General features: G+C 39.8%; 2 protein-coding genes and 2 non-coding genes across 7 annotated transcripts; 1 reads left to right on the top strand and 3 right to left on the bottom strand.

The window, feature by feature from the left end:
* Nucleotides 1-50,028: 50,028 nt before the first annotated feature.
* On the top strand, nt 50,029-105,046 carry CLINT1 (clathrin interactor 1). 4 transcript variants are annotated; one of them, XM_006089071.3, is made up of 12 exons: nt 50,029-50,266; nt 75,522-75,626; nt 76,132-76,228; nt 77,728-77,836; nt 78,803-78,967; nt 81,987-82,164; nt 85,534-85,780; nt 88,128-88,197; nt 94,834-94,908; nt 99,553-99,842; nt 101,943-102,147; nt 103,229-105,046. In XM_006089071.3, the coding sequence occupies exons 1-12, from the start codon at nt 50,226-50,228 to the stop codon at nt 103,573-103,575; spliced, it is 1,929 nt and encodes a 642-aa protein (XP_006089133.1). In that variant the 5' UTR covers nt 50,029-50,225; the 3' UTR covers nt 103,576-105,046. The 4 variants fall into 4 exon arrangements, with proteins under 4 accessions (XP_006089133.1, XP_006089134.1, XP_006089135.1 ...); XM_006089072.3 differs by having other exon boundaries at nt 50,030-50,266; nt 101,997-102,147; nt 103,229-104,953; XM_006089073.3 differs by lacking the exon at nt 94,834-94,908 and having other exon boundaries at nt 50,060-50,266; nt 103,229-104,953.
* Nucleotides 82,538-82,641, bottom strand: LOC111826144. The gene has a single exon (XR_002829394.1). It is a non-coding gene; the product is annotated as a U6 spliceosomal RNA (small nuclear RNA).
* Nucleotides 86,367-86,430, bottom strand: LOC111826138. The gene has a single exon (XR_002829388.1). It is a non-coding gene; the product is annotated as a U7 small nuclear RNA (small nuclear RNA).
* Nucleotides 105,047-128,133: 23,087 nt separating the features above from the next.
* Nucleotides 128,134-138,399, bottom strand: LSM11 (LSM11, U7 small nuclear RNA associated). Its single transcript, XM_014456207.2, is given in 5 exon segments — nt 128,134-133,195; nt 133,813-133,896; nt 135,772-135,860; nt 135,863-135,910; nt 138,168-138,399. Coding segments are annotated over 5 exon segments (864 nt in total). The 3' UTR covers nt 128,134-132,784.
* Between the last annotated feature and the right edge of the window lie 2,686 nt (nt 138,400-141,085).

Consider the following 141,085-nt stretch of genomic DNA (forward strand, 5'->3'; position numbering starts at 1 on the left):
TTCCCTATGGTGTAAATTAGAAAGAGGAGGTCAGCAACAAAGGGAGACCCAGGAAGCTAGACTGGAGGGAGGGCGTCCCCACTGTCTAGTCAGGCTCCGGAGGGAGGATGACAGTCCAATCCACGTGGCAGGCTCACCCTGCCACAAGGAAGACTATGGGACCTATTCCCGGGGCTGAGGCTGGACTGGAGAGGATTTCTGGCCTAGCACTAGGTCTTTGTCTGAGAAGGCAAAACAGAAATCCAATCGGAGGGGTGATCCAATTGTCACTTATAGGAAAGGAAATGAGCCAGTGTTGAGTATAGGCTCAGCAATGGGAAAGAGAGGTCCCGATCCAGCGTCCTCCTTGCTGGTTCCGGAGGCCCTAAGGAAGGGAGGCCTAATCAAGGCCGCCCATCATATCACCTGAGTAGGATTCAGAGGTAAGCCCAGGTAGAGCTGCCACTGCCTACTGTTCTCCGAGCAGCAAACTCAGGGTGACCAAACCAGGGCGATGGCTCCCCTGCCCCGTGGAACCCTCCTGGGTTTCGGCACCAAATGTTAGGGTGGCCGAAGGAGAAACTCACAAGGCCAAAGGGGGTAAAGAATTATAAATGCATTGTTGCATCTGCTAGCAGAAGGGCTGAGGCCAAAACAGCATCAGCGGGGCAGAGTACAGGGAGCAGGATATTTATGTCTCTTGTAAGGGTCAGTCAGTAACGGGTGGAACCAGGTGCAGGTGGGGGCCAGGTGTAGGCGGTCCACTGGAAACTGGGTGAGGCGGGTTTACTGGAAGCCAAAGGCTGTTAATCTTGAGACCTATAATGAGAACAACAGGAAAATCGCCCGGAGGGGCCAGAGCCCTAAGCAAAGCACAATGGAGCTTCCAGGGAGGGGCCAGAGCCCCGAGCACAATGGAGCACAAGAATGTGCCTAACAGTCAGCCATGCAAAAAAACATCCCTGGTTGTCTCCTCTTTGATCCTAATTCCAAATTCCAGGGAAGGAACCGAGTGCCCTGCTTGAGTCAGGTGTCCACAGTTATCCAATTTGCTAAGTTCAGATGGTCAGGGCTATGAGATTTAGAGGAGGGGCAGTAATTTATTTTTAATTTTTTTAATTTTTCAAGTACAGTTGATATTCAATATTATATTCGTTTAAGATGTACAGAGGGCTATGTGGTTTAAACACAATTAGTGGGGACACTGAAAGGGGGCAAAAGAGAAGGGAGAATCTTGGTGAGCTAAACTGACAGCCCAAAAGGTGACTTCCACACAGGCATTAAAAAAAGAAACACAGGCATTTTGTTGAACGGAAGGGATGGAGGTTTTTAAAACAGAGGAAAGGAGGGAGGGACGAATCAAATACACTTGGAGGGCTTCCCCATGGTGACAGGGGTCAAACCAGAAGGGTATCTACCAGCGCCCACTCAGGCTTGTTGACAATGGCTCCCCCAATTGCACTCCTGTTATTAAATTCGTACAGCAACCGGAAACGGGTGCCCAGAGAAGTGAAGAACTTGCCCAAACTCACAGAGAGTTCATAGACGGTGGAGCCAGCCCTGGACCTGGTTCCTAACCACTGCATCCAGGTTCCTAGCCACCACTCCACACTACCTCGATCTTACCAGGTAGATGCTGGTACTACCTCTGTTTTAAGGACAAGGAACCTGAGGCTTAAGGACAATGTGTCCTGGCACAAGGTTCACACTTAAAGGGAAGAGATAGCCCTAGCCGGTTTGGCTCAGTGGATAGAGCGTCAGCCTGTGGACTGAAAGGTCCCGGGTTTGATTCCGGCCAAGGGCACTTGCTCAGGTTGCCAGCTTGATTCCAAGTAGGGGCCATGCAGGAGGCAGCCGGTCAATGATTCTCTCTCATCATTGATGTTTCTCTCTCTCTCCCTTCCTCTCTGAAATCAATAAAAATATATTTTTAAAAATAAATAAAGGGAAGAGCTGGGAGGAAAATGTTCTCTAATACCTGCGTTCTTAAACACAGGCCTTGCATGCAACCCCCACATTTGGAGAACATTCAGTTATAGCGGAGTATGGTCCAGTCACTTAATCTCAACTCCACCTTATCAGGTACAGTGGAGCCTTGACTTACGAGTTTAATTCGTTCCGAGACCGAGCTCGTTAAGGAGCTCATTAACTCAAATTACTCTATCAACTCAATGCAAAAAATCGGCCGAGAGACAGCTGGTATCTCAAAAAACTCGTTAGTCGGACACTGGTAAGTCAAGGCCCCACTGTATTTTAAGAACAAGGGTCAGAGAATCACACACCTGTGGTGTACACTCAGCAGCTCCTTAATCCCCTTGCCTCCCTGTAGTAGGGGAAATTCCTTTGAGTTCTTTAAATACCTCGTAAGCACCAAACACAGATTGCCCCTAACTCCCCATGTTGCTCAAGGGTCAACTGAGTAGTCCCCCCTTATTCATAGCGAATATGTTCAAAGACCACCCACACACACACTACCCCCCCTTTCCCCTGCCTCGCCGCCCACTCGGCCCAGTAGATGCTTGAAACCAAGAATAGTACCGGGCCATGTTTTTCCTAGACATACAGATTTGTGATACAGTTTAATTTACAAACTAGGCACAGTAAGAGATTAACAGCAATAACTAACAATAAAAGGGAACAATTATAACAATCGACTGCAATAAAAGTTATATGAATGTGGTCTCTCAAAATATCTTGTGCTGTACTCACCCTTCTGGTGATGATGTGAGACGATAAAATGCCGACGTGACGAAGTGGACTGGGGTGAATGACGTAGTATCGTGACGTTGCGTTGGGGGACTATGAGGGAGACTGGAACACAAGCAGCAGGTACAGCAGCCACCTGAGGACGAAGATGGCTACTGAGTGACTAAGGGGCGGGCGGCGCCTACAGCGTGAGGACGCGGGAGGAGGAGCAATTCGCCAAGATTGCACGAGACTTCATCACGCCACTCAGAACAGTGCGCAATTTAAAACTTATGAATTGTTTATTTCTGGAATTTTCCCTTTAGTATTTCTGGACCACAGTCAGTTGCCCTGACGTGGCCTTTTCTTAGAAGATGAGCCCCTGGAGCGGGAAGAGGTGCCTCGGGCAGCGCTAGAAAGAGGCGATTGTGGGGGCCAGGGGCAACCCGGCTTCTGCTGTCTCTGGCCCGGCTGGGAGCAGCTCGCAGGTGCTCTCACTCTGCAGCTCCCAGCCGCCCCGCCCGGCCGACCAGCCGCCCGGCCCTCACCCACGGAGCAGAAATGAGCTGTCTCCACCCAGCCCTGTTCAAAAGACAGACCTGTGAGCAAAATAAATGTTATTGACGGATAACTCGCAAGGTTCGGGGTGATGTAGTATGTAGCCATCTCGCTGAAACAGGGTGCAAAGCAATTGCCCAAATAAGCTATAGAGCCCTAACTGAGAACAGTCAGGCTGGGCCGCCAAAGATAGAAACGTGTATATACCAATATTGCATCATGTGGAGGTGTATTCACCGTGTCGTCCATCTAGCCATCCAACCACTGCTTACTAAGTGTCTGCTTTGCAGGCTGGGGATTCGGTGGCCAAGACAGAAATGGCCTCTGCCTTGATGGGGCTTCCGGGCCACTGTGGTGAGTGTCCCAAAAGGGAAAGCCCAGGGATGTCTGTCACCTGGTAAATCGCATATCTTTTCTGGAAATTTCTAAAGATACATCCCCCTTAATTGGTAAGAGTGTTTTAGATTCCGGCAACGTTCCAAATATACAGAGGGGAGGGGGAGATCTCAATTTACAAGTTCAGCCAATGCAGGCTTCCTGGGTTACATGGGTTTCTTGTGGCTGCTTTCAGCTGTGGCTGTCAGCTGTCCTTTCTGCGGAGTACACATACATGGACAAGGTGCTACTTGTATGCTTTCCCTGTGCCCACTTTGGAATTATTCATAATGATGAAACTAGGAGACCATCTTGTCCAAGAAACACTGCTCTGCAGAGTGCCAGAGTTTAGTTGCGAATCGAAATTACTCAAAAGATCTATATTAGAAGCTAACAGCTTTCTCATCAGGCTGCTGATAATGAAGTTTGCTAACCATTCTGTTGAATGAAGTCGAATTATGAAAACTGATTCAGTCTAATTAGCCAAGGGTCGGGGTTTTTCCACTATTCTCAAAATGTAGCCACTGAAGCGGCTTAAGAACTCGTTGTCCGGAATTTAAATTGCCTATTGCCAAGGCTCGGTGACTGCTCCAGGGATGAACGGAAGTGCCTAAAATCTCCAGACTGTTTGATTACAGGTGCTCCGTCTGACGTTTGCTCAGTCATGTACAACTGCGCAGTGAAAACAAATGGTGGCACATAAAAGGCTGACTGAGGCAGGTTTGGCCTGCGGGCAAAGTATCAGTCTGTTAGAAGGCAGAGTGGGGAAAAGAATCAACAGAAAGCACACAGGCCCCCAAGCAGCATACGCACTGGGACAGCGGTTCTCAACCTGTGGGTCATGACCCCTTTGGGGGTCGAACGACCCTTTCACAGGGGTCGCCTAAGACCATCCTGCATATCAGATATTTACATTACGATTCATAACAGTAGCAAAATTACAGTTATGAAGTAGAAACAAAAATAATTTTATGGTTGGGGGTCACAACATGAGGAACTGTATTTAAAGGGCCAGAAGGTTGAGAACCACTGCACTAGGAGCTTATGGTCTAGCGGGGGAGAAAGACAAGTAAGTGGTGGTCAGTAACGCAGTGTGGAAGAGCTGTGTTGTGGGGGAGCAGCTCGGAGTGGTATGGGGTCAGGGGAAGCTAACCTGAGACAGCAACTCCCAAGCTGATGGCTGTGTAGGAGTCAGCAAAGACAGGGGCACAAGGGTGAGTCAGGTATAAGCTAAGAAATAGTAGAGACTCAGAATGTTAGAACAAAACCAAAAAAATTCAGAATGGTTGGAAGATTGGGAGATCACATGGTGAGAGAAGAGGCCAGACAGGTAAGGAAAAGCTTCTGCCTGGTCATGGAGAGAGAGCCTGTAAGCCATGTTTTAAATATTTTATTATTTTTTCCATCACCATTTATCCTCTCTGTGATTATAAGCCACTTTAAAGAGGTTTGAGTTTCTATTCCTTAGATTTCATTTCTAACACAAAACAGACACATCCAGCTAGCCCCTCAAAATTGAAAAAAAAAAGAGATTCACTTGTATGAGGATCTCTATGTATCAGATAAATGAGAGAATCAGTTCTTCTCTGGTCTTAGTGCAGGAAGGAAGAGAATATGGAGTTCCCATTCTCATGCTCATGTTTTTGTCTTCCAAAGACCAATCAGAAGCTGCCTACCCTTTACCTGCTCAGCCCTGACCTCTCTGTGCCCAGCAGATTAGAGAGGGAGGCCACAGATTAAAGTCTGAAAGCTGGGAAAATATCAGCCTCCATTCTCAAGAGAAAATTTTCCAGCAAAAAGGATGAGAATTACTGTTCCTGACAAGCACAAGAGTAGGTAAACATGGAGAGTTTAGAAATGGCAAAGTTTTTCGTTTGAACGTAAGAAAGACTCCTTTCTGTGGAGACTTTTCTGGGTCTCAGAAAAACAAAACAAAACACACCGTTTCTTATATTTCAGTATACAGCACACATTAACACACTGCCATTACTTGATAGTGACCAGTTTCGGTGTAGGCAAAGTGGTTACACAGCTGTAAGTTTAGTAACTAATAGAATTACCACTTCTGAACGTGGCCCCATCTGCAGAAACGGCTGGACCAACGATTGGATGTCTCCGAGATTGAATACTAGATGTGTGGTAAACCCAGCATGGTGCTAGCGGGTGAGAAAACAGATGAATTAAATATAAGTTACAGTCCATTGAAAGTCCAGGCACAGGCCTGATGACCTGCGGCAGGCAGGGCTTCAGGAGTAAATACAATTCTGTGTTCTGGAAAAACTTCACACACCCCTGAACCACCCAGGCAAAACTCACAATAAAGAAACCCTTAACGAAAAGACAAGTATATTGTAGTTTCCTGTTGCTACTATAACAAATTACCACAAACATAGTGGCTTAAAACTATGCACATTTATTATCTTACTAGAGGCCTGTGCCCTCTCGCAATCCGGGACCCCTCGGGGGATGTCAGATAGCCGGTTTCGGCCTGATCCCTGCAGGCCCGATCCAGACAGGAGGGAGCCCAATCCCCGCAGGTCCAATCCAGACAGGAGGGAACCTGATCCTGTGCATTGAGTGTCTGTCCCCTGGTGGTCAGTGCATGTCATAGCGACTGGTCAACTGGTCGTTCGGTCACTTAGGCTTTTATATATGTAGATAGTTCTAGAGATCATAAGTCCAAAATGAGTCTTCCCAGCTAAAGTCAAGGTGTCAAGAAGACTGCATTCCTTCCAGGGGAGAATCCATTCATGGCCTTCTCTAGCTTGCAGGGGTGGGGAACGGCCGGCCCATGGGCCATATAAGGTCTGAGAAATTTGGTCTGGCCCTGCCAAGGCATTAGGGATGGGTTAATTAAATGTTTGACCAAATATAGCAGGCTAATTTTTAAGTGAATAATTTTGTATGGCCCTCAAATATGTTATAAATATCCAATGGCCCTTGGCAGTAAAAAGTTTCCCCACCCCTGTGAATCTAGAGCAGGGGTGGGCAAACTTTTTGACTCGAGGGCCACAATGGGTTCTTAAACTGGACCGGAGGGCCGGAACAAAAGCATGGATGGAGTGTTTGTGTGAACTAATATAAATTCAAAGTAAACATCATTACATAAAAGGGTACGGTCTTTTTTTTTTTTTAGTTTTATTCATTTCAAACGGGGCCGAATCCGGCCCGCGGGCCGTAGTTTGCCCACGGCTGATCTAGAGGCTATCCATATTCCTTGGCTCATACCCCACTTCCTATCACTCTGCTGTGTTATCTCATCTCCTCTTTTGACTCTCCTGCCTCCCTCTTGCCCTTGTAATTATATTGGGCCCACCCTGATAATCCAGGGTAATCTCCCCAGTTCAAAATTCTTAAACTTAGTCCCATCGCAAAGAACCATTCTGCCATGTGAAGCAACAGTCACAGGTTCCAGGGATTAGAACATGGACATCTTGCAGGGCGGGGGGGGGGAGGGGGGGGGGGCGCGGAGGCATTATTCTGCCCAACAAGAAGAGAACAGGTTGTAAGATCTGAGGGCAAGGCTCTGTCTGGTTTGTTCAACACCATCCCCAGCACAGTCCCTGGCTCATCTTCAGTACTCAGTCAACGCCTGTTGAATAACTGAGTAGATGAATAAGCAAATATAAAAGGTGGGCTACTTCCTGCGTTCAGTCCTCAGCAATTAGCAGTCTTCTGAAAATGAAGGATTGAATGGGTACCAAGTTTCAGTTTGGAAAGATGAAAAGTTCGGGAGATGGATGGTGGTGATGTTTGCACAAAAGTATGAATGTACTTAATGTCAATGAATTGTACATTTAAAAATGATAAATGTTATGTATATTTTTAACCACAATAAAAGAATAGGAAGAACTAATTGAAAGAGTCTGTAAGTCAAGAAAAATATATATAATGGCCCTTGACCAAAACAATAACATCTAACTTAAACAGATATCCTTCTTGTGATAATTCCCTGAAAAGAAAGGTTTGGTATATCCTCGGTCCTGGGGCTGAATGTTCTTCTCATTTTTTGTTTTCCTCCTAAAGCAAAAGAATTTATCACTGGTCGTGTTCATTAAGCCAAACTGTGTTCATTATGCTTTTTAAGTCACACTAATACCGGAGAGATCAAGCAAGCAAGCAGATTTCTTTTGGGGCCTTTGGTTGCCTTGTTTTTCTAAGTGCCTATTCTCATTTGTCTGCATCATGGTTTTAAACTCACACACACTCTCACTCTTTCTGACACACATACAAACAAATTTATACACACACACATCCACAAAGGCACACACCTGGACACGAAGTCACTATCCACGTGGTGTCAAAACACTCTATGAGTTCGTAGATGAAAACCAGCCAGATTGCTTGAACCGGCTTTCCACAGACTCAACAATCAGGTTGTAGAATGAACTTTTCACTTATTTATCAGTTCACTTGGGAAAACTGTACACGTAGCTTTAAAGAGACCATTCTCAGAATAGATGGTCCACTTGTATCCCAAAAGTAACAGCTAGGAACCAATTAGGGCCATTCTCTTCAATTGGGCTTATTACTGGTGCTAATCTGTGAAGAGTCCAATTGTGAGGAAGGTTAGCAACCCCGAATAACACACCCTGAAGGTTTATTAGGCTTCTGCCAACACCTTCAGCTGCTTTAATTGCTTCTTCAGGGCTCGTTTCACACAGAGAATGGAGTCCTTTCCAGTGCTCCAGTCTCGTTCTCAGCGTCAGGTGTGGAAGGCGTGGAAGAGCACAGAAAACTGGAGTCATTCTACTAAACCTGTCAGAGAGCTATTGTGAAGTAACTTACACGGCGTTACACAGCGAAAATCAACAGAATAGAACCTGGAGCCCAAATCCGTCTTACTCCCAGTCGACCACATTTCTGCCGCGTCACACACTGAGTCTTCAGCAAATACTGTGCCGATCTTCCTATACTCTGGCCCCTTTCCAAGCAGCCATCTCTCAGGCTCTTAGTGGAGTCTAGTCCCCACCACGCACACCTATGAAGGAAGAAAGCATTACATGGAACAAATGTTCATGCCAGCTATGCGGCTGGGATTTACAGGGTGCTTGCTCGGTGGCTGGGCCTGTGTAAATGTCTTACATGCATTATTGACATGGAAAATCTTTTCCTTAGATATGATCAGCAATGCTGTGGTCTGAGAAGCCATTAGCAAAACCAGAGCCTGAATTTATGACACCAGACTGGGTTCCTGGTCTTTCTATTCCACCACATTGCCTCTGGGGATGTCTCCATCTTCCCTACCTTGGTGAATGTCAGTAAGTGGAGTACAATATTGATTTTGTCCTATACACAGAGCAGGCCAGGGAGGGAGTGAAGACAGCAAAAGAACAAGGAGCCCTTAGCCAAGGGAAGCAAGGACTTTTCTACAAACAATGCTCTCTTACATGTTGCTTTCAAAGAATTTCTTTATAGCAGCCAAGACTCTATGAAATACATTTGTGTTGGAAAGCACAACAATGCGTCAACATTTCTTCTGTGTTTTTCTTTTTTAATCCTCACCCGAGGATATTTTTCTATTGATTTTTAGAGAGAATGGAAGAGAGAGGGAAAGACATCTCACATCGATTGCCTCCTGCACGCACCCTGACCAGGGACCGGGCCAGGAAGGAGCAACTGAGGTATGTGCCCTAGACAGTAATCAAATCCAGGACCCTTCAGTCCGCAGACTAACGCTCTATCCACTGAGCAAAACCGGCTAGGGCTCTTCTGTGTGTTATATGCCCTGGATTGAAGGAGCTTGGTAGAAACTGTTCCTTCCAGCATGAAGCTAACCCTAATCCTAAAAGATATATAAGAAAAGATGGATCCAGATTTGGCCATCATAGCGCCACTCTCACTCCTTTAACCACCATCCAAAAACATCTTAGAAAATTAGGCTAGATATTTCTCCAGAGATTTGCTCACAAGAGGTTCATTATGTTTTGAATGAGGCTGGAGTAAAAATCCTCCTGTGAAAACAGCCTTCAGGGCTTAATGTTATTTCCTGTCTCGAGATCTCCAGGGCAGAGTGCTGACTCAGGAGCACCCCTTTGCAGAATCAGAGAGGGGTGTGGGGTGCAGGGGGAGAAGACTTTTTATAGAGCTTCCAGTCAAGAAGCAAGAGACGATTCAACCCGGATCTTGATTTTTTTTCTTTTCTTTTTCTCAGTCAGTCAAACCACCCAAGAGATTGCTGAAATCCTTCTACAGCTGAAAAACACTAAAGGTTTGAAAGGAAAGATTCTACTAGTAAACTCTTCATTTTTAGCTTTGTAAAAAGAAATCTTTTTCCCTGAAGTTAAGCAGAGAAGCAAGCCAATGCCAGCAAACAGTGGTAAACAATGTTGAAAGAAACCAATGGGGCAATGAGTGTGGGAGAATCTTTGTTCTCCTTTGAAAGTGACAGAAAATCCCGCAGTTGTCAGACAGTTAGTCTCTAGCCTACCGCCCAGAACAATGGAGGAGACAGCTCATGGGTGAAATTAACACACAGAAAATCCCTGGGTGGACAGCGTGTACTTTCCAGGGAAGCTGATGCTGAGCTTGAGAAGAATCAGAATCTAATATAACTAAGCTGGTCAACAACATGAATTCCGTGCTGATGGCTTGAGCTTGTGAAATTTAAAGAGTTGAGTCCTGGCTTGTTTTGCCCAGTGGTTAGAGTTTCAACCCTTCAATCGAGGGTTTGATTCCCGACTCCAGGAGGCAACCAACTCATGTCGATGTGTCTCTCTCATGTCAATGTTTCTTTCCACTCCCCACCAACCCCCTCCCTTCCACTCTGTCTGAAAATCAATGGGAAAAATATCCTCAATGAGGATGTAAAAAAAGTGAAGAGTTGAAGAGAAGGGTTAAGGCTTCCTGAAGAGCTTGTTTCTGTTCTCTTGCTGGTTACAGCACTTGAACACCCTCTCTCCCCCTCCCTCAAATCAATAAAAAGTAAAATAAATACAGAGTGAGCACGAGTCCAACTCCACCACCTACTACCGGTTACCTTGAGAAATGTACTCAATCTCTCCAGATCTGTTTCTTCTTTGGTGCTCAGAGGCAGTACACAGGAAGTGCCTCGCACTGTGCCTGGCACGTAGCTCCCAGGCCTGTGGCTTGTGCACTGTGACAGCTAGTTGAGGATATTTCTGGCAAAAGAAACACTCAGGGAGACATAGCAAGAACCACAGACATGGCAAGGACCACGCCTAATTTGACTTAGTGTCACCACGCCTTGCACAGTGTCAGTCCCGTAAGAGGTGTTCAATAAGCATAAGCTGAGTAATGAGTCATGAATGAACGTTATCAATAAGAGGGTAGTTACCTGGCATCAATACGCCTCAGCATGAAGCCAGCCTCAACCTCCCTTGTAAGTTTTTCCTGTCCCTGTCCCTCTGGAAGCAGCTGAACACATCTCTCCTTTATTAGCTGAAATTATATGATGTATCTCAACTGGGAGACCAGAGTTCAAAGTCTGGTTCTCTAGCGAGCTGGTGTGTCTTTGGACCAAGACATTGGCAACAACGTTACCATTGTTCTGTTACTATCAGAATAGTCTCCAATGAGGGAGGGGCAGAGAGCATGTCATTATTCCCTTTGTTCAGATGAGGAAGCTGAGGCCCAGAGAAGTAAAATGACTTGTCCAAATTCCCTCCTCCAACCAGGGGCAGTCAGGTGAAGGACCTCGGCAGCCCTTCTGGCTCGAAGGGTCTCAGACTGCAATGCCTCCCTCTGACCGCTGCCAGATTGCCAATAGGTTCCCCTCAGTACTGTCTTTCCTTTGTATGCTACTACAGCCTGCAGAGTTCCCTTCCTCAAAGCCAGCGGGGCCAGGCTGCGCTAGGGATTTCTGACAGCAGAGGGGGCTGCTGAGCCAAACCAGGCTTTCTCCATATAAGGAAGAGAAGGGTGCCCGCCTGCTGAGATGCAGCTGGAGTTCCTCATTCCATCTGGAGTTCCGCGATTAGGTCGCAGCATACAAAGTGCTCTGAGGACAGTACAAAATAGAATCCGTGAGGAACATGTATTCTGGTCCTAGCTCTGCCAGTAATAACTTGTCACCCCAGGGAAGTCCCTGGGAAGTCGTCGAAATGTGCAAAAGTCTTACTAGTAGCTCAGGGCTCTCAAACCTGCAGACCATCAGAATCTCTCCGGTTGCTTGAAAATACACCCGGGGCCGGAGGGGGGGGGGGGGGGGGGGGGGTAGGTGTATCCCAAACCTATTGAATCAGTATCTCCAGGGGTGGGACCTGGAAATCTATAGTTTTACAATTTAAGGTCCCAGGGCTTCCGAAGGCACAGACATGTTTGGGAGCCATTGAACTACATGAAATGGAAGGTCCTTCTTTTTCATTGTAAAATTGAAAACCCACAATGTGTCGACCTCTACTGCTTTTATTTCTGGTTTGATCATTGACTGCCTAGAGAACTGTCCTAAGGACGATTTGAAGGCAGCGCTGTAGAGTGAAAATAGAACATGAGCCACAAATGTGAGGCCCATAGAGATTTTTACATTTTCTAGCAGCCACTTAAAAAAAAGCTAAAAGAGCCCTAACCGGTTTGGCTCAGTGGATAGAGCGTTGGCCTGCAGACTGAAAGGTCCCAGGTTTGATTCCGGTCAAGGGCATGTACCTTGGTTGCAGGCACATCCCCAGTAGGGGGTGTGCAGGAGGCAGCTGATAGATGTTTCTAACTCTCTATCCCTCTCCCTTCCTTTCTGTAAAAAATCAATAAAATATATATATTTTTTAAAAAGTTAAAAGAAGCAGGTAAAATTGAATTTTAATAGCATATTTAATTTAACCCAATATATGCAAAGTATAATCATTTCAACTTGTAATCAATACCAAAAAGAGAGAGAGAGAGAGAGCTTTTACATTGTTTTCTTTTGTGAGGTTCCTGCTAGCCACATTTCAGATGCTCGGTGGCCACATGTGACCAGCGGTTAGGCAGAGGTGTTAAGCCAGTGGGTGGGAGAAAGTGCCATCATCAGTTAGCAGGGTCCACAATGAGCAGGGCATTGGAGGGAGGCACGTGTGCTCTATAGTTGTCATCAGTGGGGAGTGGATGCCAAATGGACTAATTTCTAGTTCTCTGGAGATCAGACAAAAGGACAAAACACAGAGGTGGAGGAGACAGGAAATCCACACTGGTTAGTGGTTAGAAACCCTGCAACCAAGTGGAACAAACGTTAAAATAAGTAAGAAAAAGATTTAACCAGAAGTGGGTAGGACAGGCCAAACTTGAGGATATATTTTGTATTCATTCTATGAAAATAATCTTCTTGACTCAGGGCCAACATAATGGGCCTATTGAAGGACTATTGATTCGTTTATAAGCGTGTGACTGAATCTCCACTGTGAGCTACAGCCAGCTGATACACAGCAAAGAAGTGGGGAAAGGGAAGGATTAAGAAGTATAGATGGGTGGTTACACAACAGTCACAGAGATGGAAAGGGCAGAACAAGAAATACAGCCAATAATTTGTAATAACTGTGTATGGTGCAGGGTGGGTATTGGATGTATCAGGGGGTACACTTTGTAAAGTTTATGATTGTCTAACCCACTATGCTGTCCACCTGAAACTAACACAAAATAATATTGAATGTAAACTGTAATTGAAAACTTAAATTTAAAAAATTTTAAAGGAGTGGGGGAGGGGGTACCTAGGCCATGAAAATAATAATGTAAGCAGTAACAATAATAGACCATTTTTTAAATGTATGATTTTAAAAAGCACTTTACTATCCATTTTTATTTATTCCTTATGACATATGGGACAGGCAGGTGGAATGTGAATACCCGTTTTAGACTGGGGAACTGAGGTTCAGAGAGGTGTGTGTTTGCCTAAGTCACTTCTCCACAGGATCTCCACCATCGCTTCTCTCTGGTCCATGTGGGAATTCAACCTTGGCCTCATTATCCGAGAGCTCTCGCCAGCTACTTACCTGATGCAGCTATAAATATCGTTAATTCACTTTTCAAAGGCCTTTCCTCTTCTAATAGATTAAGTTTCAGTTAGCTGCCTATCCACCCCCTCCTCCCTGTCTGTGTCTGCACCTCCCCTGCCGTCTCTAATCATGTGTCTCCCTGGAAGGTGTAAATGCCTTTGCCTCTGGCAAGGATGCCTTTTCCACAGCACCACGTGGAGCCGCCAGCTTGTAACAGGAGCAGCCCTTTCCTCTGCTTTCTGAGTCCAGATAACAACTCGCAAAGTCAGTCAGGGAAGCACGGACCGGTTTCAAGCAGGATGAGCTGGGGCGGTATGTAAGGCAGGTGAACAGTTGAAGTGGGAAGAGGGAGAACTGAAAAGAAAAAGAGGGAAAAGGAAATAATAATAATATTGGCTTTTCTTGTCATTCAACTCGTAGCTTGTATTACTTGCTCAGGGAGGCCCTTTCTGACCAGCCCACCTAACGTAGCCATCCATTACTCTCTATCAGGTCATCATCCTTTAATTTCTGTACAGCATCCGTCACTCTCAGTTGTTTTTGTTTGGTATTACCTGTCCCTACCCAGGTTGACTATAAGGCCTGTGAAAGCACTCACCCTGTCTGTCTTATTGACTGTGCTGTGCACAGATATTACAACCACACCTGGCCTGTAATAAACAGTAGCTAAATATTAATTTAATGAATGGATGAGGGGCTGGGTTAAGGACTTACCCACTGTTTACAGGTTATATCATTGAATCCACATGAATCCAAGGAATTAATTTTTATCATCTATATTTTATAGGTTCCTATAATCTAAGTGTGAGGTGATAAGAGTTTGTAATCTGAATACTACGAAGTCACCAGTGATTTCCAAATCTCCAGACCAAAACCCTTTTCTCAACAAAACCTTTTCTCATTCATTCCAGCTGTGCTGCAACATTTGAGACTGTTGTCCCTGCGTTTCTCCTAGAAAATCTCTTTCAGATTCCACTCATTGCAGCATTATTTACACTTAGGGAAGCAACCTAAATGTCCACTGACAGAAAAATGGGTAACGGTACACATGTACAATGCAATATTCCTCGGCCACAAGAAGGAATGAAATCTTACCATTTGCAACAACACGGGTGGACCTGGTGGGTATTTTGCTAAGTGAAATAAGTAAAACAGAGAAAGAGAAATACCATCTGACTTAACTTATATGTGGAATCTAAAACAAACAAACAAACAAAGCAGAAACAAACTCACAGATACAGAGAACAAACTGATGGCTGCCAGAAGGGAAGGAAATTGTGAGGCTGGATGAAAAGAGTGAGGGGATAAAAAAGTACAAATTGCCAGTTATAAAAATAGTCACTCGAATGTGAAGTACAGCATAGGGAATATAGTCAATAATGTGGTAATAACCATGTACAGTGCCAGCTGGGTACTGGACTTTATGGGGGGGATCACTTCCTAAGTTACATAAATGTCTAATCACTAAGTGGCAAACTAATACAATATTAAATGTCAACTGTAATTGAAAACATTTTTTATTTTTTTCACTATATTTTACTAAAAGAGTAGAGATAATACACATTTTCCTTTGCCCTATTTGTATTTCCAGAATTGTGATATGTATTACTTTTGAAGTATTTTTTTTCTCAAATATAACTTTATATTTGCTCATTAGAACAAAGTAAAATAATAGAGACATTTGAAAGGCAAAAATTGCCTGGCCAGAGTGGCTCAGTAAAGGCACCAGTATTTTTTTAGATAAATTCTTAGAAGTGAAATTGCGAGGTCAAAGGATATGCACATTTCAAGTGTTTATAGAGGATACAAATTATCCTCCAATGGTTGTGCCAATTGACACCCTTTTCTGTCGGGTTTCCTTATTAACACTGAATATCTTTTACCAATATGATAAAGGAAAATTGTATCCTGCTTTATTTTGCCTATCTTTAAATGATTGGATCTTTCCCATCTTTTATACCTATAAGGGGGTTATAGTTCTTCTTTGAGTTGCCTGTTTACAGAATCTTTTTCCTTTTTCTGCAGAGCTGTTTGTCTTTTTCTTGTTGATTTTAGTAGCTCTTTGTCTTTTAAGTAAATATTTTCACTCAGCCTATAGTTTACCTTTTAATTAGGGTTGCAGTGTTTGGCTTTTGCTCTATTTTGTTTTGGTTAGGGTCATATCAACTTATTTTATAAGAAAATATTTCAGCCCTCTTCGGTTGCTCAGTGGTTAGAGCATTGGCCCATGGACTGAAGGGTCCCAGGTTTGATTCCAGTCAAGGGTACGTACCTCAGTTGCAGGCTCCATCCCCGACCCTGGTCGGGGCACATGCGGGAGGCAACCCATTGATGTGTCTCTCTCACATAGATGTTTCTCTCACTCTGTCTCTCCCCCTCCCTTCCACTCTCTCTAAAAATCAATGGAAAAATATCCTCGAGTGAGGATTAATACACACACAAAAATTTCAACGTCTGCTGGTGGTGTGACTATCAATGTAAGTGTTCCCCACTTCTAGAAAAACCATGGATGTGTCGATCCTATTGATGGCAGGTCAGAAGCAAAGCTGTCCTAAATGAAACAAAGAATTATAGCTATTCTGCTCTAAAAAACCCTACTATCATTGCACTGGAAAATACACGGAAACCTAATTCTGAATATGCAAATTCTCTTGGAATGTTTAGCCCAGTGATGGTGAACCTATGACACGTGTGTCAGAGGTGACACGCGAACTCATTTTTTTGGTTGATTTTTCTTTGTTAAATGGCATTTAAATATATAAAATAAATATCAAAAATATAAGTCTTTGTTTTACTATGGTTGCAAATATCAAAAAATTTCTATATGTGACACGGCACCAGAGTTAAGTTAGGGTTTTTCAAAATGCTGACATGCCAAGCTCAAAAGGTTCGCCGTCACTGGTTTAGCCAATATTCACATTGTCTCAGAACTCTGAATTTCTTAGCACCTATTCAACCAAGGGGTACAAAAAACGGGGCACATACGCTATTACCACCACCACTGTCCCCTTTTCACCCATGGCAGACATTACTAATTGATCACTCTTTCCTCCAGAGCCCCGATGTGCTCTAAAAAGCTTTCTCTATGCCACATTCCAGTGAACTGCTACCAATCCATCAGAATCTGTGTATAAGATAAAACCTGCTGTTTTGCCAGCGTGCTTCTAGTCTGCCGGGAGCTGGTCCATCCTTGCTGTTTGACACAGTCGCTGCAGAGAAGAAACATCTGCACAGCATATGTTTCAAGGGACCTGGCATATATAGCATATTGTTCTTAATATGTTTGCTCTCTTTAGCGCCATGTGTTTTAACCAAGGTCACCTCTCCGAGAAAGGTTGTTTCCCCAGGTGGGGATCTTTCCCTGAGGTTAGGGAGGGGATACAACCCCTTAATTAAGTGCCAGGCGGGTAGTTAAGCTACATAATCTTTACTCCCTGGAATGGAGATAAGAAACGCCCTAACCTTTGTAATAGAAATTGACAGGATTAAAATCGGCTGGTATAAATACGGATGTAACAAGACAATAAACATCAGATCATCAGCTCCTCATCAGCTCCTCATCAGCTCCTAACCAGAACCTAGCCAGAGAACATGGCAAAAGATCCTGGACAGAACCTGCCTACAGAACTTCACTGGAGAACCTAGACAGAACATGGCGAGAGAACCTACATAGAACCTGGCTGGAGAATCTGGCTGGAACATGGCAGGAGAACCTGGAAAGAACTTGGATAGAACCTGGCTAAAGAACCTGGTGACTGAACCTGGCTGGAGAACATGGAGAACCTGGCTGGAGAACCTAGCGAGAGAACATGGCACCAGAACTTGGTTGGAGATCCTGACCAGAACTTCGCTGGAGATCCTAGCCAGAACTTCGCTGGAGATTCTGGAGGGAGAACCTCGCTATGCTGATGAACTGAACCCTGTCTCCATGTCATTCCTTCATCGCCGACTCCGTCCACACCTTTGGGGATCCCTGGACCCGTTGGGGTTGGACCCCAACACTAGTCCAAACTTCCATTTTTAAAGAAAGGAATGAGGGCTCAGGACGGGAGTGTGACTTACACAAGAACATGCAGCAAGTTAGTTGTAAAATCAGAGCTCAGAACTAGCCTCCTGCGTCCCAATCCAATGCTCCTTCCATGGCACCACTGTGTCCCTGCCTCCCCCGCCCCCCATCCCCCCACCCCCCACCAAGGAAAGCCGCTCCTGGAGCATTTGGTGAAGATCCTTCCATAGAGTGAAATATAAGTGTAAGGTGTGAACCCAGCATCTGTGTCTATAATATCTTTAAGGCTTAGAGCTGGGTTCAGAAGCTGACTAGCTGGGCAACCAACATCTATGTATCAGGCGCACTGAAACACTATGACAGAAGTAGGAAAGTGGAGAACTTACCTCAGCAAGAGCTTCTGTGGAATGGGATGAAATATCAAATGCATTGTGTGTGGCGGGAGTGGGGAACAAGAGTGCCCGCAAGGAGCAGGCTCCGTACCAACAGAGGGGCTCTACGCTGGTGGTCTGATTAAGCTTTGTTTGTTTTGCAGGGTTGAGCAACAACCAATCCTTGGGGACAATAAAGGAAAGACTAAAGGCTAACAAAAGCTAGCCTCCTTCTCTGTCCTGCCCCCACGCATGCTCCTCCAAACTAACAGTACACAAATGGTTGCACGCTGACCTATGAACCAGGAGGTCATGGTTGATTCCCGGTCAGGGCACATACCCAGGTTGCTGGCTCCATGCCCAGTAGGGGGGCATGCAGGAGGCAGCCGATTAATGATTCTCTCTCATCATTGATGTTTCTAACTCTTCCTCTCCCTTCCTCTCTGAAGTCAGTAAAAACATATTTTAGAAAAGGATCATCAATGTAAAGGATCATCAGATTACTGTCTGCTTGGAGCACCAAATCTCTGATCCTCGGGATGCAATCATGTCTCCAAGTAGCTTTGTTTATCCCCACCCGGAGCTCTACCCATCCTCCAATGTACCTACTCTACAAAGGTTTCTGTGACTCCTACCTGCCCACAGTTACCTGTTTCTCCTCTTGCTCATTATATCCTGCATCTTGATTGGGCCTGGCAATACGCCAGCTGTTATCAGCAAGTATCTCTCTATGGAAGGACAACCTGCTTGTTCTCCATCAAGCACAAATTGTGCCTTTTCCTTATTTGTGTGCCATGCAGCGCCTGGCTGACACTGTCATTAGTCAAAAAAAAAAAATCCGTTGATTAAATAGCAAAAAGAAAAACTCACCGTAACTTCTGGGATTGACTTTCAGAGGGTCTGTGGAGATGTGGGAAGAACGGAGTTTCTTTTCTTTAAAGACTATCTGATGGGTACTGTGCCATCCGTGGGAGGATTCTGCTTGGAGAGGCGTGATTGTGAATTGCCTACGCTGTTTTTGTTTTTTTGACTGACTCTCATTTTGTCATAGTAGCAATTTGTTTCCATTAGCTCTCATGGCTAAGACTGGCAACAACCTGTGGTGATGCCCACATGTTGTTTATTTCATCCTCTAACATGAACCTGGATTTAGGGGAAGGGAAGAAAAGTGGGGCAGGAGTAAGAGAAGGTGGTTGAAGTGGTCGATAATGTGAATTCACTGATAAAAGCAAATCTCTGTCTAAAAGAATGGCTGTTAACTAGAGGGGGATCCCGTCCCCCAACTAGGTTGCCACATTAAATATAGTACACCCAGTTAAATTTACACATTCTAAAATTTATTCATCGTTTCTCTGAAATGCTAACTTAAATAGGCATCTAGTATTTTTATCTGCTACATGTGGCAGTCCTATCCCAGGGGACATGTGGCAATGTGTGGAGGGATTTAAAAAAAAAAAGTCTCAATTGATTTTTAGAGAGGAGAGGGAGAGAGAGAGAAACATCAATGTGAGAGAGAAACATCGATCAGCTGCTTTCCGTACACACCCCAACAGGAATTGAGCCTATAACCCAGGTATGTGCCCTGACTGGGAATCAAACTTGCAACCTTTCGGTGCATAGGACGACACTCAACAAACTGAGCCACACCAGCCAGGGCTGGAGGTATCTTTGATTGTCACAACTTGGGGGTTATGTAAAGGTAAACTGAGGCATGTTAAAAAATTTTAAGAGGTTATTTGAGCAAAAACCAATTCAAACTGGGCAGCGCCAAATAGGCAGTGTTTAGGGGCGCTCCTCCCACCAGAGCTAGGGCCAAGACCTTAATAGAAAAGATGCAGAAGCAATGCAAGGAAATCATTTGATTGTCTAGAGCACAAGCGGTCGCTTTATTTGGAAAAGCCTGATTGGTTGTTTGTACTTGGTTGTCCTTTGGTTTTGACTTCTTAACCTTGAGGCATCTACAGGCTTAGGTTTTGGTTTACTTATGTCGGTTGCTAAGGCATTGGAACCACCTTAGTCTACTGGCCTCCGTCTTGAATTCATTTAACAGGGTGCTGCTGGCATCCAGTAGGTAGAGGCCAGGGATGCTGCTAATTCTACGGGGCTCAGGACTGTCCTCCCACAGCAAAGAATGACCTGGCCCGAATGTTAACCACTCCACTGCTGAGAAGCCCTGCTGTAGAAGATTAACTTTTATCTCTAAAAAGTACCTAGTATGGCTAAAATCGCACAGAACCAAAACAGTGCACATGTCTATGTGTAAGCCTGAAGATTGCCCCCCAGAAAACTGGTTTGCAACATTTCTTTCCTTTAAATCTACGTTTTTTAATGGTAATTTCTCTCTGGGGAGATATGACAAAATCCAAATCACATTTGGAGGAAAAATACTCAGAAGTTTTAAGTGATTTTTCTGCAATCTCACAGAGCCCCCAAGGAAAATAGAATTAAAACTCAAACTGCCAAACACATTGCTCATTCCAATAAAGCCAGCCTGTCTGCATCACTCCAGCTCGGCGCTCACCAGGCTCAGAGAAGGTGAGTGCAGCCGGTTTTAGTTTTCAAGAGGAGATCAAAAGTTTTTGCAACTGATTAGCACCCAGAAAGCAACAACCTCCTTTAACCTTGAGATGCAAATAGCCAGAGACTGTCAAGAGATCTGAAGGGCTGGAGGATTTGATGGAAAATCAAATTCCCCACACTTCCAGGGCAATTAGCTTCCCACGCAAAGTCACTGGAAGGTCCTGCCCGCTCTCCACAGCAGTAAAGCTGTAATAAGACTCCGAGCTTCATAAACTTGGGCTAATTGGCCTGCACCCACCCGGCAGAGTTCATTACTGTTCTCCCCATTTCATAGAACACAGAAGGTGGGTAGAAACCTTTTCACTCCACCAACCGGAGGCACGGGCTTCTTTAATATTTCCCACGTTGGATCACTATACATAAAGTTCAGTACGAAGGTTGGAATTGCTCTGCTAATTATTCATCCTAGCAGGAAGGAAAGATCTGGAACTAAGTCAAATCTCTATGCAGGTGCCTCTTAAAATTCCCCTTGGAGGTGAGTCCTGGCCTCAAAAAGGTTTTAAAACAGTTCAACACTTTTATCTGATAGTTAAGGAAACCAGGGAGGAAGTTGCTGTCAATTACAGCAAGGACTTTGGAGCATGAGCTGAATTGATTTTGAAAGATCTGATTGCGGAACCGCTTCCCTCGCCTGCACGGCCAGGGCTGGAGCCAAGGCTGCCCCCTCTGGACGTGCTGTAGAGGTCACTATCCAACCGGGTGGCCGCCTCCACTTGGTGATTCTAATGCACCCTGTTGTCATAACGGATTTTCTGCTCACAGATGTACAGTTAGTCTGCCTGTCTTCTGTCGCTGCCTGGACTCTGAGGGCAGCACACAGACTTCCTTCAGGGCCGTGTAATGGTTGGGGAGTCTTCCTCTGGGAGCCCCTGCCTGGCTGACGAGGTATCCAACAACCCCAGCCCCTTCTGGGCTTTCCCCTTGACGTTTCTCTTCCTCTGGCACTGAATGCGGGTTTTGTGTTACGCAAGCTGGCAGCCTGCTTCCTCAAATCAGCCAAAGGACGCTGGTCCCAGAGACTTGCTCAGGGAGCATGTGGCCAGCCAAAGATGCTGGTGGAGGAATCCTTGCTGGCAGGACAGACTCCCAGCTGAACAGCTCAGCTCTGGCTTCCTCACCCTGTGGCTTTCCACTGACGGTTCATGGAAAGGGCAGGGCTCATCACAGGAGGCCCGGGCCCTGCAAAGGTTTCTGCCCCTTCCCCCTTTACCTCTCTGGGGTGCTGGTAACAATAAGTGTGGTGGTGAAGAACAGGGCTCAAGTCTGTGCCACTTTACTAGGTTTGTAACCTTACACAAGTTATTTTTTAACTGCAGTTTCCTCATCTGTAAACATGAGATAAGGATACTGAGACCACAAACCGTTGGCACAAGGTAAGGGCTCCATTAGTATGACCTTGTATGATGGTGGTGGGGATAGTATGGGCTTCCCCTGTCAATCAAGGTCATGGGCGGAGTCAAACCTTCAGGCCCACTCTGTACCACCCATAAAAGTGCAGACAGGAAAAAAAGAAACATCATGAAAAAAATACAAACTCCGGGTTGCCTCTTTCTCTTGTTTGCCCTCTGTTGCATTCTAAAACCTCCCTCATCCTACCCTCTATTTGCCAGAATCCTGCACTACCCCACTGGCCTTTACTCAGCACTCCCACATGTACCCTGGCACACATTAAAATCCTGCTGCCCGTTACATCAAAACGCCCGCTATCTCTGCCGTTCCAGTCTCCTCGGCCCTCACAGTGTACACCATGGACCAGCCCTGGGCATTGGCAGGTCACACAGCTGCCTTCAAAGGTGGTCGTAGGAGTGCCAGGAAGCCAGGCTTGTCCAAGGACCTCCCGCAGAGCCTTCCTCTTATCCTCATGGCCTCAGACGTCCAGAGTGACATTTCCAGTTAGGCAACATCGTCCCCACTTGGGCGGCTACAGACAGGTTCCTTTATTACACGAGAGGTGAAGGAACGCCATTTCCTTACTAGGTGCCCAGTGAGTCTTCAGTTCACACAGTTGATTAGATTGGTGCATTGGAAAGGATTCCCATCACAGTCCAATGTGGAACATAGTCACTCAGGCATCAATGTCCTTCCAGTGGATTCTCTCTTTGGTCAAGATGGGAGAAGGAGGGAGCACAAAAAAGGCTTTCCTGGGCTTAATCAGCTCAGCCCAGAAACGACTCATATCATGTCAAGTCACATTCCATTGTTGAGAATTAGTCACGTGGCCCAGACAATGCCAGGAGCCAGAGAAACATAGTCCAGTGGGTGCAGAAGAGAAAATGGATTGGCGAGCATCTAGTTCAGCCGTGGGCAAACTACGGCCCGCGGGCCGGATCCAGCCCATTTGAAATGAATAAAACTAAAAAAAAAAAAAGACCGTACCCTTTTATGTAATGATGTTTACTTTGAATTTATATTAGTTCACACAAACACTCCATCCATGCTTTTGTTCCGGCCCTCCGGTCCAGTTTAAGAACCCATTGTGGCCCTCGAGTCAAAAAGTTTGCCCACCCCTGATCTAGTTCCTACCATAGCAAGTGACATTAATTTTAGCATGTAGTCAGTTACACATTTGTTTTTCCCTGCATTCAAATGGAAAATAATACAATAATAAATAATATTACAGGAGTAAACCTGTGTTCCATGTACTCTCAACTGTAAGCCTACTTTTGCCCACCCTGTATATAACGCAGGTATGGCTGTGGGTTGAGCTCCAATTCACACGAATCAGACACATCTTCTTTCCCTGGATAGCACTTCCTTGGCAGGTTTGCTGTCACTTGTTATTTCCTGACCATAGCAGACATAGCTAATTAATCATGACATTCTTCTTAATAACTCCAATCACAGCCTCACAATCCTTCCCAGTACAGAACTACAGGCAATTAGGACCAATGGATCAGAGTCAACATACAAAACCAAACCTACTTTCATCCCTGATTTTCCCCCCTCCTTACATCTTAGAGACAAGGAAACTGAAAGTTAGGGAAGTAGAATAACTTCATGCATTCATTGACAACGTTATATTTTTACCCCTACTGTATTCTAGACATTATGTTAAGCTCAGACAAGTCTACTTCCAACAAGATTCTGCCTTCAGGAACTTAATGGAGAGTGGGAAGTGAGATGAGAAGGCGGGCGGTTATGATACAGTGTGACAAGTGCTAAGAAAGAGGTAGGGGCAGGATGCTATGGAAGAACATGGCATAGACAGCTAACCTAGTCTTGATAAGGGTTAGGCAAATCTTGTTGGAGGAAGAACCATCTGTGCTAGTCATGAAAATGAATAGACTTTAGCAAAGCTGGGAGGGAAGCTGGAAGATAAGAACATTTCAGGCAGAGGAACCAGCCTGTGCAAAGACCAAAAGGTAAAAATGAGGATGATGACATACAGAAAACAGAAATTTAGTCTGTCTGGAGCCCACAGTGCAGAAAGACAGAATTAAGGGTGTATCAATTAGCTATTGCTGTGTAACAAAACACTCCAAAACTCAGTGGCTTAAAACAATAACAGCATCATCATTGCTCATGAGTCTATGGGTCAGCCGAGCAGTTCTAGTCTCTGCTAGGCTCACTCACGTTTCGACAGTTAGCTGAGAGCTGGGCAGGTAGCTCTCGCTCGCATGTCTGGGATTCGCTAGCTGTAGACTGGTTCAGGATGCCCTGGCTGTGACAGCTGGGCTTTCCTCCAAATCGCCTCTCATCCTCCAGCAGGCGGGCCTGGCCTTGTCCACATGGCAGTGGCAGCGTTCCAACAGAGAGAGCAGGAGCACTCTAGGCCTCAGAACTGACACAGTGCCACTTCCAGCGCATCCCGTCGGCCAGAGCAAGTCACAAGGACAGCCCAGAGTCAAGAAGTGAGGAAACAGACTCCTCCTCTTGATGGGAGAAGCTACACAATCCTCTGCGAAGCATGTGGATACAGGAAAGAAGAATTTAGACTTTTTTCTTTTAATTAACCTGCCACCAAAGGAGAGCAGTGGCAAGAAGTAAACCTGCAAAGATGGAAAGGTCCAGGTTGGAAAACATAAAGCCTAGTTTTCCAAACCAGTGTTTGGAGAGGCAATGGAGAGCCAAGGAAGAGTGACACAGTCAGACATGAACTCTAGAAAGATGTTGCTTTAACCCAAAAGATTTGATAAAGGCTCGGGTCAGGGCAGGAGAGAGAGACTGAGCAAGAGGTAACTGCAGGTACTACCTATTGCGGTGAAAAAGAGGGAAGCGTCTAAGGTTGCATCGCTGCTGGTTAGCAGAGCTAAGACTGAGGCCGGGTCTTCGACACCCCAATCTGATGTTATCACCATTCCTCCCCCCAGGGTACAGTATTTTAAGGTCAGGACTTCTCACCCCTCCCCTACTAAGTTCCAGTGTTTCCTCAGCTACTTTCTGAGTCCATCACCAGGAAACAGGAACACCAAGGCCATTCCAAGAAAAAAATCTCATTGTGATATGAAGCCCTGCTTATCACAGCTAACCTTCAGCGATAGAAAGCCTTTAGAGACAGAGAAATAACTATAGACCCTAATAACTAGCATGTCTGCCTGGTGTGGCTTGGAGAATCATTAACCGTTGTTAGATAAAGAAATCACAGCTATTGCTTATCCAGGAGCATGCTTTTCAGAATTACTTATGTGAGAAGCAGCTCAGTTGCAAATCAACACCTGCCATTAGCAGCATCCACCCGTTTGACTTTCAAGGTAGGACTCATATTTGAAACCAGGTGTTTTTTTTCTGCCCACAGCACCTTGATCCTTTGGCAGGTCTCTCCCAGCCAGCAGTCTGCAGGCCTCCGCCCTAGCGAATGACTTCTCCAGAGCTCCTCACAAGCGAATCCCATGTATGCCAATAAATATTGCCTATATTTTGTCTAATCAATGCAAACACTCCCTCCAAATCTGATAACATCTACCTCATTTATTTTGCAGTTCATGGTGATGAACAGAAACGACTTCTGTTTATTTATAGTGGATGCTTGCCCCTAAATTTTGTACACTGACCCTTTCTACCAAGGGGCTCAACACATTTTGTGAATGTTGCTTTATTTAATATTACACCTTTGGAGCTAGGTACGAGTCATCTGTCATTACTCCTTTTTTTTGGTGGGGGGGTGTCCAGGGAGGTAGTCGATCTACAAATATGTCCTCCCTAATTCCACCCATTCCTAGCATTGCACAGCCTTTTGCAGCAACTCCCAAAAAGAGGTATAATCTGTTTCCTCACCTCGAGTCTAGTTTGGCCTCATCAAATTCTGCTTGAACGAACAGAATTTGGCATAAGTGACCCTAGGCAACTCCGAAGGCCTTGCAGCTTCTGGGGTGGCTCTCCTGGACCTGCTGCCATGTTAATGACTGACAGCCTGCCCCACTAGCCTGCTGGCCGATTAAACAAGAGTATGTGTACTGAGTCCCCAGCACACAGTAGGTGTTACAGTGGATGTTAGTTTTCTGCCTCGCTTTCTATGGTAATCAGTTTCTAACGAGGTAAGACTTGAATTAAATGAGTGATTTTTGCCCATTTCTTGTTAAGAATAGCAGAACAGTTTTCCCCTCTTCCTCGATCAGAAATGTGCTGAGAGCCTGGTGTGATGGTGGACAGTTGAAGTGTCTCAAATATGATTATCATCTGGAGGACAGCCGCAGGGCTCTTCAAAAACCCGGTGCCCCTTACTGAGAGAAAGGGTTCGCTTTGTAATCTGTTCTCAGGCAATGAGCACGCAGAGTACTTTGAGTTCCGAATACTAAGTATAGTTCAAAAATCCAACTCATTGGAGAGCGGAAAGGAAAATCACAGGTTTTACAACAAAGCCACTCTTCAGGTTCTCGGAATCACTTGAAAAGACCGATTTTACTGTCTGCCTGCCAACGCAGAGGTTTTTGTCCTACGGCTGCTAACCACGTAGGTCTTTGCGGGTCACCAGGCCTCAGAAGCAGAGAGATTGGGCTGCTGGGGCAGGAAAAACCAGTTCAACTGGTGGAGGGCAGCGCAGCAGGTGGCAACTTGCTCCTTCCTTGGAGTCCTTTTGAGGTTTACAAGGAGAGAGAGGTGTGGCGGTTGACTGGGGGCATAGAGAGGGCGGTGTGACCTTCTCTTGCCAAGACTCTGTGTGTGACTACAGCAGCAGCAGCAGCAGAGGGGACAACAGTCCAAAATTTGGATGGCCATTAATAGAAAAAGATAGGGTGCCTGCTAAAACATCCTGACCACCATCAGGAAAGACAATAAATCAGGGTCACCTTCTTTCTAAGGCACCCTCCCAAGACTAACACGTGCTCCTCTATTCCCCGAGACAGTGCCAGGATATAGGGTTCTGTGGGTACTGGGGACTGAGTAGAGAAGGAAGGGAGAAGTCAACATCCCCGCAATTAGGTGTTTTAGCTGGGGCGGTAGGGTGGGGAAGGTTATTCTTATGCCATATGAGTCGACGCTTGCCAATACTTGCAATGAATTGAAGTCTGTTTGAAAGTTATTTTAATGAGTAGAAACTGTGACTCAATACTCCAGATTTGAGCAGTGTCACCTGTTTTTAGGTTTCTAAACCACATAAAACCCAGCTTCCAGGCCCAAGCAATGAGGTCAGTGAGATTAGCATGCATCATTTGAGTAGTGTCCTCTCTCTGCCTTGGTTTGAAGAAGGTTGTCATCACAGCAGTGGAATAGGGGAAAGAACCCAAAACTCAAGCTTGCCTGCCCTTCTTTGGATTTGAATGGAAAATTACCTACTCACTCTTTAGCTCTGAGTCTACCACAATGAATACAGCAAAGCATGAGCTGAAAAACTATTAACAACAATCTGCCTGGTTCTGAACCATGGTCATTTCTCTGTCCTCCCACTTTTGGTAAATAACCTTTATTGATAGGCATAACAATGCAAAGTGGCTTACACAACTTGTTCATGCTTTCTTTGTCCAAGATAAGCTGGTCTCTAAGACAGTGAATTCCCACGGAGTCATCACCAAATGCTTACTTTTCAATATAATTACAATATGATGCACACGAGGCAGTTATTTATGGTGATCTCTTCTAACAATAATTATCATCGTCATTATCCTATATTACCATTAATTGGGAGCTTGTTTTGTAATAAGCACTATATTAAGAGCTGTACATGCATTACCTCATTTTATCCTCAGAACAATGCATAGAAGTAGGCATTATTGTCCCCATTTTCTAGCTGTAAAAATTAAAGCTCAGAAACATTAAATTGCACCCATCACCAGCTAATAGGTATAAGAACTGAAGTCAAGAACACTTTATCTGACTTGAAAGCCCAAGCTTTGAACCTCTTTCTACCGCATCCCAAGTATGTCCAAGAATGGCTTACTAAGCCCCCATGATCTAGCCCCTACCTACCTCACCGGACCTATGTAGTGCTATACATTACATTCCAGGTCCATCAAATAACTTAAACACCCTGATCTTTTATAGATGAGAGAGAATCATTGATTGGCTGCCTCCTACATGCCTCAACTGGGGATCGAGCCTGCAACCCGGGCATGTGCCCTGACCAGGAATCAAACCGTGATCTCCTGGTTCATAGGTTGACACACAATCACTGAGACACGCCAGCCAGGCCAGAGAAGTTATTTTAGTAAGTTCTCATTTAAAATATATATGCTTACATATACATTGTGTGTGTGTGTGTGTAGTGCTTATATATATTTAAAACAGAATGCTACCTACTGGGAAAAGAGGGAACTGGGTAGAGGGGATAGGTGAGAAACCAGACATCTGAATATAATTTGATTTGTAGATTTGACTTTCAACCATACAAATGTTTAAATGATTAACTAACAAAAATAAAAACACTCCCTATGAAAAAAAAATAACACTATATTGAAAGGAATTCTTTCACATGACATGTATATGCCCAGTGGAGAAAAAGAACAGCAAAAACTATCCTAAATTATTTTTATTTCTTAAAATTTCTATTTATTGATTAGAGAGAGAGAGAGAGAAACATTTATTTGTTGTTCCACTCATTTATGCATTCATGGGTTGCTTCTTGTATGTGCCCTGACCAGGGATTGAACCCACAACCTTGGTGTATCAGGACAGCACTCTAACAAACTGAGCTGCTGGGCCAAGGCCATCCTAAGCTATTTTTAGTAATCATATTGTTAGTAATATTGCTATATTCTGAAACTATTACACTCAAAGCAAATAAGTATTAATGTTGTTAAGAACCAAGATTTTCAGAATAAGAGAAAAGAAATAAAAATATTAAAATCAAAGAATTTAATATGCTATAATAATAAATTTTGAATTATTATAAACTCATAATGTCTTTTCATTTATAAAATTTTTTTTAAAAAGGCTCTCCAAGCTCTGTCCACTGAAAAGTCCTAGAAACAATAATAAACCCAATAGTAATAAACACTGCTAATCTTCAGATCGTGGCCTCCAAATACCATTTCCTCGGAGAAATGGCTGACTCTAGGTTGAGGCTGAAAATGTAAAGGATAGCCTGGACCTCTTGTCATAATAAAAAGCAAGGAAGCAATTAAAGAATTCAGGAGTTGTGTCAAAAGGAGCCATAATGAGAAACCTCTCCCTGACCAAAGCTGGGATAATTTGAACATTAATAAGAATGACAACTATAATTGAGTCAAACAAGTCAAATGTATTAAACTCCATGAGTTCATTACAAAAAATACAACCAGGCTGTTGTGGCTCAGTTGGTTGGAGCATCATCCCGAACACCAAAAGGTTGCAGGTTGGATTCCTGGTTAGGGCACATACTCAGTTGAATGAAGAAATTATAATAAAACTAGAGGCCCAGTGCACGAAATTTGTGCACTCGGAGGTGGGGTCCCTCAGCCCAGACTATACCCCCTCTCGCAGTCTGGGAGCCCTCAGGGGATGTCTGACTGATGGCCTAAGCCAGTGGTCGGCAAACTGCGGCTCGCGAGCCACATGCAGCTCTTTGGCCCCTTGAGTGTGGCTCTTCCACAAAATTGCACGTGTGGGCGCGCACGTACAGTGCAATTGAAAACTTCGTGGCCCCATGCGCATAAGTCGGTATTTGTGGAAGAAGCCACACTCAAGGGGCCAAAGAGCCGCATGTGGCTCGTGAGCCGCAGTTTGCCGACAACTGGCCTAAGCCATCAGTCGGACATCCTTAGCGCTGCCGCAGAGGCGGGAAAGGCTCCCACAACTGCTGCTGCGCTAGCCAGCCATGAGCCCGGCTTCTGGCTGAGTGGCACTCCCCCTGTGGGAGCACACTGACCACCAGGGGACAGCTCCTGCACTGAGCATCTGCCCCCTGGTGGTCAGTGTGTGTCATAGCAACTGGTCGTTCTGCTGTTCGGTCAATTTGCATATTAGCCTTTTATTATATAGGTTTAGAACAAGGCCCTTTTTGCAAACCCCAAATGAAAGACTAAATCTAGGCAGTGATCATCAATGGCAGCTAATATTACCATAGAGACCACCCCACACTACATGCCTCCTGCTGAGAATCTCCAATACCACCTGTGTTAGTTTCCTGGGGATGCCAAAACAAAGCACACAGGCTGATGGCTGAAACAGCAGAAATTCATTTTCTCAGAGTTCTGGAGACCTATTTATGAGATGTTGAGAAATCTAAACATGGACTAATTCTGCATTTTTTTTTACAGTATTAAAGAATGTTGTGGTTATACTTTTAAAGCAGTCCTGTCCTTTAGAGATGCATATTGAAATATTTACAGATGGGTGGTATGACATCAGGGACTTATTTTAAAATAATCCTGTGGGGATGTAGGCAGAGAGAGTATAGATGAAACAAGGTGGCAATGAGTTAATGATCGTATCTGGCTGATGAGTACATTGGGCTTTATTATACCACCCTCTCTACTTTTGGGGTATGTTTGAAGTTTGCTGTAATAAAAAAAAAACTTATACATATGTAAATGAATGAATGAATGTGCAGGGGGGGATCATGCCATGCATCCCACTGGGCAACAGCAAAACTACTGTGATGAAAATAGGGAAGGCTAATGTACCAAGGGGTATAATAGGAAATAAAATTTGGCTGACAAATAATTGTACCTGCCTCCTGCAGGGCGCCAGCTAGATTCCAGGACAGGCACCAGGCAACGTTATCCATCTGTATATATAGTCACAAATCTCTACTGCTTTTCATCTTCTTAACATTCCTGGAGTCTTGGGGAAATTGAGTCATTGTACAAAAAGGGAATCCAAGACTCAGAGCTGCCTGACACCACAAGCTGCTAAGGACCTGAGACAAACCAGCACCTGGGACTTGGGTCTACACTTGAGTGCCCTTTCCAGGAGCTCACCCTGACTCTGGAGTCAAAAGAGAAAGAAATTAAGGCCGAAACTTGAGTCAAGGAAGAGTGACCTCAATGTGGAAATAAGCCGTCAGTTTTCTTTCTTTGTTCTTAAAGGAACTTGTTTTAGGAGTTTACTTTGCTTTGTCCTCTATAATGTTCTTTAATGTTCTTTATTTAAAACACACACACACACCCCACTTGAAATGGCCCTTATCCAACAGAAGTGCTTGCAGTCGCATTTCTTCTGCAGGTTCACTTTTACAGTAAAGGATACCGAACCTTCCCTTTATCCCCATGATGTCACAGGTTGAGGTCTGACACTGACATGAAAATATGAAAGGAATAGAGATGGTGCGAGAAATGTGCGTGCATTCTTTACCCTCTGCTTGAACTTCTAGGTAATCTTCCGCAGTGAAATGAAACTCCTCGGTGTGATTCCCATGAACAAAGTATCCCTAATTAAAGGGCATCCGTCTCTTTCATTTGGAGAGGATGTTTGGGCTCTGTGTTTGTTTTGTTTTTATTTTCACTATGCTCTTTTAACAATGTGGGGAAACAGACTCCATTTTAGAGAGATTTCCATCAAAACAGGTAAAAGTGAAAGTTTCAGCCCACAAAGCCGGAGCTGGCTGGCCTGCGATGCTATAGGCATTGCTCAAGCTACTGGAATGTCCGCTTCTCTGTCTGACCAGATTTTCGCCTCCCTCGTGACTATGAGGGAAAGAGCTGAGGTGGAGGTGGACACTAATGACTTGTCCCTCCAGAATCAACCTCTGACATTGCTCCTTCAAGCTGCTGTTCTCTGGCCACGTCCCTCTCTGCCAGGGTGGAGGGAGGGGGCTGGAGAGAGGTGACTTTATGAATCCGCCTCAGGCTCAAAGAATTCTGGGGAGAGGGGTGCAAAAGGGCCTTTGGTCTGGCCTCTCATTCCTGAAAGGACTAAAGTTTGTCTTTAAAGTGATTTGCAAATGAGTTTATGTAGAAAGATAGAAAGACGGCTGACAGGACTGGAAGATACTGATGTCTGCCTTGCAGCTCAGGCTTGTCTCCTGTCCCTGAGCTAGTGTCTGTAGTATGCGAGTTGTGTGCTGTGTATTTACACTGTGCAGAGCACACATTTATTGCTTGTGTTTCTGTGTGTGTTGTAAAGCATCAAATTGTTACATATAAATGTTTAAATCATACCACAATCCTTTGCAATCATATTTTGTAATTTCATTTTTTTAATATACTGGTAGCCTCAAACAATGGACGTGGCCCTGGCCTCTTGGCTGTCTGAGAGGCACTGAGAAGAGGAAGAGGAGAAGGTGTGGTAATAAGAGTCACAGCAACAGTTAACATATACTGAGCACTTTTTTATGCTAGACACTGCCAATGTCCTAATTTAATTCACATTAATTAGCATATTAATTAACTTATGCTAATTCATTTAATATTCACCAATGAGATAGGTATTTTACAGGTAAGGAAATTGAGGCACAGCTGATAAGTAGCTGTGTATCAAACTTTACTGAAGGGTTGGAAGAAGCAAAAGAGAATTAGAGAATTAGAGTGTGAGGGAAATAATATAAACTATTTCACCTCTTTCATTTCTGAGATATCAAGTTATACTACAAAGCCACTGTAATCAGATCACTCTGGTACTGGCACAAGACAGGCATATGGATTCATGAAACAGAACAGAGAACTCAGAATTCGACCCAGGGCAAGAGCATACAATGGAGTAAAGACAGTCTCTTTAATAAATGGTGCTGGGATAACTGGATAGGTTCATGCAAAAAACTGAAACTTGACCACCAACTTACACCATACCCAAGAATAACTCAAAGTGGATAAAAGACTTAAATGTAAGTCGTGAAACCATAAAAATCCTAGAAGAAAACGTAGGCAGCAAAATATCAGACAGCTCACAGAATAGAATTTTCACTGATACACTATGTAGGGCAACAGAAACAAAGGAAAAAATAAACAAATGGGACTACATCAAAATAAAAAGCTTCTGCACAGCAAAAGAAACCACCATCAAAATGAAAAGGGAACCCACTGTATGAGAGAAGATATCTGCCAATGATACATCTGATAAGGGGTTAATTTCCAAAATATATAAAGTACTCATACAACTCAACAAAAAAAAGACAAACAATCCAATAAAAAAAAATGGGCAGAAGACCTGAATAGACACTTCTCCAAAGAGGACATACAAATGGTCAAGAAACATGAAAAAATACTCAAGTCACTAATCATCAGAGAGATGCAAATTAAAATGACAATGAGGTACCACCTGACACCTGCCAGAATGGCTACCATCAATAAATCAACGACAAGTGCTGGTGAGGATGTGGAGAAAAGGGAACCCTCCTGCACTGCTGGTGGGAATGCAGATTGGTGCAGCCATTATGGAAAACAGTATGGAGTTTCTTCAGAAAATTAAAAATGGAACTGCCATTTGACTCATTGACCCCAATTCTAGGAATATATCCTAAGAAGCCTGAAACACCAATCGGAAAGAATATATGTACCCCTATGTTTATAGCAGCATTTTTACAATAGCTAGGATTCGGAAACAGCCCAAGTGCCCATCAGTAAATGAGTGGATAAAAAATTGTGGTACATTTACACAATGGAATACTGTGCAGCTGTAAAAATGTATCACCCTTGCCGGATTGGCTTAGTGGTTAGAGTGTTGGCCTGTGGGCTAAAGGGTCTCAGGTTCAATTCCTGGTCAATGGCAGGTACCTCGGTTGTAGGTTTGATCCCTAGCCCAGTCCCGGCAATTACGAGAGGCAACCAATTGATGTGTCTCATTCACATGGATGTCTCTCTGTCTCTCTCTCTCCTCCGCCCCCCCCCCCCTCCCCATCCCCTGCCTCCTTCCTTTTCACTCTCTCTAAGGATCGATGGAGGGAATATCCTTGGGTGAGGATTAAAAACACTCACACCAAAAAAAAAATCTATTTGAAAACTTTGTGATGAAAGGTAAAAGCACCTAAAGGTTAAATCCCTCATAACCTTGATTGAGGAGCCCTGATGATGATGCCTTACAGATCCTAGCCTTGTCTCTGGATCCTCATATTCTCATATGAGAGTACTGCCTTCCTCTCTACTGCTCTCTGGAAAATTCCAGCCTTCCGAGGGCTGTTCTTGCTCCAGGCGTACCTCTTCCCCAACCAGGTCATGCGTTCACTAAAGGTGAAAAATCTCAGAGTCTGAGTTAGTGTAGAAAAACACTCGGAACTTTGGGGAGATGCTGGGTAGTAGAGGAGGAGATTGTTGGTGATCCAGGTGTCTGGTCCTCTTTGGTGTCTCTCTGACATGGTAGGTGAAAGTTAAAGATCTTTGTTTCTATCTCAGCCTGTCATTAACTGTTGGATCTACTTGTATCTTCCAAAGATTAACGTTAACTGTCAGAGGAAGTTAAGTCTAAACCAACTCACAGGGTTGTCGAGAATCATCCCTAAATAGTTCATAATTTGCAAATGTATCTTTCTCAACAATGGAGTTAGTACTTTGAATTACTATGGTTTGTTTACTTGGTCCACTGTCTCCCTGCTCTAAAATTGGATTCCTTTGGGCCAACCACCATCCTCCCCATAACTGCCTGGGGAGAATGGGAGGTGGGCGGGTGAGGGTCTGAAGGCTTAGGTCTTCTAGCTTCCAACAGTGTAAATAAGGTCGTCAGAGACAATTTTTGAAAACACCTTCCTCTACTTTCTAAGTGATCAGTAAAGGACTGTGGTTGATATTCTTTGATCACATCTTATCCCCGCACCAAAAGTATTTATTGAGAGTTTCCCGAGGGCCCCGTTGTTATTAAACACTGTTTAACTATTTTCTTTGAGTCAAGTACCAGGGATTGGCCCTTACCCAGCTAAGTGATGGGAAATCTTATGTTAATGTTTTATTATGGTAAACATTGCTTGGGGCCAGCCTCAAGCAGAGGGACAGACTGGTACTATAAACAATTCAAAGGCAGTTTTTAGAATGTAAGTTCCATGAATTGCTTGTAATGCCCAGAATAACAAGTTAAGTTTTCCAAAGCACTTTTACACTTACCACATTGTTTCAATATCACAATAACACAGAAAGGTCAATAGACTTGGCATTATTACCTACACTCAACAGACAAGGAAATTGAGAGTTTAAGTGATTGGTCAAGGTCACACAGTTAGCTAATAAATCACAGAGTAAAGCTTGCTTTTTGACATCTTAGTCCAACTCTTGCCAAGGATTTGAAGTTTGACTTCCTTATATCTGTAAAGCAGTTCAGTTATTCCCCCTAATGTGTAACTCTATAGTTTAATCCCGGTGACGGTTAATTTTATGAGTCCACAAGACTGGGCTAAGTGACTGTTTCTGGGTGTGTCTATGAGGGTGTTTCCAGAGATTATCATTTGAATTGATGAACTGGATAAAGCAGATGGCCCTCCCCAATATGGGTGGGCACCATCCAATCAGTTGAGGGCCTAAATAGAACAAAATGAGCTGAGACAGCCATCTTCTGTCCTCAGACATCAGTACCTGGGATCTCCAGCCTTTGGACTTGGACTGGGACTCCCACCATCCCTCTGCCACTTCCCTTGGTGGGCTCAATGTTGTGTTAAGAAAACAAATTTGAGGTCCTGGAATGATCTCTGAAACAAAAGTGCTTAAATGGCAGGAGACAAAGGCTCTTCCTGTAAACTGGGTGCCAGCAATAATTCTAATCATTATTAATGACATTAGGAATAACTTCTGAGAGTTATCATCAATGGAATTCAACAAGGTACCAAAGCAATTAATTCACTGGGGAAAGAATAATCTTTTCAACAAATGGGCTGGGACAACTGAATAACCACATGCAAAGAATAAAGTTGGGTCGCTACCTCACACCATATACAAAAATTAACTCAAAGAGGATCAAAGACCTGAATGTAAGAGCTGAAACTATAAAACTATTAGAAGAAAATACAGTATAGAGGTAAATCTTCGTGACCTTGGATTAGGCCATGGGTGGGGAACCTTTTTTTCTGCCAAGGACCATTTGGATATTTATAGCATCATTCATAGGCCTGCTATGTTTATCAACTTAAAAATTAGCCTGCTATGTTTGGTCAAACATTTAATTAACTCACCCCTAAAGCCTTGGCAGGGCCAGACCAACCCCTGGATTAGGCAATAGTTTCTTAGATAAAACACCAATAGTACAAGTAACAACAACAAAAAATAAATAAACTTCATTTAAATTTTTTAAAATTGTTCTTCAAAGAATACCATTAAGAAAGTTAAAAGAAAAAAAAAAAGAAAGTTAAAAGACAACCCACAGAATGGTAGAAAATACGTGCAAATCATATATCTGATAAAGGACTTTTATCCAGAATATATCAAGAATTTTTACAACTCAACTTAAAAGACTTGAAAAGACAATTCTAAAAAAAAAAAAAAAAAAACCACACACACATACACATGGCAAATAACTGTAAGCATATAAAAAGATGTTCAACATCATTATCAGAGAAATCAAAACCACAATGAGGTACCACTTCATACCTACACAGATGGCTATGATCAAGTGCAAATAAAAATGTGGAGAAATTGGAAACTTTGCATGAATGTGGAGATGTGAAATGTTGGAAAACACTTTGGTAAACACTTTGGTAGTTCCTCTAAAAGTTAACCATAGAATTACCATGTGACACATTAATCCCATTTGTAGGTATATACTCAAGAGAACTGAAAACAATTGTCTACACAAAAGTTTGTACACAAATGTTTATAGCAGCATTATTCAAAGTCACCAAAACATAGAAGGAATGTACATCATTCAAATGTATATCAACTGATGCATGGAAAAGTAAAATATTGTAAATCCATACAATGGAATAATACTCAGTCATAAAAGAGAAATGAATTACTGATATGTGCTACAAGTAGATAAACCTTGAAACATCATGCTTACTGTAATAAGCCAGACACAAAAGGCCACATATTTTATGATTCCATTTATATGAAATGTCCACAATAGGCAGATCCATAGAGACAGAAAGTACATTAGTGGTTGCCAGGGGATGGGAGGAGACGGGAAAAGAAAGTAACTGCTAATGAATTCAGGTTTTGTGGGAGATAATGATAACATCCTGGAATTGGTGGGATGGTTGCATACCTTGTGAACATACTAGCAATCATTACATTCACACTATAAAAGAGTGAATATTATGGTGTGTATTATCTCTCTCTCTTTTTTAAAAGAATAACCCCCAGCTTCTCACAGGTGCTGCATTAAGGGGAACAAATAAATCATCTACCCCAGTGCCCCTAAGCACATAATCAGGGAGCCAAGTGAGAAAAGAACAATGCTTAGAAAATCATCAGAGAGCTCAGATTGGTTTCTATGACCCTAAAGTATTCTAGTAGCACATGGAAGTCTCCACAGAATCTGCATTCACGCTTTATACCATGAAGAGACCCAAAGTGAAAGCGGCCTTAGGACCAAGCTGGTCTCATTCTCATTAACCTCCATCTTGCCATCTTTCAGGTGCTTCCTCTGTGGTATCAGAAAGAAAGTCAAGCATATAATTGGTTCTCGTGGAATTAAACTCAATTCAATTCAACACATTGTACTGAGCACCTAGGATATGCCAGGCACTTGCTAGACCCAGGGACGCAGCTGGGATCAGGGTGGACACTCCCCTCCCTAGATGAAATTTATAATCTAGCATGACAAATGGATAATAAAAAATATGCTGGTTCTTCCTCAATGGCCAACCCACCCCCAATCCATTCTATGGACTTTTCTACCTGCTTTGCATTCTGGAGAGGTAGGGTTGGCCTCTGTGAACTGCATCAACTAGCCTCCCTTGTCATGGCAGGAAATTAAGCAGCAGGAAGAGAGCGATCAGGGTATTTATTCTGCTGACCTCTCCCTGCCTCAGCCCCACAGTTCTGGCAGTGAATTTCAAATACTACATCTTCTGTAGGCCAGACATTCCTCCATAGCGCCAGATCTCATTGGAAATTCTTTTCTCCCACTGTCTTTTCATACTGAGGCATGTGTGACAGATTATCTGCCAAGATGGCTACAAATGATTCATGTCAACTCTATATTGAAGCTGGACTTGCCGTGAGCCTTGCTCTGACCAGCGGGCTATAGCAATTGTGATGCTCTGTCAGTGCTGTGACAAGTCCTTAAAAGGTCCAGCAGCTTTCACTTTGGCTTTCTTGGGGACTATCCACCTGTGAAGTGCTCAGACTAAATAATGAGAGACCACATGGAGAGAAAGAGAGAGAATCCTACCCCGCCCCTCGCCATCCTGGCCACCCAAGCAGAGGCACCAGATGTGAGAGTGAACCCATTTTGGATCTTCATCCAGCTCCTGCTGAGTTGCCACAGTCAACTCCATTAAGTACAGAGTGGAGATAACCTATTTCCACCAAGCCCTGACCAAAGTGAAGAATTTTGAACAAATAAACGGGGGTGCTTTTCTAAGTCACTAAGTTTTGGGGTAGCTTGTTCCACAGCAATAAATAACTGAAACTGAATGGCTCCTCATCACTCCTAGTGCAGTTGCCCTATTAATATCTTTAACCCTGACCTTGCCACCATAAGTGGCCAGTTCACTTCATTCTCTTCATTTAAACCCTTTTGAGTGCTGTTTTCTGTTTTGAGTTCTACTTAATACAACAAGTAAATAAGACAAGCGCAGATTCTTGTTGGTACCACGATGAAAATGAACAGGCTGCTATGAGAGGGAATGACAGAATAGGGAATTCTTCCTATAGGGCTAAATATTTGAAGTCAAAGAAAAACAAACAATGGGAATAGCTCTCTCCCTGCCATGCCTGCCTTACATCTCCCAACATACTTGAAAGTGCAATTTTGAGGGGCATGAGCCATACTGATCAAGAAGAAACAGGACCGAAAGATGGGAGAGATGTTAGAAGAGCCTGTGATAGGAAGCATGAAAGCATAGGTTTACCTCAGAAGTACTTGGAAATTAAGGAAACATAGTTCTATCAATTCAATTGGCAAAAACTCGAAAGAGCAATAGCTTCCAGCACTGATGAGGATGTGACAAAATGGCTTTTCAATGTGTGGCTTGATGAGAGTAAAAAATGCTATAATCTATTTGGGATATACTCTGCCTATATCCAATTAAAAAAAAACACGCACATATCCTTCCCTGTTCCCATTTATTTTTCAATATATTTTTATTGACTTCAGAGAGGAAAGGAAAGGGAGAGAGAGATAGAAACATCAATGATCGGCTGCCTCCTGCACACCCCACACTGGGGATCAAGCCTGCAACCCAGGCATGTGCCCCCAACCAGAATCAAACCTGGGACCCTTCAGTCCACAGGCCAATGCTCTATCCACTGAACCAAACCAGCTAGGGCTCTGTTCCCACTTTTGGGAATCTAAACACCATATGTAAAGATAGGTGTATAAATATTGGTCTTATTGTAATACTGTTTGCAGTAGCAAACATGAAAAGTAGAAACAGCCTGGCTGCCCATCAATAGAAAAATGATTCAATAAATTATGGTGCATTTACAGTAAGGAATTACACCAATACCAAAAAGAATGAGTCAGATCTATAGTTATTGAACTAGAGGGCTATTCATAATATATATTAAGCAGATATTTTAAAAAGCATCATGTACAGCATAATCCTAAAGCAAAAACTACAAAAGTGCACATGTGTTTGTTTATATTTGTACTAGAGTCCCTGTGCACTAACTTGTGCACGAATTTGTGCACGGGCGGGGTCCGGTTGGCCTGCCCTGATGGGGGCTGATCGGGGCTGGGCCAGTGAAGGGGAGGGGACGAAGGAGGTTGGCTGGCCAGCCCTGTCCCTGATCAGGGTGGGGAGGGTGATCAGGGGCAGGACCAGCCTGGGGGAAGGGATCGGGCCAGTTGGCTGGCTGCAATGCGCATCATAGTGACCGGTTGTTCCGGTCGTTCCAGTCATTCTGGCCGCTTGGCTTTTTATATATAGACTAGAGGCCTGATGCACAAAGATTTGTGCAAAAATAGGCCTTCCTTCCCCTGGCTGCGGCTTCCCTCCGGCACCTGGGACCCGGGCCTTGGCTCTGGCTGCCACCTTCTGCCTTTGCTCCAGCCCTGCTGCCCTCCTGTAGCTCCCTCCACCCCCGACCCCCACCTCATAGCAAGTGTCCCGCCCTGCCCTAGCCACTCCGTGCCTGTGCACGCACGCTGCCCAGAGGCCCAGAGCAGCCAGGGAGGGGCGGAACACATGGCGATGACACAAGTGTTCCGGCCCAGCCACCGCCATCTTTGTCATGTCAATTTGCATATTCCCTTCTTATTGGCTGTGGGCGCCGCCATCTTGGTCGCTGAGTGACAATTAATTTGCATATTCCGTCTTTATTAGATAGGACTAGAGGCCTGCTGCACAAAAATTCATGCACTTGTGGGGGGGGGCTCCCTCAGCCCAGCCTGCGCCCTCTCGCAGTTTGGGAGCCCTCTGCAGAAGGCAACCGGTGGGTCGATCAGGGGACTGTGTAGGCCGGCAAGCAGACAGCCCCGCCCCGGCAATCGCTCCTCCGCCACTGCTGGTCGACGCCCCCCTCCCATCGCCGTCCCTTCCCTCTGCCTGCTGCCACATGCCTTGGCTGGCCTGGTGCTGCCTGCTCACCGGCCCCGCCCCCCACGGATGGTCATTCTATGGTTCGGTTGATTTGCATATTACACTTTTATTATATAGGATGAGCATGGAAAGAGTGTGAAAAATTACATACTGAGCTTAACAGGATTACCATAGTGAGGTGAAAATAAATAAAAAAGGATTAACTTTTCTTTATGCATTTTTGGATTGTTTACTTGTTGAAATGAATGTATTTCTCCTGTTCCCACCCCCCCTCCCACCTCAGGCAACAACGGTTCTAATTTATTTCACCTTAAGTTAATTTTGCCTGTTCTAGAATTTTATATAAATGGAGATAGAACTTCTGTGTCTGGCTTCTTTTGTTCACTATTATGTTTAGGGGATACATCCAGGTTGTTGCATATATTACTACTTCATTTCTCTTTATTGCTGAAACATATTTCATTCAAACAAGGTACCACAATTTGTTTGACCACATCCTGTTGATGGGCATTTTGGTTGTTTCTAGATTTTTGGCTATGGTGAATAAAGGTGCTATGAACATTCTTGCCTAAGAATTTTGACACAGATTTCCAACTGAATTTATGGGTCAAAGGGTAGATATGTGAAATATTTGTAGACATATTTTACTTGTGTAATAAAAAGTAACAAAAACATCCCTAACCGGTTTGGCTCAGTGGGTAGAGCATCAGCCTGCGGACTCAAGGGTCCCAGGTTCGATTCCGGTCAAGGGCATGTACCTTGGTTGCGGGCACATTCCCAGTAGGGGGTGTGCAGGAGGCAGCTGATCGATGTTTCTCTCTCATCGATGTTTCTAACTCTCTATCCCTCTCCCTTCCTTTCTGTAAAAAATAATAAAATAAAAAAAGTAACAAAAACATTTCAAAGAAAAAATTTTGAAGAAAGAGAATGAATCTGTATTTAAGAAGATAATAATACTTTCTTTCTCTCCAGTCCCTCCTCTCAGTAGGTATTTGGGTCTGTCAGATCTTAGGCTTCCTAGGCCAAGCTAGCGACTCACCACTTTTCAATGCGAATTATCAAAGATGGGGAAATTCTAAAGTTATGCCTCCAAAGAGGAACTAGATTTAGATCTCACCCTCCAGAAGCTGTAGATTCAGGTACTAGTTCAAGAGAACGGCTAACACACAGGAAAAGTAGCTTCTACAGACAGAAACCACTTGCAAACAAAACTTATGACACTAGTTTTCGATGATAATAACAAGCGGTCACCAGAGTAGATACTTAGCATTAAAAAGAAGGAAAGAGTAGGTTCTGAAAATAGTCAAATCAACACGTAAAGAAAGAGAGTAGCAGAAGTAACCTCACCGCAAGGGAAAGTTTATAAATAAACTGTGAAGCAAACCTTGGTAAATTCCAAATCTAAACTGAAAGTCCATGTTTTTACTGATTTTGGATAGAGGGAGAGGGAGAAAGAGAGAAACATTGATCAGTTGCCTCCTGAATGCAACCCGACCAGGGACTGAACCCGCAACCTAGGTATGTGCCCTGACAGGTAGTCAAACCCAGGACCCTTTGATGCACGGGATGATGCTCCAACCAATTGAGTCACACTGGCCAGGGTGGAAATATACATACATTTTTAACCTTTAAGAAAAAAAGAAATGATTAGTATGTAGAGAATAAAAAAGAAAACAAACAAAAAGTATTGCCATTCTGTCAATGAGAAATTTTAGGGGTGCCTACCATGGCCCCCTCCACCCTTTTTCTTAGAATTGGCCTTGAGTCCCTAACCCACCAGGAGGGCAACAGTATCAGTCTTCCTTCTAGGATACAGCTGTTTGAACCAGGAATAGACTCCTGATAGGTCAAGTCTGGGTTCTAAGTGCCATGGGAAGTCACTGAAGTATTTTTTTAAAATATATTTTTATTGACTTTAGAGAGAAAGGGAGAGGGAGAAATAGAAACATTAATGATGAGAAAATTATCAATCAGCTGCCTCATTCATGCCCCTCACCGGGGATTGAGCCCACAACCCAGGCATGTGCCCTTGACTGGAATCGAACCCAGGACCCTTCAGTCCACATGCTGATGCTCTATCCACTGAGCAAAACCAGCCAGGGCCCACTGAAGTATTTTGTGCAAGTAGTAACATGGTCTCATTTCTGATTCAGAAAGCTCTTGGAAGAAGAAATTAGGAAGCATTTGCAGTATCTCAGATGAGAGATTGACAGTGAAGGAGAGAAGTAAGTCCCAGCTACACCTACAATCCAGGGAGAGGAACACAGGTTTCTGACGGAGCCTAAAATGCTAGAAGAACTGGAAGACTGGGGAGTCAGGAAAGCTAAGAGAACAGGGAGTTATGAGAAGGAAGAAGTTCTCAACTGTGGCTTGAGAAGCAATGAAGAGGAGCCTGTGTGTGAAGAAGACCGCCTTCTGTAAGGGGAGCAGAGAAATGGGGCTCCCGGTGGAAGATAAAGTGACAAGGAAGTGACTACCGCATGTTTGGAGCTTCTTGTTGCACTTCAGATAAAACTCTAAAAGGCCATATCCTTAACTTGACATACAGGCCCTCCGTGTTGCAGGACTCCTCACATCAGTCAGGGTCCCAGCAGCAAACACTGGCACACTCAGAGTTTAGCTGACGGGAGGGAGCAAGACAAAGGGGCAAGTTTTAGCAGTGCAGGCGGGATGAGGAAGCTAACCACATTTGGGGAACCACCCAGGTGTTAGCATCGGGGTGAAGAGAGCTCAGCTATGGAAGGAGGACCTCCTGACACCAGCAGTGGCCACAGAGGGACTCGGCTACTGCCAAAACCATGTTCCTGAAGCAGGGAGACAGGGGAAAGAAATATCACGACTTGTCTCTCCTCTGCCTCTGATCCCACCGCCCAACACTGACTGAGCCCACAGGAAGCGAGAGGCCATGAGAATGCAGGTAATGGAGTCCAGGGAGGTCAGGAGGAAACAGAGCAAGGTTCATCTCTGATTATTTCCCCCTCTCCCTCCAGGCTCACTGGGCCTCCTCTGAGATCCTGGAACATGCTGAGCTACATCCTACCTCAGGCCTCAGCACAGGCTGGTCTCTCTATCTGGAATGCTCTTTCCCTCTCTACCTCATTAACTCAAAATTATCTTTCCATCTTCACCTTAAATGTCACTTTCCCACAGGTCCTGCCTGGCCCTTGCTCCTACCTAACCTGAACGAAACACCACTGTTATATTCTCTCACAGCATCCCGTTCTTTTCTTCCCCTGCATTCATCATATTTGTGGAGATAGAATTATCAAGGTGTTATTAGTTTAAAATCCATCTCCTCCCTCAGACTGACAACTTCATGAGAAACATATGTAAAACTTTCCACAATAAAGAATAAAAAAAAAAAACACTACATGAGAACAGGAATTGTGTCTGCTTTTCACAGTATACTTCTTGACAATGGGGTAAGTGATCAAATACGTATTTATTGCAAGATCTGACGCACCTGTTCTAACAGCCTCTCCCACATTGCCCAGGCTCTCTGGTTATGAACAGTTTAGCAATGGAAATAGAACTGACTTAACCAGTCCTTGTTACATGTCAAGCACTGTCCTAGACATTTAATGTATGTCGTCTCATTCACACCTCACAACAGCCCTTTGAGTCAAGGACTCTTATCAGCCTCATTTTCTCAAAAAAGGTGCAAAGGCCTGAGAGGTGAAGTAACTTAGTCAAGGCCCCACAGCTATACGGTGTTAACCAAGGTCCTGATGATAACACAGCCAATGCTCTGACCTCTACCCAAGGCTACACTGGCTCCTTAAATATCTCCCTGCGGTTTTTGTCTGTCTATGTCTATCTTCCTTAGTAGACTATAAGCTTCTTGGCTAACAATAGATTTTAGTCATCTATTTCACTCCACTTCACATTGAATGTTGACTCCTTCCCACCAGGAAAGCATGCCTTGTGCTGATTGACACAGCGCCACCACCACCCACCCCCCCAGCCAACTCTTTAGCCACATTCATTGTATTTATTAAAGAGCAGAGGTCTGTCCATCAGACTTCTGATGCCCACTGAAGCGAGCTTTGCCTCTAGAGCATAATTCTTTTAATGAACTGATAGACTTCAAAGACCAGCAGAACCTCCATGTGAATTCTGGACACCTGGGGGCTATCCCATGACACTTGACCTTATCCAGAAGACCCTGCTCCAGGAACCAGCCAGCCCATGTTCTCTGACATCCACCCCATCCACTCCTGAATCTGCCTTGACAATGCAGGGTCAGTTCCCACGGTCACACCCTGCCTAGTTGCTTCACTGGTGGCACCTTGGCTTCCTGTGAATAGAGTTTCAGAGAACTTGACAGTAGGAACAGCAAGTCCACTCTGAGCTCGCCTGTGGCCAGGAAACAGAAGGAGAGAGCATCCCAGGAGGCAGGGAAATGATTCCAAGAGCGCTTCTGCCTCCATCTCACCTCCTGCCAGCACCTGCACATTCTTGCAGAAGGACTGCAAATGTGTTAGCCCTTTAGAGCGCCCACCAGGCTTTCTGAATAGGCCCACCTGAGCCCTGCTGACAGCCCTGAAAGGAGCCTGAAGTTCAGCCAAGAAGAGCCCGACTGTCAGCAGAACAGAGTTAGTGAGGGCAAGCCCTTCCACCAGCTTCCCTGCTGCAACACCACTCACCTCTTTCCTTCTTCGTTGCTTCCTTTTATTTTCTGTTATCCTTCTATTTTCTGTTATGTTTTCTCTTTTGCTCTCTCCAACCCTATTTTTGTGGAATTTGGACCTTAAAAATAAAAAGTATAGTGTTACAGCAAAAAAGAGTTTGGATCATCCTATCCAGAGCATGCCCAGCCCTGGCAAAATCACTGGAGAGGTTTAAAAACAAAGCAAAACAGATTCCTAGCCCCCACCTTAGACCTGCAGAAGTAAACAGTTGTTGCTTTTGTCTGCCAGGGTCTGGCTTTCTTTGTAGTTTTTTCAGAGAACCCATCTTTCCCCACTCCAGGTACAGCTGCCAAATCTGTAACACACGCCTCCCTACAGGTGATTGGCCCGTAGGTAGGCACATAATCAAAACTGGGCCAATCAGAGTCTTTCTCTATGATAGTTGACTCAGTGGATGAAAGCAAAGTATCTTTTCTCACATGGTTGCCTAACTGGAAAAATGGTACCTATTCCCCACAAGGTGGTGTCCCTATTACCTGCCAAGTAGGAGAATCCTATCTGCAACAAGGAAAAATGAGAAATAGAGAGTTCCGACATTTGCTAACTTCCTGAGGCAAATTCTATCTCTGAACTCTCCCCATTCCCCTTTGTCAATAAACTCCCTGCTCTGCTTAAAGCTGGTTTTTATTTCTGTCACTTGTGACCAAAAGTATAAGGGACAATGCACCTATTGAATCAGGAACTGAAGGGTTAGGACAAAACCATCCGAAATTTTTAAGGGTGTCCAGGAATTTCTGATGTATGGCAGGGTTTAGGATACTCTGAAAGACTAAACCTCTCAGTTTATAAGGACAAAAGCTAAGATCCACATAAGAGAAGAGATTTGATATTAATAATGAGGTAGAATTTAGTGAGCATTTACTATATGCAAGACCCAATGTAAAGTGAGTTATATATATTACTTCATTTGATCCTCAGCATATCGCTTTGAGTTTACTATGTTTACTATATCTATTTCATCTATATTGTAAATTTCATCTATAAATTGTATATCCACCACCTAGGAGAGAACCTGGAACATAGTAAGAGCTTACTAAATACTTGTTGAATATTGAATAAATGTAACAGATTGATACAATTATGATGATGATGATGATGATTAGGAGGTGTAACAGTAATAGGAGCAGTATCGCTAGCATTTACTGAGTGTTTATTTTGTGTTAAGTACCATTCTAAGTTCTAAGTTCTTTTTATACATTACCTTATTGAATTGTTGAAAAACGCCTTTCAGATAGGTTTCTAGTATCCCCCATTATGATGAGAAACCTGAACCCAGAGAAGTCAAATAATTTTCCTAATGTCACACAACTAGTAAGTAGCAAAATTAAAATTCAAGCCCAGAATCTGCTGCAGAGTTCTAGTTCACAACCACTGTGCTTTGTTGGTTTAATTAACGTATCCAGGGTGACCAAGCTACTGATGCAGAATTTGGGCCTAGGTTGGTCTCAGTCCAGGATCTATACTCCTTAACCACTACCTACTACTTCCCAGAGAGGATAGTTCATAGTAGTCCACATAAATGGTTCTCCTAGGGTTATGCAATATAGTATCTGCATGTATTTCATGGCAATCCTCTTATTATGAGTAAAAACTGAGTGCCCTGACTTTTAGAGAATATAAACAATAATATAAATGGAGCTACTTTAAAATGGAGCCAGAGCTGCCATGCCAGAGGAACTGCCTTGCACATTTAATACCTCAAACCTTGGAATGTTAAAAACAGGGCAAAAATCACCTTTAGACTGGGCCTAAGCAACCTTGTTTCCCAAAGTACTATTTGCAAAGCTAACAAGAAAGCGGTTATTGTGACTACTGGACTGAAAATTAAAAAACATTGTTTAGAGTTAACATCACTATGTTATCTTATGTGCACCAATAGAAATTCCTTCCTTCGATTGATGTAATTGTTCCCTTTTCCCTTCTTATACATGTCCATTGCCTTTGTCTACTAATCAGAACATTATTTGGACTTCTGCCTGAATGAATGATTCCCAGCTAGTTATTCTTTGATCTCAAATAAACACTTGCTGGCCTTTCCTTTTGAACGTCCTTTTTTTTTTTAGGTTAGCAAGAGGAGCAGTCAGGTGTGACCAACAACAAGACTCTTTGAGCCAAATACTGAAGCCAAGTTACAAGTGCTTGCCTGCTGTGTCAGTCTGGGTACTGCAGGGAGCAGAAGCTAAGGTGGAAGTAAGTATAAGAGATTTATTGAGGGAAACACCTATGAAGGATTAAGGGAAAGGGAACAAGAGGGGGTGGGGAGAGCCTCAGACCACAAGGAAGTTCCGACACCTTCAAGGGAGAAAGGGAAGGCAGGAAGCCCGGGTAGGACGAAGCTCTGAGGAAATGTGGGCCAGGCTGATGGGGAGTCCAGGACAATGCTTGCTTAATAGAGGGGTCCGGCCTCGGGCAGAAACGGTCCAGCTCCAGCACACCTTGCTTAGTCATTGCCTGGTTGTGGCCCAGTGAGAGCATGGACTTGGTATAAATGCTGTGGCTGATTCCCAAGAAGTGGCTGCCAGGAGCTGTTGGCCATCCACACCTCACACTGATTCTCTTGAAAAGCGATCTGGGCGGTGCTTTCCCAGGACTGCCACACCTGTGTGCTGTGAATTAAACTCCCCTGAAGGAAACACCCACCGAGGAGCCAACCACGTGAGATCAGCAGTCAGTGTCTATAACTGCCCCTCATGTGTAAATAACACAGCCCAGTACATTTGCTTTCAAACCTTGCATTGGTTTGGCCTTACTAAAAGTGTCAGCTCACTGAGTGAAAAATATGTTTTCCCGAAGAGGGATGGGTGAGGCATTTTCCCATTTATTTTTCTACCATGGCCACATTTAAATTGCTACAAAGAAGTTACTATGGAAACTGCTCCCAAACTTGCAAGATAAAAGGTAAAAATGGAATACTTTGTTGACATACAAATGGTTAATTTTGTGACCACTTTTTAACAAACTCTCTTTGTCTGGTTATTCTGAGTCCGTTAGGGGCTCTTTTGAATCTAAGGTGGACAGGCAACCTTTTTGGTGTTACATGCTAGGTAGCCCTGGACAACCGTGAGAACACCACCAATGACAATCCTGGAATAAGTCTAGGCACTTCCAAACTTGGTGTTGGAACAAGCAAAGTAGACGATGACATTGTAGTCTCTGGTTAAATCTGGTGAAGCTGATTGCAAACTGGCCCAGGCTGGGAAGGTGGTTGTTTTTATGCCCTGCCCATTCTGCTGGCGTACCCTCACCCGATTGTTTGAAGGTAAACTTGCTGAGATCTTATTTATGCAAGTAGTTTCCCTTATCTCCTCTTGCCACATTCTATCCTTTGAATCTTGGGCTGGATAGTCCTTTCAACAGGAAACACTTCTCATTTGAAAGTCCAGTTTCTCTACCTATCTCTGCTCATCTTTACCTGCCCCTTCCAGCCACCTCTCCAACTCACTTCATGTCTGCCCAAGTACTCCTCCTATCTCGACAAAGCTCTGAGATAGCTTTGTCCTGATTTCTGCTTTTTGTGCTTTTCTGTCTGGCAATGCTTTCAACTGGCTTCTCTCGGGCCTTAATCCCAAAGCCTCATTGAAACACTCTTCAAAGCTGCTTCCAGTAATTAAGTGGACACAACAAGAAGAGGTGAGTTGACCTGAGGAACGAGGGGTCAGAAGTTTTGAGTTCTTGATTTGGGATCCTTGTTACCTAGCTTTCTGACTAGCAGCATTTCACTTCTCCTTTGTGAATCAGTCTTTGTCTGTTACCTTCACCAGGAATTGTTTTATTGCAGATCTTTCTTTTATGGTCAGCTCCTTTATATCATTCAAGTTTCAGCTTAAATATAATGTCCTCAAATAGGCCTTAAGTATTTCCTAGTGTCATTTTCCTCTAACGTCATTCTCTGTAGCATTATCATCTGTCTTCTTCAAGCACTTTCTATCTGCAAGTGTCTTTTTTAAAAAATATTTTTAATTGATTTTTAGAGAGAGAAGAAGTGAGGGAGAGAGAGAGAGAGAGAGAGAGAGACAAGGGAAACATGATCAGTTGTCTCCTGTATGCCCCCTACTGGGGATGGAGCCTGCAACCCAGGCATGTGCCCTGACCAGGAATCGAACCAGCAACCTTTCAGTACACAGGACAACACCCAACCACACTGGCCAGGGCTATCTGCAATTGTCTTAATGTTTCCTTGATTATTTTTTTTCCTCCAAAGATCTTTAAGACCCAAGGGAGCTGGGGCTTGTCTGTCTTGTCCCCATCTATATTCCCCACTCCTGGCACATAGAAGATCCTCAATAAATATGTATAGAATAAAAAGAGCTATAAAATTTAAGCAGTTGGATTAAACAAACTTTAAGGTTATTTACAGCTTTAAGATGAACATTGTCAAAAATATGTAAGTGAAAAATGAAGTGACAACAACCATTGCAATAAAATACTGAATACAGTGTGTGTGTCTACTTGTGCTGCCAAGTTCTCGGGTGTGTCATGGTACTGGTCTTCTACCGTTTGCCATGGAGTGTGAAGTGAGTTTCTGAGCTTTATAAAAAGTATCTAACAAGTGTATCAGGTAGCTGTCTAAATAGTAAACCAGCGTATCATAGAATTAGAGTGGAATCGTTTTAGACTACAACTTCTTCAATTTACAGGGATGGAAACTAAGGCCCAGAGAAGGAAGCATGTTTGGACACTTGGAACCAAATACAGCGCTGCTTGTCAGTGAGGAACACACACACCACTCCCACTTCCGTATAATCATTAATAGCAGAGCAATACTTCACGGTTGAACCAGTGGTTCTGCAACTTGAGCGTGGAGGATGTGTTAACGCACAGATTGCTGGGCCCCACCCCCGGAGCTTCTGGTTCCGTACGGTCGGAGGGGCGCGGGAACCTGGAAAGTTTACGATCAGTTGTAGCAACCTTAACACGCCTCCTCTCAATTTAAAGGCTCCGCGTGGCGCGCAGAGAACTACTGATCCCGGCGTGCCCCGCGCACAGTGGGCGGAACGTCGGGCACTTCCGCCCCACGCAGCGCCGCTGCCCCGCGTCTCGACGTGTCACCGGCAGCGCCGCGGCTGGGGCTGGAGCTGGAGCCGACTGGGGAGTTCTAGGCGGCGGCCAGCGGTGCGACCGGCCTGGATCTGCCCCGGCGCGGAAGTGTCCCGGGGTCCGTGGGAGCAGGAGAGGGCGGCGCCGGCCCGGCCCGCGCGCGGCACGATGTTGAACATGTGGAAGGTGCGGGAGCTGGTGGACAAAGCGTGAGTATCGGGGGCAGTTGTGGCCAGGCCCACGCGGGGGAGGGGAAGGGTACGGGGAGCTGGCCCTGTGCACGGCGGCCCCGCGTCACGCCCCCCCGCCTGGCCCGACCATCATGGCGGCGGCCCGATCGCCCCGGGGCCCCAGTCCTCGTCCCGATCGGCGAGGCCGGGAAGGGACTCTTCCTCCTGGCCCCTCCGCTCCTGTCCAGGCCTTCTTCCCGGTCCCTACCCCCCGCCCCCAGGCACCGACCTTTGGTCAGGGAAGGGGGCGGGGCTGGCGGAGCGGGGTCACTGCCCGGCGGAGGACTGCCTCGGCCGCCGGCTGTGCGCTGCCTCCTGGGCAGCAGGGGAGGCTGGAGGGTGGGGGACGCAGGCAGGGCCCTGTGTCCCGCGGGTGTGGTGCAGTCCTGGCGCCTGGCCGGGGTAGAGCCTTTACCCTGCAGGGTTTCCTTTGCTTCCTCGGGAACCTGCACTTGGAGTGGGTGGTAGGTGTAACAAGTGGCCATCGTGGTCAGGCTGCAGGTAAAACCAAGAGGAGACTCATCCCTTTCTAACACTAGTGAAAGCAGGTCACCGCATGACTTCTTGTGATTCTTTTCCTGTTTCCACACTACAGTTTTGGAGGGCCCCTTGTTTCATTAGGTTTAATTAACGAGTCATTAAGGGATTTCCCCTAAAAAAAGAAAACAACCCAGTTTCTATCTTGTTGATCTGCTTTAACTTCCCTGACAGGTAAAATGACTAATCCTTTGTTGATTTCCAGTAAGACTTAAATGATAACTTTAGTATCTTCCTACACTAAGACAACTTGAACACTTAGATCGATTATATCCGTTATAACAGGGCTTAAGTCAGGCCTTCTAGGCAGGAAGTAAAGTTAAAGAATTGAACCAGTCTCTCCCTTTTGGGTATGCAATAAGTGTGGTGACAGAAACAGTTCATTTGTGTCACCCATCCCAACTAAAATTAGGACGTGTAGGTGGCAAACTGTTAGGTTTTCCTGACTCCAGAAAAAATAATTTACATTGGCTGTGATAATACATCACATAGAACTTAGAGTTTGACCATATTTTCAAATTTTCTATGCTAAGGAGCGTAGTTTTTAAGAGTTGGTTCAAACGCTGTAACCCTGACAAGTTAATTCACCTCAAGTGCCCCAGTGTTGTCAGGTACGGTATGAAAATAAGGATAGATTCTTCTTACCTTAGAATGCTGGAATTAAGGTCTAAGAGCTTAGATAACACAATATGTTTAGATCAGTATACTTTTGATAACTATAGCAACTTTTCTGCATTGAGAGTGAGATAAACTTCATTAAGAGATAAATAAACCCTATGTTTGAAAAGTGATTTGCTTTAATAGTTTTCATTTATCAACTATTCATTTGACCATTAAATGGGCTTATTTTGCTGTGTATGTACTCTGATTTTGCTTTCCAAAGATAAAATACTATTTCTTTTCCAGATCCAGGTTCATTGGTTGTTTTTTCATATGTGGTGTAAAGACTTGGGTACTAGTTTAGACAGTTTTTAAAAGTCCAGAAGTTTCTAAGCAGGAGGATAGGGGGAAAGCCCCACTAAAAAACATCTTGTTATCTTAGAGGATTAAATTTATGGTGCTCAAAAAATTTGAAGAGGCTGTACATTTTTCAGGAGCTAGAAATCAAGACAATATTCCTGCTGCTGGTGTTCATTTCATTGTATGTCTTCATCACCTGCCTTACTAATAGTCCAGTGCTTTAGGTTAAATTTGCCACATAAGCAGTTACCAAGTGATCTAATAGAAGAGCTATTGTTGAAAAATAACTTCTACCTTTGTAAGACCCAATTTAGAATGGACACTTGAACCAAGTTATTCAATAACTTGTAAGAATGTTGCCACCAGGGGCTTTTGAAGGCTTTTGTGGGTGTCTGACACATGATATTAAGATTAGAGCATGAGGTTATTTTATTGATGAATACTGGGGATTTAATTTTCATCTTTCCCTGGCAGGAGAGAAGAAATTCTTCCCCAGAAATGTAAGCATCTTACAGAACCAATACCCGTGGCACTGTGTCCAGTTAGAGTACTGTTCACCTTAAAATGCTATTAATGGAGGTGAAGTGGATCCATAGAATGGCTGCTCTGATTAGCAAGGAGATAAGGTGATCAGGAAACTTGCAAATGAGGAAACAATGAAGTGATTAAGGACTGCTCTGAGAACTCAGATTGACAGAATGAGGGTTTATAATAGAAAGGACATTGGTTTGGGGTTTGGGGCTTGGGGCACTCGGTTCAGATTCTGTCACTGGCTTTTAGATTAGTCTTATACATATATGATTTGAGGCAGAATCACATGAATTTCCAAACCTTGTTTTCCTTACCTGAAAAATGAGGGATTGGCTTAGAGTAGGACTTTTTTCAACTTTGCTGGCTATTTGGAGACATGAATTTCCACCACATGAAAAAACTGGAACTAGTATTTCATAATAGCAGATAAATTTTGGAAAGTCATTATCCTCCTGAGACAGTTTTGGCTAAAAAAGGACATTTTAAAAAAAGAGTGGTAATCAATAAATGTTCTATTTAAATGCTTTATGCAGTAAATAAGTGCAACCTATGACTCGGGAAAACTAGGACTTTTATTTAGTGTATATCCTTACCCAATGAGGTTTACTTCAGGGAGAAAAATATACTCTTTGAAAATGTGTTTCCTGGAGCTACTGTTTGATCCAGTATGGTGGCAGTTCTTAAGTATAATGATATATTTCAAATATAGGCTTTTGAGACCTTTAAGACTTACAGAAGGTGTGGAGATATTTTCCACGATTGTGGCACCTCCTGGTGGTATTAAATAGTTCTGTTTTGCAGAACATTGTAGAACTGAGGAAAAGCAGATAAAGCTGTAAGTCAGCAGAGCTTGGAGTGCCAGTTTCCTCCCACTTGTACTCAAGTTGCACAAAAGGCAGCTGTGGCAGGAAAGGATAAGTGGCACCACTCCCACCAGCTAGGATCAGCTTGACCATTGCTGTTCATGGCTTGCCTGCCTTTATTCGAGGTTATAATAAAATTGGATACTTTTATATTTTGTCACGCTATACATGATATGAATGGAAAGTTGCTGCAGTTCTGTTTTTTGTTCTTTTCCCCCCAAATTTTAGAAACAGGGTGACATGGTATAGTGGTAGATCAAAACTGCTACTTTTTGTTCAAGCCTGGCTAATCCTTCTGTTTCATCACAGGGGTAATATTAATTAACTAGAGGCCTGGTGCACGAATTCGTGCATGGATGGGGTCCCTTGGGGTGGCCTGCGGGGATGGGGCCCCAGCTCACACCCCCAGCCTTGTAGCCCCACAGCCCAGCCTGGCACCCCGCCGTTGCCTGGCACTGCCCCCTCACCTGCTCCACATCCCACCTGCGGGGCGATCGATGGAGGCCAGGCCCCCTGCCCAGCTCCCTCAGTGCCTGGGAGCGGGGCAGCAGCCCCGACCCTGCCACCACCACTAGTTGCCGTCTGCGGGATGATCGGTTGGGAGCTGGGCAGTGGCCCTGCCCCCGTGTCGCCACCACTGGTCACGGTTTGCGGGGCAATCAACGGGGCGATCGGCCCCCCGCTCGCACCTGCCTTGGCCTGGCTCTGCCCTCCCGCTCTCGTTGGGGGCCCATCGGGGTCAGCAGCGCCTCCACTGCCGCCCGCCGTGTTCCGTGCCGCCCCCTGGTGGTCAGCGCACGTCATAGCAAGCGGTCGAATTCCCAGTCAAACAATTTGCATATTAGGCTTTTATTATATAGGACTAGAAGCCTGATACACGAAACTCGTGCAAGGGGCTTGGCCCTTGCAGCCGCGGCTGCGGCTTGCCTCAGCCCTCGCAGCCCCGGCTTCATCCGGAAGGTCGTTTAGTTAGCATGTTATTCTTTTATTACTATAGATGGTAAATCTATTTCAAATTATTCTTGTTATGATATTGCTTTCAACAGTGCTGGCCAAGGTCCTAAGGCAACTGCTACAGATAGTCCATTTTAAGTTATTCTCTTAAGCATAGTTTTCATTTTCTGCCAGTAAGTTGATTTTTCTTGGTGTTATGTGCAGGTTTTCAGTTCCTAAGTGTTAAATAATGTAATACAGCTGTAGAAACTACTGTTCTCATCAGGCTGACCCCAGAGGGAGAACCTTTTGCTTTTATAGAAAATAGTTCATTCAATTATTTCAACAGATAGTACATTTACTATTTATTGGATTAGTAGTGTATTTTGTGAACTTGCAAAGTAAAATATCTGCCTTAAAGAAACTTGCCACTACAGCCCTAGCTGGTTAATTCAGTGGTTAGACCGTCAGCCCAAGGACTGAAGGGTCGAGGATTCGATTCTGGTCAAGGGCATGGATGCCCAGATCGGGGGTCTGGGTGCATGCAGGAGGCGACCAGTCGATACGTCTCTTTCACATCAATGTTTCTCTCTCTCTTTCTCTCCCCCTCTCATTCTCTCTAAAAATCAATGGGAAAAATATCCTTCAGTGAGGATTAACAAGAAGCTTAAAACTACAAATATGCTATACCTTGAAGTTATCAATTGTTTTGCTTTTCTTTCAGTTTTCCTTTTTTCCCCATCTTACACTAAATCTCTGTTCAGTTTGCTTCTTAGAACTTGAAAGCAAAGATGATTGTCAGCTTTCTCTCTTCCCATGTCAACTTTTCTTTAAACCAGTTGTAAATAATTGTTATTGCTGAAACAATAATTTAATTGTCCTTCCTCTTTTCTAGTAACTGGACAGAAGTAGATAAGAATTTAATTCCAAAGAAAGATTAGTTTAATTTATCTTCTGCCAGCATTTCTGTAGTTTAAATTAATTATTTAGTACTATGCCAAGATGCTTTTAAAAAGGACTTAACTGCCTCGTGTTTTCCTGAACCCCCTTTAGTGTTAGTTTACAAGTAGTTTTTCATATGTTTACTGATATATCCACTAAAAGTACTTGGCCTTCTTAAGTACTTCTTACTAGGACTCCTAGTTTTTACAGTATAACTTTCAGTTAAAACTTTTTCTATGCTCTTGTGTTATTTTCTTATTTCAATGTTTAATTTCCTTTAAGAAAAATATAGGCAGCTTAAATAACATTTTTTAATCTTGAAGAAATTTTGTTGTTTTATCTTTTATATTTAGATCTAGACTTCATATCCAGTTGGAATTTATATGTTTATTAGCTTTTATTATGCAAAATTTCAAATATATCAGAAAATGGAGGGACTATCTGTGTACACATGAATAGCTTCAAAAGTTTGGGCAATCATGCTTCATCTGTACTTCTACCTAACACCCCCACTCAATATTATTCTGAAGCAAATCCCAGACACCTATCATTTCATCTATAAACTTATCACTCTCTAAAAGGTAAGGAGCCATCTTTTTAAAAAAATCATAACCACAATCCTATCTAATAATAGACAAATAGGGTAATTAACCGTACCTCCGCTACGTTTCCCATTGGCTAATCAGGGCGATATGCAAATTAACTGCCAACCAAGATGGCGGCCGGCAGCCACGCAGCTGAAGCGAGCAGGAGTTTTGCTTGCTCCAGTGATGGAGGAAGCCAAGGTTCTCCGCCTGTGGCGGCCCAGCTCTGAGCTCCTGAAGCAACAGCTCCAAAAGCAACAATGTTTCAATTATAGAAGCCAAACAAACCCCAGATACCTGCTTTCAGCCAGCCCAGGCCTCAGAGCTGGAGCCGGCTCTCAGCTCCAGTGACAGCCATAGAAGGTAAATAAATCCCAGAATAAAGAGAAAAAGAAAAAAAGGAGAGCCTGGGAGCTTCAGTCGCCCGCCAGCCTGAAAATGGCTCTCAGCTCCTCACCCAGACTGCCCAGGCACCCCAGTGGGGACCCCCACCCTGAAGGGGGTGTGACCAGCTGCAGACAGCCATCAGCCCCTCACCCAGGCTTGCCAGGCACCCAAGCGGGACCCCCACCCTGATCCGGGTCACCCTTCAGGGCAAACCAGCCCGCCCCCACCCATGCACCAGGCCTCTATCCTATATAATAAAAGGGTAATATGCAAACTGACCCTAACAGCAGAAAGACTGGGAATGACTGGTCAGTGAGCTCCCATATGGAGGAGCTCTGCTCAGCCACAAGCCAGGCTGACGGCTGCCAGTACAGCGGTGGTGGTGGGAGCCTCTTCTGCCTCCTCAGCAGCGCTAAGGATGTCCGACTGCAGCTTAGGTCTGCTCTCCGCTGGCAAGTGGACATCCCCGGAGGGCTGCCCAGCTGCCAGAGGGATGTCCGATTGCCATCTTAGGCCCAATCCCCCGGGGAGCAGGCCTAAGCCAGCAGGTGGTCATCCCCCGAGGGGTCCCAGACTGCGAGAGGGCACAGGCCGGGCTGAGGGACCCCCCCCCCACCAAGTGCACAAATTTTTGTGCACCGGGCCTCTAGTACCATTATAAAATCTTTAGAAAATGATGATTACTTAATATCAAATGTTCGGTCAGTGTTCATTTTTTAATTGCCTTATAATTCCTTTTGTGATGTTTCTGGCTAATGGATATATCTCTTGATTCTCTTGATCTGTAGGTTCAGCCTCTACTTTTCTTCCCTCTCGAAGTTTATTTGTTGAAGAAACATGGTTATTTGCATTTCCCTTGGTCTGCATTTTGCCAATGGGACCTCCATGGGGTTATTTAAATGTTTCTCTAACCTCGGTATTTCCTATAAATTGGTAATTGTCTCTAGTTATTTTGATCAAATTCAAGTTCCAATTTTTGGAGAACAAAACTACCTCATAGATTCAAAGTACATTTTTAGTACTTGTAATGAGTCTTATATATAAAGTTAACTTTTTTCAGCCTCAGCTGACATTACTTAACATTTGCAACAACATATTTAACTGTTTAAACTTCTTGTTTTTTACTTCATATGAGCTTTCCTTGTTTTAGCCTAATTATGTGTTTGTCCATCTACGTATTTTTATGGTAATTTCCTAGCCATACATACTCTCCTACTATACATAGGCACCTCCAGGTGTATTTAATGGATCTGGGAAATGGTTTGTAATTCAGAGATCAGAACTGGATTGAAATTGTATCACATCCAGTAGTAGTAGGTCCACTAAGAAACAGCACTGGAACAGTATCTCTCAATTTCTTTATTTATAAAAAGGAGATATTTATTTTACAGAGTTCGTGTGAGGATTAAATGCATGTGAAACACGTGGCATACTACTAGAAGTATGTAAGAACTATGTCCTAATCCATAGATCATTATTTTCAGTGGGTACTCTTCACTTGAGTAGACAGCTTAACCTACATATAGGAAAACTCATTAAATATCTCTATTGTGTGTGCCCTATGCTTGTGTTTACCAAATTGTAAATGCTTTTACTTTAACATTGTAAAGCATATTACAGAAATTACTCCTTTGAAAGACATATTGAGGAATAAAGTCTTTGGAAAGACGTATTGCTCCATCTGTTCATTTTTGTTCAGTTTGTTATGTATTTCCTCAAGATTTTAAAGATACTGCTAATGTAAACATCTTTAAAATGTAAAAAGATTTAGTTTTTGAAGGGAAATTGAAGTTGACAATTTATCCTTAAAGAGATTGAACAATATCAAGAAAAGAACCCTTTAAAATATTATATCAAATTCATGATCTCTGGCAATCGGTGAGCAGTATATGCAAAGAAAGCACATTGCAGAAAGGGCTTTCCAATTATTCAACCCAATCTCTCTAACCAGCAAGAAATTCTTTTGGCTTACTAGAGCTCTTTAGCCTGAAAATTAAATGCAGGTAAAAGAACATGGCATGTTGGAACCAATTTATAGCTATTTATGAGTTATGGATAGATTTAGCTAATGAATTATTAAATATGAATGATTTTGTTACTGTAGATCAATAGGCATGTTTTATAATTAAGAAAAGTCTAGTTAGCCAATTTTAGAATGTCTCCTTTTTGTATATGAATTTTGTTTCTAAATTCTTAGAGTCTTTAATTCTAACATGTTTTTTATGACTTCCATACAAAAACATTATGTGGTAAATGTGTATGCATGCTTTTAAAATGTTTCACTCAGTCTGGACGGTGTGGCTCAGTGGCTGAACAAAGACTTATTCCTTAGATTAGTTCTAATTTTAGTGACTATTTTATCATATCTGTAAAAACTAGAATTGGGATGGATCTATGATGCAGATTAAACTTGTGCTATACTCACTTTTTAATACCTTGGATATTTGATCTGCTTGTCCCTTGGCTATTTAATCTGCTTGTGGAGCCAGTTTAACATAGGATACCTCTTGACAAGAAAAAAATCACACTGTCCTTTCTTTAAAAAAAATGGATTTACTAAAAAAAGTAAACCTGTGCAAGTGGCCTTACGCAACTGTCAGCAATAGGAAAGGTTGTTTCACAATTAAACTTACATATAAAGCAATGTGAGTCTGAAGCTGCTTTAAGTACAGAGTCAGAGTGTTTTGGGTTGTTGAATAGAAGTAATGTTCCCATTAAAAAAAAAATAGACCTTGGGAGCTTAGGCTTTTAAATTTTATTAGAAATTGTACTTGAGGAACTTGCACTTCAATTGATAATGATATACAGTTGAATTTGTAGTGAATGGAATTTTCAAAACAACTTTTAAAAATATTTTTTTAATTGATTTCAGAGGAGGAAGGGAGAGGGAGAGAGGGATAGAAACATCAATGATGAGAGAGAATCACTGATGGGCTGCCTCCTGCACACCTGCTTCTGGGGATTGAGCCCACAAGCAGTCCTGGGCATGTTCCCTGACCAAAAATTCAACTGTGACCTCCTGGTTTGGTTCATGGGTCAGCTCAACCACTGAGCCATATTGGCCAGGCGCAAAATAACTTTTAAATAAATATTTTATGCTAAATATTTGGCTAAAAGTTTTTCTAGCAAGTGGCAATTGGTGTCCTAGTTATGCAGAGTAATAAGTATGCTGTTACTATTATATCTAAACTAGAGGCCTGGTGCACAAAATTTGTGCACTGGGAGGCGGGGGGTCCCTCAGCCCAGCCTGCGCCCTCTCTCAGTCTGGGACCCCTCAGGGCATATCTGCCTGCCAGAGATCGGGCCTAAGCCGGCAGGCAGACATCCCTCTCGCAGTCCTGGATCCCTCTCATAGTCCGGGACCCCTCTCTCTGTACCGCCTGCCTGCTCGCTGCTCTTTACCACTCGGCTCACTGCTCCTTAGTGCTGCCACGGAGGTGGGAGAGGCTCCTGCCACCGCCACTGTGCTCACCAGCCATGAGCCCGGCTTCTGTGGGAGCGCACTGACCACCAGGGGGCAGCTCCTGCGTTGAGCATCTGCCCCCTGGTACTCGGTGCACATCATAGCTGCCAGTCATTCCGCTATTCAGTCAATTTGCATATTGGGGTTTTATTATATAGGATGTAACATTTTGCTAGCTTTTATTCACTTGTCATTAACCCTTTGCACTCCGCTGTCCCCTCTCAGGGGACATCGGAATTCTAGCATATCACTCGGATGTCCCCTCTCAGGGGACATTGCAGTTTATTAGTGATTACGGGGAATTGAGTTATTTCAACGCAACTTTTTGAGACATGCATGTTTCCCTGAAGTCTTATCTTGAAATGGCACAAGAAATTAAATCAAAATATCGTAAAATTACTAAGATACATACAAGAAATGTCAGCGGGTTTTGTGTCGGATTAAACAATAAACTACATATTCCCGATGTGGGACAAAGAAAACGGGACTGCATTGTGTGTTCTAACAGGAAAACACCTGGTGGCAGGCGTCAAACCACTTATTACTGTCAAACATGCACTAATCAGCCTGCAATGCATATTGGGGAGTGTTACAAAACTTATCATACTGTACAAAATTATAAACAATAAAATATTGGTTTTTTTTGCAAATATACATTCCTCGATGTCACCCAATTCATATAAGTCCAATATCATTATAATACGTTACTTGGTTCCAAAATTATACTAAATAATACGAGGGTCTGTAAATGCACGTTTCCGCCGCAAAGTAGCGTCGAGTAGCTGGTAGCCAATGTCCAGAATGGTTCGGAGTGCAAAGGGTTAAATATGGTAATATGTTACTTTGTTACCTAAGAACTTGATAATAGAATAATACTAAGAGCTTCATTGAGGATGTTTTTGGCCTATTGACTAAAATGTTTAACTTTTATGATTTTTTTACTCATAAATACTTAGGACTGCTTGACATGTGAACATAGTTTGGGGGAGGTGATGGTTAGTGTCCCAAAACAGTAAGATTTGCATTTTTTATCCAGTAGTTCTCCCCTATCTGTGGGGTATATGTTTCAAGACCCTCAGTGGATGCCTGAAACCGTGGATAGTACCCAACTTTTATATACTATGTCCAAACTACAGTACAAAGTACTTTCTTCTGTACTCAGTTTTCTTTTTCTTTTGATGATACAATGCCTGTGTGATGAGATGGTTGGTGTGAGCTGAATGACGTAGGTATTGTGAAGTAGGATTAGGCTACTATAAGGGTTACTTGAACACCGAAGGATAACTGAAATGGCTACTAAATGACTAACGGATGGGAGGTGTATACAGTGTGGAGATGCTGGACAAAAGGATGATTCACATCCCAGGCTGGACAGAGCTGGACAGCGCAAGATTTCATCATGCTACTCAGAACAGTGTGCAGTTTAAAACTTATGAAATGTTTATTTATGGAGTTTTCCGTTTAATATTTTTGACCATGGTTGACCACAGGTAACTGAAAACGCAGAAAGTAAAGCTGTGAATAAGGAGGACTGCTTTATTACTAATTGTTTCTTTAATAGTATCTTAAATGTAAAATAAAATGACATTAATTATAAAAATCAGGTAAACCTAAATTTCATAATTGTTTAACTTTGGTAAACTCCTTTGCATCAAAACGTATGCATTCTGTATGTAAAAGCATAGTGTTCACTCTGCATCTAAACTCTTCGATGCTTTAATGGAGGAATGATTGCACTTGAAAAAACTAGTTGTTGCCTAATTTGACACTAAAATAAATGTTCTCCAAATTGCAACGTCAAGAAAATGACAGTTCAAAATGAAAACGAAATAAACCAATCAGTCCTTTTTATGAAGATTAACTTTGCTCCAAGTTATATGTATTTCTTAAGCAGATAAAAAAAATTTTTTTATTTAGGTAAGAGTCATGTAACATAAAATTAATCATTTTAAAGTATTGAATTCAGTGGCATTGAGTCTCACTATGCAGTGATATTTTTGAGTAACTTTTTATTTGAAATTAAAGTTTTAAAAATAATAAAGAGAACACCTGTATACCCTATATCTAGATTCACCAATTTTTAAGATTTTGCCATATTTGTCATTCTCTCTTTTCCTTCTCTATTCTTTATCTCTCTTCACACCCACACACACTTTTCTGGTCCATTTGAAAATTGTGGTTACAAGACCCCTTTCTTTGCCTCAAAGACTTCTGTGCGCACTTACTAAGAACAAGGGTTATTCCCTTAACATAGCCACAGTATCGGATTTAGAAGAGTTAACATTGAAACAATGATTTTATCTCTGTAGTCCATATTCTGATTTTGTCACTTATTCCACTCTAGTACAGTACAGGATTTTTTCCAGGGTTATGTATTCTATTTAATTGTCATAATTATTTAGTCTCCTTTAATGAAGAGTTCCTTAACTTTAAAAAAAAAAATCTTACATAACACTGGTATTTTTGAAGATCACAGGCCAGTTATTATATAGAATGTTCCTCAATTTAGGTTTAACTGATGTTTCTCAGCTTATGTATCCTGAGCTGGAACATTACATGAAGTAATCTTGTGCGCTTTTCTGTAGGAAAACAATGTCTATATGTCCCTTCTTAGTCATTTCAATTTTGAATATTCAGTCAAATTATTATATGGTCCCTCCACTTACAGTTTTTCTCATTGCAACTGATAAGCAATCTGTGGGGAGATATTCTGAGACCTCTCCTAATCAAACCCCAGAAACATCTATTGTTTCTTGCTTGAGCTAATCTTCACTGTAATGGTTACAGATGGTGATTCCCCATGTCTAAACAGCGTTTATCTAACAGGTACTTTCTCGGTAAGGCACAGCACAGCCTTCTTATGCTTAGAAACACTAGACAGCACTTCAGCACTAGGGTTGGGGCCATATTAAACAGTGAAATCACCAAGAAAAAGCACAGTGCACAACATAGCACTGAATAGACCAGGAAAGGGACACTTGTTTAAAATATGAGAATGGAAAGAAGGCAGAGCATCACCTTTGTGATCCCACCTCAGCTGGGAATGTGTATGAGGGACGACTCAAATTTTTCGCTGCTCTATACATGTTCACAGTGACCATGAAAGCACTGTGAATATTAATTTGGGAGTTACAAATACATTTTAGTGAGCAAGCAAATTCGCAAATATGGAATGAAGTTTAAAAGTTTTTTAAACCCCAGGGGGAAAAGGGTACAAAACGTAAAACAGTCTATGAGACTTAAGATAGAAAATGAAGATCAACAGTAAAGATCAATCAAAGAGATTTTTTTAAAATATGATAAAAATAAATGAGATGTAAAGGAAAATAAAAAGCGGAAAGCCAGCCAACAGAAAAATAAAAGATTAAAGGAAAAGCTATTAGATAAAAAAAAGAAAAAACATACAGGGGTAGGCAAAAGTAGGTTTACAGTTGTGAATACCCAAAACTTATATTCTTGTACTAGAGGCCTGGTGTACAAAATTTGTGCACAGGTGTGCTCCCTAGGCCTGGCCGGCGATCAAAGCACGAGCATCTGGTATGGAAGGGCAGGTCCCAGCTGACCTCTGGGCCCTGGGCAGCACCTGGGCCCCTGCATGCCCCCCTCTGCCTGAATCACGGCGCTCGAGACTCCACGCAGAGATGCGGTGAGCGTGGCTGGATGCTGCGGGCCAGGGCACAGAGTGGGCCTCTGGGTCGCCCAGCGGCACCACACGGACCGGCTCCTGTGCAAACCCATGGGGAGCCCGACTGGCCCCTGTGGTCCCGGCAGCTGCGGCCCGGCTCACCCAGAAGAGGCCGCATGGGTGTGGGTCAGGCTCCTCAAGGGTGCCCAGCACCTGAGCGTCCCAGGGGAGGGTAGCAGGGGGAGTGAGCTCGGTGAACACTTGGCATTCTCACCACACCTCTGTCCTCATCACCCCCGCCCCCAGGTAGCCGGTGAGAAGTTGCAGTGCGTTGCTGACTGCCTGCCATGTTCTGCGCCATCCCCTGGTGGTCAGCGCACGTCATAGTCTCCCGCCGAACAATTGCCCGAGGGGACATTTTGCATATTAGGCTTTTACTATATAGGATTGCTATTTATTAACTTTTGTATTATTTATTTGTATTGCAACTGTGGACCTACTTTTGCCCATTCCTGTACTGTATACTAAAAAACAAAATGTTGAGATGAAAGGTATAAACTAACCTTTTTCAAAGTTTGAAAAACAAGACAATTTTAAAAAATAGTACATCTATCGAAATAGATTTCTGGGACACTTACAGAAAGCTCCAGGGAAAAGGTGTGTTGTCCCCAAAGTTTTAGAGACTCACAATGCACATTAGAATAGTAAAGTCTCTGAGAATTGTTGCAGAAATAAAGTTGCCTTTGTTTTTCTGTAACCTTTCCCAAAACTCACCATACAATCCTTTTCTCACATGACACCTGTTAATATCTCCCAGAGTATTTTTCACAAAAGGACAGAGTACTGTTTTAGAAGAAAATAAAAATGAAAATCTTAAAAGTTATCGAGATACATGACAGAAAATAGAAATAAATCAGTTGGAAATAGACAACAGTTTTGGCTTGGGACTGGCATTCCTGGGGAATAGTCTTCTGTTCTGGCAGCCCTGTTCTGCTGCTAGCCGAGGGGCAGAGAGCAATTTGACTCTACCTTCTGGCCCTCCCTCCAAAGTTGTCTTTTCAGAAAGCTTTTATCTGTGCAGAAAGGGCACTGATATAACATGCAGGCTGCTGAGCCAGGGAGTAGAAGCTGATCCTCAGCAGAATTAAATCAGCCCAGCCACAGGATACTTCCTTAGCAAGTCAAGAGTTTTATACACAAGTGCTGTTTTTCTTACCTTTTTTTTTTTTAAAGGAAAAAATTTTTCATTGTATAAATGTTTTTATGGTTTTTATTCCTTTTAGGCTTCGTCCATGTACACATATGTTTTTAAATGGTTGATAGTGGTTAGTATTCATACAGTTTTGTGTTGTGAAAGCTCTTTTTATATGACCATGAAAGGAAAAGCATTTCCTAGTCATGGCTGCCTCTGCCTGTTCACTTGCTACAATGTTCCAAGCACCATTCCTGCCACATTTTGGAAGCAGCTTTCATCCTGCTTCCCTGAACCATACGGGTCTTCTCTTTTGCCAGGCATACAAACTTTGTCCCCTCTCCCAATCTTACTGCCTGCCACCAAAGTGCCTCTGAAAAATAACTCCTTAGCATCATGGGACTAGCTTATGTTGGGATAGCTTCTTGTGAGCCTGTCATCTGCTGCCCAGGTCATGATAGCAGCAGGACCTGTGCTAGAGGGGAGGGGAAGGACTTCCACATAAACCATCATGGCCTTGGACATCCAGACATTTCCTAGGATAATGACTTGTGTTCTTGCAGATGAAACAGTACAGAAATTGGGTATCATGGCCCTTCCAAAACCCTTTTGTTTAGCTAGATACTGCCTGGAGTGAGTTACATAGACCTCATTTTTGGCATTTTGAAAGTTCAGAATTATCCTTTGGATATTCCTAAATTGTAATACAAGATTCATGCTAGATAATTTCCCTTCTTATTAGAATAGTTTCAGTCTTTGTTTTTGGCATAATTTCTTTGGTATGTACGACCCCAGTGGTTGATATCAGTGAGTTAGTTTAGTGAATCCAAAAAAGTTAGATACATTTTATCAGATGATATCAGATTACCACTAAAATAGAAATTGCTACTTAATGTAAAATAAAAACCTAGCTCACAGTCTATGGTATGCTAAGATTAAGGAGCGTGAAGTTTAAAATACAAACTCTTTTAAGCATAAAATAGCAGTTCTTTGCTGAGGCTTGTATTAATAGATGCTTTGTCCTGTCTCTTAGTGATAACTCATTGCTAGCTCTATGGCCATTTCTTAGTCATAAAGTTATTTCTGCCTTGTTGTATATTCATGTCTTCAAAATCTTCATTTCAGTTTCTACTCTCTGGGTCAGATAGGTTGCTAATACTGTAAAGTTCTGCAACAATGAATGAGATGTGGGTATTATGCCAGTCTAAGGGGTCATATAAAGAATATCTTCAAATTAAAGATAAAACCTACTGGCAGAAAAATAACCATGTATGTTAAATGTTTTACATATATCATTTCATTTCATCTCTAAATACATAGGAACTACCTTTCAGAAGAAGAAACTGAGACACAGAGTGGGTGATTTGTCCAGGGATCAGAGACAATATCTGGGTCCTATTAATTTCCTCATAAATTGTTGATCAGTATTAACTTGCTTTTACACAAAATTAGCCATAAAAGATAAAGCTGATTATGCAAATACATAAATGTGCAATATTTTCCTCTGGCGTGGCCTTGGATTTTAGAACAGTTCCTAGAGTCAAGGCCCATTTTAATTTCTGAAAATGGGTTCTTTTATTTGGTATTGCTAACCACTGAAGTAGTAAGGAAAGGGAGGTAGTTGTACCGTTTCTTCCTCCCACAGGTCATGATTTAGTTGTGTACATCAGGATGTTTTTCTTGGCTTATTTCATATCGTTTTCCTTGCACATCTGATATATAAACTATAAAACTTATTCTTTGAAAAGTTGCCAGTTTAAGTCACACTTAATAGTGATCAAGAGGTCGGTATCTTTTGGGAAAAAGAATTAAATGACAGACTTTGAGGGGCAGAAATCCAACTACCATCCTGGTTTAAGTTTTTGTTTTGTTTTGTTTTAGATCAATTCTTATATTTTTTGAGTCATTGAAATAATTATATGTGATTCCTAGTGTTTCCCAAAAGACTTCATGTTAGACTATACACATTTAGTGACCTTTTATGTAAAATGAGGTATTTTAGTTACTGCTTCTATATGTTTTTATCTTTTCAGTGGTCAATTTACATATACATTCTACTATGGTACATAGTTTGCCATTTGAAACTAAATTTGGGTTGTTGACTTCTTAATGATTATTTAAAAAAATATTTTTATTGATTTCAGACAGGAAGGGAGAGGGAGAGAGAGATAGAAACATCAATGATGAGAGAGAATCATTGATTGGCTACCTCCTGCAAGCCTCGAACTGGGGATCGAGCCCGCAACCCGGGCATGTGCCCTGACTGGGAATCGAACCGTGACCTCCTGGTTCAATCACTGAGCCACGCTGGACAGGCTATAATCCTTCTTGACCTTGAATTCTACATAAACCATAAAATAATGATTTTCTGTGTTTTCTTGGGAAATCTATATATATATATAAAAACCAAGCAACCGGAACGGCGGAATGACTGGAATGACTGGTCGCTATGAGGCACGCTGCGGTGGCCAACTGCCTGATGGGGGCCCCGATCGGCCCCCCCAACCTCCTGTGGCCCCTACCCTGGCGAGGCTGGCCCCTGATTGGCCTCCCCATCCCTGATTGGGGTGTGGCCGGCCGGGCAACCACTCGCAGCCCCTCCCCTCAGCCAGCCCGGCCCTGATTGGTCCCCATGGGGCGGGCTGGCCGGACCCCACCTGTGCCTGAATCCGTGCACCGGGCCTCTAGTAAATTCATAAGTTTTATTCTGTTACATTTTAGAACAATTTTGTACTTAAGTGATGAACATAATCAGTTTTTGTGACTCTCAGAAGTTTCAGATGTGTATAGTTAGTTTGGGCCCATGCAAACTGATATTGAATTAGTACTGGAAGTTTTCCTGGAATGTTAGATGAACTCTTCTGTAAGCAAGGGACTGAGTACTTATTTCTTTAATGCACAATTTGAAATTGTGTGGATTTGGAATGTTGGTTTTTAAGCTTGAAATATTTAGATAAAGATATCATTTGGGAATACGTACAGATAATCTACAATGGCTATTTTTAGAGATTAGAAGAGAAAGTATGTTATAAATACTAGTAGGTTAATGTTAGTTACTGTAAAAGTTTTTAGATTAAATTTTTTATGTTACATTTCCTATGAAACTGTTCACCTTTCTAAAATACAGTAGATTCTTGATAGATTTTTCTGTTCAAAGTTTTAACTTTTTAAAACATCTAGAAAATTCATAAAAGAAAATAATATATAACTTTGTTTTGATCCAGATTTGACTTGCATGTGTGGAAACAGGCCACCTAGCTAAGCTAGTCATAGGCATCTACCTCACAGCTTTGTTGTGCTCCAGTTCTAGGACTGTGGTGAGAATTTAACTTCTTTGTGAAAAACAAAGAAAGCCAACCTCCAGTACTAGTAGTGAACCTGGCAGAGCCTAAGAAAATGATGATTCACAGATAGAAAATAGAAGCTTTACATATACTTAGAGAGGAGCACCAGGTTTGGTGGTACCTTGGGTTAATGACACAGTCAAATCTATACAAACTCAATAAAAAGTTTATGAAAAGTGCTCTCCATGCAAAAGTTCTTACCTGAAAAATAAAACTTGGTGAATTTAAATATTGGTTTCCCTTTGCTGAATAAGTCTATTACGCACAGGATACTTTAACTCTTGTTTGAATCTGGGAGATTGGAGTCTGTACAAACATTTTCATTTTCATAACTTTGAAGATACACAAAGGTGTTAAGGTAGTCTTTCAAGAATGTTAGGGGCTTATTTTTATAGTTTTTTTCTACCTGCAGAGTAGTGTTGGTGTTTAATATGCTCCCCACCCATCCCCAAAGCCCTGAAAAATAAGTACTTTTATAGAAAAGAGTTTTATAGAATTTATCTTTTTACGTTATCTGTAAGTAACACAAGTGCAGTCTAAAATTTTGAGTTAAGATTATAGGAATAACCCTTGCTTACAGAAGAGTTCATCTAAAATTCCAGGAAAACTTCCAGTACTAATTCAATAACAGTTTGCACAGGCCCAAACTAACTAGACACATCTGAAACTTCTGAGTCCCATATCAGTCAACAATGTTCAGTAATAGGAAAACATCAAGAATGATTAAAATTCTGTAGTTTACTTCTCCACCCCCATGATAATACTGGACTGAATTATTACTGAAGTTGAAGCCCATCATTGGTCTGAATGGATCAAAGAATTCGGTAGTAGACTTAATGTGAGAATGGCTTTTGGCTTAGAAAAGAGTATGCAGTCCTCCATTTTCGTACAGCTTAAGTCAATTGGGTATTTCAAAAATAGTTAACATTAACTAGGGGTAGTTTTCTGTTGTCTTATATCATTATGGGAGGGAACAATTGACATGGTGTTTTGAACATTAATACAACATCTTCACAACATCTTCTGTGGTTTTAATGTCATATACTAGTAGGCAGGCAGCTTAAGTTTGACTTAGGCAGTTTTTCTGTTTGTACCATGTTTTTAAAATGTTTTATGTATCTAGTCATTGTGTCTAATTTGCTCTTTGAGTATCTAGACTTATTCTTGATCCTTAAAAAGGACTATGGGACTCCCCTCCTCCCTCAACAAAACCTGTCAGTAAGTAAACTGCTCTACAGTGTTTATTTGTATTTAATTTAGTTTTGTTTTTTGACTGATAGCTAAAGGATGAGGTATAATATTTCAGTGAAAATTCATGTTTCAGCATTTGGCATTTTAATGTTCTCTTTTGAAAAGTGAAGAGGAAAACAGAAGGTGCATAATCCTTTATGTAAATAGGTGAAGTCATAAATAATATGCACATGAGCTTCCCACATAAAAGATATGTGATTTTTAAGTTATCAGATTACTCTTTTCTGAAGTCGTGTACTGCAGGAGAATGGATAAGGCAGCCTCATACTTTAGATATCTTTAATTTCAGTTTTCCCCATTTTCTTTGCCCTACTTTTAAGAGGAAGAGGGTACATTGGTTTCCTCCTTTTCAGTTGAATAGTTTGTATTTAATATTTACTAAAGCCAAAGAAAATATAATTTCCATGACTTAGAATGTATTTTTTAGGTCTTTTGAAATATTAAATCAGCATTTAGTTTTCTTAGTATCACAGTTTGTGATGTTATCTTATATAGTAATTAGCAGGCTTTTCATGTAGGTCAGCTAATATTAGTAATTCTCTGATTTTTAAGGCATAATGGCACAATAGAAAATGGGCTTTGGAATTAGAAAACCTAACAAAGTTTGAACATCTATTGCCACTTACCAATCATGTGATCCTGAGTGAGTTTCTTAACTTCTTTACTAAGGAGTTGTTATAAATATAATATTTTCCCTCTCTCCTCATTCATTTTTTTTTTTTTTTAAGAAAAAAGGGCTGTAGTTTTATTCTTGTCTTAGCATGGTGGCAGTTTTATAACTAAGCTACTATATAATCAAATATGGTAACATTTGCTTCAGTAGCATTGATTCTTCTATTGAACCACTGCTTGTGTTAAGACAGTTTCCATTGTTTTGTGTTGCATTTTCAGATCAAGAAAATACTTCTTTTTTTTTTTTTTTTTTGATGGGTAGCAGCCAAGAGGTTGAATCAGCTTTTCCACCTCCCTCACACCATTTCTGTACAGCCTCACATTTTCTGCTAACAACAAAAACTATGTTTGTTCAGTTTGGGAGTACTGGAGTTCTTATTATTGACCATAAATTTGATGTTCTTTACAGAACTATAATAATATATAACTTGGTTTTAAAATATGAGTATTGGATCTATAAAATGTTCAGCTTGCAAATAAGGATAACATGGTGAAGACCCTTTCCTGATAAAAAATGAATATCACAGGGTCCATTATCAAGCTTTTAGAGCGGGTATTCTTAAAACTACTTCCCTAATGTTTTGGCTAGAAAGATTATTTTAAAAATAAAGGGTTTACCCCCAAAATGCATACACACTTTAAGAGCTAGTAGCTCAATTTTGAAAATGAAATGTATTTTAATAAACACTGCCTTTATAATTATTCAAAGTGTGTATACATTTGGGGGGATACCCTATATAACAAATTTTCCTGGCTTGAGTGATTTGTTACCTCAGAAAACTTTCTTCATTATTCATTTTATAGATGTTTTATTATTTTTAAAAGTTTTTTTTTAAAGATTGATACTTTACAGGGAGCATAATAATTTTACCTAAATCATAAAAGTATCATCTGACTCTTTGTGGCATTGAGATTAAAAGTAACTTTTTTTAAAAAATATATTTTATTGATTTTTTACAGAGAGGAAGGGAGAGGAATAGAGAGTTAGAAACATCGATGAGAGAGAAACATTGATCAGCTGCCTCCCGCACACCCCCCACTGGGGATGTGTCTGCAACCAAGGTACATGCCCTTGACGGGAACCGAACCTGGGACCCCCCCAGTCCGAAGGCCGACGCTCCATCCACTGAGCCAAACCCGCCAGGGCTTAAAAGTAACTTTTAAATATAGGCTTTATTTTCAGGAATCATTCTTCCCTAATATATAGTTTTTAAAAATAATTTTTAATACCAATAGTAGGTACTTAAATTATTTCCTGTAGTTTTACATACATAGAACTTGATTTGTATATATATTTTAGTACATATACATATATTTTAGTTAGTAAAAGTAAACATTAGAAGTATAAATAATACTTCCACTCATGTGGTCTATCATGATGCTTATTTCCCTTTACAGAGTTAAAGTGTAGCTAATGATATATTATTTGATTTATATTTTTAATGATATTTAATAATTTCCTTTGATTACAATATGTTCATGGGGTAATTTTGGAAAATTCAGCAAAGTTGTAAGAAAAACATATTATTATTTAAAACCATTATTTTGAGCTGTCTTTGTCTTTTGCTGCCTATGTTTTCTGTTTCTCTGACCCTCTGTGTCTTAAGTGTGGATGTGAGTATGCATGTATATGATAAAATAGAAGTTTAAAGATCCAAAAGAAAATACTGCTAAATATTTTCCTGACCTTGGAGTGAATGAAGTATTTATAATAAATTTAAAACAAAAAGAAAAAACTATATTCGAAATGTAGACACATTTGAATCCATCTTTAAAAAATAAGTAAAATTAAAAAGGCAAGCTGGAAAAAATATTTCTTACATCATTCCGTTTTAATTTCCTTATTCCTTTGTTAGTAGTTAGTACTGTATTACACTTATACTTTACTTTTCCTCTAGTGTATAGTTTTGTTTTAATAAAGCCTATTTTTGAACTTTTGACAGAAAAAATATAAATGACTATACAAATATTTTTCTTACCATTTTATTGATTTTTCTTAATGCAGATTAGAAGCATTGACCATCTGTAAGTAAAAGCCCATTTTAGCTTTTACTTTCAACCAATTTTTGCCTCTAAAACCTGGACTCAAACTGTTGTCAAGTAAAGTAACTTGATATTTTATCATTAGTGAGTGGTGAAATAAGCAGAAAATGGGGAATAAAGGGGAAGGCTAAAGTGAACATTAATAATTTACAGATTGAGGAATCACCCCTCAACTAATTGAACTTTGTCTATGTTCACACAGCCATGAAGCATGTGTATAGAGCTTGAGGATAGTAAGTTTTAGCAGTTGGCATTAAAGATCCAGTGAGTGAGAGGTGCTGGGTTGTCTGGAGTTAAGTATATTCACTGGGGACTCTTAATTTTGTCCTACCTATTTACTAGGGTTTGTGAGGAACAAAAGTAAACTGTAAAAGAACTGTGGAAGCAATTAGCAGTTTTACAAATATAAGTAATGATTTTAATTGTGGATTTTATCCTTGGAAAAAACAATTGCTCAGTATTGCTTAAAGGTAAAATCTTCAGGACATGATCAGCTTATATTCTTTACTGGTAATCTATATATATAAAAGGCTAATATGCTAAGTGTCTCTCCTATCGTCCGACCGGTTGCTATGACGCACACTGATCACCAGGGGGCAGACACTCAACGCAGGAGCTGCCGAGCTGCAGTGACTTGGCAGCTGTGGTTCTCGGGTGACACACCCTGAAACCAGAAAGGAGGGAGCCTGATTCTTCGCGGGGTCACATGATTCCACCTTCGGCCATGGGTTATGTTGTTGCTGGGGCACTGTTGGCCCCGAATCTGGTTTACTGCACACTTGCGTTTGCATTCCACAACCTGTACAACAGCAACTTTGCAGAGTGCCCTCTCGCACTCTGGGACTCCTCGGGGGATGTCGGAGAGCCAGTTTCGGCCAGGCCGAGGGACCCCACCTGCTGGAGGGACCCTGCTCACTCACAGATGCTGGGGAGGGACTGCAGGAGGTTGGCTCCAGGGCGTGTCTGGCCCATCGCACCCACCTTCTAATTAATTTCCTTTCAATGGGCACGAATCAGTGCACCAGGTCACTAGTTTCTTATAATTTTGTTTGCAGAATAGATCAGAGACCTTTGTCTGAATTTTATGTTTTAAAAAACTGATGAGAGAGCCCCCTCTAGTGTCTGAAATATCCATTTTAAAACATTTGTGTCAATCATGGGAAGTTTAGGGAATAAATTAGCTGCTTTTTCCTTTCACATCTGGACATAATTTTTTTTAACTTTTCTTTTTGGAGGGAGGGAGGGTTTTTCCTTTTTTTAAAAGGTCACCGGAATTATGGGTAGGGTGTGGATTTAGGGCAATAGAAAACATGGGAAAGGAAAGATCAAAATGCCATTTCTACCTTTTTAGAAATAGTTATTTTTGAATGACCTGGAAAAAGGCCAAACTATACAGTGTTGTTTTGTTTTAGTTTACATTTGTTTCTGAATTGAGTGAGTCTTAAAAATACTTTGTTTTGAAATTCTTTGTGATCAGATCTCATCTTAAGAGAATTCTTTCCAGTTTCTGAAAGCAAGTTTTATTGGAAAATGACTTTAAAGTAGAGCCTGCTTCTTTTCATGGAAGTGTTCTCATTTTGTTATTTTTTGTTGTTATTGTTGCCATATCTTTCTGTGGATATACCTTATAACGATATTGTACGTCTGTTTTAGTGGCAAGTTGTCATTTTACATAGTTCCCATTGTTTTTTGAACCAAGGAAATAAGGAGATTCTTAAATTCTTGGCTCTCTGCCACCTCTCCTTCTAAACACACAATATTCAAACCCACAGGCCTTCAGCTAAGAATTTTGTGAAGGGTTACGGAAACAGGACCTTTCTCATTTGACCCATGGGCTTTTGTAGCTTGAACAAGGAAAGCAGTGTTCTGAAAGCAACAGCATTTATGAAGGCTCTAGTGAAAATATTTCAGGAGTATGGACTAAGAGATTAACTTCTTTCATCTTATTCTCAAATTAAACAATGCAAACAGATTTCAAGTGCATTCTTGGTAATGAAATGCTTGGATGAACTATAATCCTAATTGCTATTGTTCATTCCCACAGCTGCATTTTGACACTTTTAACTGCCTAAGCCACACATTCTTCAGCCAGTAGGACAAACAAAAGCATTCTGAAATCAATCATTTTGTGGCATCTTAAATTGCAAATCTGTCATTGGCTGCCTTGATTTTATTTTGGTTCCATTGTTGACAAAATTAGGAAAAAATATGATTATTCTCTTTATACATAAAATTATTGTCAATAGAATCATTAGTGGATTTTTATGTAAATTCACTCATTAATAGTATTAAATTTTAAAGGAGGCAGTGGAGATTGTATTTTATTTTAACCCCAGGGAAATAATTTGTATTTATTTTATCATACTAATTAATATTTTCCAAGATTTAAAAGAAAATAATAGTGTTTTGCTTTTCTTCCTTAGTAGAACAGTATTTTGAATGTAAATCTAGAAGTCGGGTTTATTCTGTGATTTGGCAAGTCATAATTATATGCATAATGGTTCCTTTAAAATTTGACCCAAAACTGTTTATAACTAGTCTATTCCTTCAAAATAAATTGAAGTGTTTTCAGTAAATCTGAAATTTAAATTTTTTGTGTTCGAGAAAGATTCAGTTGCCAATTTTAATCAAACCTTTCTTATTTTAAAAGTAAAATTGTTTGATGGCTGAAAAACTATACAGCAAAAGTTGGATCTATTTAAGTAATAGTTACCAAATTCTGATTTCTCATTATTTCTAAGAATTAATTTTAAGTGGGAGATTTGAATTACCATATTCATTGTCATCTATTGTAACAATTGTTTAGTAACAATTGGAACTTTAGATGTCAAATTAATGGTGGTATAGCGTGTCACATTTTCAGAGTATTTCTTTACTCCTCAGCATATCTTTGAATTCTTAAATCCGTATAAGTATGTGAAATTGCTTTATATATCAAGCAGTTTTGCCATCTGATGTTTTAAATTTAAGGTACTCTTTAAAGTTAATCATTTTTTATAAAAATATTTAATATTTTAAAATTCTAATAGGTGATTATTATCTTTAAGAATAAAAGCATAATAGCTAACATATTAAGGACTTCCTATATGTCAGACACTGTGCTAATAATTAAGTACCATTTGACATGCTCCCTTTGAATTAGTAATCTTATTCTAATTTTGCATTTGAAGAATTTGAGTTAGAAAGAATTAAAATAGTTTTGTCAAAGGTTACAAAGTGATTGGAATGAGATTTTTCTGACTCCTAGAAGCCATGTTCTTGACCACTGCTGAAGTCTAAGTGAAAGTTAAATGATTATCATACAATCTCCTGATGGAACATCCTGTAGCCATTAAAAGTGTGGGTTACAGTGACTATATAGTGAGGTTCAAAATGTATATGATAAGTTAAAAAGATTAAGTGTTTACAGTTAAATGTTCAAAGTGGTCCTAAACATTTTTTGGAGTGTTTTATTTGTTACTGCTTTTTTTAAAAAATATAAATGTTCAGCTGTTATATAATTTTGTCAATTAATTTCCAGAATTTCTGTAAGCCAGAAATTTCAGACTGCATGTAAACCAGTTCTAGTCAGGAAACTGACAACTTCAGTTTATAATAAACTCTATCATGTTCAATTTTCTTTTTAATTTGACCCAAAACCATTTTTTACTAGACTTATGCCAGTTCTAATATAATCTATTATCAGTATCCTTGAAGAGTAATGGAATAGTAAAATCTTCTTAAAGATAACTTAAATGTGCTATATAGTGTCCTCAGGGTAGCTTGTGCATAGAAGGTATTTTCTTTTCCACCCTGTAGAGGTATCTCATTAGGACACCCAGTAGTGTCATTATTAAGTTTTCATGTGTTTCTCACATTTTGATGCTAATCTTTGTGCGTATGTGCGTGCATTTTTTTTCCTTTGCAGCACCAATGTGGTTATGAATTATTCAGAGATCGAGTCTAAGGTTCGAGAAGCAACGAATGATGATCCTTGGGGACCTTCTGGGCAACTCATGGGAGAGATTGCCAAGTAAGTTATAATTTGACTCAGCAGTGCAGAAAGAATGCAAGTATCTTTACACAGAAATGTGAAATTTGCTTTCAGCTTTAAGTCGTTTAGCTGCCAGATAGAAATTTTGCATAATCATTCAAATATTAATGGAGGAAGTTTTTTTACACCGGATCCATTCCCTTTAAAAATTAGCTCAAAAAAGTAAAGCAAAAATTTTTGTCAATGAAGTTTAAAGACTTACTATAACTTACCATGTAAAAGTTTGACATGTGTATAAAATAACTTGAAATAAACTTATGAACATTTGAAGACTTGTAAAATATAGTATTAGTTATTGGGGTTTATAAATGTACTAGATATTATACAAAATATAGGAAAAACACTTTTAAGGAAGCATATCATTAAATTTTTTAAATTAAGCTTAACTTTTTTAAGGCTCTTTAGGAAAACATAGCAACTTAGAACAAGCCTGCCATCTACTGTCAAAATTAACATATTGCAAGGAAAATTATTCTCTTTCCAGGGCTACATTTATGTATGAACAATTTCCAGAACTTATGAATATGCTTTGGTCACGAATGTTAAAAGACAACAAAAAAAATTGGAGAAGAGTTTATAAGGTATGGGCATTAGTCTGTTTTTATTACTTAACATGTTTAAAAAGAATGCTTGAAATTTTAAGGTGTATATTCATAAGTGACAGTAAATCCTAGAATATCCTAAAACAGGTATTTGTGTTCTGTTTTCTAGTTACCATGAACAACTATTCTTAAAATGTTTTAAAGTAATATTAATACTACTTCTAAATGTTGAATTTTTTTATTTTATAGGTTAAAATTTTTCCAACTAAAAACATTTATGCATATCAGAAGTAATGAATCTATAGTAGTATGCATATTTAGTGTATGAGCAATTAAGATGAAAACCTTAGTCTAATATGGTTTGTCATCTCTACATAAAATTTTGCCTAATTTATAACAGTATTATTATATTCTGCACCAAAAATGTTAGTTTAAAATAAAGTTAGAGAACCTGTTTTGATCTCCTAATAGAATATTAAGACAAGATAGTCATCTCTTCTTCCTTTCCCACCATATTTTCTTGCTTCTTGGAATAAGTTCTAATATGCTTTCTAAAATGGTGTATAATATTTATATTTGAAATTTTGAAAACAATATTTCTAGCTTTCAGGATTGGAAAACAAGGTTTTAGTTACTTGTTTTGTATGCTGTTTGTTTCTGAAAACATTCACTGTCATTTCCTCAACTTGTACAGTAGTTGTGATAAAATAGTTAAAATTTTTGTAAATTAAATTTTTTAAATTAGAGTTAAAAATAATCTTGTGTAAACTACTTTTTAGGGGGCACATCTGTAATACTCTCAACAATAAAGAAAAATAAATAAAAACACAAAATAATAAAAAAATAAATCAAGAATAGTTCCTGGTAGAGGGAGGGTTTTTTACCACTCAATTTTGCCAACTTAGCTAAATTTTTATAGATCTTACCTTTATGTGAGGTTTGTTTCAAGCAAAGTTAAGATCAAAATGCACAATTCACTTCTTTTAATGTAACTGTGCAGCATTCACCACTATCTAATACCAGAACATTTTCATCACCTCAAAAAGAAACCTCATAAACGTTTTTTCCCCTCTTTATTTGTTGGCAGCAAGTGTTTGAAACAAAAGCCATATTATTAACCCCCAAAATTAAATTTTATCCGTTGAAAATGCTGTGGGATCTTATAATTACTATATAGTTGTTCTCTTTAAACTAACGCTCTAACATCACACTTCCATAATGCCCAGATGAAAAGTAAAAACTGAACCAGCTTTCTGAAAGTTTAGTATTCATTTATATCATATATTCAAATATTTCTTAACATCTGAATTTTATTTTTAATCTTCTGACACATGGTATTCAGTGGATAGTGCTTGGTATAAGGGGAACTTCAAATTGATAAGTTTTAGATTGTATATAGTTTAATATACGTAAAGAGTTTCCTCTCCCCTCATGAAGATTATTTATTTGCTAATGTCGGGATTATTTTTTTTAACCATTTACCAAAGCTCTACCAGTATTTATTTTGTTAAATCATTTGGTGCGTTTTATTTTTACAGTCATTGCTGCTCCTAGCTTACCTCATAAGGAATGGATCAGAGCGTGTTGTTACAAGTGCCAGAGAACACATTTATGATTTGCGATCCCTGGAAAATTACCACTTTGTAGGTGAGCAATAGAAAAACCTTATAAGCAAATTAAAACAGTAGTTGGAGTTGTCAGTCACCTGAACCAGCTTAGAAGCTTCTCCTCTCTAATTAGAATGTGACTGTTGCTGGTTGTGTGACGAGTGCAGAATCCAAGACGTGGGGCCCTAGAGTATTAATTAGTGAAGACAAGAACTTGCAGAAAAGACTGGCTAATAACAACAGAACCAACACAACATGAGTGTTCGGGTTTATATTAAAATATGCACTGGAGACTGGTCCCCTGTGGTGTCCATAAAGGAATAGCTTTAATCAGATGGGAAGAAAAGGTTAGAGCTCCAAAATACACACATCTGTTTGAAGCTGGGGATTTTTTTCCTCCACCAAATAATATTTACTGTGCAAAGGCAGCAAGGCCAGAGTGTGTTTTGAATGTGAAAGAGGATACAGAATGAACCACATTTCATTTTGTAGTGTACCCCAGTTGAAAGCACTTTAAAATTCAGTTTTTCAGCTATACTAAATTCTGGTAATTAGTGTTTTCAAACTTGTATTGGGAAAACCAAGGAATTGGGGGTGGGTACTTTTCAGTCATTAATTGTGAGTTTTAATGACTGAAATGAGTTTTGCTTTTTGTTTTGTTAAAATACTATCGAAAAAGAAAATAACATTTATGGATATAAGTCCATTTCATATGGTCATTATTTGTAATCCTTCTTAGTGGATCTTTAATTGATCTTGCATAGCATTATTATCTCTGGTCCTTTATAGTTCACCTTTACAGGCTCTTAACAAACCAAATTTGCATCTCAAACCTTAGAATTTGCTGATGAGGAAATGACAAATTTTAACAACACAATTTGCCTCTTCTAAAATATTGAAGTTAGTTTTTTATGTTGAAATTTTCATGCCTGTTTTTTGTGTTAAAGAGTTCGATACAGATTAACTAAATTCTTAAGGTTTTGTTTCTCCCTTACCATCCTCACAGATGAGCATGGCAAGGATCAAGGTATAAATATTCGCCAGAAGGTTAAAGAATTGGTTGAATTTGCCCAGGATGACGACAGGCTTCGTGAAGAGCGAAAGAAAGCAAAGAAGAACAAAGACAAATATGTTGGGGTTTCCTCAGACAGTGTTGGAGGATTCAGATACAGTGAGTATCAAAAACAGACTGGCACCTAAATATCAATTTAGCTTCTGGGGTGTATTTTAAGAATCATTGAAATATGAAAGACCAAAATGCTATTTTTTTAGGAATACATAGAATACTAAAATATACATAATAGTCATTTCAGCTCCTATTACATGAATTTTAGGAATCTTTCTCTTTATTTTTTACTTTGGTGGATTCAAGAATATGATTTTAACCATTAGACTGCAATAAAACTATATATTCTGCTCTCTTAGGATTATCATTCTTTTAAAAAAGGATTTCTCTAATTCACCATTTAGCGCATAAAAATACAAATTTTGATCAAGAGATGATCTTTCTAATTTGAAACCAATTTAGTTGTTTTGGGCCAAAAATAGATACTAATATTCCTGTAAGTTAGTTCAGCCTCAGTTTTTTCCCTTCATTAGGCAGTGCATTAATTTGACATAGAAAAAGGTGACTGGCAGTACCATCAGTTTTCATCAGGCCTATCATTGTATTGTTCCTAACACATTTCAGAGCAGCTAGAACATTCATCTCCTATGTTTATTTTATTTATTATTATCATTATTATTATTTTTATCCTCACCCGAGGATATGTTTATTGATTTTAGAGAAAGAGGGAGGGAGGAGGAGAGGGAAAGAGAAACATTGATGTGAGAGAAACATCACCCTGTTGCCTCCTGTATTCACCTTGACTGAGGTTTGAACCACCAACCTGGGAATATTTCCTGACCAGGAATCAAACCCGCAACCTTTTGGTGTACGGGACAACACTCCAACCAATTGAGCTACCTAGCAGAGCTCCCGTGTTTATTTTTAATGTAATCATATAGTTTGCCTAAAACAGATCACTAGGTGCTTGAAACATACAGAAAGTAGATCTTTCAGAGCATGTCTCTTTGGACTCGGCTCTACTGGAGCTCTGGTCACCCCTGATCATTTTGTGGACACAGTGCTCTGTATACTTAACTGCATATTGGGGCTCTCCAACTCTCCCCACCCATATCTGAATTGTTTATATTTGGATTATACTGAGAAGTCATAACTCATCATTGGAACTGTGTGAAAACTTTCTATTTCTTGTCTTATGATTACCGACTAGGATAAAAGAATTTTTTCACTCCTTTGCAACTCTGCTTTCTTGCCCACAAGAAAAAATACTGCACTTAACTAGCTGTTAGAGTATGTTTCTAACAGCAGAAAAATTTATGTCTCAGCATCAAAAGGGAATTTGTGAATCGGGAAAAAAATATTTATATTAAATAAATCATATAAATATGTTTTGGAGTTTTTATTTGTTTAGGGGAATAAGAAATTTTTAGATTATTTGCCTAAGTAATTTATTTTGTTCTTTAACTTTTTCAAACTAGCTATAGCAATTTAATGTGTTTAGTAGAAATTGCTCTTTGCAACTTATTTCGTCATTCTACTTGCTTAGAATCCTCCTTTTTACCAGCACAATGTAGAATTAGATAAATTTAGAAAATTGAATAAGTTTTCAGAGTCAGTCACAGTGAACTAATATACAGTATTTGCAGTGGAGATGAGTTGTACATCCTATCTATTTGCATCACATTCTTTTATAAATTATTTTCAGAAACCTAACTAATCAACTTTAACTATTTTATATGTGTGTGTGTTTGTTTTTTATTTTGACATCAGATAATATCCTGCCAATATCCAGTATCTTTGGCACACATTTAGTATGACGTCTACCACAATAATCAGTTTAGTTTTCATCTACTTTGATTTTTCTGGTAAAAAAAAAAATTTCAGTCTGGTTTATCACATTGTCATTGAAATGTACATTATTAGAAAAACCACCATTTTAATAAAACCATCCTGATTTAAATTTAATAAGCTTTATTCATGTTTTGTTCAAGTTGGTGGTCACTTTCAGATTAGTAGACATATTTTAAAATCCTCAAGCTCTTACAGAAAATTTTGACTTTGCTGTTGTAGCAGACAACTCAGTAAATGGTTTTATTCAATCTCCAAAGGACATATATGCCATCAGAACTTGTTAACCAAAGTTCAAAACAAAAGATCTCTTAGCCACATTTGTATTATTTTATTTCTCATTGCTCTTCCCCTTTTTCTCCAACCTGTCTTAATTTTCAACGTTTTCTTCTCTTTAACCTCGTGACTTCTCTGTACCTTCTATTCTTGTCTCAAGTTTGAGTTTGGATATGGACAGGGAAATGGAAAAGTTCCCTATAATGTTCATAATTCCTTTCTCTCCTTTGGACCCCAAGGTCAAGGACGAAAACAGATCTTGACATTTTGGGGTTTTTTGTTCACTGCCATGATCTATTCCCTTCACTCTCAAATTCACACTGAGGCTCCATAGGTTTTGCTAGTCCCAGCATATGTTTGTTCTGAACTGCTTGAGCATACTTCATGATTCCAGTCTGTGTAGCTTTTGGTAGTTAGAATATTTTTTTCTTGTTACTGTAATTAAAAGATGCTTTCTCATGTTGTGAAGTCCATTGAGTTATATGTCTAGTTTGATACTAAGGAATGACATTTATGAGTCTTTTCAGCACATTGGGATATGTAGCATCCTATAGCTTGTGTTTTAGGAGACTTTGCCATCCAGTACTTTCCTAATAATTGAAAAATCCTTGAGAGACAGGAATGAAATATAATTCATTAAGTGACTTTTGTGAAAACAGAAAGATTTCCATTTCTCCTTTGCTTATATAGCCTGTTGTGGTTCTTGTGTTTCCCTCTACTCCTTCCAGCAGCCTTTAAGAACTTCCTGACAATGCTGTGCTATGCATTAAGGTCATGCAAGTTTTCATAAATAAAAGCTTTTGAATCTGCATTCCTGCCACCTAATGACTGGCAGTACATGCTGTGCCTTGCTGTAATTGTGTTGATTCAGCACTGTGGGAGCTTTCTGTTTTCCTTTGAAAACTATTTTATTATTAGGAAAAGCTTCAGAAATAAGAACTGTAGATACCTTCTGAATTTAATATCCTTAGAGTTGCTTCTCTTTTTAATGCTTATATAGGTGAAAGATATGATCCTGAACCCAAATCAAAATGGGATGAGGAGTGGGATAAAAACAAAAGTGCTTTTCCATTCAGTGATAAATTAGGTGAACTGAGTGATAAAATTGGAAGCACAATTGATGACACCATCAGCAAGTTCCGGAGGAAAGATAGAGAAGACTCTCCAGAAAGATGCAGGTATTAACACTTTGTATTCTGGGTCACTTGGAGAGGGTGCTAAAGTTATGCAGCTGGTTTTGTTTTTGTTTTGTTTTGGGTGTTATCATTATTTGAGGTTCAGCTTTTTCCCCCTAATATATTTAAGTTTTAGGTACCCAGAAAAATTGTGCATAAAGTACAAAGTTGCCATATTAACATACATAAAATTTCTACTGTCATTAACATCTCATATTAATATGGTTCATTTATTAACAATTGATAACCAATATTGATAAATTGTTAACTCTGTTGTTTGCATTAGGTTCACTGTGTTGTACAGTTGACAAATGTATAATATCCACCATTATAGAACCATATAGAATAGTTACCCTGCCCTAAAAATGCCCTATGCAAAAATATGGAATGATTTATGAATTTGCATGTCATCCTTGCACATGGGTCATGCTAACCTTCTCTGTATTATTCCAGTACTAGTATGTTTGTTGCTGATGACTGGCTGTGCAGCTGTTTTTAAAATTCAAGGTCAAACATTATTTGAAATTTGTATTAACACACTTTCCATATTGTCTGTGTCCATTTATTTCTAAAGTTATCACATTTCCTATATGTTTTTATTGAGGCTATTTATTGGAATTACTTTTTTGCCAATAAGAACTTTCAGAGCTTATTTTTCATTTGGGCATCAGATTATCCAGAAATCTAAGATATTGCTGAGGGAAAACAAAGTTTATTATATTAAATTTAAAACTAGGGTTTGAAATTTGACTCCTCCTGTGACATTTCATTATGATTCTGTGCCAGTGTGTACCAGAAAAAAAAATTCCAAATGGATTTTTGGACTAAATGTTTTTGAGTATAGACCTATATTTTCACAAACTACATTTTCTAATAGTAGGGCATTTTTATTTAGATTTATATAGAGCAATACTTGGAATAGCATTAATTTTTTTTCTACTTACCAATATAGCTATAATCTAGTTTTCCTTCTAGTTAAAAGAGCAATGTATGTTGAGCACTTCACTTGCAAAGCAGGTTTTATAAGATTTTTTAATCATTTGTATTTCTGATAGGCTAAAGAAAGGGTTTTTACCTTTACTGTATAGAAGTAAAACCTGAGGTCCATTAAGGCTGTATGGAACTTGCTTAAAATAACAATTAGTGATGGAAGCCTTCAAGTGACTTCTTATAACTAAGTACTATCTCTTTTTTTCCTTAAAACATATTAATAGTTCAGATTTAGGGGTCATCAAAAGAGGAAATATAATTTTGAAACTAGGGATTTTTTAATATTTGTTTAGTGTTTCCATATATATTAAATCCCTGGAATACCTTTTTCAACACTGTTTCTAGAATATGATCTTTGAAGAGCTAGAATTTATTTTTAGTGCTTTGAATATGTATATCTATTTTATAACTACATTTCTAGCTCTTTAATACTGAAATAGTTACATATGGTAATAAATACTACACTTTGGGAAACGGTGCCTACTTCAAATATTCTGTGCAATTTTTCTCTCATTAATGTTCTTGTGGCCTGTGTGTTTACATTTTTATTTTGGTTTAGAAAACACAGAGGCCGTATATTCTATTGCTATTTCCTGAAGAAGTGTGGGAATCAGGTAGATAAGGTGGTTAGACATCAATGTATTCTGGTGTTAGTACTTTCCTTTGCCCTTCCATTCCCACATTCTTAGTTTTTCTTTCTGGGCTTTTGTCGTCTTATTCTTGTTTTTTTCTTTTTCTACCTTGATTTTTTTTCTATGTTGACTCTAAGACAGGATCTGCTAGAGTTCCTAACTCTTTTATATAGAGTATCCAAGTTTAAGAGTGAAAATACAGTGTGTATTTTTTATCATAGTAATTAAAGGGTACACCAGGGACTTTACATCTTGGAGTATTTGTAAGGAAAAGAGTAGATTTTTGGACAAAGTTGCATGTTACTCTGGCATATTACTAGAATTTCAAACTTCTTGGTTCATTATTAAATTCAGGAATTTTTGAACATAGATCAGACCTGAGGCTTCCATTTCATTGTGTGCTAGTCAGGTGTATGTTATCAAATTGTAAAGAAATTACCTTGTATTGAAATAAAATTGGACCTCAGAAAGGTATGAAATTTCTGTTTTACTTACAGGACTGATGATGGGGATCTTTAGGTCATTTGTGCTGAGAAATTATATAGTAAGTGATAAGGGCTTTTAAACACTTACTCAGGATTTGTAGATTCCCTAAAATGCTTATAGATTTAAAAAAAAATGCATTTAATCCCTTTGCTGTGTGTAGGAAGCCATTCTTCTTGATCCTTGATTTATACAGATTTGAAATGAAACCATTCAAATGTGTTTATATTTAAGTAGAAATTGTGTTAGATTAGTCTGAGTTAAATTACATTTAGTAATAATAGTCATAGTTTTAAAGAGAATTTTCAGTATTTTATTTCAGGGTATTTTAAAATTAATATTTATAAACCACCTACTCTAAAATTAATATAGGTAATGGAGTATACTTTAGATAATTTCTCTCTGTGTTCTACTTGCACCAAAGAAAACCACAAAAACCCCAATGCTTTATTACTGAAAAATGGACTAGCGCTGGCATTTTTTAATTCATGGCATATGAAAAACTCAGGTTTTTTTTACTCATTTTGTATTTTTTCTTCTGCACTGTTAAAAAAATCTTTTTGAATGTGCCTGAAAAAACATTTCAAAACATTGTAAATATTTGTTTTAAAGATTTGTTTTCTGTGAAGCAATGTATTTGATCTGCTGATATTATAGTAAAAAAGAGCACAGTTGTTGTAAAGTGTATTACCTTATATTTCTCTGCATTTATAGATTAGTGTTTAATCATTTTAATTTAAATATGATAACATTTAAAACATATCCATAGAAATTGAAATATTTTCTTACGTATTGCATTAGTATATGAGAGTCAGTGACAGAATTAAGTTATATAAATGGAACTATAGTCCCACACAATCCATTTCAAAAAAATGGTCATCAAATGCAGATGTTGGAACTCCTAGGGTCTCCTCTTTTGATTTTGATACGATAATCTGTTAATTTTTAATTAAGATTTAAATCTATAATAAATAAGCACTTCATTTATTTCAGACATTTTTTGTTTGTACACATTTATGTAAATACATTTTTATAGCAGTGTTTTAGACTTATCTAGGGAATTGGTTGGGTTCCCACTTTCCCTCCCCAACACACACATGTCATTATTCATATAGCTTAGATAATATTCTGTTGATCCCTGTCAAATAGTCAAAGTATGGAATTTTAGAGTTACTGTATTTGAAATTCTCTAGCTCAAGTCACCAAGGACTCCATTTAAAAATAATCCCTAGTCTTATTATTTTGCTTTATTTTTAATATCTTTTAGCGATAGTGATGAGGAAAAGAAAGCAAGAAGAGGCAGATCTCCCAAAGGTGAATTCAAAGATGAAGAGGAGACTGTGACGACAAAGCATATCCATATCACACAAGCCACAGAGACCACCACAACCAGGCACAAGCGCACAGCAAATCCTTCCAAAACCATTGATCTTGGAGCGGCAGCACATTACACAGGGGACAAAGCAAGTCCAGATCAGAATGCTTCAACTCATACGCCTCAGTCTTCAGTGAAGGTGGGAATGGCATGAATTTACACATTATACACAGTTTTATTTTTATAAATTACTTTTAGAATTACTGCATTAGTAGGCTTAGGCATTTCCAGGCAATCATATTAATTATAGATCATTTGGCATGTATTACTCAGAGTCATTCATTAATAATAAGAAATCTCTTGGGGGAAAGAAATCTGTCTAATTCCTGAATGAATGTCTGCACTTTCTATGAAAGTAGAAATGACACTCTTGGTTCATTTGGGAAAGGTTGTGAATCAGAATATAGTACATCTGTTTCCGTCTAGTTACACCTCTGGTTACCAAGTACAACGAGATTCACTAAAGAAAACATGGGAATATTTGGAAGTTGTAAGAAAGGGCAAAAGAGGACCAAGTAGATGTATAGGGGAAATGGTCTTATTTAATACAGAGATGGCGCCTTTAAATGGGAAGCTTATTTATTTGGTGGACACTACTGATCCATAGTAGCTCTGACTCTTGTACCTTCCTCATTTATTTTTCATTCACTACAGAAATGGATATTCACCTACTAGATACCTGGTCACAGCTAGTCCTTTATTTTATTTATTTATTTTTATTTTGGGGGGGCCTTCCGGTAAAAACCGGAAGACCTGCTGGACAAATTAAAAAAAGAGCTGTAAGCACTCACAGCTAGTCTTTTAGACAGAAATCTGCCAAAGAGGGAGATTTATCTCAAAAAAGCTAAATTGTTTTGTCACTCCCCCTACCAGTGTTTGCTCATCTTGTATCTTTGCATCAGAAGTAGCTAAAAACTAGGGGAAACATTTTTCTAATGCATCCTGCAAATAGTAGATGACTAAAAATAAAGCTTGTCCTACTTATTGTCAAGAACAAGTACTATGTATGCCCTAGCCGGTTTGGCTTAGTGGATAGAGCTTCGGCCTGCAGACCAAAGAGTCCCAGGTTCTATTCTGGTCAGGGGCATGTACCTTGGTTGCAGGCTCCTCTCCAGGCCTGGGTCCTGGTCAGGGCTCATGCAGTAGGCAACCAATCAATGTGTTTCTCTCACATCAATGTTTCTTTCCCTCTCTCTTCTACTATCCCAAAAAGTCAATGGAAAAAATATCCTCGGGTGAGGATTAAAAAAACAAAAAGAACAAGTACTATGTCAACTTTTATAATTTCACTTATATTCGCTCTTTTCAAGTTTTGATGAAAACCTCAAAATTACAACTCAACTTTAGTTGTAGTTAAACTTTAGTTGTAGTTAAAGAGGGGAAATGGCTGTTACTTCTTTCTGGTCTTAGATTTCCCCTGTTGTGGATATAGTTATTTTACTGATGGTGGCAGTACAGGATCTAGTAAATAGTTAAAACCCAAATACATGATGGTTATTATGTGGAGAATTCATTTAAGGTTGCATGAAGAAAATTATCCCATAAATCAAGATTTTTATATTTTGTAGGATTTTAAATATCAATTTGTAGTACAGTCTGAATATGTCACTCTGCCATAAATATTTTATATTTTTTATTTTGTTTTTACTACAAAAAAAGTTCAGAAGGTCAAAGTTCTTGAAAAGTTTCTCAACTATTGCAAAGCTCTTTCAATCTCAAGGCCTTTTTGAACCATGATACAATATTTTAATCTTCATAGCTCAAATTAACAAGCCTAGGAACTCACCGTGTTTCCCTATTGCCTAGCAATTCTGTTCTCATGTAGTGTGTATGTATTGAATGTATAGCATATGCTTCATAGTGCTTGGCACTATGGGGAAGAGAAAAATCATATTACAACTCCAGTCCCAATATTTAGTTTGAGAACTAAATATGAAATAATTAATGTCAAGGTATATCAAATAAAATAGAATTGTACTGACTTACATAGTATGCAAACAGTAAGTGTTGCTAAAGTTCACAGAATCATAGAATTTTAGAGCTTGATAGAATGTTGGCCTGTAATCCAGTGGATCTCAGACATTCTGAAGCATTGGAATTATCAAGGGAGCTTTGTAAGACTGTACAGGCCAAGATTCCAACCTGGGCAGTATGACTCAATATATTGAGATGAGGCTGGGCATATGTACTTCTTAATGCTTCTCATGATTCTGATACATAGCATTAAGATTGAGTAGAAAGTATATGTTCCAGAGTGAAATGTAGTAAGAAACAATGAGTTAGGGAAAAGAGGAATGTGGATGTTACAGAAACTATCTCTCCATAAGGATTTCTGTGTCACATCTGTTTTTTCAAGAAAACTAAATCTACCCCTAGTAAGATAATTACAGGTATTTGTGTCTAAGTTGGAAATTAGAGTACAGCAGATTCAGAAAATATAATAAAAATTAGTTTCCTAAGCTTATTAATTGTCTGTGTATTTTCAGACTTCAATGCCTAGTAGCAAGTCATCCGGTGACCTTGTTGATCTGTTTGATGGCCCCAGCCAATCAACAGGTAAGCTTCCACATTGGCTTTTTATTTTTTAGAAACCTTGGTTTAAGAGAAGTTTTTTAAAATGTCAAATAAAAGGTGGAATGAAAAATAAATTTTTTTGTTGTGGATTTATTTTTAATATGAAATTAGTGAGCCTTGAGCATTATTTGGGGGGAATTGTCTAGTTGCCTGAAATAAGGAAGAAGGGTGCTTAAATATTTTATCGATAATTTAGTATTTCCTTAATGTCTTTACCACTGACTATTTGGGTTCATAAGCAAAATGTACTGCTCTGCTTGTGTTACTATCTTGTGCTGAATCTTCTGGCTCTCAGTATCAGCCATGCCTAGAGTTCATTCATTTATTCAACAAGTATTTGTTGAACCAGACACAGGTCTGGGTGCTGGAGGAATATAATGCTTAGTAAAACATAGTAAAACAGAGTTCTTGCCTTCTTGGGAAGGTCAGTAATTGTTAATCAAGAGTCACAAGTAGTTACTTAGTTACAAACATGCTTAAAGAAAATTGAGATTTTATATTGCATTCAGTGATTATAGAGTTCTAATAAACTTAAACTCCTGTGCAACGAGTCAAACAGCTTAAGAAATGAAATTTCTCTTTAAAAACAATTTTCCCCAACCTGTTTAAATTTCATTTCACATTAAATTGTAGATGGCAAGATTGGTATATAAGTAATGTGCAAAAATAAGTTTATTGTTCCTAGTTGTGTGTAATGATTTTCTAAAACTGGATTAAAATTTACATTAGTGTCTAAGTGGAAGTCAGATGGAAGTCACTTCATTAATAGTGTAGTACATATAATTCATATAAAGTCTCCTGTGATTTTCTTCTTCTCCTTGCCTACTATCATAAAAGTCTTGGACTGGGAATGAACTCATAGTGTGTCTGGTTCCACCTAGTTTCTGAAATTCTTTAATTCCCATTCCTTTTTTTCTGTAACTATAAAATGTTTCTAAAATTATCCTTTAAACTCTATTGAACTGTCATGCATAAGGTTACAAACAACTGCATTAGTTTTCTTAACAGTTTATGTGCTTTTTGTATGTTTAAGATTTTAACTGTAGTATATTAACTGGCAGCTAGCATGAAGTCCTATAATAAAGACATAGTATCATAGAATATCAACTATTTTGGACTTCATGGCATGAAATATTAAAGAGCCCCTTTCATGCATTTGTGGAAAGTTTTAATGGAGCAATCAGAGAAGAAATAACTAAGAAGGTCAGATGAGTGGATGTAACTTTTTCCCTCCGTGATTGCTTTGAACAGAGAGAATTATTAAATACCAACATGCTTGCTTTGCTTGACAAGAACACTTTGTGTGGTTTTTCTTCTCCAGTGCAAACAGTAGATTGATTAATTAAATGGAAATAGCAATTAATATTAATATAGTAATTGACACAAATGAAATCTGGAAGGTTTAGCTTAATATTCTCTTAAAAACACACACACAATTGCATGTGGGAAGTCATCTCCTATTTGAAACAGTATGTTTAACCAGTTTGTGCAGACTTTCCCAATCAATACATAAATTTTGTTACCCAAAATATCTATCTATTTTAGTAATATATTTGAAATTGAATTCAGCAGTGAAAAAATTGGACATTAAATCTTTAGCACCTACATACACATGAGGAAGTCTAAGAATCTACCATGTTAGCATTGCTATTTGGTATGCCATTGGGTGTCATTTACCAGATGTGCCTATGCTTATAATGTTACTATCATGCACATAAAATGGACACAAACTATAAACCTAAGCAGATATGGCATCTGTACTGCTCACCAGATAAATCTCCTCTGAGAAAATGTTTAGATTTTCTCTTTTTATATGTTATATCCTTATTGTTAACAACTTCAAAAATATCCGTGTGGTAAAATCATTGTAGGATATTTACCAGGTTTAAAAATATACATGTGAAACCCATTCATCAAGATTTACTTGAGCCCAGTCAGTGTTGCTCAGTGGTTAGGTGTCGACCTATGAACCAGGAAGTCATGGTTCAATTCCTGGTCAGGGCACATGCCTGGGTTTCAGGCTCAATCCCCAGTAGGGGCATGCAGGAGGCATCCGATCAGTGATTTTTCTCTCATCATTAATGTTTCTATCTCTCTCCCTCTCCCTTCCTCTCTGAAATCAATAAAAATGTTCAAAAAAAATTTTTTTTTTTAAGATTTACTTGAGACTATCTTGATAAATGTCCCACTGTGGTGATATTCTTTTAAAATCTGTATTCAAATAATATTTTGGTGGCTTTTATATACAGGACATTTCTAAGTAAACAGTTTTTTTTTTTAAATATATTTTATTGATTTTTTTACAGAGAGAAAGGGAGAGAGATAGAGAGTTAGAAACATCGATGAGAGAGAAACATCGATCAGCTGCCTCCTGCACATCTCCCACTGGGGATGTGCCCGCAACCAATGTACATGCCCTTGACCGGAATCGAACCTGGGACCCTTCAGTCCGCAGGCCGACGCTCTATCCGCTGAGCCAAACCGGTTTCGGCTCTAAGTAAACATTTTAAAATGAATAATATTTTAAAGTTTTTAGAAAATAAGCCAATTAGAAATAGAACACCCAAAACCATTCCATTTCATTTTTTAAGTATATCTCACTTTAAAAGTTCATGTTGTCTTCTTTGTCCCTTTGTAATTAAGGAATTTAGGTCATCGTTAACATACAATTAAATAAGTTATTCCTAGTACAATAAATGGTGTTGAAGACAAAATACACCATAGTTGATAGACATTACATGACTTGCATATGTTTTTATTTCTTTTTTTTTTAACTTTTTTTAAAGATTAAAGTATATCAAATCAAAATGTTCATTACATTTACATTTGAACCTATTACCTGTATCTAATAATCTCTAAAGTTTGTTGAGGATATTTACATAAATATGAACCGTGTTAGTACATCCTTAATACATCAATTTATATATTAGAGTTTCCTGGAAGTTGTCTCTAGTTTAAGCCAAATTTACAAAAGTAAAAATTTTTAATATATTCTCTTTTCACTATAAAAGTAATGCTAGAAATTTCACTAGAAATTTGATGGAAAACAAGTGATTGACCATAGAGTTAACTATTAATTTTATTGAATACTCTTTTTTAAATACATTTTCTATATATTTAGTCAATATATCTTAGCATTTATTGTGTGGCAAATCTTTTGTCCATTTTTTTAATTGGGGTGTTTATTCTTAAGTGGTTTTTTAAAGAATTTCTTAAATTTGTTGTATTTACATTTTTTGTCATTTTAAAATTTTTTGTGTTAGAATTCTTTATGCAGAAGTTTGTTTTCCTAATGCAATCTACATTAAATTTTTTTGTTGAAGGAAATTTCATTTGTAGTTCAGCTATATTTTTCCTGTTCTCACAGTATTGCTTTGGAAAATACATGTTCCCAGCTGGTGACTGTAAATAACCTCCTTGCTACTCTGAAAAGGCAGATGGAAATGGTTCATTTATAATGACAGCTCTCATGTGGGAATCTTGAAGGATAGCTCTTGGTGTGAAATTTAGCAGTCTTCCACATGCAGCATTTTTTGATAGACTCTTTGATTTAAATTCCCTTAGATAGAAGTTATCTGGGGAAATGCTTAAGTATAGAAAATTTCTGTTGAATTTAAGGCATTGGTATGAATAACATCATGCATATAGGTATGGATGGTCCCTTCTAGAAGACTTTTCCTAAATAAAATAAAGAGATTTTTAAATTTTAAGGTAATTTTCGGAGTTGAAGATCAGATTATGTAAAAACACAAGTAGAATCATAATTTCTGGAACTTCAGAAGATAAAAGATAAATTCTTTTCGAGGAAGGGTGGCTTCTGTCTGTAAAATAGTTAAGTGTGTATGTTTCCATTCTTTTTTAAAATTTTTTTATTTACTGATTTTAGAGAGAGAAAGGAAGGGAGGGAGAGAGGAAAAAACATCAATTTCTTGTTCCACATATGTATGCATTCATCGGTTGGTTTTTATATGTGCCCTGACCAGGGATTGAACCCACAATCTTGGCCTATTGGTACGACTCTGTAATCAGTTTAGCTACCCAGAATGTCTCCATTCTTCACTCCCAGTGTTCTTAAATTAGTCATGTTGAAATCAAATTCCTTTATAGTATGGATGGAGAAGAGTAATATTTGCTAGAGGTATGCTATAAACATAGGATAGTTTTAATTTAGGTGTTAGAAGGTAGAACAGTAGAATAACCAAGGTAGGCAATTATCTAAAATATTACATTCAGGATATGACAAAAATAAATATCTTACCCAATATGAAGTTGTAATTTACAGTACTCAGTGCTTTTATCTGCAACATGAATTTTCTTTGTAGCCCAGACCGAATAGGATTTAAAGATTCCTCACTTGTTTGGCATAATAAATTACATATTGATGCTTATTCACTGCTTGGATGAAGCAAATTAAAATAATCCCCAATTTTCAAATCCCTTAATGTTATAGTAAATGATTAACTATCCTTTTGTTACCTAACAGTAAGTATACTTTGATCAATATTTTGAACATGAAGGAACATTACAGAAGACAACTTATGAATATTAAGCAGCAACTGTTTGCAACATTCATTTCCCTGCTATTTTTTTATTAATATATGTGCCTGTTTAAGTAGTTTAAAAATATAGGTCATTGAGCTTTTGTGCCCCTTGTCACATTTTATAATGACGTATGTACCTATAAAGAGAAAAACAAGTCACTGATATCCTTTGGACAAAGCAAAAGTAGATGTATGAGCTATAGTGTTGATAGAATTAGAGAACCTTGGCCTTGGTGGGATGGGAGTTAGTTTATGCTGAGTGAGGATATATGTGAATATGTGCATCTGTAATAAGGTGAAAGAATGAAGAATTAGTTATGCCTGCTGATAGTTGACTTCAATAAATGTGCATTAAAAAGAAATAATAAACACACGTGTATCAGAAATGATTTGTTCCTTTTATTACTGCTAGCCATTTATTAAGAAGGGGAGATGGTTCTAGTTTAATTAACCCAGTTGAGTGTAGCAGATGGGGCAGAATGTCTTGCAGCGATAAGACAATTCAGAAATGGCACCAGATGTTGGAAGCTGTCCCTGGTGGTGTTTGAGTGCAGCCCAGATGTTCCAGTCCCACCTGGCTAGTTTCTAAGCACTGCAGGCTAAGCAGCTGTGATGTAACCTGTATAATGTTCGCATAACACTAAAAGCACCATAATTGAACTGCCGCTCTAAACTTCTAAGTTTGTGACTCTTAAGAGGTGAAATCTTTAAGGACAAACAAAAATAAGGACAACTATTTAAGATTTTAGATCCTTTGGCTATTGCTATTTAAGTGATAATTGGAGAGAAATGGGATATTAAAATTTAATTTAATGTTACTGTTCAAATTGTAGATAAAAGTAAATATTCTTACCCAAGTAGTGTTTACAAGTAGTGTCTCATTGTATGAGAATGTGATGTTATGCACAGAGATTGATTTGGATCTCACCCCTTTAAAAACACCAGTTTAGAAGTAGCAAAAAGCGGTTACTTTTTCATGTAATAAAAATGCAAATATTTGCTTGCTCATGAACTAAACAAAGTTTTTTTCCCTAACTTTTATTTTTAAAATTTCAAACCTACATAAAATTTGCCATATTTTCTTTCTCTCCTTAGTTCTTTTGTTGTTGCTTTATTGTGTTCCATGCAAGGGAAAATTGCAAACATCATGACATTTTGCCCCTAAAATATTTCAGCACATATCTTCTTACAACAAGGGAATTCTCCTTTTTAATCACAATATAATTATCATTTTTGGGAAATTTAACATTAAAACAGTATTAGTATCTAATAATATACAGACCATATTCAAATTTCCCTGGTGTCTCAATTATGTCATTTCAGGATAGCCCTTTTTTAAAAATGCAGAGTCCAATCAAGGATCATGCATTTCATTTACTTGTCATGTTTCTTTAGGCTCCTTTAATTTAGCGCAGTCCCAGTCCTTTTTGTCTTTTATGATGTTGACATTTTTTGAAGTCTTAAGAGTTGTTTTACAGAATGTCCTCAATTTGTATTTGATTCATTCATCATTAGATTCAGATTTAATATTTTTAGCAGGAATTTTCTACATGCGTGATGATCGCCTTTTCAGTTCCTTACAGTAATGAGCCCATGAATACTATTTTGTCTCATTATTAAGTTTGATCACATCAGTTGTTATCCATCCAACTTCTCCATTGTAAAAGTAGCTTCACCCCTTGGTATTTACTAAATAATCAGTGGGGTGGTATTTTGAGATTATGTGACTATCGTATTTCCCAGCAACATTTTACCCAGGTTTTAGCATCTATAGAAGATTCTTATAAATACCACAGTTGGCTGGATAAACTGCATGCCCACATTATGTTCATGAAATATAAGCGAGAAGGGTCAATTATCCTACTAGACACAGAACTGAGGAAAGTAAGAGTCTGTGGTAGCTTAAAGAGAACATGGTGACATGAAAACCTAGATCAACAAACTAGTTTTTATGATGGGTCTGGGCCCTCTAATAGTGGGTATATTTTAAGTGTGGTGCTAAAATGGCTTCCTGAAATTACTATCAATTGTTCTGTGGTTCTAACAGTTTAACTTTTTCCTCATACTAAATTTCTAGGAGCATCAGCTGATTTATTTGGTGGATTTGCTGACTTTGGCTCAGCTGCTGCATCAGGCAATTTCCCTTCCCAAGGTATGATCCGATTTGATTGGCCAGAAATCTAGGGTCCGTGAAAAGGTTATGAAAACAAAACAACTCTCTCCCTTCCACATCAGCTTCTTTTTGGCATTTCTTTCCCTGTTATATTTCTAATTCCTAGTGAATTTATTCAATGGTATATTATTGGGCCAATGTCTTAATTGTGCCAAAGGAATTAATTTGCTTACAAACCATTCAGGTACACCTAAATAAAATTGTTTTTATTCATAAATAACTCCTTTTCATATTTTTTTATTTGGGGGCAGGGGTAGGAAGTGTGAATAAGGATAAATCTCATTTTAGCAGCAACGGTATTGTGCTTTATGTTTAGCGTATAATTTTCATGAATGAAATTCAGGGACCTTAGATTTGGGCAGACTATCTTACTAAAATTCATTTCTTTATAATCTGGATATCTTAAGAGCAAAGAGCATTTCTATGAAAGATAATTGAACTTCATTTTGACAAATCCTTAAATCAGGGGTCCTCAAACTTTTTAAACAGGGGGCCAGTTCACTGTTCCTCAGACCGTTGGAGGGCCGGACTATAGTTTAAAAAAAAACTATGAACAAATTCCTATGCACACAACGGCGGCAAAAACACCCAGCGGGCCAGATAAATGTTTTCGGCGGGCCGCATGTGGCCCGCGGGCCGTAGTTTGAGGACCCCTGCCTTAAATAGTGAGCAATTGGATATCAGGAAAAATTTCCTTATTCCATGTTAGGTCAAAAGTAAAAAAATGCCCTAGACTTACTGTGGTGATCATTTCACAGTATATACAAATACTGAATCATTATGTTGTATACTTAAAACAAATATAATGTTATATAAGCATGAGTTGCAATTTGAGAAAGTTGGAGGCTCAAAGGCTTTCTAATCCTTGATGTTTAAGCCTGTGTTCTTCTAGGGCGTTGGCTTTTTTGTTTTTGTTTTGCCTTTTTAAAAACTGAAATATAATTGACATAAATATTTTAGCTATAAAAATCTTAATCCTTAGGTGAGGCAGGGAGGAAAGATGTAATTTAACTGAATTAGTCTTATTACTCATTTCTAGTAGAGTTATCTTTTGTTATAATAAGTGGGTTAACATTTGTATTTAGTAATGTCTGGTTTAGGTTTGTAAGGATTTAGGAAGAAAGAGCCATAGTTTTAATGTGGTTTGGGGTTATTTTGACAGCCTACTTGTGTAAATTTCAGGTATTTCCCAGAAAGCAGAATTATGGAGTAATTTAACTGCTTCTTTTAGAAGTGTGGGTATGCCTTCTAAGGGTTCATATCTTGCTTTAGGCAAATCAAAGTGGAAGATAAACATTGCCCTAATTTTACAGACTGCCTGTGTAATTCTCAAGTTCTTATATATATAAAGTTGCCTACTATGCAAATAATTCAAATATATTACTGTTACTAAGTGATACATCTCTTCATCTGTATGAATGTGATTAATATAACTTGATCACCATTACGCAAGGGGCTGAAATGGTTGCAACAATGATTAATCATTTCTGAACAATATATGCCCCACTAGAAACATCTTCCTCCCATGATTAATCATCTCAGACAAAGTTTTCAGATGGGGCAACACATTTTGCCCCAGTTTCTATTCTATTTCTGTTTTATATATCAAGCAATTAGAAAATCTGCATAAAGTATACTTTATCCAAGTCTTACTTAAGTTAGTTTTAATTGTTTAATATATAGAATTAATAGTAAACCCTAATTCAGTCTCTTTTGTAAAGAAGATCAGAGACATGTTTTAGTAAAACCCTGATATAATGAATATTAGCCCAGTTCTTGTATTGAATTGTTGGTAGAGCTTAGGGTTTCTAAGTGAATTACTTTCTTTTGAGGTGCTTACCTTTTAATATGATAATCCTCCTCCTCCTATATAATAAAAAAGGGTAATATGCAAATAGACCAATGGCAGAACAACCAATTAAAGCATAATATGCTAATGATATGCTAAAGCTGCTCAACCGTTAGCTATGACGTTCACTGACCACCAGGGGGCGCGTGCGGAACATGGTGGGCATGGACTGCTGCGGGATGGTGGAGCAGGTGAGGGGGGGCGCCAGACCAAGGTGGGGTGCCGGTGGCTGTCATGGGGCGAACCTCTGGTGGTTACTGAAGATTCTTGGCTCCCGTGCGCCACGGCCCCGCTCACACCCACTGCTGACGCTGGCCCTTATTGCTCGGTTCCATCAGTGGGTGTGAGTGGCGGCTGCTGGCCCCAATTGCCCCTGAGGGCTTCTCCACCTCCCACTGCTCCTAAGGGGCGATCAGGGCAGTAGCTCCTACTTGCACCCACTGCCAGAGCTGGCTGTAATTGCTCCATGCCGTCAGCGGGTGCAAGTAGGGCCGGCGCCATCAGCACGTGGGAATTGCAGCGGCGGGAGCAGGGCTGCTGGCAGACAGGGGACCAGGGGCCAGCAGGAGGAGCCGGGCAGGGGTGCAGAGGATGGGGGGTAGGCTAGGGAGCCTACTCATGCACGAATTTCATGTACTGGGCCTCTAGTAAAGAATATAATATTAAAGACTGAATGTTGTTCTCTTGATATTTAGCCTAATAAGACACAGTATTGCAGTGATTGGGTTACCTTTTCACCTAAACAATGTATTTCCAAGTTGTAAGTGAACATGGAGTACAAAGAGATGATGTTAATTAACTTAGAAATACAAACTATTTGCTTTCAGATGACAGTTTATATGTCGCTTTTTTAAATTTGTTGTTCCATTTATTGATGCATTCATTGGTTGATTCTGGGTTCTGTTTTGTTTTTAGCTTTCTTCACTTTGCTTTTTCAACTTCCATGAATTCATATTTATCTATTTGTCCCTTTCTTTTTTTTTTTTTTTGTTTTTTTTGTTTTTTTTTGTTTTTTTTTTTTTTAATATATTTTATTGATTTTTTACAGAGAGGAAGGGAGAGAGATAGAGAGTTAGAAACATCGATGAGAGAGAAACATCGATCAGCTGCCTCCTGCACATCTCCTACTGGGGATGTGCCCGCAACCCAGGTACATGCCCTTGACCGGAATCGAACCTGGGACCTTTCAGTCCGCAAGCCGACGCTCTATCCACTGAGCCAAACCGGTTTCGGCTATTTGTCCCTTTCTTAAAGAAAGATTTATTTACTTAGACGTTTGTGTAACCTGGTTGAAAACTTTTTAAAGTATTGCTTGTTTTTATATTCATTGTGTTCAAAATAGTTAATATTATGTATGAAGAATTTATAAATCTTGACTTACACTTTTATATGGCATACCTAAAGGAAAGAGTATGATATCTTAGCTCTTCCCTGTCTTTTCACAATTAATCCAAAGTAAATATAACAAACCTCTTATTTAATCTTCACAACTTAGGGTTGTGTTTGTTTGTTTAAGTGAGGCACAGAGAGGTTTAAGTAGCTTGCTCAGGGTTTCACAGCTAGTAAGATACAAAATCCATATTTTTAAACACCAGTCTTTTAACTTACAAAGTTTTATATTATTGAATGCATTAAATCTTAAACTTGTAGTTATACTTTGAAGTGTAGTGACAGTTACCTTTCTTTTTTAAAATATTAGCATGAGTTTCCCTCTGAAGACAATAAGCCACATTTTATTTAAATAAATAGATTTTACAGTTCTATTTGAAGCAAGCAGTGTACTGAGGTGATACATATATTATGGCTACCTACAGCCCTTGTATTATCAATGGAGCATAGCTAAATGGGTGAGAACTTCTTACCAAAATTTACTAACCCTACTCTTAATTTTATTGTTTTTTTCTCTCCATGCTTTTTTGCTTTTGTCTCATAAATTTAATCTCATGAATTTGGGTTTTATTTACATGAAATGGTATAAATTGTAGTTTGATTTTTCTTTGAACTTTTCTAAATAATGAATTAATGAAATGAGTGTCTGTTTGCATAAAGATTCTGGATCTCCCAGCAAAAAGTTTAGCCAGTTTACAGGTTTTTCTTGCTTTTTGGGGTCTCAGGCTAGTTCATTTTTGTTTAGCTGAAACCATATTTAATATTGCAAACTCAGGTGGAAGGGAAGTTGTGACTATACTTTCTACTAGAGGCCCCGTGCACCGGTGGGGTCCCTTGGCCTGGCCTGTACCCTCTCGCAATCCAGGACCCCTTGGGGGATGTCGGACTCCCAGTTTCAGCTCAATCCCCGCAAGCCAAGCCGAGGGACCCCACTGGTGCACAAATTCGTGCACCGGGCCTCTACTATGCATATAAGATCTTTGGTTAATCTCTTCCCGCCCTCCCCACTTTCCTCTGAGATTTACCAGTCTTTTCCATGTTTCCATACCTGTGCATTGAACGTCTGCCCCCTAGTGGTCAGTGCGCATCATAGCTAACAGTCGAATGGTCAAACAGTCACTTAGGCTTTTATATATATAGATGTGTCATCGCTGACCTGCTAAGAGATAGATTTTACTTCATAGGAGTTTTCTCTTTTTCTTTGTTACCTTGTTAACACTCATGGAACATTCATGAGAAAGAATAATGTCCAGATGGAGGTGGTACCTGCAGATGTTAATTTGGATGGACACAGATCATCTCTAATTTGTTTCAGTTTGTAGATTGTTATATTTGTACTGTGCACTTCAGAAAGTTTCTTACCCTTATCGTTCTCTCTTTCTCAGTAACTACAAGTGGGAATGGAGAGTTTGGTGATTGGAGTGCCTTCAACCAAGCCCCATCAGGCTCTGTTGCTTCCAGTGGTGAGCTCTTTGGCAGTGCCTCACAGCAAGCTGTAGAACTTGTCAGTGGCTCACAACCAGCTTTAGGTCCATCTCCAGCTGCCTCAAATTCTTCAGACCTATTTGATCTTATGGGCTCATCCCAGGCAACCATGACATCTTCTCAGAGTATGAATTTCTCTATGATGAGCACTAATACCGTAGGGCTGGGTTTGCCCATGTCAAGATCACAGGTGAGTTGTCTGCCTCCCTTGGAAATTGTGATTCATAATCTTTGAGATGCTCTAATTTAATAGTAGATTAGCATAAAACAAAAATGAGCAAGTAATGTATAGATAGCTTTTGCACATTGCATTTATCTTACACACACTTTTCCCTGGTATAGTCATTTTGAGTTCTAGAGGGCAAGCCTTCTCAATCATCTGTAGTCCATGCAAAGCCAAGCATGGTGCCTAGCACAGTGATGGCACTTGCTAAAAATTTATTGAATTAATTTTAAAAACTGTATTTATTAGTTTTGAAAAAATGTTTTTAAGGAGAAGGAATAGATAACTAGCATACCTCATAAATATTGCAGGCTTGGTTCCACACCACCACAATAAAGCGAGTATCACAATAAAGCAAGTCACATGAATTTTGTCTTTCCAGTGCACTTAAAATTTGTTTGTGCTATATTGTAGTCTATTAAGTGTGTAATACCTTAATATCTAAATATATACCTTAATTTAAAAATTCTTAATTGCTAAAAAATGCTAACCATTGCCTGAGCCTTCATTCAACAAGTCGTAATCTTTTTGTTGACAGAAGGTCTCTGCAAAGTGCAATAAAAAGAGGTATACCTGTATTGGCTTCACCCATGGCCAACATTCACTCAGTAAAATCTCTGGTCGTGTTCTTCAGGTGTCACTTACTGGTTGCAAACAATCATTGCTAATAAAGAAAATCATTCCCTAAAAGGATCAATGTTGTTCCATGTTCTGGGCCTGCTCTACATTATGTAATGTTTATATAGGCTCTTCTTTTAACTCTCATTTTCATTAAGGAAAATTAAAATGGGGAGCTTTTTAATTCACTTACCTAATACTAACTTAGAATTTGGACAAGTGTAAGATTGGAATATATATATATGTCTTAAGTTGTACCAAGAACTTACTATTTTTGATTGAACCTATTCAGAATATTTGTGTATGATGTTAATTACTCTTTGTTGTTGTTGTTGTTGTTGTTGTTAATGCTCACCCAAGGATATTTTTTCTGTTGGTTTTTAAAGAAAGTGGAAGGGAGGGGGAGAGGTAGAGAGAGAAACATCAAAGTGAGGGGGACACATAGATAGGTTGCCTTCTGCATGCACCTGCTGGGGATTGAACCTGCAACCCAGGTATATGCCCTTGACCAGGAATCTAACCTGTGACCTTTAGGTCCGAGGGCCAATGCTCTTACCCACTGAGTAACACTGGCTAGGGCTAATTATTCATTTTAATGTGTGGATTCTCCTCTTTTGGGTGTTAGGATGAAGGAAGAGAAGAAAGAAGCAAAAGGTGACTGCTCTTTATAACAGAAATTAGATCTAACATTAAGAAAATGGACATGAAAGCCACACTAATACCATTACATTGAACTATGCACCACTGAACAAGCCCAAGCCAGTTTATTTTTGAGTTTCTTTTTTATGATATAAGCATAAAGCCAATCTTCTTATTTGCAACTTTAGTTGTAGCTGTGTTGTGATTCTTTCCAATGGTACATTTTAAATTATACTTCCTATTGCTATTCCTTTCCCTTTTTCTGTTCTTTTCACAGTTATCCTTAGTAACTACCAGACAACTTTGCTTCTCTCTCCCGAACTTCTTCTTTCTCCTGAATTGGTCCACAAATATCAAGCTCCACTAGTGTTGTTCACTTTAGTCAATGGACATGGATATGGAGCAGGGAAATATCAGTCAGGATATATGAAATATAATTTGGTGTTTTGATTGTTTTGCTTTTTATAACATGAGAAATCATATCCTGAATTCCATTTTTAAGAATAAATATTCTACTTGTACTATTCCTTAAAGCTATACTAACCTGGGATGGTGGCTTTTAGACTTTGGGTAATGGGAAGATAATTATTAGTGTAAATATGTCGCCCCAAACATGATTTGGACTTCTAACTTTTGGGGAAGTTAGTGATTCAGGGTATTGAAGACAGTATAGAACATTTGTGGTTCTTTTTAGTGTCAAGAGTTTATTACAAAGTTTCATATATATTTGGAGTTACTGTGCTCAAACTGCCATCTGTTAATCTTTATAGAGTGGATGCTTAATTTTTAGAGCATTTTTCTATTTTCCAGCCTTTGCAAAATGTTAGCACAGTGCTGCAGAAGCCTAATCCTCTCTATAATCAGAATACAGATATGGTCCAGAAGTCCGTCAGCAAAACCCTGCCCTCTACTTGGTCTGACCCCAGTGTAAACATCAGCCTAGACAACTTGCTACCTGGTATGCAGCCTTCCAAACCCCAGCAGCCATCGCTCAATACAATGATTCAACAACAGAGTAAGTTGCCCCAAGACTTCCCATTTCTTTGTGTACATGGAATCTTTTGCCTTGATGCCAGGATTGCTTCAAGCCATGAATAACAGACTGTGTGTTCACTTGAGATTATTTTCAAATAATACTTGTTATCCCTCCTGACACATTGAATTACTTTGTATTCTGCTCTTGACATGATAAAACTTACTGTATTGTGAGTGTTGGGGGCCTTATCACTAAAATAAAAATAGTTGTGGTAGAAAATTTTTTTAGTATAGGCAAATATAACAAGGATACAAAAATCATCTGCAGTCCATAATCCATGGGTAATCACCATTAATTCATACTTTTTCCCATCTTTTCTGACTATGCAGAGGTGGGCAAAAGTAGGTTTACAGTTTGTATGGAAAAAACATGAAGGTTGTGATTATAATGATACAAGAATAAACTGTGTTTTGCATACTCATAACTGTAAACCTACTTTTGACCACCCCTGTATTTTTAATACTTGAGATCATTCTGTCTATATTTTGTTTCTTGCAGTTCTCATTCAACATAATTAACATTTTTTTCTGTATTGAATATTAAGAAAAATATTTTTTAGATCTTTATAGTTATCATATCAGTGTACAGTTCCTCTGTTGGTTATTTCAATTGTTTCCAGCTTTTTGCTATTAAAAGAACTCCATAATTTTGTTTGTATAATTATTTGTGCTTATGATTTTTTTTTCCTTAATATAATATTCTAAAAATACAGTGAGTCACAGGATTTAAACTTTTTTATGGTTTTTGATACACAGTAGCTCCTGACAACTTGTTTGGTTGGATTCCACAATAGATTTTGTGGAAATGATTTTAAAGTGCCTTCTGTTTTCCCCCAGGCCACTCTTACTGTTTCCACATCTTTGGGATACCAAAGCTAACAGCCACTGAATATTTCTCAAGAGCAAACAATGCAAGTTAATTGACTTCTCTTGTAAAATCACTAAAAGAATTTTATTGTGGCTTACAGATAATGATGGTTAGGAAGATTGCATTATTTTTCTGCTCTATGAATCTAAGAATTCAGTGTGATAAATTTCTTTTGTCTCTTTTCTTCTGGTAGATATGCAGCAACCTATGAATGTGATGACCCAAAGTTTTGGAGCTGTGAACCTCAGTTCTCCATCAAACATGCTTCCTGTCCGGCCCCAAACTAGCCCTTTGATGGGGGGACCCATGCCTATGAGCATGCCCAATGTGATGACTGGCACCATGGGAATGGCCCCTCTTGGAAATACTCCGATGATTAGCCCGAGCATGATGGGCATGAACATGAACATAGGGATGTCAACTGCTGGGATGGGACTGACGGGCACAGTGGGAATGGGCATGCCCAACTTAGCCATGACTTCTGGAACTGTGCAACCCAAGCAAGATGCCTTTGCAAATTTCGCCAACTTTAGCAAATAAGAGATTGTAAAGGAGCAGATTGAATGAAGGATTTTTAGTGGTGCAGATAGGTGATGTTGGGATGGAAAATGCTAATCAATTCCCCTCTTATCAGTTAATTAAAATAAACCTATGTAAAGAACCAAAAAGGGTGTTTTATAATAGTGAAATATCTAGTATTTCAAATTGCCAGGCAAGGGCAGTTCAGATGAGGCAGTCAAACTATTTTCCCAGTGAGAATTGACCAATGGGATAGTGAGACCACTGAAAAAAAGCCTTGATAAATTGAAGAGCCCATTTTAACATCATAATTTGCGGGAGGACTGCAATAGGGCTGAATAAATATGTTTGAATCTCTAATTTTATACTTTTCTTTTCCTGAGGAACTTGATTTTTCTGTCCCTGAATCACCTTATCATAATTGGATCTGTTCCTTTTACTACCACTCTTGAGCCCATATATTAAATCATTAAAGTTGGATGATCAGTTTTTTATAAAAAAATATATTTTTATCCAAAAAAGGCATACATATGTGATTATGGCTAAATCAAAGGTAACTGGAATGTATATACTTTTGCTAATGTTCCAGCAACACTGCTAGTATACTATCCAAATTTTTATTGTAACAAAACCTCTTTAAGTAATTGGTGATAGCTATGGGAATTTTCCCATATCTTCTGCTATAATTATCCTGTGCAGAACTAGGAAAAATATTTTTTTCAGGACTGCTCTATTGTTTCCTTTAAAAGAAAAGAAAAAAAAACCCACCTCCAGTATTTTTGTTTGTTTTAGCAGTCATTATTTACAATTTGCAGTGGTTAACTTGGCAAGGCTTCCTTCCGTGTTTGTCCCTGTAGCCACCATTTATCAGCAACAGTCAAAAGAGAAAAATATTTATTTTTATTTTTTTGGTCTCTTTTCAAAAAATTGGAAAGATAAAAATCCACTAAGACCTTAAGTTAAATATAAATGTTAGAACTCAGCAATGTCAACTTTTAGGTTTTATACAGTATTTGTTTTGTTTTGGTTTCAAGTGTGTATAATAAGGCATTAGCAATGTGGTTCCAATAGAGAGAGGTTAAATATATATAATTAAAGGAGACCTGTAGCAGTCAAAGATTTTATTGATTTAATGGCAAATAAAGGAAATTAAAATGTTTTTGTTTTCCTGCTGTAATTCTGCATTAAGCTCACATGAGAAATCATGATTCCAGAGTTTGGAATGCAAAACTGTTTCACCCTCAAACTTGGGAATATTTTTAAAAATAAATACTATAATATAGGTATCAAATTATTACCTCCCACTTTGTGTTGAAATTTTTTTTATTGATAAAACTTTGTTTCCATTGTATTCATAATGTTCTGTTATACATAACATTAAAATGTTCATTAAAATCAATGTCGAACTGCTTTTTCATTCATTCTGTTAGACATTTGAGACTGGGGGAAGTATAATTTGGGCAAAGTAATTTTTATAAATAATTTAAAATTATTTAATGACTTCTCTATTTTTCTTATCAAACTCTACTGTTAGGAATTTAAAATGAAGCAGCAAAGCTACCCTGACCTGCTCCATTCTTGCTAATGTTCCATCTACAACATTTCTAATTAAGCAGAAATTCATGTACTTCTGCTAAGTGGTAATGAAAAGTGATTCATTTGTTGAATAAGAGATGAGAGAGAGTGTAATTAGGTGACTGTGGTTTTTAATCTTTCAACAATTTAGTGTGTTTAGATTAGTTTCAAAGAATAGGAGCTTTCAAGTGTTACTTCAGAGCATTCAAGCCAGGCTCTGGTGGCAGTATGGAGAATATCTTCACTGATAATTAAAACTCATAATCTTAAATGAATTTTCTATAAATTGAGAGTTATAGCATCACCTTTATATGGTTCTTGGAGGAAATAAATATTTTGTTTCTAAACTTTTGTGTTTAAAATTTTTTTCCTAATAAAATTAAGATTTATTTCTAAAGCATTTTCTGTACTATGCCTTCTTCCTATGTTGTGTCTATGGACAGAAGTAAGCTCCCATCTCAAGTTATTATTGCACCTCAACATACAGTTTGATATTTTACCAGAATGTTTTGTTTTAGAGCCCATGAAAGAGAAAACATAAGACTTGCCTCACTGATGGTCCATCCAATTTAATGATTCCTCTCTGAAGGGGTTACTAAGTGATACTTCAAAGAAAAGTTCTAATACTCCCAAATCATTTGGATTTGGCAAGAAAGTACTTTTCTTTAATAATCTATTGGTCTCCCTTTTGCCCATCCTATACCCCTTTTCCTTTTCAGCAGCTTCTCTGTTGTACCTATTTTTCATTCTAATATTTTGAAGGGTGGAGGGTGAAATAGTTACAGTTCTAGCAATTTACATATAAGGAGTTCTCACTGCCACTCCAGATTCATTTTTCACTGATGCAATCTTCAGGTATTTTAAATGTTTCCTTCATTATTTAATATAAACTGCCTGAAGGATACCCATAATACTATTGGTTTGGGGGTAGTCACTAATAAGTTGAGACCTATAATTATATTTGGAGGGAAGGGGTTAATAATTTTTTCTCAAATATTTATGAAGCTGTCCTGTGGTAAATAGGCTTCTGAAATAAACTGTCTTTGTGTTTCAGCTCTCCTGGGAGAGAGCACTGCAGTGTGGAAAGAGCTGGGACTTGGAAGCAGGCAGTCTAATCCCCTTTCAACCACTCACTGTCTGGTGACACCTGATCAATTTACCTGACTTCTTTGGGCACTGATGCATTTTTTTTTAATGAATCTGGAAGTGTTGTATAATTAATTTAAATGATGAGTGAAATCTACCAGCACTGACATACATATGCTTTAAATGTTTCTCTGCCTCCCATTTATTTATTTATTTATTTATTTATTTATATTTATATTTTTTTAAAATATATTTTTATTGATTTCAGAGAGGAAGGGAAAGGGAGAGAGAGATTGAAACAATGATGAGAGAATCATTGATTGGCTGCCTCCTGCACACCCCCTACTGGAGATTGGGCCCGCAACCCAGGCATGTGCCCTTGACCAGCATCAAACCCGAGACCCTTTAGTCCCCAGGCCAACGATCTATCCACTAAGCCAAACTGACAAGGCTGTCTCCCATTTTTTAATCTAAACACACTTCCATATCAAAAACTTTGTGTGTGCCAGTCCCTGAACTAAAAACTTCATGTGCAAAATATCCTAGAAAGGATTTCTGGCTTACTTTGAACTCATTATGACCTTAATTCTGTGTCTTCCTTCTTTAATACTGGCAGCATCAGTAGCATCTTTACCCTGTGCTGCTTATGAGGGGTGTGGGGGAATCAGCATGAAACCAATTCAGATGTTTAGCTTTCCAGGGATTCTGGAGGGATTTGAAAGTCCTGATGGGCAAACGGATTTCATTTGTGACTCTTACTTTTAATGAGTCCTGGACTATGAAACCCTACCTTTTTCCCATTTGATTTTTCTTAACCATACATCTTGCAGCTGTGTTCTTTAAAGGCTCCAAGCACACTCTTCATTTTATAATGAGATAAGGGGGCTCAGAACCATCTTTACAACCTTAAAAATTATCAAGGACCCCAAAGAGCTTTTGTTTATATGGGTCATATCTATCGATATGGGTTATATCAGTTGATATTCAAAATAATGGAGAAACTTAAAAAATATTGATTTTACAGTAATAATCTCTTTCCTAGCAAATTACAATTTAATAAAAGATTAAATTTTCCAGAATAAAAATTTGTGAAAAGCGTGGCATTATTTTTACATTTTTGAAAGTCTCTTTATTACCTGGCTTAAAATACAGCTGGCCCTAGCCGGTTTGCTCAGTGGATAGAGCGTCGGCCTGCGGACCAAAGGGTCTTAGGTTCAATTCTGGTCAAGGGCATGTACCTCAGTTGCATGCTCCTCTCTGGCCCAGGCCCTGGTCAGGGCATGTGCAAAAGGCAACCAATTGATGTGTTTCTCTCAAATCGATGTTTCTCTCTGTCTTTCCCTCTCTCTTCCATTCTCTCTGGAAAAATATCCCAGGTGAGGATTTTAAAAAAAGTATACCTGTATTCTCTTATCGGCCTCTGCACTCAATCTACTGTGCTATGTTGTTTTGTGGAAGTTCTAGTATATGGGAAAAGTCCGGCCTTGGGGATACATGGTTGGAATCTGGCAGGTCCCCTGAATGGGTTTCAGGCTCCCCAGTGGTCCTCAGGCCTCACCTGGGAAATTGTGACTATCAAGAATTAACAGGTAAGATTATTTCCTAGTAACCATGTATCCATTTGTTTGATTTATTCTGCTTATAAAGTGATCTAGTTGATGTACAAAGAACTTAGTTTTCCCTTTCACCTCAGTCACAAGCTAAGGCCTGTCACATGAAATTGCTCTCTGAATACTGAATATTAAAAATTGGTAACACCATAGCTTTTGCTCAGTTTCTAAAATTATTCTGATACATAGTGCATATTTAAAACTAGTAAATAAGTAAATGTCTTACCCACCTTGGATTTTTTAGAAAAGCTTAGACTGAGAAACTGGGTGTTGAGTGCTTGGTAAGCTTCCTTTTCTGTCCTCTGAGAAGAGGGAGTAAAATGAGTCAAACCTGAAGGTCTCTCAGGTAACCCTTGTATACTGTGTTCTCTGGCAAACACTTCACGGAGGATATGGCTATAGAAAGAGTCCATCCACATTGATAATGCTCCTTATAAACCCTAGATAAATTTGATCCCCAGACCATAGGAATCCAGCAAGGTTCCTATCCTTTCATGAAAAGGCAGAAGCCAGCTCTGCTGGGCACCTTCCATACCTCTTCTCTCTTCATTCTCAGAGCCTATGAAACAATGACCTTTGGTAGATATAGAACAGGTGTGTCAGAAATGACACAGCCAAAGTGGCTTTGAAAAGATTGTTGTGCAGGGTCCCCAAACCAGAGACTTTGTTGATTTCCAGTAACTGACCACCGATGTTAGCCTTAAGTAAGAATGTTTCACAGAGTTTTTACTTGGAAAGAGGAAGGAAATCCTAGGCAGAATTCCCTCTCATCCTAGAAGAGCTTCGTTTTAAAAACTAGTGCATATGTAAGGCACAGAATCAACTTTTGTTAATGAGACACTGAAGATCTGATCTTTTGTGTCTAGTAATTTATATACCAGTTTTATTAAACTATTTTCTAAAACGCAGCTAAAATACTAGGTTGTGGACTGGGTTCTGGTATTTCTAGATTTTTTTCATGATATTTCCACTTGTCAATCATCAAAAATTAAATCAAGCCTGGCTGGTTTGGCTCAGTGGATAGAGTGTTGGCCTGCAGACTGAAGGGTCTCAGGTTTGATTCCAGCCAAGGGCACATGCCCAGGTTGCAAGCTCGATCCTAGTGAGGGGCATGTAGGAGACAGCTGATCAGTGATTCTCTCTCATCATTGATATTTCTATATCTCCCTCTCCCTATGTAAAATTAATAAAAAATATGTTTCAAAAAAATTAAATCAAGGACAATACTAAAACAGTCATGATAAAAATGTAGAAAATCTAAACCCTCCCAGCTCAGAAATGAGACTGCCATATGGCAATGGGCCACTAAACCAGAGGACCACTACCCAAAACTTCTTCCATGTGTTTACTCATAGTTCCTGTGTGCCTACAGCCTGCACTACCTCGTTATGTACCACGGCAACTGCAGCAGAAACCCGTAAGACCACCACATGAAAATGTGCGCATGTGTAAGTGTTCTGAAGGAGATAATCAAGGTGCTGTTACACAAGAACAGGAGGGGCCTAATCTAAACAGGTGACTCAAGAAGGCCTCTCTGAGAAGAGAGCTGTTATGCAGAGATCTGGAGAAGGATGAAGAAAAGCTAGCTATGTGAACCCAAATGGAAAAGACCTTATGAAGTGTAGTGGGCGTGGTTGGAGCTCCATGTAAAAGGGTAGAACTGAGGAGATAGGCAAGATGATAACAACTGGTGTCTAGGTACTGAGATAAGTAATTACTTCACTCTCCTCAAAAGTTCCTCGGAGGGGACTATGACTACCAGAGAGTACATTCCGAAGGTCCCATTTGCTTTTATTGCCATGGCTGTCACAGCACTCCCTTTGACTTAGACTTTAAAAAACTTGGATGGAAAATGGTATGACAATAGTTATTTAACTGTCATAATTAATACTGAAATGCATTAATAGTTATTTATATAAAAGATATAAATTTTTCTAAGGGGCATATATAAATTGAGTATTTCAAAGAGTGATAACATGCATTTACAGAGTGAATTCACACTCATTTCCTCCCAGATCTTCACAATAGCCTTAAACTAAGGAGATAGAACAGTTACTATCCCCTTGTTATAGATGAGGAAACAGGCTCCAAAAGATCAAAGTAGTTAGTGAAGCCAAGGCTCCTAGGACAGGAATCCAAATCCAGTTTCATTCCACCATCCATCTTTATCCCTCTGTTAATATTTCAGACCTTTTATTTAAAGATTGTACATGCCATTCAGATAAATTGTCAGCTTTTTCTTACTTATCCCTGATCTCTAACCACATTCCAGATGCCATGTATCACTCCACACATAGTAGACAGCTAGTAAATGGTTGTTAAATATGCTTTAAGTAAGCACTGAATGTTTATGAATTCTATTTGCATCTTCTAAAGGTCACCGACAGGAGATGAGCCACAGAGCAGATGAAAATGGATCTCTTCTGAAGAGTAAACCTTTTGTTTGTTTTGTAGAAATGGCGATATAATTTAGAATAAGACACTAACCAAATCTCGAAAGCAAAAAATTTCAGCAGATTTGGAATAGTATAACACAAAGGCTCCTCCAGGGATCAGACATGTTAAGGGCCGCATAAAGGTGGATGGCCTTGGATTGCTTGCTTAACCCATTTTAAAAAATGCACTGCAATGCTTTCTAAAGATTGTGTGCTTTTGGCAACTTTTTATTTAATCCTGTAATTCTTGCATTTGAGAAATAGATTTGAGATACCTAGCCACCAAACAAAAGTAGAAATAAAATTTCTAGGTTTAAATTATTCTCAAGGAAATGTTTGAATTAACATCTTTAGAATGGGATTTCAAAGGGCATTTAGAAATACCTGGCAATTAGAAAACCATAGTTTGATTGCCATAGTTCAGTTGTTCTCAACCTTCTGGCCCTTTAAATACAGTTCCTTATGTTGTGACCCAACCATAAAATTATTTTCATTGCTACTTCATAACTGTAATGTTGCTACTGTTATGAATCGTAATGTAAATATCTGATATGCAGGATGGTCTTAGACGACCCCTGTGAAAGGGTCGTTCGACCGCCAAAGGGGTCGCGACCCACAGGTTGAGAACCGCTGCCATAGTTAAACCATCTTCTTTTTGATAGAGAAAAAATATAAGATGAAGTGAGGCATAAGTTACACAAAGAACCATTTTTCAAGTCATCTTTTAAAGGAAAGTGATAAGATTAGATAAAAGAAATATTAAAGTATTTTTACTTTTAATTGACTTACTAGATTTATCAGTGTTATCCTTTGGACCTAATTCCTATAACAAGCCAAGGAAAGGATATTGTAGCTGAAAATTTTTCAGTTGTTAAGAACTTTTCACATACTTTTAATTCCTCCAACATTATGTGTCTCTCTATATAAATATATAATAAAGATTGGCTCTTAAGTACTGTCTCTTTACCAAAATTTTTAGATGTCCCAAGAGTTCTGAGATTTAAATGATAAAAAGGGTGCCATAAGGTACCGCTTTAGTAATTAACTGGTTCTTTATTAAGGCCTCAATTACTTCATTTCATGATAAGGAAAAAAAAATGTTCCAAGACAGAGTTACATTCGACATCTGGGAACCTCCTAACAGCTGGCTACCTAATGAATATGCATCTGCTTAAGAGGCTGTAGACCATTAATAAACCAATAGATGTAAAGCAGAAACAATCTTTGTCAGCTTCAAATGAGATTGGATGCAATGTGCTGTGAAGTGTCACTGTCACATTGAATCGAGTTTGGGAGGTTAACAATCAACTGTTATCTACTTGTGTCTTTGTAGCTCTACACTTCTGCTAACACTCTTTGCAAACGGGTGGTCATGTTTTTGATGTACAACTTCTTTCTCAATGCCTGATTTGAGGCTTACAATGTCTGTGTTCCAAAATGTCTTCCATTTTGTTCCATTAAACCCTATGTTTGCCAAGATTCTTTAAAACAAAGGAGACATTTCTAGATGGGAAAGGCAGAAAATATCAGGATCAAATTGGTAGAAGATGGATTTCCAATGAATGGGAAAATATTTAGAAACTTCTGTGTGTCTGCAGGTAACTTGGGAACTGCTAGGTCCTTCTGAGCAAACCCTCACTCCCCATGCAGGCAGTGATTCAGGTGTTGATAATTGGTTCAAATGAGACTCTCCAATAAGTTGGACACAGCTCTTGATAAGACTCCATTTCCCCACCTTGGCCTTTTCAAGGAGAAAGTCTAATACGACTTTAGACTTTATCCTTTAGTTATATTCCCATGCACACCATGGGAATAAGTTTTGTTTGTTTTTTAATGGGAACTAAGTCCCACCCACTCCCCACAACAGGAAAATGATTTTTTTAAAACAAATGTGGTGTTCTATCACAAGCTGAGAATTATGGTTGTTTTGGAAAGAACACTTAGCATCAAATACATATGAAAAACTGTAATCTCACTCGTGTGACTCCATTATTAAATAAAACATCACCTTGAATTCTTACACAAAGATTATTACCTTATTTGTGGGGATGTAAGATCCATCTTCCCCCAAAACTATATAAAAATTACCACCACAACTACCACTTCACCTAACAACACAGAATGAAAACCAAAAACTTCTAATGATGGGTTGGCTCAGTGACAAAGGAAGTGGTTTTGTAGGGAAGGACAGGTTGCATTGTTCATGTAAATATGACAATATTGAATACTGCAATCCAGTAGGAAATCATATATTTGAATATGCAATAACATACTCTAACCTTGGTTGTGTGGGGGAACATTTGAAGGGATTCCAATGCCATACTCAGGCAGGCACTATCAGGCAGATGCAATCATATTTGTATCATTTCCAGTACAAGTATAATAAAAAAATTAATTTTCTTTTTTTAAGAAAAATTTCTTAAATTGTTATGCATCTTGTATATACACCTGCATATCTTAGATGCTAGCAAAAATAAATGACTTAAACTCAAGTGACGTAAATAATAATACTCACTCACCCCTCATAACAACTTTCTTTTGTTAGTCAATTCTTTTTTTCCCTTCCACCTTACTACTTTCCAGAACTCTGAGAAAGATGATAAGTTCAGTCAGTTTGAATTGGAAGTACATTCTGAGATGATGGTGTTTTTCTCTGTCAAGGTTATATGTTATATTTTTATTGTTATATGGCAAGTACAGGTGGGTCCCAGGCCCCACATTGGGGATTTTTCCATGGGCTTCTCTTAAGAGATACATCCTCAGAATTCAGCCATCAGTGCTGAGTTCATAAAATTCTTCAATAATGTTGCCATTATTTAGATTCCTGTTAGTTGTAGCTTCATAATTACATATTTTATATTTGAAAAAGATTTTTAACTCATCGTTGAATGGTAAAAAGGCACTTCAAAACTTTTGAAAAGATGGCTGCACCAGTTTACACTTGGGTTGCGGGAAACGAGTTTAGTCGGCTCGCGTGAATTGCGCGTACTCCGCGGGAGCCGTCTTAACTCGGTTCATATAGATTTGCGGTAGAGTGCGGGAAACGTGTAAACTCGGGCCGATTGTAACTGCGTATTACCAAATATTTGTTTGTTTGCCGTTCACAAAGATACCTACCTGTGTATGCGAACCGTTTCATACCCATTGGGGTAATAGGTATCATAAAAATCCCTTGTAAGTAGAGAACACTTTATGGCGCTGGTCGAGTACCGAAAATTTCATTTCAATCGAACCCATACTTCAAAAGATATTAAACTAACTCTGATTTTGCGCGGGAAACCTAAATAATTGCCCGCGCCATCTTATATTTTGGCGGGAAATTCACCCGACACCGTAGTGTTTACATTCCCACCAACAGTGCACAAGGGGCTCCCTTTTCTCCCATCAATACCATCCTCGGTAACACTTATCTCTTGTCTTTTTGATGATAGTCATTCTAACAGGTGTCAGTGATATCTCACTGTGGTGTTTCTTTTAATTTACTAATTATGCACTTAATTTTTAAAATTTATTCCTATTTATATTAAGTAATGTTGGCATTCCATTTATGGTAGTGATCTAAAGAACATTTTTAATTACATGAATTTAAGTGAAAATGAGAAAACTTAAAGAAAAGTACTTCTTAAATAACAATACCACGATCCTCTGACAGGGTAGAAATTATGATGGTAAAGGCAGCACTTGGGGAAGCCTGGTGTTTCAGATGACTGCACATCTCTGTGAAAGCTTGGGACCGGTGATCCCAAGAGAAGCTCCAGGGAAGGTCAAAGGCCAGAATGTTCTGTTTAATGCATTTTCCACTCAGATTCTTATACAAGAAATGCCCAAAATGCTCTTAAGGTGCCCCTAGCAGTAAATCTGTTCCCCATCAACACAGAGGTTTCTGCAAGAAACCAAGTTTACCTCCGGTTACCTTGATTGTTCTGAGCAGGGATTTCAATGGTTTGCGTCACACAGGCCCTGGAAGAATGCCAGAGGGTCCGCCACGGCATGAGAAGGATGGAATATCTATTTGTATTTATTTTATCTAAAATATAGAAAAATAAAATTTACTGATTAATATTCAGAATGACAGTGGAATAGATATTTTATAAATATAAATGTTTGTGGTGGGACACTGAACACCCATTTTATGGATAGGATGTTCAATGAAAAAGGTTTGGTTACTACCAGGTGTGAGAAAGGAGTGATTAAGTCCCAGGACATGCACTACCCTACCCGTGTGTCTGCAGACCATTTGCTCTGGGCATACTTGTTCTCTCTCACCCTGTCAATCCCTGAGAGAGGGCAGAATCCCTGAAGAATCCACTCCTGATAAAAGATGTGTGTCCCAGAGGTCACCCTTACATGTGAATGTTCATCGGTTGTTGTTTACAGTCCTTTGCAGACCTCAAAACCCAACCATCTTGCTCCAGTTCCAAATTTTAAAAAGGAAAGAAGACCCAGGCCACAAATAGACTGTATTCCAAAATTTAGCATGATTAATTTTTCTAGAAAAATGGTTTACAATAATTCATTTTCTTAGAAAAGATCTACTTAATACTCAATGTGGCAGAAACAGACATGTGCGATGACAATTTACAGATTACAATGCCGTTACAATGCTAGTGATTAAATGGAACAAATATTGAATAAGAATAATTTATTTTGTTAGAGAAATTTATTTAGATAGAGAAAACCACAAGAATGAGTAAGAGAAACTCTTGTGAAGACTGTAAAAACCTTCCAGTCCGCTTCGAGAACCTGAGAGATGCACAGAACTAGCTTTTTCTTGTCCAAGTTCACTGCAAAACAGCTCTTCTCTTCCTTAATATCCGAGTTCCACTAGCGCACTCCTTTCACTTACATTCCTGACTGGGATTCACTCTGGATGGGTGAAGAGGGAAAGGACAAATATTCACTTGGCTCTGATAGAACTTCACCCACCAAAGTAGTTATCCATTAATGTAGGTGTCTGCTTATATTTAACCTTTTCTTGTCTCATTTGAAGAAAAAAAATGTTAACACAACTCTCAGAGATAATCCAGCTTGGGCTAGGAGTTGGGGATATAGTGGGACCCATGAGTGGGAGTTGGGAGGGGCACACTTCGCTGGACCGCTGTTTGTTTCACAATTGACAGAGATAATGGGGGCCCTTTCTGATGTTTTCCATTAGGCAAGAGGTTATTTATTTTCCACGTATTTGAGTAGCACCCACATCAGATTTCTTGTTGGTGCTAGGTTGCTCTTCCCAAAGAACTTAGCATCCCTGGGACAATGTGGAAATTTATAAATATTTTAAAGTTTCATCAACACATCATGAAGGTGCCAAAACAGACTGGAAATACATAAAACATCACTGTGACCACTCGCAGAACACGGCAGTGGCAGGAAGCAGGAGGGATGAGAAGCAATGCTTCCTGCAGTTCTGAACCCACCACCACACACACGAACAACCAAATGCACGCAAGTTTGTATTGGAGTCTGACTGCAAAAAGTGGCCACACTTGCAAAAGAATAATAAAGATGGCAACATAATGATGCCACCTCCCATTTTCCCTCCATTTCTCCCTTACCCGCTATTCCCACCCCCATCCCGCCTCCCTGTCTCTCTCTCTAGTTACCTTCCCCATTTACCTCCACTAACTTCAAAAGGACATAAAGCAGAAAACAACCGGTGACACTGGGGGAAGAACAAATTCTATGTTGTTCAAAATCTTCCTGTCCGTTTGCAAATGTTGTTACTTTCCTTGGAGAGGCCTTCTCTGAGGACAACACATCAAAAAGAACTGCCCTAGTCATCATTCATCAGTCTTCCATTCTCCTGTTTGGATTTTTTCGTGGCACTTTGCACTGCCTAAAAGCTGTTGCTTTTATTTTGTTTCCATGCAATGTATGATTTTGTTGTCTTCCCCAACAGAATATAAACACCAGGAGAGCAAGAAACTTGTCTGTCTAGTGTTGTCACCCCCAGTGTCTCCAGTGCTTAGAATAGTCCCTGGTCTCAGAGGTGCTCAGTATATAAATGTCAACTAAACAAATACCCTGAACTACCCAAGAAGATAACTCAGGCAGCGACACAGTGTCTAGTGGTAGTAAACATTCAATAAATGGGGCTATTATGCTTTTATTATATTATTTTTGGCCAGAAAAATTACATGGCCTCTAGGATTCAATGGTGTCCTTTCCCAGCCCAGCAAAATGATTTGGTTCCTCTCACCTCACCCTGATTCTAAAAATAAAACTCTATTCCAAGCCTAAGAACTGCATCCTACCCATCCTCAGCCCTAGTCCCAACATCTCTGTGTATTAGCAATGTGGGCTTAATGCTATGAACCACAGTCTCCTTTGAGGATTTGGGGTGAAAAGTCCCCACAGGCTTGGCCTTAGCTTTCTTTGTTCACTTTGTTTGCTTTGAAGACCTGAACGCAGCGCTGGGAAATCAATAAGCAAGGCTTGCTGCTGACCCGGTATGTGTCTCCTGGTTCTCCGCTGGGAGGCTCGGCTCACTCCAACGCACTGATACGTCGTGAAGTGCCCAACTCGGTCTGCAAATTAAGGCTCTTGTAAGTCATCAAGGAGCGCCGAGTTTAGCGTGCGGTGGATTTTCCATCGTGAGTGTCATTAGATGAACTGAAAGTACATATTACAGGTTTGCATAATGAACAAGCCTCAAGTTAGGTTTGCCGTGATAGGGTTATCAGTCATCACACAAATAAATTATTGAGGAAAGCACTTTTTACAGTGGGTTTTCATTTAAGTTTTGCCCCTTGATGTATGTGTATAAAAATGACGAATCCATCGGACACTGCTATTGTACTTGTGCATCTATCACTATCAGGCCTTTTTTTGTAATTGGTTTATTAATTATAGCATCTTAATGATCTTTTTAAAATAAATAAACCATTTGCACCATTTCAAAGGTATTTTGTGAGGCTCAGCTGATATTAAAATAGCACCAGCCTTATGTGCTTTTTCAGCAAGTGACCTAATTAGTTAATAAAGTAATTGAATATTAAAAAGGATGTTGCAAGTGATTAAAATTTAAGAGCCTTCAGAATGTTATTAAAGCTATAAATCATACATCACTGTTTTAATTTGCATAGCTACAGAATTACTAATGGTCCCATGTGCACACAGGGCTTGGCAATTAGTTCTTTAACAAAATGTTGGTGATGTTGAGGTACCAAATTCTTTCAACCTTTTTTGTTAGCTACACAGAAACCTGCTTTTGCCAGATTAAATATCTAACTGTTGAAATTCTGCTTGTTTCCTTTGATAGATTTAAACATTCAGTCGCTCAACCAATATTTATGAATACCTACTGTGTTTGGTGTTGATTATAATGATGAACGAAACAGACACTATTCTAATAGAATTTACATTCTAGAGTTAGTTGGGTAGAGATATTAGTCATGTACTTCTCTAAATTCATGTATAATTACAAAGTGTGATAAGGAGCTATGAAGCAAAAGTATAGAATGCTCCAAGAGGATTCTGCTCGCAGAATCTGACTTCATCTGTCAGATTAGGGACTAAACACTTAATTCCAGGTGAAGGGACTCAGTAAACTGAATTCTTGTTCAAAGGATAAATGCTTGCTGAATCTGTCAGTGGTGTGTACGAAGGACTAGCTAAAATTGTTGGTTGTTTACCTAACAGCTATCACTCTTGTCTAGCTAGTAAAATCCTAATTCTGTTTGGGTATAGGACTAGTACTATGCTCAGGGGATGTACGCCCAGGCCCAAGGGTAAATGCTGAGACATCTAAGCCAATTATTATGATTCCATTGCTCTTTGCCTATTACTGGTTAAAGGTAGATGTGTTCTAAGGGACTCTAAGAGGCTTTCTGGAAGAATTTTCTACTCTGATAACAGAAAAAAACAGAGAAAAAATACCCCTTTTCACCATGCTTTTAGATGTCATCATGAGGTGATACTTGTAGCTATAGCAGCCATATTGAGAGGAAGGAGGAAGGCAAAACAAACAACACAACACACACTCCCTGAACCTAAGCCCTGATATTGTTGAATTGCTGAACCAACTCTGGAAACTTCGAATGTCTTAATGTATGAAAAAATAAAATTTATGTTGGATATTCTGTCACCTAACATGTCTTCATTGAACCAGATGGGTTTAAAATAGACACTGAAAAGACAAATTAAAAGGCGTATGTAACTGTCAGAGGAAGAGCGATAAAATGCTAAATTATGGTAGGGTGGAATAGGAGGAATGAAAAGTAAGGTCAAGAACAGAGCAGAGGCATTGCAGACAGAGTCAACAGAATTTGTTAATTCATTGGTTATCCAAGGTGTTAGGTAATAGTAAAACTGCTATTCATTATTTCCTAGACTCCAGGCATTGTTCTGAGCATTTAACATACAGTATCTCACATAATCATTTCAACAGCTCTATGAAGTACTATTTTTTTGAAGTACTATTAATTGTCATGATTGAATCCTGTTTCAGTCATGCCTTGATTTCCTAAGTCAAAAATCTCAATACATAGTTTTTGCTACCACCAGTGGGCAAAAGCAGAAGAGTTATTTCAGATTCCTTCTGAAAGCTGCTGGCTAGCCTGCTGCTTCCAAGATTTTTCACTTTGTAACACACATAAAAAATGATAATAGTTTAAGATCCACGCTGGGGTAAACTATAGGGGACTTAGAAAAAGTCCTCATTACCCTTTCTTTATCCTATCTAATAATAGACAAACATGGTAATTGACCGTGCCTTCACTATGCCTCCCATTGGCTAATCAGCATGATATGCAAATTAACCACCAACAAAGATGGCGGCTAATTTGTATACTGCAGGCAGGGCAGGACAGTGTGAGCCGCCAGCGCACCACCATCCAGGGCAGGCCCGCCCCCAGGAGCCCCCAGGAGCTGGCCCCGCCTTGCCGCCAGGGACCCGATAAGTCAGTGGCATAAATGCACCAATTAAAAGACAGATTATGAGGGTGAGTCAAAAACAAAACCTAACTCTATCAGTAAGCACTCTGAAAGTCAGTGGCATAAATGCACCAATTAAAAGACAGATTATGAGGGTGAGTCAAAAACAAAACCCACTTTAAATATAAAGATACATATAGATTAAAAGTAAATGAATTAAGCTGCAGCCTGTTTTGCTCAGTGGATAGAGCATTAGCCCATGGCCTGAAGGGTCCCAGGTTTGATTCCAGTCAAGAGCATGTACCTCAGTTGCTGGCTTTATCCCCAGTCCCTATCAAATCATGTGCAGGAGGCAACCAATCAATGTGTCTCTCCCTTTCCCTTCACTCTCTCTAAAATTCAATGAAAAAATATCCTTGGGTGAAGATTAACAAAAACAAAGTAAATGGATTAAGTAACATTAAAGAGATTATAAGAAAAATATATTCCAAATTTTGTTAGTTGTATAATGGTTATGTTTAAATTATTAACACCTAAGAAATTGGGTGAAGGGTACATATAATATACTGTAGTATTTTATAGTTGTTGTTTTTTACATGTATGAGATTATTTCAAATTAAAATATTAAAAAATTAAAAATTAATAAAATATTGATTGAAATGTATCTGCATTACATGAAATATCTCCTAATTGCTTCTAGCATAATTTATTAAATTGTGCTAAAATTTACAAGGGTTCAATTAAAAAATATCTTAATTCTAAATGATATAATAGAAAATATATAATAGTGCAGTTATAAGCACTTATCTGAAAATAAAAATTTAAAGAAGTGAATTTAAAGAAGGGATTAGCCAAAGAAAATATATGCACAACCCATGGACACAGACAACAGTATGGTGATGGCCAGAGAGAAGTGGGGGGCAAGAGCTGGGTAGAGGGGGCAAAAGGGGGGAAATAGGGACATCCTATATAATAATAATAAAAGGCTAATATGCACATTGACTAAATGTTAGAATGACCGGTTGCTATGATGCACACTGGCCACCAGGGGGCAGACGCTCAATGCAGGAGCTGCCCCTTGGTGGTCAGTGCACTTCTATATGGGGAGTGCCACTCAGCCAGAAGCTGGCTCATGGCTGGCCAGCACAGTGGTGGTGGCAGGAGCCTCTCCCACCTCCGTGGCAGCACTAAGAATGTCCAACTAACGGTTTAGACCCGATCCCTTGGGGGCCTAAGCCTTTAGTTGGACATCCCCCAAGGGCTCCCTGGCTGCCAGAAGGATGTCTGACTGCAAGCTTAGGCCTGATCCCCCGGGGAGTGGGCCTAAGTCGACAGGTGGACATCCCCCAAGGGGTCCTAGACTGTGAATGGGCGCAGGCCGGGCTGAGGGACCCTCCCCTCCGAGTGCACAAATTTTTGTGCACCGGGCCTCTAGTATTATATAATTATAAGAAATAAAATTCAAAATTTAGGGAAGATATTAAATACTATACTAAACTTGTATAAAAATTCTAAAAAAATAATCTATTTAATTTTTAATGAGAAATTTGCTTTTATGAATATAGCTTTTTAATATCAGATTTTATGCTTGAAATCACAATTCCTGATGAAGAGTTTTAAATCCAATCAAGATTTTTCAAATTCTTGATAGTCATCACTAACTATAAGCTTTATTCACATATATTATATTTTTAAAAGCATATTTTTGAAACCATTCTGATTTTGACAACATTATGGTCATATTGAAAGAATGTAACAGTTCTTCCTTTTCTTTCATTGACAATTTCACTGTTGACATATTTTGAGATTGTGTGAATGGATTTCAAATCTTTCGGAACTTCCTCAAAGTATTTGAAAATAATGGTAATGCTTTAATTCGTAGACTACTCATGCATAGTTAGTAGTGGCTAAGCACAGCCAGCTTGGATGCCACTGAAAGGGCATGTCAGTCACAGAAGGAAGAATCCAGTATGTTGTGAAGACAGATTTGGCGCTGTGCCTGCCAAGAAGCCCCCTGCCCCATCCCCGCCCCTGTTGAACTTCCGACTGGCTCCACTTTGGCCTGGTGCTGTGCTTCGTGCAGGGTTGGCTTCATGGACACTTAGTAGGACCCCATGCCTGGTTCAATACTCTGCTGTCATCTTGAAATGGTTTTTGAACAAGTGGCCCTGCATTTTCATTCTTCACTGGGCCCTGCAAATTATGTATGCGGTACTGACATCTGGAGCACCTGGAACACAAACTCCTTTGGTGGCTACCCTGTGCCTTTGCACAGGATGGGCCCAGGCTTTGAGATGTCGAGCAACTTCTTAGCTGCTGTACTCAGCTCTTGGACATGGAGCAAACACTTTGGATGTCATCAGGCTTGTCAGGTTTGACATTTCCATAACCATGGGCCACACCTTCCTAGCTTGTTCCATTTAGCCACCCCCAAGGGACCCTGAGGAAGCCTTTGATACTTGTAGTTAGAGGTGACTGGCCCAGAGATTCCAGCTACCCCAAGAACTGAGGCATCAGTTATATAATTCAAGATGTCATGTCTTACCATTTACCAGTCCTGTGCAAAGTTAGTTCCCAGATATGTTACCTTCTGATAAAATCTCTGTGACCAAAGGTAAGTCTAATAGGTCACTGGTAATAGCTTTCAAAATGAAGAGTCAGTATTAACTTCTGAATACCCACTCAGTACAAGAGAGCCCAGAGTTTAGGGTTATAGCCGGGAAAGACTGATCCGAAAGGCAGAGTGGGAAGAAAACATTCAGAATCCTGGCCTCTTCCTCTGGCACATGAGGGTTTAAACCAGTTTCTCCCAACCATTTTGGAATTGGAATCTCTGTATCACTCTTGGTTTGATATCATAATGTTGCTATCTCTATTAAAATGCCATATACAGGGTATCCTAAAAAATGTATACACACTTTGAATAATTATAAAGGCAGTGTTTATTAAAATACATCTTAGAATCTATAGACATTGTACATCTATATTTTTGGAAACCCTATATATTAATATATAAAAGTAGACCTCTCTCTCTCTCTCTCTCTCTCTACACACACACACACACACACACACACACACACACACACACAAAGTAAGTAAAAACAGTTCTAAGCCAGTCAAGACAGATGACTCCCAGCACAGGGGAAAGCAGCTTTTGCCAAAACTTTTCATGGAGCAACAGATGTGCTCAGATGAACTCTGGGGACAGGGGAGGACGGGGTGAGAAGCCTTGCTGAGGCATAATTGGACTTGGCAAGGGTAGGGAAGAGGCCGTAATGCAAGCCTCAGATTCCTCACACAGAATATCAAATGAACTAATCACTTTCTGCCCTCAGAGGCAAAGATCACAAATATGTATTGGTCTTAGAACAAGGCCATACAAACAGAATCCTAATAGATCATTCTTAAGTAAATAAAAATTTTATACTATTTTTTATAAATACATACATCACACTCACCAATTAAATAATCTTACTGTTCCAGTAAGTATTGTGCAATGAGGACATTGTAGATGTTAAGAGCACAGAGTCCTCTCCCTGCTCTGTACTGTGTGTGTGTCGTGTATGAGAGAGAAAGAGAGGGAGAGAGCGAGAGAGACTGAGAGAGAGACCAATCATTAAAGTACTCATCAGGTACACATGCAATGGAAGAAAGCTATAATTGCATTTCTGCCTGTTAATATTTAGATTTTTCTGGTCTAAGTAAGTCTTTTGGCACTTATAAAATGGTCTGGCCCTCTTGCTACCAATTAATGACTTTCTAAGGATGATGAGAAAGCTGTAAAAGTGGGATAACTCGCCCAGCTGGTGTGGCTCAGCAGTTGAGCATTGACCTATGAACCAGGTGGTCACAGTTTGATTCCTGGTCAGGGCACATGCCCAGGTTGTGGGCTCAATCCCCAATGTGGGGCTTGCAGAGGGCAGCCAATCAATGATTCTGTTATCATTGATGTTTCTATCTCTCTCTCCTTCTCCTTTTCTCTCTGAAATCAATAAAAAATGTATTTTTTTTAAGTGGGATAACTCAAGCAGCACTGAAATAATGGGAGTGACTGCAGCAAGAATCCAGAAGAAAAGTGAAAACTATTCATCTTCTCACTGTTCTACACCCCAGACAACTTTGTTTCCACATTGCTAAAAATGTCACATTCTACCTTATGGTATATTTGAACCCAGATCTCTATATAAGTTAATGCTCCTGGCAGGGCTCATCTCCTGACCTGGGGGCAGGGAGGGAGGACCCTTGGACCTCACACTCACAAAGACCTCACATCGAGACCTCCAAATGAGGCTAAACACCCACTCACAGGTACACAGAGGATTGAAAGCTGCCCTCATTCAACCTGAATTTATAAAATATACACTGCTTTGACATTTCTTCATTTTTAATGTGTTGAGCTCTGTCCACCCTGAAGAGGTCCGTGTGTGTGTGTGTGTGTGTGTGTGTGTGTGTCTGCTTTTTATGTATATTTGTCCTCCAGTGCACATTTTCATAAATGGACTTAATGTAACATGCTCAATTAATTAGGGAATATATTTTTATTACCAACACCACTATTGGTTGTATCTTGATCTCCATAAGGAACTGGCCAACTGGGGAAAGTAGCATAAACTGGCTCATGACTGGAGGGGAACGAGGTGTTGTGAAGACTACACATCTGCTTTCATGTTTGTGCTTTGTTTACTATAAAATGGATGATAATGATAAGGATGTGTAAGAAACAGTGTTAATGATAATACCAGCAGAGAGTGCAAATGAAAGCCACAACTTTTGAGCTAAAGCTAGATGTAAATTAAACCCTAGATTTGTTCAGTTTAGGTTTTATAGCTACATATTTATGGCTACTAGGAAGACATCTGTGTTAAAATTCTTACAAGAATAATTTCATCGCTTCAAGTGTGAAACTCCCCAGTCACTGTTCCCAACTCTTCCCACTAAAGCAATTGCTTTATAATACTGTTTTTACTGATGTGACCATTTTATTACAGAACAATGTATTATATAACACATGCAGTTTATACACCTGCAACATTTATTAACACACAGTACACTGATCACTTGTGGCTCAGGAGGTGTTTGAGTTGGTATGAAGATTAACATTTTAATTTCAATATTTATTTTAAGGTATACTTTAAATTTAGGGTAAATTTCCCAATTTTCTATTGATGGTAGTGATGCACCAACACTTTTAAGTGTAAGCTAAAAAGTGAGTCAATTTATACAAAAATTCTGAATAAAAATGCAGTGATCTACTTGTGATAAGGCAAAAAATCATGAAGGAGCTCCAAAAATGACCCAAGTTTTGGAAACAATAGCCTATGCAATAAGAAAGAAAATGTAGGCTTTGGGTTGGGTTTTCGATAGTGATGATAGCTACTGAGCCATCCCGGTGAGCAGTGCCACACATGTGAGGCTGCTGTCTGATGGCCCAGGAGCGTGCTTTTCCACGTGACACTAATTGGCCCACACAGGAGTGAAACCATGACCCTTCCCTCATTAGCCACATGCTCAGACCAGCTGAGCTAGCTCGCTCTGGGTCACTGGGGTCCCATGTAGGAAATTACCATTCCAGTGCCCTGTGGTCCTTTCGTAACCTCAACTAATGAATGTCCCGTGGAGCCTAATGTCATTCCTGGGGGAGCACACAGCTCTCCCAGCAGTGGGGAAGTTGATGATATTCTGAAGTTTTAACCCAGGGAGAGCCTACTGAAGAAGCGAGGAGAACTCAGGCAGCCTGGAAACAACCTTTCAAACACCTATGTGTAAGTCTAAAGGATGACAACATGCTGCTGTGTCCATTTGTTTGCCAGGCCCTGTCTCAGGACATGAAACAAAAGCACAGGGAAGCGAAGAAAGCTGCTGAGCATCACACAGCAAGCTCATCGCAGCAGGAAGGACAGTCTTTGCTGTCTGGACCAAGCACGTTTCATCACCAACCCTATGAGGCAGGTGTTATTGTCCCTATTTTAGAGATCCAGAAACTGAGCCTCTGAAGTAACTAGTGAAAGAGCCTAGGAGAGTGGGCTCTTCCCAGGATTGACATATTCTGGGAATTAACACATCATAAAGTAGGTGGGAATTTTATAAGATAGACAAACCTTTTACAAGACTTACCAAACATTTTTGCTTGTGACCCCTTTTAGGTCTCAGGAGACTCTGGGTTCTTTATTTTTCTGTAGCTTTATCATATCCATCATTTAGCTTTGAGAAGAGTTGTTTAAATCAGGTAAATGTATAGTCAAGACTAAGAGAAAGCATTCTGCCCAAGTGCTGGAACACAATGGAAAGAAAGGGGTGGCAGACTCTCTAAATGCACAGTGAAGAATTGGGAAAAACCACGAGTCACTGTCTTCTTAACAAGACTATTCTATGGATAACCCTCCAATGCCCAAACTAGTGGGTAAAATACCATTTGGCAGCCACCCTTTCCAGGGCCACCACTGGTCCACAGCCCTGGGAGTGCCCGCTGCCCTGGTCCTCTCTGGAAGCCATGAAGGTCTGAGTGCACATCCACCGCTTGTCAAAGAACAGTGCAAATCAGAAGAGACTAGACACTTGAGCAAACCAACAAGCCATATTTTAAATTCAGCCCTCTGGTATCTGATTAGTTTAAGGGGATATCTCAGCGTGCCCTTAAATTTGCTAGTTAATACCTAAGGAGTATAGTATTTTAAGGTGCAACTGACTAACAACAAACTTCTGAGTCAGAGAGATTTAGATAGAATTGCTAATTCACCACTTATTAGCAGAAAGATGTTGGCAAGTTTTTTAACCTGTTTCAGTTCCTTCCCATATATTAATACGGACAAAAATTTTCCTCACGGTGGTTGTATGTAAACAAGAATATCGTGCATGTAACATGTTTGGCACAGGGTTGAAATGCTAAAAAATTATAGTATTTCTCATTGCACGCTCTGTCTGTCCTCTTCCCTGTCACATAGTGTGATTGAGCGTAGTACAAGCTACCAAGGTCCAAAAATGCACGAGACAAAGCTCTTTATTGTAGTCTTATTTTTCATTTATGCATTTGAAGATAGTATCTATCTATTACTTCACATACTGTATTTCTCTTCACCAGGGGCTGGTGGGAAATTATTTCTTGAGGTAGAGAGGGGAAGGTCTTTTGAAGGTGTTGACATGAAGTGCTGAGACTTCCTGGCACTGTCCACCCCCTCCTTCTGCCCCGGTGCCCAGCCTAAAACTACAGACTTTTCTGTGTCTATTATAAATTTTCCTCTGACTTGACAGCATATTTGCTTGCAGTTTTGGAGGCCCAATTCTGGTTGTGAGATCACTAGAGAGCTGCAACCTTTCTCACAAATGGGCTCTCAGGCATCCACACTGGGTGGATTGTTTCCAAAATTCAAACAGCCGCTGAGAAATAGGGACTTCAAGACAGCTTTACAGGGTGATCCTTGGCCAGCAGATAAGAAGAGGCTAGGTGGAGTTGACAGTATTCCAAGATGAAATGAGGAAACCCATGATATGAGAATAGCAATAGACTCCCTAAACAGTGGACACTGGGCAATCTCTTTTTTAAACACTCTTTGCCAAGCACATTCACGGGCCGACTACCATCAGTCAGGCTTCCTAAGTTTCACATTTGGTAAATTCAATATTGGTAAGAAACGTTTATATTGTCACTTGAGTTTATTGTAGCTTGGTTTTCCTTGATTATCTCAGTCCAGATTTGTGAGCATTTAACAATTAATTGTTGCAGTGATTGGAGATCTGGAGAGGCAGGTCCTTCTGGGACTTCTAGTTTCTAGTTAAGCCGTTCTCTTTAACCCACTGCCACCTAGTGGTAATTTAGCAGACTGAAAAAAAAGCTTTACTTTCATCCAAGGAGAGAATATAGTTGGGCAAGAAACTTTCTTTCCTTGACAGTCCTACCTAGAAAGCATAGGGAAAGAGTGATATATGTCATTCCACTGGCCTCCATTCTGCTGCCAATATTTAACTGTCACTATATATTTTAAATGTCAAGCTAGCTGATTCTTTCGCCTTTATTTTGATTAATGAGGACATTCTCATTTAATCAGGAATCTTTGAGGTACAAAACAAACAAGCAAGGCCAGAACTGGAGCATTTCTAACATCTTCAGTTGTTAGAAATTTCCTGTATGTTAGCTGAGTCCAACATAGTAAGTGGGGAACTGGGTCTTGATAGTTAACTTGAGTTTCCCTCTCTAAGAATCAAGATGATTTTTGTTTGTCCATCTTTCCAAGGTGACTCAGTTCTGGAAGCACACCGAGGAGATCAAGTAATCAATGTGGCAAATCTTTGTGCAGTTCAACTTTCTGTACATGCACAGAGAAAAGCTGGTAGCAAATTCAGACATTTCTGGAAGCAGTGAGGATCGATTAATCAGATGTGGCAAAACAGTCAGAGGGGAGCAGTCGATGGTGACCTCAGTAGATCGTGAAGACAGTGGATTAATGCCAGGGAGCTATTATGTGGAATGAATTCACAGAGCAATTACCATTGCTTGGGGCTTAGAAGAGATAATTTGCAATGTGGGCCAAGTTTCTTTTCTAAGCATGAACGTCAAATAAACTTGGAAGAATAAAGCTATCTCAGGATAGAAATCTAGATGTGTGTGCTTTGGTTAAAAAAAGAAGGAAAATAGAAGGGCGCAAGGTTACAACAATGACATTGCTGGAAATGTTTTAACTTTCTAGGTCGGTGTTTTCACGTGGTAGCTGGGTTGCGGGCACATCCCCAGTGGGAGATGTGCAGGAGGCAGCTGATCGATGTTTCTCTCTCATCGATGTTTCTAACTCTTCCAGACTCCCATATGACACATATCTAAAGCAGAACATTGCAAACTGACGTTACTAGCAGCAATCCTCAAAAAGAAGGAAAATAGAAGGGCGCAAGGTTACAACAATGACATTGCTGGAAATGTTTTAACTTTCTAGGTCGGTGTCTTCACGTGGTAGCAGACTTTCCTGCCTCCTCTCCCTTCCCCCAAAATCAACAGACAAAGCAGCCAGTACATTAATACAATCATATTTATTACAGCTTCCAGACTCCCATATGACACATATCTAAAGCAGAACATTGCAAACTGACGTTACTAGCAGCAATCCTCCCTAAACAGGAAGGGGTTAGGTGAACTTAATAATTAGGAGTAATTTCAAGACGAGATTATAAATCATGGTTTTTCATTTAGCAGCTGGTATATGAATAGAAAAACTATAAATTCATAGAGTCATCCAGGTTTAGCCTTGTCTAAAAAAACAGTAAGTATTTTCAGAGGGGTATTCCCAGGGTAGCCCAGAAGGTTATGTCTTTAGATGTCAGTAAATCACTTTTTAAGACATCACTTACTATCTGCTTTACTGCCAGGACAACAGAAAAAGAACTGGGCAGCTGCCCTAGAGCCTAGCTCACACAGAATTCAGTCAGATAATCATTGTTTAAATAATATCTGTTAAAAATTTTTAGATATATTTCCCCCACAGCTCAAAAAACATAACATCAGACATTTGCTCAAAGGACTAAAAATCAAAAGCAATTGCAATGTACTGGGAATAGCTTTTGTAGTTTTCCTGAGGGAGAGTTCCCATCTTTTCAGAGTGTTTTTAAAGGAGCACTAACTCTGGCTGCTTATCAGACTACTCTTTATTCTAAATAAATAAAAGACCAACTGAAGGTCTCAGGTGTACTTTCGCCCCCCTCGATCTCCGAATCATCCAAAGCCATTTCTTGACAGAGAGCTTTCATTTTTATTAGAGGAGTGCAAGAGAACTTACAAACATTTGAAAAACACTGAGAGTAAAGAAGGCCCAACCCTTCCTTGGAGCCCAGGAAACTGTGACAGGAACTCCAAAGGCTTACCTTAAACCCATCACTCAATTTGTCAGAAAGCAATGACAGACCACCCACCTTTGTAACACAAGCCCACATAAGATTTTCTTGCTTTATAATCACTAAGAAAACCCTTTTGGGAGTTACTGCCCTGAAAAACACAGGCTGATGAACAGAAGGGGTTGACTGCATTCTGTATCTGGCACAGGAAAAGAGAAATTAAAACAGGTGGAAAACCATTATATTTATACCATGATACACTTACATAAACCTTGACCTGAACCACAGAAATCATTTCATTCATAAAAAAAATACACAAAAGACTGGAAAACTTTAGGATAGCTAGCTATCTTTGAATAATTTAAATTCTTTTCTAAAGGCAAAATTAGACAAAATTTAAACAAGTAATTTACAGAACCTATTATATTTCATTATTTTACCCATGTCAGCTACTACAGGAACAGTGCAAACATAAATATAAATATCTACTCTTCATCAAGTTAGGTTCTATTTTTTCTCAAGGAATAGAAGCAGTACACCTAGTTTCCATAAGGCTTCTGAGGATTAAGAAGCTCATGGCTCATGACCTGACAATCTCTAAAGGTGCTTTTAGGCTATTTCACCATGAAAAGAGATGAACCCCTCTTGATTCACTAACAACTCATAGCAAGGACTCCTATCTAGACTTTAGTGTTAAAGGTTTCTAAGCTTTCTGGCTTGACATGCACAGAGAGCAGGCAAGGTACTGCTTAGACACTGCTAACTCTGGCTAACCATCTCACCAACTGCCCACCTCTTTCATAAGAGGTCTGTCTCTGAAAGGAAGCATAAATGCTTTCCAGATACTAAAATGAACAACCTAAAGTGCAAGTTCGCCTTGTGGTAGAGCAGTAGAATCATCTCTCTGTACAAAGAATGGCACACGAAACTATTCTGGGTGTAACAGCATATCTTCAATTTCTCAATCCCTTGTTCTTATCTAACAAAGCTGGAAACTCCTGAGAGGACCTCAACAAGTACACAGATAGGTATGCCCTGTGAAATGTCCGGAAAACACATTCCCATGTTTGGAGATTACTCTGAAGAACCAAAATGGATGTTCAAAAATAAGTACTATTCCTACCAAGTTTCCCAAATCCAAATCTCTGGGGAATACTAGAAACCAGTTTTGCTGACCTGCAGCAGCTTAGAGCCCCCTTCAGGTGGAGGGGCCGCCAGGTCTCTACCATTCTAGTGGTTACTGCCTCCTTTTCTCTCCTCTTGAGGAAGACATCAGTTGTTTCCATAGCAACTTACTATAATATCCTAGATGATCACATTTTTTGAGCAACATATACATTGTTAGGACCTATTTTTTCTTCCTTATGAAAAATTTCTCCAATAATAAAGAAAAAGGCTATGATTTTTAAAAACTGACTTCTCTAAAAAAGTATGCTTTGCACAAAATAACACAATACTAGATAGTTCATTCATTCCAGGATCACTGTCCAAACCAAACAAATAAATGGGCATCTAAGACATATCACAGTTTTAAATTTTTCAGAGCCAGAATTATTAAGTTGGGTAGAAAAAAGCAGTAAATCAATCCTTACATGAATATATAAAAATTATATACAAACATTATGAAAACCAGCATTATGTAAAATAAATTAGGTTAGATTTAATCAGGCACTAGACTGAAATAGAAATTGATTATATTCCTTTTGATTCCAAATTTCTACTTTATTGGAAAAATCTAATATCCATTATAGCTTCTAGCTAAGGAACAAGAGGGCAGACAGATAGGACAGCCAAACAAGGGAGACTGGCAAAGAGGTAGAGGCAGGGGTGCCTGATGATTAAACAAGACAACTATTAATTGGGGAACTGAACTTTTAGACACATTATTTAGAAGAGATTAGACTGGCAGATTCCAAAGATGATGGTTCAAGTTTGTGATCTGGAACCTCTCTAAATATTTAGTACATCTTCTGTGGCTATAAAAAACATATTTAAAATGCATTTTAAAATAAAAACAAACAAAACAATTTCTACAAATTCCCTTTTAGGGATGTGTTGTTTTTAGATGCTCATTCTCCCTTTGGTATTATCATACAAACCGATGAGAAATTCAGGGGAATCCTTTCTAAAAATGATCAGAAAGGGTAGGGGCTAGGATGTAGAGGAGCAGCAAAGAAATGTTACTCTCATCTTACTCAAGATATTCTTCTGAAACTCCCACTGTCCTTTAGGAGAAAGGAATGGAACATGGGAAATAGTTCCTGAAGATACCGCTGCCTTCTGATCACAGCAAGATCATACTTATGATACCTACAGAGATTACCTGCCTTGCTCATAAGCATTCTAACCAAACCATGAAGTAGAGTTAGTAAAAATGACTCATGGTTCCTAAACATGCTTAGAGACTTTAAAATGCCTTCCTAAAATTCTTTGTCTCAGTGCTCCTGTGAGGTAGGTGTCTGATGGGCAAACACTGAGGCTCTCCTTTCATTATATGATGAGCTAGTGACCCATCTAGCAGAAGGACCAGGTATCTAAGTTACACAACAAATACAGCAGGGGAAATTTTTCTTTTCAAGCATTTTAACTAGTTAGCTATTTCTTATTTGTAATTTGAATATGAATTATCTAAAATAAAACATAAACTAACAAAACAAAACAAAAAAATTCAATATTACCTAACAGTCTGTAGCCTATTCTGCACTGGTGACTGAGAAAGCATATAGCATGATTCAAGTAGTATTGGAGAGTGCTATGGTATTTCTGCTACTGAAGCTGGCTGTGAGTAAAGTGTCCCTTACAGACACACCTACTCGAGTTTGTAAGAACCTCTTTGGTCTGACACAGGGATTAAAACTACTGCTGCTGTCTCATGAAAACCATTCTGAAAGATATTCTACGTAAGACCAGCCCTGCCTGGAAAAGGGATTCTCAGCTGGATGGTGCATGTATATTACAGAGTTCATGCAGCACTCTTTGAAGACAGACTTGAAGGTCACAGTCTCTTGCCATAAAGCTTATAGGACAGGTCACAGAGAGGCAATACACAGGGTACATGCACTAGCACTATGCCACAGAAGTTAGAGAGAAAGACAAGAAGCCACCACACGAGCATCTTATAGTTCCATCTGGTATGTCATTCGCAGAAGTTACCTCTGGTAAGGGAAGACTGCTGAGGTCCCACATTCCTTTCCATAATAAGGAGGGACAAAAACAGGGCATTCATTGCTGGCTGCTTTAAGCATACCAACTTTTCAAATTTTGCCCTTACATAAATTGGTAGCTTTCTTAGATCTTATAGATACCCAAAGATAACAGATTTAAGAGAGAATGGTGGAGAGCAAAATTCAACAGTCAGTTACAAGATGTCGGTGTAGGGTTCCAGGGCAATTTATACTGCTACTCTTAGAATCAAATTCGTGAGTATTCAGAGTACTAGCTTTAAAATGAGATCATTCTTTTTGAGGTTTTTCTCCTCCACACTAAAGAGTCCATAGAGTCAACTTAATTTATACTATAACCCCTGATTCAAATGGAAGATCGTATATTTGGTCTGAGTGTCTGATGTAGAGCATGATACCAAATCAGATGTGTGTCCTCATATGCAGCCTGGTATTACTGCTTTGATATTAATGCAAACAACCCACCCTCCCAAGGCCTGTCTCCCCTTCAGGGAGCTCATCACCCAGAGAGCCCGAGCCTGGTTCTCTCCTCAACACATGCAGTACCAGAGGGGATCATTCCAACTCAGGGTTTCACTGGGATACTAGGATACAGCATAGCAGCAATTCATGCATTTTGTTTCTAAATACTAAAGCTCAAGTGAAGCAGAGTTGCTCACTGTGCAAGATGAACTAGCAGGACATTCTCGCCTCGAATGAAAATCTGATTTATGTGTCTAGTGAATACCTGTTGGTAATCTACTTTGGGCTTTCTCTTTTTCTTACGGGACTGGCCCCTAGAAAGGGTAGTAGCTCTGGAAAAGGTACCTCCCACACTAGACCCTTCTGTCCGAATAGTCCTCCCTGACAGCTCTGACCTGGACTCCTCCCTTGTAGATGCCTGCAGGGAAGATGGGACGGAGCGGGAATGTTTGCGTGAGCCCCGGTCAGTGTCTTCTCTTCCCCACACTGAGGCTACCTTCCAAGTGGATGTCTGGGAGTATCTGGACAGAGTGGAGTCTTCAACTGCAGACTTAGAATCTGCCTCCTTCTTGGAGGAATCTTGAAGTTTTAGTCGATCAAATAGCTATAAAGAAAGCAAAGACAAATATTAGCCTTAAACATCCCTCTTTCAATATACAGGGAAAAAAAGAACAGATTCCTCAATTATGCTCTGTGGACAACTTGCTTCACAATTTTTAAAAAGTTAGTAATGAATTTTTTATTTCTACCTATAACTCAGATAAATCAGTAAGTGTGTCAAGAGAAAAGGCACCTTATTTCTACTGGGTAAAACAGAAAGACTTTTAAGCCTTATAAAAGGTAATTTGTTGCTCAAATAATATGCAGGTCTGAAGCAGAAACTCATTTGAAATTAGAAGAATGCATGAGAAGAGAGACTAAGGAAGACCTTGGTCTAGGCCAGTGGTCGGCAAACTGCGGCTTGCGAGCCACATGCGGCTCTTTGGCCCCTTGAGTGTGGCCAAGAAGTTTCAATTGCACTGTACGTGCACACCTGCATGTGGTATTTTGTGGAAGAGCCACACTCAAGGGGCCGCAGTTTGCCGACCACTGGTCTAGGCATACCTGGTTGACAGCACCAGGGCTTTCCCACTATGAAACACTGGTCACTGGGCTCAGTGATCTTAATTCCTAAGCCTGAAAGCATGCTGGGTACTCAAGAAGTCAGGAGAAATTGCCTACCCTCGTGAGAGTCAGTGAAGAATCCCGCTCATATGCTTTGCCTAGAACAGGCTTTCGGTAGGTCTCATCCACATCAGTAAGTGCCTAGAGAAACAGCCCAAAGGGGGGGAAATGAGGTGGAGTTAAAAATATTATCTTTATAGCTTTCAGGAAAAAAATTTTAAGGCAGAATAACATCTAATTGTAGTAGAATTAAACTTAAGTGAAGCAGCTCTTGGGCAGGAAAAAAAAGGTAATACCTGGCCTCCTCTGAGTAGAATTCCCAAGTGGCCTATGACCACATAAGACAAGTTTCTTCTGTGGTAAGGGGCCTTATGGCTGCACAGAAGTTCTTACATTTCACTGCTCATAAATATCCAGGAAGCTTATTAAAGTGTGAATCCTAGGCTACTACTCTCCTAGAGATTCAGATTCAATAGGTCTGGGATGAAGTCCAGGAACTTTCCGTTTTAACCAGAAACCCCAGGTGATTCTGGTGCAGGTAGCTTTAGGCCATGTTTTGAGAAACACTCTACTGCATCTTTTCCCTTTCCAGTTTCTATGTTTTGTGACAGCAATTAACAGAGACTGACCAGAGTCACAGACTGAATTGCTGATGAATTCTCACCAGTGAGAGACCAACTGCACAGGACAGCTGTTAGGATCAAATGAGATCGTGTATGAGAAGTTACTTTGAAAAGTGTAAATCACCATACAAGTATAAGCTGACAGTATTATTATTACCAGCACTCTCACTACATATGTTCTCTTAAATCCTTTTCCTTCAAAGGTAAAATTATAATAATAAAAAAAATTCTTACATTTTAGAGATGAGAAAACTGAGCCTCAGAGAAATTACCTTGCCTAGAGTCACACAGTTACCAAGTGGTAAAGCTAGGATTAAAACCAGGGTTTCCGATGTCAGAAAGATATATACTAAAGTCCTGGTACTTCCACTTACTAGGAGTGTGATCTGTACTAATCTTCCAAAATCTGTAGCCTCAATTCCTTCATTTGTGAAATGGAAAAGACCTACAATTCATTCATTGAGATAATATATGTAAAGTTCTTAGTATAGTATCTGGCACATACCAAGTGCTTAGTACACATTAGCAACTATTATTATTATCCAGGGGAATGCATGGATGGAGATAAAGCACAGGGAAAAGTTGGAGATGAACAACCATATGGAAAAGAAACACTAGAAAGCCTGGTGGCTCCTATTTTAACAGCCCCACGGTTAAAATTCTGTTTTTCCCTCCCTCCCAAATTTGCAAGGCAAAATTCTTTGGAGATTGACATTGCTATAATACATCCCTACTTTTCTTCAAATATCTAGCAAACAGTAAGCCTCTAGGAGGCTAGGAGTGTGTGGTACACTCCTTCATAAGGAAATACCATGTAAATTATCTTGCTTATTAATATGTCTGTTCCCCTTCTATCCATGTATATCTTCAAAAAACAGTAGCGTGAAAGTTTCTTTCTGAAACTTCTGTACTTAGCACTGTGCCCAGCCAAAGTGGAACATAAATATTTTTAATAGGAAATCAATATAAAATTACTAAACAGATAAAATAAGTAATTATTGCTTAAGGCTGGGTGTCTCAATCTTGGCTAAAAACATTCTGCATCGGATAATTTGTTGTTGTTGGGGGGTGTCTATGTATTGGAGGACATGCAGCAGAATCTGTGGCCTCTACCCACTAGATGCCCGTAACACCCTAGCCCACAGTTGTGATAATAAAAAAAATGTCCCCCGAGGGAAAGAAAGGCAAAATCACCCCTCCTGAAAGCCACAGCCTTAAGGAAAAGGAAGCAATAAAAGAAACTTTTTTTGTTATTTCTCAAGAAAGTGTAGATTCTAGTTCTTCTGGGAAGTTATTCTACAGGTTTCACTGAATAAGGTTACTCAGGATCTTTAGATTTATAAAAGATTTAGTCCCCAAGAGGTTCTCCAGCCCCTAAGGAGGGTTTAATTACCATATTCCAGAACTTGTCAAATGCAACGAGGAAGCCTGTGCAGACGCCCCGAAGTCCCTTGAAAGTGCGGATGTGAACATTCACCTTCACCCCTCCCGGATACAACGATGAAGTTCACCCAGAGGGCTGCCTTCGTGCACTGAAACGAGAGAAGAATAGTTACATTGCATGAACATATGCTCTCATTCCCAGAAGTAACAACCAAGACCACCCATCCATCTCCAGCAATATGAGGCAGCATGGTGCAGTGGCAACCTCACTGTGGGAACAGGAAGGCCCACTGGGCAATATGGCTGTCAATGGGCAACACACACTGAAATGAGACAAAATTCATAATGTGGATAAACCGTCTGAACGGCTATCATCTAAAAGTTTCACCTCTATATATCCCATGGCCTAAGCCATTGACTCAGATGCATCATCATTTAAAACTTTTTGGGCAAAAAAGAAATACCACATTAAATATACATAGCAGCTAGATTCTTCTCAGTTCTGTGTCTTGTTAAGACAACTTTTTTCAGGATAATTCTCATGAATGACGTATCCAGCGTAAGCCTCCCAAAGAACCAAAAATCTTGCTCATATGTTTAAAGAAAATAAGTTGTGTAACACATCTGTCCTTAAACACATGTAACCCTCCAAGAGAGAACAGCCTTTAGGCTCCCAAGTCTCAGCTACTACACGCACGAGCTCTCTGGAGCCACTAGTGTTTCAATGGACATCACCTTCACACTGGCACTCAGACACCTGCTTCTATTCCAAGCCTTGCTGGGGTAAAGGCAAGGCTGAGCATCTGGTTCCTATGAGACTGCTGGTGAACATCATTAAAAAGGGCAGCATGATAATTCATAAGAAGAATGCTGGGATTATAATGTCAGCCTTTACTATGATGGATTCTGTTTTTCAGAGCTTGGGAGCAGGTATGAATTTTATTTTTATTACTTTATGTTAACCTTCACAATATTCTGATATATATATATCATTCCAAAAGAAAAATCATATACATACACATACTCTCTCACACTCATGCATATAGAGTCTCTGTTTTTCCCTCCCTCCCAAATTTGCAAGGCAAAATTCTTTGGAGATTGCCATTGATAGTAAATAAACAAAAAAAGTCACTCTCTGTTTTATTTCTAGTGGCATAAAATAGAACAGTCCTGCACTTCAGTTTGGATAACTAAGTTAACCACTCTTTTTTTAAAAATATTTTTTTTATTGATTTTAGAGAGGAAGGGAGATTGAGAGAGATCAAAACATCAATGATGAGAGAGAATCATCAATTAGCTGCCTACTGGAGATCAAGCCTGCAACCAGGCATATGCCCTGACCAGAAATCAAACTGTGACCTCCTGGTTCATAGGTCAATTCTCAACCACTGAACCATACCAGCCAGGCTAGGTTGGTTACTCTTGACTTCCTTATTCTTCATTCATGGATGCGCTTATAAATGATGGCAGTGATAAATAAAAGCAAATACTCTTGGAAGAAAGTGACTTAACAGATAAGTAGGAGCTTATGTCAGACTAAAGATTCAGCAAGAAGGCACAGGTGGAGCAGAGTGACAGAAACAGCAGCCTTGGAAAGAAACGTGAGAACCTTGGTCTAACCTTCATCATCTACCCTTCCTCTAGCAATATCCTAAAATTATTTGCACTTTTCATATTTAAGGGGGTATGTGTATGTGTACATGTATCTGGATATGTGTTACAGACTGTGTTAAAGCCAGCATTGTAAACAACATTTAGGTCATTATCACTAGTTGTGTGACCCTGGTGAGTAACTTTCTCTCTACAAGTCTGAGTTTCCTCATTTATAAAATGAAGTTAGATGGTTAGTTAGTTTCTAGATTCCAGAATAAATCTCTATAATTCAATGTCTTAGAAAGTGATTACAATGCCTGCATGTACTCCCTTTGCCTATATACATACGCTGCCCCCCCTTACCCCCATACACATATGTGTTTCCACAAAGAGAAGACCATTCTTTTTCTAACTTGGAAAAAAATAGGATACCACTTCCCTCACACCCCCAAATCAAAAAGAAAAGACAAGCTTGTATCTTAACAACAGTCTCTTATTCTAATGGCAAATGGTAAACTCGGGTCTTCAACTCTCACATCTGTGTCTTTCTCTTGATTTTTTTTCCTTTCAAAAATTTAATAAGGTGTAATTCCAGGAAGCATTTCTCTCCTTCTGTGATCAAAGGTGCAACACTAGCACCACCTATTGGAGCAAATTGTCAAGGCAAAAATGAGCTCTGCATTCTGAATCAGAACGCACATTCTGAATCTCTTTCCAGCAGTCTCTGTAACAAATTCCAAATAGATATGAGCTAAGCTTATAAAAACTTAATATGACCAAAGGGAGAGAAAATAAGCCTCATTTTTGCAGGACTTTTTTCTTCCAAATCCTCCTCCCTTTCCATTGCCACTCTGCTTGGGCCACACCCTTCCAAGTCCAGGTCATTTTTTAACTCCACTCTTACTTCTCTCTGCTCTCGGCAATCACAAAACTCAGACAATAGATTCTCAGTAACTAAGACGTTTCTCTTTCCACAACCAATCACATCATTATCATCACTGTCACCATCATCATCACAAGTTACTGAACCCTCAGTGAGGGCCATGCCCTGTGCTAAGTTTAACTTTATGTACATTATTTTACTTAATCCTCACAACTAACACATAGGTACTCTTATTTCCCCTCATTCTATAAATGTGGAAACCAAGGCTCAAAAAAGTTTAAATAATTTGCTCAAAGTTACTTACCTAGTAAACAGCTGAGCCAACAGTCAATGTCAGGTTACATGCACCCTGACCTAGAGCTTTTAATTATGACTAACAGTGATTTTTAACATTCACCGAGAATTTCCCTATATGCTAAGGAAGATTACTGTTGTAAATGCTTTAAATGTGTTAACTAATTTAAACCTCAGAACAATAGGTGGATTCTATCATTGTACTCATTTCCCAGATGAGGAAATTGAGGCCCTTAAGAGTTTAAGTAACTTGCCTAAACCAGAACAGCTAGAAAGTGGAGGAGCCAGTATTCAGACGTAGACAGTCAAACTGTGTTCTACTCTACCCCCAAATAACTTTACTACTAGAAACTTAGCTCCTAGAAACATTTGCCCTAAAATGCTTTTGCTTAAGAAAATACACCATGGTTCCCACGCTCTATCATCACAAAGTCGAACAAAAAAAATCTTTGGTTTGGCTCAACACATTCTAGCAACAAATCCCTCTCTGAACCCAAATTCCATTCTCTTTGCTTTGGACACAAATCCTCTGCCTCATATATGCAGCATCCTCCACACACCAAAACAAGCAAGCATTACAATGTACTCTCCTCTTCCCTCTCCTGAGACTAGCATGAGTAAGCTCATACCCGGAGTTGGACAAACCCGGGATTCTCAGCTGCAAACTAACCAGTTATGTGACGCTAGGCAGTAACAGGTAATAACCGAGACTCGGTTTCTTCATCTATAAAGTTGTTTCTAAGGGTAAAATGAAATATTGCATCTAAAGCAGTGGTTCTCAACCTTGGCTGCACATTAGAATCACCTGGGAATCTTTTTAAAATCCTGATTTCTGGGCCTCATCCTCCGGAAATTCTGTTTCTTTGTTACTAATGTTGTGGCCTCACCCCATAACAAAGAAACAGAATTTCCAGGAGGATGCGGCCCAGATATCAGGATTTTAAAAAGATTCCCAGGTGATTCTAATGTGCAGCCAAGGTTGAGAACCACTGATCTAAAGGGCTTAGCAAAGTGTATAGCACATATGTGCTCAATAACAGTAAGTATAATCAGCAACACTAAAATTATCACCTGACTTACAAAGGGGCATGAGGAAACTTTTGGGGTGATGGAATTATTCTGTATCATGATTGTGGAGATTTCAAAACTCACTTTAAAAGGTTGTATTCTGCCGAAACTGGTTTGGCTCAGTGGATAAAGCGTCGGCCTGCAGAATGAAAGGTCCCGGGTTCGATTCCGGTCAAGGGCATGTACCTGGGTTGCGGGCACATCCCCAGTAGGAGATGTGCAGGAGGCAGCTGATGGATGTTTCTCTCTCATCGATGTTTCTAACTCTCTATATCTCTCCCTTCCTCTCTGTAAAAAATCAATAAAATATATTTAAAAAATAAATAAAATAAAAGGTTGTATTCTGCTATATGTAAATTACACCTCAATAGCCTGATTTTCAAATATAGTGGGGCCTTGACTTACGAGTTTAATTCGTTCCAAGACCAAGCTCCTCATGAGCTCGTTAACTCAAATTACTCGTCAACTCAAAGCAAAAAATCCACCGAGAGACAGCTGGTATCTCAAAAAACTCGTTAGTCAGGACGTAAGTCAAGGCCCCACTGTAATTACTGTTAATCCAAAATCATGCCCCTCTTTAATTTCAAGACCTAAAGCTTACCTCTTATAGGAACTCTTTCTTGAATAAATCTAATCCTCACCCATGCTGGGGGGTGGTGGTGGGGGTGTTGGTTTGCTTCTATTGTTGTTTTTGCTTTCTGAAGGTCATCAACCCTGTGTGATGCCCACCCACCTCTATCATGTACACTCCACTGTTTCCAGGGGCCTGATTAAAATTTTCAGTGCCGCCGAAACCGGTTTGGCTCAGTGGATAGAGCGTCGGCCTGCGGACTGAGGGGTCCCGGGTTCGATTCCGGTCAGGGGCATGTATCTGGGTTGCGGGCACATCCCCATTGGGAGATGTGCAGGAGGCAGTTGATCGATGTTTCTCTCTCATCGATGTTTCTGACTCTCTATCTCTGTCCCTTCCTCTCTGTAAAGAATCAATAAAATATATTTTAAAAAAAAAATTTTTCAGTGCCTAGGGCACAATCTCTGAGACCTTGACTCCAGGCATATATTTTATCGTGGGAAGTCGACAAAGCAGGTCTTCACACTGTCAGAATAATACAGCAAAGTACTCCATAGGTAAAGGTAAAGCCGCCCACCACACAGAAATATTTATTTTCCTTGCCAATCTTGGTAGCCAAGCAATTAACTGGCAAAATGGAAACGAATGTTACACGCTGAGTCTGATGTGGCAAAAAGTAGAGGCAAAATCGGGTCCCCCAAACTGCCCTTATTTTAAGAACATGAAACTCCATCTTTGTGTTGCTGCTGGACAAGCAAGCTGGGGTGAACCCCGATCTTGGGCAGGGATGTTCCGGCACGGTGCATCATCTGACAAAGGCACCCCTAACAGCACACCGATTATCAGGATGTCTCTCCCTTGACAAACACATTTCTAGGACTAAAACAACATATACCCCTGCTTAGCACAATCCCC

This window comes from Myotis lucifugus, unplaced genomic scaffold (assembly GCF_000147115.1).
Source record: "Myotis lucifugus unplaced genomic scaffold, Myoluc2.0 scaffold_56, whole genome shotgun sequence".
Lineage (NCBI taxonomy): Eukaryota > Metazoa > Chordata > Mammalia > Chiroptera > Vespertilionidae > Myotis > Myotis lucifugus.

Excerpts from the sequence above, each read along its gene's own strand:
- CLINT1 (XM_006089071.3), top strand. The coding sequence starts at position 50,226 with ATGTTGAACATGTGGAAGGTGCGGGAGCTGGTGGACAAAGC. Across the intron at positions 78,968-81,986 it reads TGTTGGAGGATTCAGATACA|GTGAAAGATATGATCCTGAA; the intron begins GTGAGTATCAAA and ends ATGCTTATATAG. Across the intron at positions 99,843-101,942 it reads TGCCCATGTCAAGATCACAG|CCTTTGCAAAATGTTAGCAC; the intron begins GTGAGTTGTCTG and ends TCTATTTTCCAG.